General features: G+C 44.9%; 1 protein-coding gene across 2 annotated transcripts; it reads right to left on the bottom strand.

Annotated features, from left to right (window-relative positions):
- Positions 1-6,827: 6,827 nt before the first annotated feature.
- On the bottom strand, positions 6,828-117,243 carry CRAMP1 (cramped chromatin regulator 1). 2 transcript variants are annotated; one of them, XM_074965789.1, is made up of 21 exons: positions 117,107-117,243; positions 114,196-114,545; positions 102,145-102,338; positions 100,978-101,131; positions 97,629-97,712; positions 88,700-88,748; positions 73,443-73,528; positions 72,089-72,212; positions 70,438-70,519; positions 55,289-56,551; positions 50,124-50,298; positions 45,853-46,034; positions 40,076-40,150; positions 25,064-25,145; positions 24,157-24,261; positions 22,728-22,906; positions 21,940-22,020; positions 19,129-19,366; positions 16,226-16,390; positions 13,152-13,297; positions 6,828-11,523 (listed from the first exon to the last, which is right to left on the bottom strand). In XM_074965789.1, exons 2-21 carry the CDS (start codon positions 114,542-114,544, stop codon positions 11,359-11,361), a joined length of 3,978 nt encoding a protein of 1,325 aa, XP_074821890.1. In that variant the 5' UTR covers position 114,545; positions 117,107-117,243; the 3' UTR covers positions 6,828-11,358. The 2 variants fall into 2 exon arrangements, with proteins under 2 accessions (XP_074821890.1, XP_074821889.1); XM_074965788.1 differs by lacking the exon at positions 117,107-117,243 and adding an exon at positions 115,002-115,269.
- Positions 117,244-118,770: the final 1,527 nt, after the last annotated feature.

The following is a 118,770-nucleotide window of genomic DNA, read 5'->3' as shown; positions in this document are numbered from 1 at the left end:
TATTCTATCTCCCAGCCCTCCAACCATCCAGTACTCACTGTAAAGCTGAACCTTATTTTACATTTCACCATTATTAGTAAAGATTTGGCAGGCTAAATTATACCCTCAGTGAAGCTAGGCAGCTCCATTATCTTTGAACAGGTATGGAAGAATATTCATGACTTACTCCCCTCTTACCCTGTGTCTTCTCTTTGGTACTGACCATAATAAGTAAAAACATGTCAATAGGAGCTGCAGGGGCAGCACTTGGGGTGGGGGCAGCTTGCAGAGCGGAGCCCCCGGCTGCCCCTATGTGTAGGAACCAGAGTGCAGCCATGCCGCTGTTTCCAGGAGCCACATGGAGTGGCCCCTGACCCTGCTCCCCAGCTGGAGTGCTGGGGCAGGGCAAGCTCCAGACCTGCTCCCCAGTGCGAGTTTGAGAGACAGATTAAAACAGCTGGTAGTCCAGATGCAGTCCATAGTTTGCCCACCCCGGTCTAGTTCATATACATGCTGAGTGCAGAGTGGATTGCCTTTCCTCTGATCCCCAAATAGTACAAAAAGCCAGAGGTCTTACGACCAAATTCAGACGTGATGCCTTTTGTGATGTATATTAGATCCCCTTACGCATGCCCTAGCTATGCATAAGAGAGAGACCAAGCAAATTTGTTCTTAAAAAGATGTGGGTAGCACAGTGGCTAACTTTCACCAACTGGTCCTTACATAGAAGAGGCCTTCCTGCAAAACATAGGATCTTCCTTCTGTGACAGGTTCGGTCACAGAGACCCCCTTGAGGCGGTCACCAGAGGAGCTGGAATTACTTCCGAGCCAGTTTTCTACAGCCAGCTTGGGACTCCAGAACCCTGCCTTGTTGAGCCAGACACGCTAGTCTGCTGCAACACAGACCCAGGTCTGGTCCACGCCCCCAAAGCTGCAGACTTTAACCAAAAACTGCTCAGCAAGTCACCTGTCTCCAGCACCCAGACACCCAATGGGATCCAAACCCCAAATAAATCCATTTTACTCTGCATAAAGCTTATACAGGGTAAACTCAAATTGTCCACCCTCTATAACATTGATACAGAGATATGCACAGCTGTTTAATACCTGGGGGAGCAATCACTTACCCTGGGTTAATGAACAAACAAAAGTGATTTTATTAATTACAAAGAGTAGGATTTAAGTGGTTTCAAGTAATAACAGGCAGAACAAAGTAAGTAACCAAACAAAATAAAACAAAACATGCAAATCTAAGCCTAATACATTTAAGAAACTGAATACAGGTAAATCTCACTGTTGGAGATGTTCCAATAAGCTTCTTTCACAGACTAGACTCCTTCTTAGTCTGGGCCCAATCCTTGCCCTCGGTACAGTTCTTGTTAGTTTCAGCTCAGGTGGTAACTAGGGGATTTCTCATGACTGGCAGCCCCATTTGTTCTGTTCCACCCCCTTTTAGATCTTTAGCACAAGGCGGGAATCCTTTGTCTCTATCTGGATTCCCACCCTTCCTTCTGAATGGAAAAGCACCATGTTTAAGATGGATTCCAGTATCATGTGACATGTTCACATGTCCACCCCACTCTTTGTTGCCAACAGGTCAGCTGGGTGAACTCTCCCATCCAGGAGATCTGACCCCCAGTCTTCCCTCAAAACCTGATCCATAGGTGAGGGCTCTGGCATTTTAGATGCAGATCCTTCACCCTCCTCCTGGGGAAAAGCCTTTCTACAAAAAGGTGGGCAAACCTTCCTTCCATCTGGACTTTTGTCTCTGGGCTCCCCTTGGGGACAGACACTCCTGTATACCCCAAAAGGGAAGGTGACCCTGATCCAGCTGTGGGCTCACATCTACCAGCTATGACAGACCCTTCACTGGCCAGCAAAATCCCTCTCCCTTTCACTCAGGTTGGGCTTGCTTCCAGCTTCTGAGCCCTTGGGGTCTCTTCCCACTGCAGCGGTCATCAGGACCCCAACCTCCATCTCCGGGATACATGTTTTTGTGCACCCCAGGGCAGGCCCCATCCCCTGCTGACCTGCAACTTCCTGGCAATCAGCAGCTAGGAAGGCCTCCCTGTTACAAGGTAGAACATCCCCCTCCCCCTGGAAGATGATCACAGGACAGGAGCTGGCTTTATCCAGCTCTTCCCGCTGGGACTTGCCTTGAGTCCTGGGGCTACAGGAACCAGTTACGACCATCCCTGCTGCTACCGAGGAATTAAAGAGACACTCTCCTGTTTCCCCAGCAGCATTTGTGACTTTACCCTCCCCTCTGGGGCTTTCAAGACAAGATTACTTCTTGCTGATAACAAACCCTGGAACAGATTCTGCCACATCAAAAAAATAATTCCCCAGTAGAAACGGTGCAAAAGTATGTGCCACCGCTGCAACAGTCAGTTCAGCTTCCAAATCACCAGTTCCATGTGTACCTTAGCTAAAGGTGCAAGGACTTTGTAACCTCCCACCAATTATAATTCTGCCTTTTTTCCGGATCAGGTCTCTCCTGACCACAGAAACCTCTGCACCAGTGTCCCTTCAGCCTTGGAGCACTTTGCCATTAAGTTTAACAGCATGCATATGCTCACTACTTGGTTGTGTAGAAGCAACCTTTACAAATCCTGTGTGGAAAGAGGCAGTAGCCTGGGATATCCCTGTGCTCTGAGAAACAGCAGCTTCATGAGTTACCTGTTCCCACTCAGCCAAGGACATTTATTCCTCAGGTGTTCAGTGGACTTACAATGATAGCACCTTTTGGGCTCCTCTGCTTGTACAGGAGACTTGGGACGAGTAATAGGGAAATAGGGAGGTGAATGCCCAGCCTCCTTGTGTTGAGGGGTAAAACGGTGATTCTGCTTTCCACGAACCGTCTACCCCCTGCCAGTGGTTTATGTTTAATTGCAGCTTGTGACTGCTCGTAAGAGTCTGCAAATCCAGCCAATTTCTCCACTGCATACACCTTTTTGTCCCACAAATACTGTTCCTGAGTAATTAAATCTCACATTTTTTCAAACCTTGTAATGCTTTTTCCCCCTCACCCACTTGTCTAATAAATCTCTCAATTCATTTACATAGGCCACATTACTTAATCCAGATCCCCTCTTAAGAGTCCTGAATTTAACCCTGTAGGTTTCAGGTGTAATCTGAAATAGTTTCAAAACCAGTTCCTTAAATTTACCATTGTTTGAAGTGTCATAAATAGGCATCTTATTGAGTATGTCCAGAGCTCTCCCAGTCAATTTTGCCACCAAAGTGGTCATCTTTTGATATTCAGGAATCGCATGGAGAGTGCAGTCTCTCAAAGGTGATGAAATATTTGGCAATATCACTAGATTCACCATACTGCAGGCATAATCATACCCATTTGTGGATTTTTGGGGAAGTGAAACCAGCTGCTGAAGGGTTTTGTCTCTTCCACTCCATTACAGCCAGTTCATGCTTCTGGGTCTCAATTTGGGCCTGTATTTCTCTGTCTTAATTCCAGGGCTATCTGCCTCTCTCTTTCCTTCTCCTCCTGAGCATCTTGCTGTGCTAGGCTCTGGGCTTCAAGCTCTTTGTCTTTTTACTCCATGGCTCTTTTGTAAGGAGCTTCCTCCCTGGTTGCCTCTGCTTCTTTGAGCCTCATCTGAAACTCATGCTCTTTTGCCTTCTCTTCTTCTTCCAGTCTGGCCAGCTCTAGTTTTGTAGCTGCCTCACTGGTAGTCATTTTCCTGCTTTCTTGTGCTTATTTCCCTCACCCGAAATAAACAAACAGAAAGTAACAAACCAGTAACCACTTTGTCTGTTCTCCAGCCACCACACTCAACTCACTTAAAATCACTACCAGTGTCTCAAGGCAATCAGCTGTGCACAGATCCTATTCGACTATGCCACTGTTACGTGTTCGGTCACAGAGACCCCCTGGAGGCTGTCACCTGAAATGCTGGAATTACCTCTGAACCCGTTTTCCATTGTCAGCTTGGGACTCCAGATCCCTGCCTTGTTGCACCAAACATGCTAGCCTGCTGCAACACAGACCCAAGTCTGGTTCACGCCCCCAAAGCTGCAGACTTTAACCAAAAACTGCTCAGCAAATCACCTATCTCCAGCACCCAGCTCTCAATGGGATCCAAACCCCAAATAAATCCATTTTCTCAGTATACAGCTTATACAGGGTAAACTCATAAATTGTCCACCCTCTATAACACTGATATAGAGATATGCACAACTGTTTGCTCCCCCAGGTATTATGAATAAACAAAAAAGTGATCTTATTAATTATAAAAAGTAGGATTTAAGTGGTTTCAAGTAATAACAGACCGAAGAAAGTAAGTAACCAAGCAAAATAAAACAAACACACGCAAGTCTAAGCATAATACATTTAAGAAACTGAATACAGGTAAATCTCACCCTCAGAGATGTTCCAATAAGCTTCTTACACAGACTAGACTCCTTCTTAGTCTGGGCCCAATCCTTTCCCATGGTACAGTTCTTGTTAGTTCCAGCTCAGGTGGTAACAAGGGGATTTCTCATGACTGGCAGCCCCATTTGTTCTGTTCCACCCCCTTTTCGATCTTTGGCACGAGGCGGGAATCCTTTATCTCTCTCTTGGTTCCCACCCTTCCTTCTAAATGGAAAAGCCCCAGGTTTAAGATGGATTCCAGTATCATGTGACATGTTCACATGTCTGTGAGACTTTATTACTCACTGGCTGGCACCCACAAATACAGGAAGGCTTACAAGTAAACAGAGCCATTTACAACCAATTGTTCTAGTTAATGGGAGCCACCAAGATTCCAAGCCACCATTAATGGACCACACTTTGCATAGTTACAATAGGACTTCACAGTAATACTTCATATTTCTAGCTTCAGATACTAGAATGATACATTCATACAAATAGGATGAACACACTCAGTAGATTATAAGCTTTGTAATGATACCTTACAGGAGACCTTTTGCATAAAGCATATTCCAGTTACATGATATTTACACTCATAAGCATATTTTCATAAAACATCACACCTTCCACTTTCACTTGTCAGTTAAAAAAAATGAACTGAAACAGCAGAGGGCAACTCTAAGATAGAGTTACTGTAAAGAATAGATTTGTAAGCATCCCCCTTCCCCACAAAAAATGTCAGGGTCACATCCACTGGAAGATCCTCCCTACCCACCCACCCTAAATGCACACACAAAAGGCATACCTAGAATTGCTTCAGCTGTAGTTTAAACTAGGTTATTATCTGGCCATTAAATTCTCAGGCTTAGAAGTGCAGCCCCATCACTGCTTTTGTAAAGAACATTTGACAGAGTAGGCAGGAGAGTAACTATATCACAAGGAACCTTGTTTCATATGAAAAACTACCTCAAAATGTAACTGTATCCATGCAGTAAGTCACAGGCAATTTTGTTGCTAAGATGCTGGAAGTAGTTTTGGTGGAAGCTTGTACCAGTGGGTTGCTTTAATGGAAGATCTTCCCTGTCCTCATCTACCTGAGCACTGCCTAGGCTTTTGTTATTTTTCCACATTGTTAATAGAATTCAGGTACCAGTGCAGTTACTACACAGGCTTGGTGCTTTATGCAGCCCCACCATCAAGTTAGCTGTCCTCTTCTCTTCTTTCTCTGCAATACCTGGTGGAGGCGCGTTTGCCTCTTTGGAAGACAAGGAAGCATTAAAAAAGGAAAAATATAAAAATTTTAGCTTTTATTTATATTCTCTTCCACCCTGCCCCAAAAAATAAAATCTGGAGCTTTTGGAATATTTGTTCAGATGGTGTAAAACAAAATAATACCTCAATTACATGGCTCCACATTGTGAAACTGAGTAACTGCAGGTATGACATTAAGAACATAGGGTAGCAAGGATTAAGAGCAACAAGAAATGTCTTTATAGGGAGTCTGAACTTTTTTGTAGAATGGAACATAGTTTAAGGCACTTTTACACTGAGACATGCAGAAAAATTAATCCAAATTAACCATAAATGTGAATTTAAAGCATATTAAACCACATTAAGACCCTATATGGGCACTCACTTGGCATTAAAATGCCTTTAATTCAGTTTAACTTTATTCCTGAGAATTAAGTTTAACCAAATTAAGGCTATTTTAATTCCAAATGAGTGCCCACACAGGTGTTAATGTGATTGAATGAATGTGCTTTAGATTTACAATTTTATTTAATCTGGATTAATTTACCTAAATTCCTCTATCTAGACAAACCCTTAGTGACTCAGACATTTGACCTACCCCCATTCCGACCTGAACATTCCACCTCCCCTCTCATTCATCAGCTTTGCTTAACATCCTGAGGCAACTACAACAATTGCTTATATGTGGGAAAAGTAATATTATGAAGGTAACATTCAACTGTCTTTAGTGTGATGTAGGGCAGGTGGAAAAAGAGGCAGTATCATGTAACTAGACAGCTCCTTGAGGCCTCTAGTTGTCCACAGAACACAGTGAAGGACTTATGTTGCTAAGACAGATAGGAGTGGGGAGGAGAGTTGCAAGATACAGAAATATCTTAAGGTGGTTCTCTCACCAATATCTTCTAAAAATAAGCGGTGAAAAATACTGGCTCCACTGTAATCAATGGGAATTTTGTCACTCACTTCAATGGAGCCAGGACTTCACCCCAAGAATTAAAATTTTGAGGACAAATCTCAACCGCATTTGTTTCCAATGGGAGCATCACCAGTCACTACCAAGTAAAAACTGGTTAAAACCCAAAACTTAATGAGAGACTGCAAGGCAGAAACTGCACACGTAACAAACAACTGACCATCAGTTAGACCAAGTATTAGTATGTATTTATGCACAATAAAAACTTTACAAGTTGAACTGGAAATTTAAACAGAGGAAGTTTAACAGCTTTTGTATATTATATTAAATAACCAAAACATCTTTTTCCAAAATTGGTAAAGAATAAATAATATAATTTACAATATGGTACAAAAAATCAGAAAGGACAGGCATTCTGCTTTATACATACACTATATATGTATATTTATAATCTATAAAACAAATTCACATCTCAAACAAGCCAAAAACCTTAGATGATATGGCTTAACTATTATTAAAAGAAACAGCAATAAATTTTGCTGCCAAACCAAAAGCTCTAAAGCCAGTTATCACGTTTCAGTAACTAATGATAACTTATTGCCGTAGTGCTTGCCAAGGTTTCACTTATTTAACATGTATAAATCACTGTGAACTCAGGAGATTTAAAGGTTTGAAAAGGTTAAAAAAGTGCAATACTTTCCTTACAAATGCATCTGACTTTTGAGCGTAAAAAAAAAAAAAAAAAAAAAAAAGCAACAGTAATTTACACTGCGGGATTGGTAGTCAATAGATGAGCTTTCTTTGTAGATTATGTTTGATCCAAGCTATTTAATTCAATTTAGAAATATAAATAAGAAGGGTGTGAAGAAAAAAGTTACACAATGCCATTTTAGAAAACAATTAAAATTCCTATACTTGGTAGATTTAGTGATGAAGGACAGAATGAATTGTTTGGCTGAGCAGAATCTGATGCCCTGGTAGGTGGCCTATTACTAAGCGCACAGGTACAAAAAAGGGCAGATATATTCTTTAGGAGATAATATTGCTTTATAACCAAACTACAATGACAAGTTTCATGTTTCCAACATCCCACTTAAGGGGATACAAAGAAACCAGTTACATCATTCCATGTACGCTCACAGGCTTGCCAAACAACTGAGGTCAAGAAAATAACACTAAACTCTAAGTCAGAGCACAAGCTTTACAGGAACTTACAGAAGTGGAGGCCAGGTTGTCAATGTCCATTCCCCCCTCCCAGCCTCCTCACAGTGCCTCATGAAGATATGAAAATAACGGAGTAAGTGTTACTCCCCTGAAACAATCCTGCCTACAGCTGACTAGCAACATAGTTGAACATCTTTTCAGGAAAAGCTGAAATGGTTACCAAAGTTGTTCTGGTTACTTAGTCATGTTGGAGGAGCTGAAATAGCATAATTCAAATTTTATTTTTCTACTTTAAACAAGATGTTAGCTTTCCCCATGGCAGCCCTAAGTACAATCTCTTGAAGTCCAGAATACAAAGGGGCATCTGCTAGAGATCCACCAATTCCTAGAGAAAGGTACGCCCAAGGTGTGTGTACAAGCAACTTCACGAAGACAGTAAGTTCTCTATTGATATGAATTTATCATTATGATCTAAGTTTGTTTTAAAATTTTCCCTGATGCCAAGAAACTTTGTTTTGCTTGGGTTTTGCTATTACGATGCAACGTGCAGGGTATCATAACATTCCTGAATCAGAGAACAGATATAGCAGGTGGGAGTATTCTGTGTGCACTGAAAAGATCAGGAAGAGAGGCGGGAAGGAAGGGGCCATGGAGACCATGGGGAGAGGAGAGGATGTTCAAATATGCGTTTATAAGAAGAATTTTTTAAAAGCCGATGCTAAGCACATTTTTACCATAAAATTTCTGGGTGCTGAAAGGTGGCTCTGCCTATTCTCCATATTTGCCTCCCCACCTAGTGCTCCTGATCTGCCTTGAGAAGTCCAGGATATTAAAATCTGCTGGCCTCATGGGCCATTACAAATATCGACTACATTGAGATTCATCCTGTAACAATTCTGTTCCTGTGGCAAGGCATATGGGCTGTAGACAGCTCCCTGCATTCTGGCGACAGACATAAGTAGATACTGCTGAAATGTCATGCCCTTCACTTCCAACAGGGCTGGCATAATCTAGACCCGCTTATGGGAAGAGTGCTCACAAGATCAATGTGACATCCGTCCTATTATCAATATCTATTTTGGGGGGTGGGGGAAGGCTGAAGTAACCAAATATACTTGCCAGCATAAGGGTAGCTTCTCAAAATTTAAGACATAAAAACCAACTGAAGGTTCAGATTTGTTGCACTTGACTAAAACTGGTCACGTCTCCTCCTTCTACATGTGCTAAATGTCATTATGTTTTGGTAATCCAGACACATCTATACTAGGAAGCCTCTGTTAGTTAGCAGAAGTAATTCTGGAGAATTACAGATGGCATTACTAACATGGGTAGCCAAAACCTGGAGTTGCTGCTTTGAGAAAGACTGGACTAAAAGACATCTGAACTACAACAATCACTGGAAAGATTCAGACAGTGGGATTCTTGGGTTTAATGGAAATCCTGGTTTCTACCAAGTTTGAACCCTTCAGAAACAAATATACATGACTAGGTGTAGATTTGGCTGGCAACTTTAAACATGCTTGTGTTCTAAGACTGCATCAGACCCTGCAAACTGTGATAGGATTTTAGACTGCATGTTCTGAGAGGAAAGACCCCAGGTGATCTAAAGCCAAAGCAGGGAGTTAGCTTATTAGTATGAAATCTGCCCCCTTTAGTGTGCTGACCCACTGCTTGCTCATGATGCAGGTCTGAGTCCCTGCTGGGAATACCCGATTGTATGAATGCTGTGTCTAACTGGGCAGGTGATTCCCACATCCAAGAGAAGAACGAAGCAACCAGACACAAGGCATCCTACAGCATGAATCAAAGGAGTGGCCTCCAAGTCTTAGGGAAGGAGGTAAATAAACCTGCTCTGGGTCACAGAGTATGAATATCAGAAAACTGGTTAAATTCTCTCTTAAAGCTAGAGAAGCACAAAGCAAAGAACATACCAACCAATATCAAAAATGTCTAAACTGGGTGGGGGTAAAGTGACAGGGATCATCATATGCCCAATCAGTGCTTTGTGGGCAACATTTTAATAAGACTCCCAATCAAATGCTTTGTAGGAGTAGGTAGAACTAAATCCAAAGCATAGCGCAAGTTGAGAAAATGAAGCCCTGATAATGGCCTTAAGGATAGAGGGGTTTATGTTTTATTAATTAGCAAACAGCTATGTATATAAAAGTTTGAAGTTTATACAGGACTAGCTCCTGGGAGAGCTTCAGAGCTACCTAAAATAGTCAAGGGGAATCTTTTTACTAGAGGCTGCAGATAATGCTTTAAAAACAGGCACAGTAAAAGTATCCTTTTCAACACTGATGGGAAAAGAAATAGGAGAAGGATGTATCCTGAGCTGTTAGAAACAAAAGGAAAACTATCTGTAAAGGAAGTAACGTTACCAGAACTCCTTTGGACCTACTGATATCAGGACTTGGGTCTTTCAGGCATTAAAACACTATACCATAGAAATGCACAACAGCTTAGCTGGGAACTTCTGGACCCATCGTGCCAGGGAGGGACTACAATGAAAAATGATGCCCTGAGGTACACAGATCATCTAGGTAGGGCAGGACAGGGTGGAGAGGTCAGATTAAAATGAGACTTGACACCTCGCCTCCTCATTTGAAAAGACATAAGATTGCTGAAATCTAACTTAGTTTAAAAATATTATTTATACCTTTATATGAACATTATTCTTTCCTATCTCCTCTCCCATAAGAATCCCCGGTGAGATGCTGGATCTGGCATATATGTGAAGAAAGATGGTGATATACAGGTTTCCTAACAAAACCAAAACCTATTAAGACAAAGCTTTAAGAGTGATTCCAGGAAAACCCCTTTCTGCAGTGTTTCCTCTCCTGGAAAGTAACCATCTTCCAGGGAAACAAACTTCCATTGGTGGGGGATGACCCACTGCACTGTCCAATGCGATGAAGAATCCTGTGTCAACCTACTAAAAGGAGCAAGTAGATTCAGTCAGAAGGAGGGAATCACAGATGTAGGGTAGGATTTAAAAAACAAGAAAAATCCGCAGGGATCCACTGAATATGTAGGGGAGCCTACATCCTCCCCAAAACAAGTATGCAGGCATCTGCCCAACTGGAATGTTCAATATACAAGGTGTAGCCAAAGAAACAGAATGTTTTATAAAATGGCAGCACAAGCATTGCAGAGTAACGGTGCCTTTCAGGAGAGTGCAAGAAACTTCAGTTTGACTGATTCGACAATCTTGCCAAGCAGTATGTTTCAAGATATGAGTAGAAAAAGCATTTCCCTCTCTCTCCACCCCTCAATTTCAATGCGGATCCCAAATCATGGTATGTCTATCACCAAACAAAAAAAGATTCAAGTTGAAGAAGTTTCTAGTCATACTCTTGTCCAAGCTTCTTGCCTAGGCCATGTCAAAAGTACAAGTCCAGGACCACCTCAAACGCATTTATCCACCATCTTAGATCATTGATGCAGACATCACTCCCTGTAATAATGTTCCCCGTTACATTTTTCCCAGCATATTGCACATTCTAGGACTTGCAGATACTTCTTCAAAACTCTAAAGACAACGCTGCTCTTCTAGAAAGGCGTGCACCGGTCGACGGCATTTGGACTTCAGTTGCATATCCTCAACTTGCCTCTCAGATCTAGTACAATAAATTCCACTAAGCTGAACAGTCTCCACCAGCCTCCTAGTCTCTTATGCTCACTGCGAGAGGTCACCAGTTGGAGGGCCGCCTCCTCCTCCATCAAAGAGGATTTCCCTACGGGTTGGCTCAGGTATTGACAGCTCCTGGGCAAGATCGTTGAAACGAGATATGTAATCTATGCTGTTCTCATTCATCATGCAAGCCAGCTGGGAATCCACCACCTAGAAGACAGATAGGAAAAAAGGTCAGCAGAGGCTTGTCTCATTCATTTGGGTTAGAGAGAGTAATATCTGCCTGTGACTGCTAAGGGACCAAATAATACAAGCTGAGATCAGGGTCACATAGGAAAATATAAGATTTTCACCTCCAATTCATCTGTTCCAATGCAGCCCAGCTCAGCAGTTAACTGCTGGCTCTTCAGTGGCCTCTCTGAAATGAATTAGTAGCCTCAGTCCAATTTTAGCTGACAAGTGTCCACTTCACAAAAAATTTCAGATTGGTATGTCTGTGGCCACCTTAACCAAGAGCTTAAGAATGAATGGGACATGCCAACACACCCTCCAGATCAGCAGTGAGATGCACTGGCAGAGTGATGTGAGGTAAGCTTGCGCAACTGCTCCCTGCACTGTACCTGTTCCATACATAAAGAAGACTTCCTTCTGCAGGACCCTTGATGACAGACCTTTCAGAACACTGTTTTTGTTAAGACTATTATTAAACTGTTGTGGCTGGCTCCCCCCGCAAAAAACATGACAGCTTGCCTAAAGTAATGGCTCACATATCACCTTCTCTTTGAAGGGAATGTTAACCAGATGACTACACTGGGTCAGTCAAATTCTATCCAAGTACAATGCTATGAGCTCTGAGTTAACATAGGCTTGATTCACTCCAGCAAAAACTGGCAGTCTTTGCTGACAGAAAGTTGGACTGGAGGCTGCAGTCGCATAAAGGCGCTCACTCCCTCACCTCCCTATCCAGAGTGGAGGCATAGTTATAACAGCCAGTGATGTATACTGCATCAGCATAGTCCTGCTGCAGCTCCATGGATCAGGGTACAGAGAACAGCTGGACTAGAACTCCCTGTATGCTGAGTTCAAAGCATATAATCTATAGCAGCGTTTCTCAAACTGGAGTCCTCACTGATCAACTCCTCCCCCTTCCTTCCAGTGCCTCCTGCACACCAGGGAATAGCTGTTCAGCAGCATGCAGGAGGTGCTGAGAGGGAGGGGGAGGAGCGGGGATGAGACATGCTCAGGGGAGGGGACAGAATCATGTCCTGGGGCATCCAGCTGCGCTGATCAACTCCTCCCTCTCCCTCTCAGTGCCTCCCTCATGCCACTGAACAGCTGTTCCCTGGTGTGCAGGAGGTGCTAGGAGAGAGGGGGAGAAATTGGGCACACTCAGGGGAGGGAGCGGAAGAAGGCAGAGAAGAGGTGGGGCCTTGGGGGAAGGCGTGCAGTGGGCACGAGGCCTGGGACTGAGCCGGGGACTTGGGGGTCCCCGAAAAATTTTAAATCAAAATGGGGGTCCCTTGGGTTCCTAAAGTTTGAGAACTGCTGATCTATAAAATTGACCTGATCTCGACCAGCCAGTGAGGCAGAAGTCATAAGGTTGCTCACAAGAGTTTCACACAGCAACTCATGCAGAACATACCACCAGTTCATTCTGCATCTTCCGTGTAAATCTGTTTCTCTGCTCTGTTAAATGTAAAGCCTGGCATCTGCCATAAGTATCCAGAGGAAATATAATGAGTAACATGAACAATACTATTAAAAAGGAAAGCAAGGAGGCCCATTCAATGGTAATTATTTCAAGTGCAAATACAGCCTGATGTGATTTGACCACATACCTCTGCTACATCTGCCAGAGAGCGAGACACAAAAGAGTCCCGTGAGTTTCCATCCAGCAGGCTGGGTCCCAATAAGGAGGTGCCACTAGCAGTTCCAACAGGAGTTGGCAACATTTTCCGGCCCTTCTCGGGGGAGATGAAACTTGCTGCATAGAGAGAAAAAGCATAAGAACATAAGAATGACCCTACTGGGTCAGACTCAGGGTCCATCTAGCCCAGTATCCTGTCTTCCAACAGTGGCCAGTGTCGGTTGCCCCAGAGGGAATGAACAGAACAGGTAATTATCAAGTGATCCATCCACTGTTGCTCATTCTCAGCTTCTGGCAAACAGAGGCTAGGGACACCATTCCTGCCCATTCTGCCTAATAGCCATTGATGGACCTATCCTCCATGAATTTATCTAGTTCTTTTTTTACCTCTGTTATGGTCTTGGCCTTCACAATATCCTCTGGCAAGGAGTTCCACAGGTTGACTGTGTTGTGTAAAGAAATACTTCCTTTTATTTGTTTTAAACTGGCTGCCTATTAATTTCATTTGGTGACCCCTAGCTCACGAAAGCTTATGCTCAAATAAACTTGTTAGTCTCTAAAGTGCCACAAGTACTCCTTTTCTTTTTGCGAATACAGACTAACACGGCTGCTACTCTGAAACCTAGCTCTTGTGTTATGAGAAGTAATAAACAACACTTCCTTATCTACTTTCTCTCCACCAGTCATGATTTTATCCACCTCAATCATGTCTCCCCTTAGCGGTCTCTTTTCCAAGCTAAAAAGTCCCAGTCTTATTAATCTCTCCTCATATGGAAGCTGTTCCATACCCCTAATCATTTTTGTTGCCCTTTTCTGAACCTTTTTCAATTCCAATATATCTCTTTTTTGAGAAGGGACAACCGCATCTGCACACAGTATTCAGGATGTGGGTGTACCATGGATTTATATAGAGGCAACATGATATTTTCTGTCCTATTATCTATCCCTTTATTAATTATTCCCAGCATTGTTCCCTTTTTTGACTGCCATTGCACATTGAGTGGATGTTTTCAGAGAACCATCCACAATGACTCCAAGATCTCTTTCGTGAGTGGTAACAGCTAATTTAGACCCCATCATTTTATATGTATAGTTGGGATTATACTTTCCAATGTGCATTACTTTGCATTTATCAACATTAAACTTCATCTGCCGTTTTGTTGCCCAGTCACCCAGTTTTGAGAGATCCTTTTGTAGCTCTTCGCAGTCTGCCTGGGTTTTAACTATCTTTAGTAATTTTGTATCATCTGCAAATTTTGCCACCTCACTCTTTACCCCTTTTCCAGATCATTTATGAATGTTGAAAAGGACTAGTCCTAGAACAGACCCCTGGGGGACACCAATATTTACCTCTCTCCAGTCTGAAAACTGACCATTTATACTTACCCTTTGTTTCCTATCCTTCAACCAGTTACCAATCCATGAGAGCACCTTCCCTCTTGTCCCGTGGCAGCTTACTTTGTGTCAAGAGCCTTTGTGAGGGACCTTGTCAAAGGCTTTCTGAAAATTTAAGTACACTATATCCACTGGATCCCCTTGGTCCACATGCTTGTTGACCCCCTCAAAGAATTCTATTAGATTGGTGAGTCATGATTTCCCTTTACTAAAACCATGTTGACTCTTCCTCATCTATATGTCTGACAATATTGTTCTTCATTATAGTTTCAACCAGTTTGCCCGGTACTGAAGTCAGGCTTACAGACCTGTAATTGCCAGGATCACCTCTGGAGCCCTTTTTAAAAATTGGCGTCACATTAGCTATCCTCCAGTCATCTGGTACAGAAGCTGATTTAAATGATAGGTTACAGACTACAGTTAGTAGTTCAGCAAATTCACATTTGAGTTCCTTCAGAACTCTTGGGTGAATGCCATCTGGTCCTGGTGACTTATTGCTGTTTAATTTATCAATTTGTTCCAAAACCTCCTCTAATGATACCTCAATCTGGGACAATTCCTCAGATCTGTCACCTAAAAAAAGAATGGCTCAGGTTTGGGACTCTCCCTCACATTCTCAGCCGTGAAGACCGATGTAAAGAATTCATTTAGTTTCTCCGCAATGGCCTTATCCCCCTTTAGTGCTCCTTTAGCACCTCGATCATCCAGTGGCCCCACTGGTTGTTTAGTAGGCTTCCTGCTTCTGATGCACTTAAAATTTTTTTTGCTATTACTTTTTGAGTCTTTGGCTAACTGTTCCACAGATTCTTTTTTGGCCTTCCTAATTGTATTTTTACACTTCATTTGCCAGTGTTTATGCTCCTTTCTATTTTCCTCACTAGGATTTAACTTCCACTTTAACTTCCATTTTTTACCTCTCACTGCCTCTTTTACTTTGTTGTTTAGCAGCAAGTAGGTGTATTGAAGTTGTACATTTGAAGGAGGAGGAGGAGAGGTATATGGAAACCTAGCACAAAGCAGATCTAAAGCCATCTCTCTCCTCTACTGCCTCAGAATAAGAAGTTACTAGCATGAGCACTACCAGCAGGCTGCCAAATGAATCAACTAATCACCTCAGCCCAAAGGAGGTAAACACACATTACACTGGAGACACTAGCCACACAGCTATTCATTTTTTGAGCTAAGTCAGAAAAAACAATTCTCTCACCTCCTTAGAATTATGCACCACGCATACAATGAAACCTACACGTTCCAAACAGAAGAGCTGGTTGCATCATTTTGCTGTTTTAGCAGAACACTCAAAATGTTTCAACCTAAAAGATGAGTCTGACTTGCAAAACCTAGCAGACCACAAAAGGTCTCAGTTACTCGCTCCAAGGTATATGCTGTTGCCCCGTGCCAGTTGAGCAACTTCTATTTCAGGAGCAGACTTCCAAATCTGGGCTGAATGAAATTAAGTCCATCTAGGGGTAACAATTCCAGTTAGAGAGGAAGGTGGGAAGGAAGGGAAAAAGTCTTCCAACATCCTACTGAGTTTACTCTCTTCCAGGGACTCCCTCCAAGTCAAGGGACTGGGGCTGGGTGAAGAGAAGCTCTTTAGAAAAGATAGGACCATTCCTCCATCATAGTTCTCTGTGTACGGACACTCACAAAACAGGCTGCTGAGAGATGAGTCGGTAGAGTCATTAGGGTACCACTGTGGGTCATGGCTCGGAGAGGCAATCCAGTTCTGCTGAGGACTGCTGGAGGGGGATGGAAGACTTTTGGAGCTGTCACTGCCATTCAGTTTCGCAGGGGAGAGGGAAACACCTTCATCTGAAAGCCAATGCAAAGAATCACTGACTGAGTCAATTCTGTAAAGCCACCAGGACAACTTCAAGTACTTTGGGGTGTTCAACACATTTTCAGGCAACTGGAAGCAAGGCACTCCATAATACTCTTAGAATGAATGCCACTGTACAGAGAATCAACCAACACCAACTTATTCTGAACTACAATGGCATTACTCAGTGGAGTAAGGGAAACTGGATTTAGTCCTAAACCAACTCATCTTAAGGATATTCAGGCTTGACAAAGCCCTGGCTGGGATGATTTAACTGGGAATTGGTCCTGCTTCGAGCAGGGGGTTGGACTAGATGACCTTCTGGAGTCCCTTCCAACCCTGATATTCTATGATTCTATGATATTGACTGGTTGATGAAAGAATTTAGCTATGGTGCAGTGCAATTTCCTGAGGGAGGAGTGTGATAGTGGAAGGTGGGGATCTGAAAGGCCCAATTTAGCTCAGTCCTAACTGGACCAGGTGTGTCAAGATTTCTGTGGGAAAAGGAAATAAGATGGAAGCTACTGTCCACACTCATTTAAAGAAACTACAAGCAAACTGAAAATATAGACTCTTTAGAGGACAGTTGGTCAACTGGGTAAGTGGCACAGAATTACCATAGTGTGAAAGACCATTTGACGCTATATCCTACTAAAGATAATTGGGTGTTGGGTCTCTCTACTAAAGATAATTGGTGAAGACGTTTAGGCCCTTATTGACTGCCAGGTAATGAGACCTAACTCGCTCCTGCATGCCCCATAGGGTAGGGTTCTGATGGGCTAGCCAGACATCTGGAAAAAGAACACCAAGTTGCTCAGAATTCAGATCCACAATTCTTTTTAAAAAAAATGCCCCAAGATGTAAATTTTTAAAAATTGATGTCAAAATTTTTTTTGCATAAAGAATATTGTTTTTAGAAGCATACACCATTACATCATAAAGCATGTTCACAAATGAGAAACAATACAATTATTCAATCTAATGCAACACTTTAAAGGTGAACTGAAAATCTGAACAAGTAGAGTTAAACCCAGATTTGTATGCCAAGTACTGGTGGGCGCTTAGTCCTGAGGGAGGTTTTGACTGACTTGTTTTAAAACTGCGTCCCTCACCTCTCAGTACATGCTGCAGACTTCACAGTTAATTTACTAGATCTCAGTGCATTTTCAGTTACACTAAATGGCTCCTTACAACCCAACCCATAATACTTCTGGTATCTGCAATATCCAAAATTTGAGTTTCAGGCTCTGACACTGACTTTTTGTCAGGTCTTGGGCAACTCAAATTAGTATGGCATTTTAAATGACAAAAAGTGATGTGATGGGGCTCTATGTTCATTATACATCAACATTTCGAGATCAAATTTGCTCAGCTGACCAGTAACAGGATGTTTTAAATGTCAGTCCTACAAAGTCACCCTGGGAAATGGCTCTTTCCTTCTTCTGTAACCTCACAGATACTAAAGATGCTGTAGGTCAAACTACGCAACCCCACTGACCTTTATTATCGATGAAGATGCAGGAGAAGTAAAGAACTCAGTTTGAGTCTCAGATCTCAAGGTGAATTTGCAGGCCCAAATTTAAAACATATTTTTCCTGGGAAACTGAGCAAATTTTACCTGGAAATACTGACATACAAACATAGAATTATAGAAGTCAATGATGAAAGGGACCTCGAGAGATAATCTAATCCAGTCCCCTGCCCTCAAGGCAGGGCTAGTAATAACTAGACCATTCCTGACAGGTGTTTGTCTAACAAAAAACACTGTTTCAATACTCTGTATTTTTACAGAATACTATTTTAGAGCAGAAGTTCACTTTAACTTCTGTCTCAGTTTTCCTCATCTGAGAGATGGGAATAAATGTTCCATTCGCTTGCATATTTATTACTTTAAGAAATCTCTTTCATATGAAAGTCACGGTATAGTCCACCAAGGCCATGTTTCTGCAGGGTTAAATGAAGGATTGGAAGACAATACTTAAGCCATGTCTAAACTAGCACTTATATTGGCAAAACTTTTGTCGCTCAGCGGTGTGAAAAAACACACTGTGGAGTGACATACGTTTTGCTGGCATAAGCGCATTTGTGCACCGTGCTCTGTCGGCGGGAGATGCTCTCCTGCCAACATAACTACCGCTGCTCATTTAGCTGGTTTTATTATATGCTGATTGGAGAACTCTCTTCTGACGGCATAACGCAGCTACAACAGTGCTCTTACAGCAGCACAGCTGTATCAGTACAGCTGTGCCACTGTAAGCGTAGACATGACCTAAGTTCAAAAAATCATTTCTTATGAAGACCCATGGTATCACTGGCCAAAAGGCTGCCTAATTCACTTAAATAATATGTAAGAAGCCATATTCCCTCCTCACGTGTGTCTACAGGGCTACCACTGAAATCAATAGGTAACCCAGAGGGAGATCAGAGAGAAGATTTTGGTCCTTACTATTTAGTAAGCTATGGAGGACACTGCTGCAGAGCTGTTCAGTAAGTTCAAAGAGCTACCAAAACTCTCTGCTAGGCCAGCAACAACTTAAATGTACATTAATTTAAAATGCAGTCAGACTCGTTAAGAAAAAGGGGAACTGCACAATTTAACTTCTCAAAGGATATCACTAAGTCCATGATGATGCCTCCTAATAAGGGTTTTTCTGATATTTAGAACATGCTGCAGTTAATAGCATTTTTTTAACTTTAGTAATGAGAATGCCTGATCTTGACTTAGTCTTACTGTATTGACCAGAGCTGATAGCGATTTCAATGATAGAGTCGCTTATTTGAGTGGCAGGTTCTCCCTGAGAAAGCACATCTTCAGGTGGCCCAGGCAGAGAGATATCCAGCAGAGCAGAGACGTTGGGAGGACACAGATGCGTACTGGAGGCCTGTGATGGAGGAAGAGGAGGAGTGGAGAGACCATTCTGGAGAGGGGTCTTGGACAGTTCTGACAGAGAAAGGACTGATGTGTCCTGCTGTAAGAGTCAGAGAATGAACGAGTCATTAGTTTGCATACGACTTGGACACTTCTAAAAGTTACAACAGACAGATCATGCGTTGCGGAGAGCCTGAGCATTGGGTTGAAAGAGAAGAACAGCTGGATGCAACAGAAGCAGGATAAAAATCAAGCAGAAAAGATTCCTAGCATACTCTGTTCCACCAGTCCAACTACCTGATGAAATATTTGTATTTTTCATACAAGAATAAAAGATCTACAGGTTCTATGCTCTGGACACCTATCAAAAACTGAAAACCACACAAAAGGACAGCCCACAAGCATACTCATCCCACTACTCAGCCCATACCCTCCACAACAGCCTGACAAAAGTTGGGTTTTGCATCACACTCAAATGCAACTGATTTAAACTAGAGCATTTCCGAAACCTTCTACAACTGAAACCAGTGAAAGAGTTAATGAGAGGAGTCCCATTATTCTACAAGACCATTCTTAACAGCTGAATATTGAATCAGGCTTTGTCAGCTGAGAAACATGCAGCTGCCTGGAGATCACCCCTGATTTAACAAGATTATTTTTCTTGAGGACTTCTGCAGCCAGCAGGTTCCACTCCAAAAGTGAGCCCTACATCTTCTTCCACTAAAATAACTGAAGCACCATTAAGTGCTCCCATATATATCCTTGAAGTGTGTCTCAACATCACGTTTGAAGTTGCATTAGCCACCAGACTAGTCTGAGGTTATAAAATTAACATCCATCGAACAATCCTTGCTTCTATAATTAGCCATAGATAGATTCATAGATACTAAGGTCAGAAGGGACCATTATGATCTTCTAGTCTGACCTCCTGCACAACGCAGGCCACAGAATTTCACCCACCCACTCCTGCAAAAAACTTCTCACCTATGTCTGAGCTATTGAAGTCCTCAAATCATGGTTTAAAGACTTCAAGGAGCAGAGAATCCTCCAGCAAGTGACCCGTGCCTCATGCTACAGAGGAAGGCGGAAAACCTCCAGGGCCTCTTCCAATCTGCCCTGGAGGAAAATTCCTTCCCGACCCCAAATATGGCGATCAGCTAAACCCTGAGCATATGGGCAATATGGGCAATATTCACCAGCCAGATACTACACAAAATTCTTTCCTGGGTAACTCAGATCCCACCCCATCTAACATCCCATCACAGGCCATTAGGCCTATTTACCATGAATATTTAATTACCAAAACCATGTTATCCCATCATACCATCTCCTCCATAAACTTATCGAGTTTAATCTTAAAGCCAGATAGATCTTTTGCCATGAGCTAGACCCAAAGCAAAGTGTTTCTCTTAAGAAGATTTGGTTATGCAACTAGTACTGTCATCAAGATCACACTATTGGATAATGTTCCTCCTGCAGTGATACACAGTGACAGCACTGCCAGAATGCATACTTTACTCCTGGGGGAATTCTGCATCACTGCACAATGCAGAATTTGCGCAGAATTAATGTTCTGTGCAGAATTTCATTCCCCGCACAGAACTGATGCTGCAGAGCTGCTGGCCACCACTAGGGGCTGCTGGACTCAGCAGAACCTGGCTCTCCAGCTCACATATACAGGACCCCATGGGGGAGGGGGGTAAGAGCTGGAGGGTTCTAGGCAGCTGCAGTTCCCATCATGTCCTGAAGGAAGGAGGCAGCATGCAGAAACTCCATACAAGCCTGAGACCCATCATCAGGCTGTTTTTCTCTCTGGATCCCTGGGCTCTGGTAGATAAGGGGTGCTATGGGGTGCCCCATGGCTGGGCTCTGGGAGTAGGGGGTGTGGGTGTCTGAGACCAGAGGGGCAAAGTTTCCCCGCAAGATGTGCCCACCTGGCACGTGTGACACACCCAGACTGAGGCACACAACAAAAACATAACAGAGAAACAGGAACTGAGTTGTCATAGGGGTTTCCTTAACTCTCTACTCGCTGGGGGAATCTTTTTTGTTTTGTTAAAGACATACTTGCTGACAGGTATTTTGAAACAAATTACCAAAATAACTGAAACTAGTTTGATTATATTATGTTATTTTGGCAAATAAAATATGCAGAATTTTTTTATCGTGCACAGAATTTTAAATTTTTTGTTGCAGAAGTCCCCCAGGAGTAATACTTATTTCAGTTCCTGGGGTCTACTTTCCCTTCAGACAATGTTTAAAATAGACTGGTGTAGTATAAAGGTACCTGTTTGCTTTGCTACACTCCTCCACTGTACCAGTCAATGCACAAGCGCAGCATTAAACCAGATCTGTTTGCTCTTCAGAGATCAGAGCTTGTCAGTTTCATTCTGCTCTTCCACTCGCAGAGTAGTATAAAATCACAACATAAGCAGCTGTCTACAGCAACCTGTGAGACTTCCATTCCAGCACAGTAACAGTCACGGAGAACAATTACCCTGATGGCTGAAGGAAGAGCCATGTGACCTGCAGACTATTTCTGCAAGAATGGTTAGAAAATGGGGGCATGGTAAAAGGACAGCACTGGAATATGAGTCCCTAAATAATGCTTGTGTGAAGAACACCACTGCTATAAACTTCATGCAGCTGCACTTTGATCGGCTCATACTGTACCTGGAATCCATCAGAGACCGCTTCCTGCCCTTGCTGTGTGGGTAGGTTAATGAAAGGAACCCGACACCTACTGCTTGAACCCTAGAAGTGCAAAAGGGACTACATGAGTCACACTTATACACCAATTATAGCAAACTTAGCAGGAGCTATAAGAGACAAGCACATATGATCATCCTTGCCACAATTTCCCCCCTTATCCTCTCTTCTAAGATGGGATCTCAGGGATACTGCTCTCTCTACCACCATCCCAGGGAGGTAGTGAACACAGACACCTGTTCTAGGTATAGATAAGGGAAACAGTAAGGGTCATCACAACTCCCACTTATAAAGTGATCTCCTGAAAGAGGATGCAGCTGGAATCAGAACACAGGCACTCGGAGACCCATGTGAATATTCAGTCACATTAGGAGAAAGCTGTTTACTACCAGCACTCTCTTGTGCCCACAATTCCCTACTCAATGCATCTTTCTCAAATGGTGCCTTGCCTTTTGGCTTCAGACTTCTGGAGTGCAGACCGAAATTGCATGGCTGTAAGCCTCCCAGCAGGATGGAAACTTATTTTCCAACACGGCAGTGCCTGTTTCCCTAGATTCTCCCAGCAGGTCCTGAACACCACACACCCACCAACCCACTCCATCCTGGGCTAGGCTTGCTCTGAAAAATGCATCCATCCAACAAGTCTCAGGAGGAAGCTGACCACAGATTCACAATTAATACAGATGTTGGCTTCTTACACAAAACGAAGGAAATTATGAATGCTTTGACAAGCCTATTTAAGAGATACTGACCCCTACTGTGCCAATGGAGCCTCCAATCTGATCTGCCTTGGCCGACTCCTGCCCTGTGACCACTGCAGCCACACAGTCTGGAGACAGCGGAGACACACCTGACAAGCCCTCAGAATCCAGGACAGGCAAGGGGCTGCCAGGGATAATACCAGCACTTTTAGCTGCCAAGTCAATAGCACCTTTGGTAAAATAGAGAGAAAAAATATTAGAGATCTTTGCTTTCATTGACTGCCCATCTCTCCTATAAATATTTTTGGGGAGGAATTGAATCAGGCCATGTAGCTAAATCTTAACATAAGCATAGAGATGCAGAAGTGGTAATGTTGATTCAGATCCTGCAGACATGCTTGTTGTCCATATTTAGGAGGTGCAGTATTTTTAGCAAAATATTTATCATTTTTCCACTCTGTCCCCTTAAGGCACTCCCAAGTCCATTGTACTGCACTTCAACAGAGTTTAAAAGACGTATCCCAGTTTTTCCTCCACAAATGTTCCTAGTAGTATTTACATGTCAGATATGCTGTTTGTCCACATGATTTTAAAAATTCTGCAGTAATGCAGTTAGTTGTGTAATTTCTGGGAAGTGCCTATAGTTTGAGAGAGGTGCTATAACACCAGCATAACAGTCTCATCTAGTACCTTGCTTCTGGCTGCAGCCTAGGCTTGATATTTCTGTTGGAGGAAAAACCCATAATACACTTGGCCAGCTGTGTTATTCTGCATGAGGGAGGAAGATTTCTCCATATTAGCTGATCAGCTTATTCTCTGAAGCATAAAGTTGTGCTCTGCTTTTTAACTTGCACAGGACACAGCGTTTAGGGAACTTAAGCTTATCCAGCTCTTTCACAACTTACAACATTTAACTGTCTTCCTGTGGCAGAGAATTCCCCAGGCCAACTACACACAATATGAAACAGGATTCCTGGTTACATGTTCTCACTACCAGTTCATTTAGTTAAGAGGCATGTTCTTTTATTATGGGGCAGGGTAGAAAAGGAGGCACTGGTGAAGTCCCCTCCATGCCCAGTATTCCAAATCTTGTCTTGGTGGATAAACTATTAGGGCTTAGAACAAAATGTAACACATACATATGCAGAGCTGAATGTGAGCCACAAAGTCTGTATTCTAACTTTCCCCAGAGATCAGGGGATTCATGATGCTGGGTCTGGTTCAGATCCATAGATCCATCCATCCATCCATATGCCAAGTGTTAGGATATGAGCATGGTATGTGATATTAGTTTGGAGTGTGTCATCATTGCCCACTCCCCTTCCCTACAGCAAGTCTCTCCAAACCTATTGTGGTGCAAACTGTTTTTATGTATTGCAAAGTATACGTATAAAAACAAGCAAAACATTTTAAAGGCACCAAGGATTTGTACCTGGATGCAGGAAATCAAAATATGCCAGTTTTATGAGGGGAGACTTACTGGACAGGTGGTTGGTATCTTGTGTTGGAAGAACCTTGGGCACAATGGGTCGAGAAACAGCAGCTTTAGTCAGTGAAGACTGGATTGGCCGAAATGAACCTCTCCCTAAAGAGTGAAGAATTAAATCTCAGAAGGAGCCAAAACTGGACATCTTCCTTAAACCAAAACACTGCACAGTTAAATAGATCTGTGGGAATTTTAAGCAGCTTCCAAACTAAGCTGACACTGAAAGCAGTGATGAAATTAAGACTTCAAATAGTAGTAGCACAAGCTAATCAGCAGTTCATTGCCAGGCAAGACAATGGCAATACTGCATGTAACCACAGCTGCATGCCATTATTTCCAATTAAAATAACCTTGAGGTTCTAATGCTGATTTTGAGATCCATGGTGGGATGCAAATTAACTTGTGTCAGTGCTATACGCAAGAAGAGGCCAGAGGGAAAGGCCAAATGGCAGACAAAATACTGGTCAGTGAATTTATTTCACCATATGAAATTCATATAACATTCTGACGCTAGAAAAAGCCTAACGTAAAGTTGAATATGACTACTCTCTAAGGAAAAGAATTCCTGGCTCAGTATTTTCACCCACAAATTCGGTTTCTTTATGTAGAACTCCATGGAACTAGGATTAGGAAAGAGGGAGAGAAACTGAGGAGAAATGATTACAAGCTATGTAAAAATTATCAAGAAGCAGAAGCTTGTCACCCCATGGGACATGACTCAACTAAACTGGTGAATGGTTGTGGTTTTGAACGGATTTTTTTCTTTCTTTTAAAGATTATTCCCTCACTCCTCACCACACACAGTGGTAAAAGAGCCTTTCTAATTCATCCCAGTATCAGCTCACAACTTAATATTCCCACTATGGATCTTCATTCTGTAATGCAGAAAGGGCAGACTCACCTGTTATGGAAGAGTTGGATAAGATGGAGAAGGAGCAGACATGCTGGGACGGATTTCCCGATGGCCTGGGGAGCAGTGTTCTCTGCATGGGGGAAGATAACAGACCAAAACAAATTTAAAAACAGAACAAAGTGAGTTGGTTTCATATAGTGCCCTTTGCAGTTGTGATACCTTACAGAATAAGGAGTTGAATATCAGTACAGCAGGAACCAGCGCTGGCCTTACTATGAGGCGAACTGAGGCGGCCGCCTCAGGTGCCAGACTGGGGGGGGGGGGGGGGGCGGCACTAGGACCCAAAGTGTAGAATACTACTGCTGGTGCATATGTATTCTCTCTGCTCTAGATGCACAGATATGGTGGAGTGCTGTGCTGGAGGAAGAAGGGCACAGGAGACATAACAGGCAGGAAGGAGAAAAGGTGAGAGGGAATAACAGAAAGCAGCAGGAGCTGCAGGGAGAGAGAGGAGGAGGAGCAACCTCTTATGTACCTTTCTACCACCCTCAAGAGCCTGAACCGATTAACACCAGCTTCTCAGGGAGCTTCCTGTTTCCTGCTGCTTCCCTGAACCCACTTGAGGCGAACAGGCAGTCAACTGAAGTAGTAGGAGCCAATTTGGCCTTAAGACACTGATATCTTCCCTCACTCAGCTACCAACCTGCTTATTTGTCCCCTTCAATTGAGTGTTGAGAGCCACTATAGCTGGCACAGAACAGCAGTCATGAGTGAAAGAAGAAAACGCCCCTCTGGGGCAGCATTCAGATAAAGAAAGCAAGCAAAGGAAGCTTTTCTACCTAAGCAGGAAGGAGCTCTCCTGAGATAGACACACAAATGTTCACGGTGAGCCTTCCGGCCCCAGTGAGGATGACAGTGGTGAGGAGATGCCTGATCTTCCAGTTAGTCAGAGTGCAGGTGACCTGGCAGCTACTGCAGCATCCATATCTCCATCTCAAATGGATGTAACCATGCACATTCCTGAAGAAAAAGTGTAGATCAGAGAAGAGCGTGGTGGAGGAGCAAGAAACAGCTGCTGCTGAGTTTAGTTCCTTAAGTCTAGATGATCCAGGACTGTGGACCCGCTTGAGCAGTAGCCTGAGAGACTTCCTTGTACTGCATGGGCCACAGCAAGTGAAAAACTTCATGTTCCCCAAAGACAATGAAAATAGAAGTTTCCATCCAACACATTACTGGTGTGAAATCCCCAATGGTGAGAAAGAGGAGAGGCCATGGCTTATGTACTCAAAAACCCAGAATGCTGCATACTGTTTTTGTTGCAAACTCTTCCAGTCTAATGTTCCAGACATATTGGCTTCTAGAGGAACAAAGGACTGGAAAAATCTAGCTAGAAATCTGCCATGAGAAGGCAACAAATCACTGGAGAGCATTCCACAGGTGGAAAGAGCTTGAGATGAGACTAAGGTTAAAGGCCACCATAGATGATCAGCATCAAGAGAAGATTGCATCAGAGTCTCTTTACTGTCAAAATGTTCTGAAAAGGCTCATTGTCATTGTGAGAATGCTTGCTACCCAAAACCTAGCACCGCGTGGCACTTCAGATCAGCTGTATGTGCCAAACAATGGAAACTTCCTTAAAATTGTGGAGCTGATGGCCGAGTTTGATGCTGTACTCCAGGAGTATCTAAGAGTCACCACCCAAGAAATGTACACACACCACTACCTTGGAAAAACAATTCAAAATGAGGTCATGCGTTTACTGGCAACAAAAGTCAAACAGAAGATTGTGGCAGATCTGAAGTCAGCAAGATATTACTCTGTTATTCTGGACTGCACACCTGACATCAGCCATACGGAACAAATGACTTTAATGGTGCGTTTTGTAACAACAACAACAGAACCTAGTGAAAATGTCCCTGCAATGGTGACTGTCAGAGCATTTTCTAGAATTTAATGACACTGATGATACTACAGGAGCTGGTATGACAAATGTGCTTCTTAAAAAGCTGGAAGATACGGGAATTATGAAAGCTGACATGAGAGGTCAGGGCTACAATAATGGTGCCAACATGAGAGGAAAGAACAGAACAGTGCAGACACGGATCCGAGAGTTAAACCCTCGAGCTTTTTTTGTCCCATGCAGTTCTCATTCATTGAGCTTGGTGGTCTGTGATGCAGCATCAGCTTCTAGTGAGGCTGCTGAATTTTTTAATGTAATTCAAAGTATCTGTGTATTTTTCTCTGCATCAACTCATCGATGGCAAATTTTGAACCAAACCTGGGAACATACTCTCTGACACTGAAACCACTGAGTACCACACGATGGAAGAGTCAAGTGGAGGCAGTAAAGCCTATCAAACACCAAATTGGGAAGATAGATGATACCATAGTTGCCATTAAGCAGGATAATGCTATGACAGGAACTGTTCATGGGAGAACAGTGGCAGCGGAGAATGGAATCACCAGAAACATGCACAACTTCAAATTTCTGTGTGGCTTAGTGTTGTGGCATACTGTTTGAAGTAAATGTTGTAAGCAAGAGACTCCAAGGTGTTGACCTTGCTATATCTGGAGCAATGGAACAATTGGACAAAGCAAAAAGTCATACCTACAGTCTTACCGGTCAGATGGGGGATTTCAAAACATTCTGAAGAATGCACAGAAGTTGGCAGAGGAACTTCACTCTGAAGCTATATTCCCACCCATTCAAGAATACAAGAGTCACTGAAGAGGACGACATTTTGATTACGAGGCACGGGATAATCCCATAAGAGACCCCAAACAACAATTCAAAGTTGAATTTTTTAACCAGGTGCTAGATTGTGCAATACAGTCAGTTGAAGAACGTTTCATGCAGCTCAAGGAACACAGCAGTATATTTGGGATGTTGTATGATATTCCGAAACTCTCACTATACCTGAAGAAGACCTACACCAGCAATGCAGGGCACTAGAGACACATGATGACATGCACGATATTGATGCAAGTGATTTAGGTGATGAACTGAAAGCCCTTTCAAGATACATTTCAGCAGGATCAACTCCAAAGGCTGTTCTGGAATATATGTACACAAATAAGATGAGCACCCTCTTTCCAAATGCTTTTGCTGATCTGCGCATACTTCTAAACACTTTCTGTAACAGTTGCCAGTGGAGAACGCAGCTTCTCCAAGCTGAAGTTAATAAAAACACATCTACGCTCCACAATGACACAGGAGAGGATGGTCGGCCTTCCAACCATATCAATAGAGCATGAACTGGCCCAGGCTGTGGACCTTCAGGAAGCAGTTCAAATCTTTGCAACCAAGAAGGTACGGAAAGCACCACTTTGATTATTCAAACAGATAAAAATGCCAGTCTTTACTATGCATACAAGAAAAGTTACCTTTGCTGTTCAGGCGTTTGAAAGTTAAGTGTTACTTAAAATTTTAACAGGTTTCAGGTTAAACTGGTTAGTCTCTAAGGTGCCACAAGTACTCCTTTTCTTTTTTCTTTTTAAAATTTTAAACAAGGCATTTTAAGTTGTTAGTTCTCCTTTATTGGGGTAGGTAGCAGAGCACTAGGAGAGGAGAAGAACAGGAAGAAGGCAGAATTGAGACCTTTCAAATTTTTGGCCCAAGCGAGGGGGCATCATTTGAGCTCCCCGCCTCAGGTACCAAGATGTTGTGGGCCGGCCCTGGCAGTGACTATGTGGGCACACGCCAGTCAGACACAGCAAGAACCCTTTCTGCTTCTGTTTGAGAGGGAATGTAAGCTACATGCCTCTTTTCTCTGCAAAGCACCATGGCATTGAAATTCCATCTGGACAACATCCAGAGATAGATGTGAAGTCAAACTCAGCTCCTGTCTCACTGATAGTGCAGCAGTCTCCGAGTCCCCTAGAGCAATGGTTCTCAAACTTTTTTTTTGCGGACCACTTGAAAATTGCTGAGGGTCTCAGTGGACCATTTAATGATCTTTCCAAATGTTGTTTGTACCGTTAGCTAACTATTGTAAAGTGCTTTGGATAAAAGCACTATATATTAAAACAAACTTAATAATTAACTTTTTTTTGTTCTACAAATAAAAGCCCACAACTCATATTTTAATATCAGTAGTCTTACCTTTCTAATGCGATGGATGTGCCCTCTCTTCCCCGCCATGGCAGCCACGGAGCTGAGGCTGGGAAGGAGAGGGGTCTCTCCCTCTTCCCCCCACCACAGCAACCACAGAGCGGAGGCTGGGAAGAAGGGCCGTCTCTCCCCAGCAGCCGCAGCCCTGGAGCTGGGGAAAGTCGCCTCTTTCTCTGGCCCTCGCAGCCCTGCACATCCCAAATTCTTCTCACCCCACTTCCCCCTTCTCTTTATCCCCCCAAGGCCACCACCTCACCTTACATGTGCATCTTCTCCAGGGACCAGGCACCTAATTAGTGGAGCCACACCTGCATGGCTCCACTAATTAGGTTGGTGGCCCTTCATTCTCTCGTGTGCGGCCCCCCAGGTGCGAACCTTAGAGGGAACTAATCGGTGGACCACCTGAATGGAGCTCATGGACCACTGGTGGTCCACAGACCACAGTTTGAGAACCTCTTTCCTAGAGTATTACACTGTAGTGTCACCTCTGAGCATGGGCACAAGCTTTTGTGTGGGACTTGATCCTCTGTCATGGTTAACAACTAAATGATAATGAACGACAAAGGAAACTACATTCAGAAATTTTAAAAGATGGAATTGTATGGAACAGAACATCTCACTGAGGCCCGTAAAATGCAATTTCTTAGGCACAGGAGACCTCTAAGGCAGAGCGTAGACTCTCTCTTCTTGTCCCTTACATATAGCTAAGGAGACTAAAGAGCCCGTGGTCACATGCTAGCATTTCATAAGATTTTTTTCAAACAAATGCCAAATAATGTTTCCATTTTCTTATACTTTGTTGTTCCTGCCAGTTACATCAGCCCCGAGTCTCTCCTTTCCCCTACCATCTGTGCTTTTATAATCATATTTTCCTTTTTGGCTGGGATTTGCAGGGAGCTTTAGAGAGGCCAATGATACCCACTTACCAGTGAAATTCAGAAGGAGCTGGACACCTTGCTCCCATCAACCTCACTGAAAATCCCAGCCTTCATTTTTAAATTAGTGCGCCTTTGAACTGAGGTTTTTTTTCTGGTATAATCTGTCTCCCCACCCAATTTCGTAGACATTTCAAAAACAATCAGTGGGAAGACAAACTGAAGATCTTGTTGCAATAAGGAATGAGACACCAGGATTCCAAATGTACACAAAAGATAAAAGTCTGCAGGACTGAGGCATAAAGCAGAATCCTAGTTAGGATATTCCATTTGTTCTAAACTTTCTTCCAGACCAAGTATATTTTTGCTTTCCCAACCTCCCTTCCATGTGGCTACACTACACTGTTACTGCAGCTGCTGTTGCTGATGCGGGAATCTAACCAGGTTTAGTTATTAAAGAGGCCAAAAGAGAAAGTTACTTACCTTGTGTAGTAATGATGGTTCTTCGAGATGTCCCCCCCATGGGTGCTCCATTGTAGGTGTGTGTGTGTGTGTCCCCTTGCACTTCTAATCAGAGACCTTTGGTACCAGTGTCTGTTCAGCCTGCACATGCTCTTTATCCCGCTCCCTCTGTGCTCTGCGTCGAGGCTAATTAGCACTGCACGGGCGAACCCTCAGGTCCTTCTCTACTCTGAAGTAGAGGGGAGGGTTGTTCAGCACCCACAGGGACACACATCTTGAAGAACCATTGTTACTGCACAAGATGAGTAACTTTCTCTTCTTGAGTAGTGTTCCTATGGGTGCTGCGCTGTGGGTGACTCCTGGGCAGTATCCTCAATGGGAGGTTGGGGCTTCGGCGTCTAGTTTGTTATGGATGAGAGTACTATGAAGATGAAGATGGTGTGAGAAACAGAGTCTCCAGTAATCGCAGTGTTCAGCAAAGGTATGAGCAGATGCCCGAGTCATTGCTCTGCAGATTTCCAAGATAGGGACATTCTTGAGGAAGGCAACCAAGGAGGAAACCAACCTCGTGGAGTGCGTGCGGATTCCAGATGGAGGTACCACATTGCAAACATTACAGGAGTGTTTAATACAAGTTCGAGACCCATTAGGAGAGTCTTTGGGCTGATACTGCCATGCCTTTAGACCTTCTGCAATGGAAAGGAAAAGCTTAGAAGATTTCCTAAAGGCCTTTGTCCTGTCCAGGTTAAAGGTCAGAGCTCTCCTAACATCTAGCATGTGCAGTATAGCCTCCCTGTTATCACAGTGAGGCTTAGGGTAAAAGGTCAGGAGGTGAATCAGTTGGCTCATGTGAAAAGACGAGGTCACCTTGAGGATGAACTTTGGATAGGGCCAAAAAGAGGAACCTCATTTTTAAAGAATATTATAAAGAGTGGTGCACCATTAGTGCCACTAAATGTTCTCCTTGCCAAGGTGAAGGCTATCAGAAATGCTGTCTTCATTGACTGGTATGTGAGTGAACAAGTGGCTATATAGACTCAAAAGCGTGATCTAGTGAGACTCTTTAAAACGAGATTTAGGTCCCACACTGACGTGGGATGTCTGGGTTGGGGAAAAAGAGGTTCACCATGTCCTTGAGGAATCTTTTTGTAATTGGGTGGGAGAAAACTGAGTATCCCTCTACTTGAAAATAGAAAATCGCTGTGGCCGCCAGATGTACTTTGAGTGAACTGAGGGACTGACTGACCTGACCTCTTGAGGTCAACACACACCATGGGAAGGATAGAAGATGCCAGGGTAATTTGTCTGAAATTGCCCAAACCTGAAACCTAGTTCACTTTTGCAGGTAAGTATGACCAGTAGTCGATTTTCTACTGTGTAGCAACACTTCCTGTACAACCGTGGAGCAGCAGCATTGTGTGTGTGTTGGTACCATGAAGGAGCCAAGCCTTGAGCCATTCCCGCAGGTTGGGAAGGAGAATGTGTCCTTCGTTCTGTGAGAGGAGGTAAGGAGTTGGTTGAAGAGAGATTGGTGGACACACTGCAAGCTGTGACAGGTACAGGTATCATGTTTGTTTGTCTCAGTCAGGTGGGAGCAATCAGGATGACATTTGCTTTTTCCCTTTTTATTTTTAACAGGACTTTCAACAGCAGAGGGAATGGAGAAAAGGCATATAGAAGGTCCTTGTCCCATGGAAGAAGGAGAACATCTCCTAATGAGTGCTGTCCAAGGCCAACCCTGGAGCAGTAGTGTGGGCACTTCCTGTTCAGCTAAGTAGCAAACAAGTCTGTTGTCGGTGTCTCCCATTGATAGAATATGCTGTGGAGTACTGCTGGGTTCAGTTCCCACTTGTGGTCATGTGAGAACTTGCGAATCACAGTGTCCGCTGTTGTGTTCTGCACTCCTGAGAGGTAGGCAGGCTGCTGATATTAGAACATTGTGGCAGATTCACCAGTTCCAAAGCTTTAGCACTTCCACGCACAGGGAGGCCAATCTGGCGCCGCCCTGACGATTTAGATAGTACATGCACACAATGTTGTCTGTCATGACCTTCGTGTCTGTACCTCTGATCAGTGAAAGAAAGTGAAGGCAAGTGTTCCTGACTGACCTGAGTTTGAGGAGATTGATGTGGAGAGTCGCCTCCGGGGACGACCACTTGCCGAGTTGTGATGTTGTTGAGATGTGCACCCCAACATATGAGGGATGCATCTGTAGTCAGAAGTAATGTTGGGGTGGAAAGTTGTGTGAACTTTTCATGAATACCCAGGCAAACATTTGTTGGGTCTTTCCACCAATCCAGGGAGCGTTTGACCCTGGAAGGCGTTGAGAGAGGTTTGTCTACCCTGTCCGTTTGACCTGCAAACCGAACTGAACCCTGTCTACAGACATCTCATGTGAAGTCTGGCATGAAGTATTACAAACGTGCCAGCTGCCATGTGTCCTAGAAGCTGGAGGCAATGTCTGGCTTACATTTGTGGACTGCTTTGAACTGTCTCTATGAGCGTTGACAGGCTGTGAAATCTGTGTTGTGGGAGGAACACTCTCACATGCAGTGCATTGAGGTTGGCCCCTATAAACTCCAAGTACTGTATCAGAGTTAAGGTTTACTTTTCGATGTTGATTTGTAGCCTTAGCTTCATGAATAACTCCACTGTCCTGTGGGTGGCCGATAAGGCGTCTTTGAAGGAGTGGGCTCTGAAGAGACAGTCATCCAAGTATGGGTAGATCATGATCCCCAGGGTGTGTGGAGAATACTCTGGGAGCCAACGAAGGCCGAAAGGGGTAGTCTATACTGGTAATGATCCTGACCTAGGGTAAGCCAGAGGAATTGTCTGAGAGACTGTAGAATTGATATGTAGAAATAGGCATCCTGAAGGTTGAGGGCTGAGAACCAATCCCCCTATTCCACAGATGGAATAATCACTGGTAGTGTGACCATTTCGAATTTTTTGAGCCTTCACATTTTTCTTCAATGCTCTAAGGTCCAGTATCGGTCTCCAACCTCCCTGTTTCTTGGGGATCAGGAAATATCAGGAATAAAATCCTTTGCCTCGGAGATATGCACGAACAGAGATAGGAGGTGATTTATTTCCTGTCTTAATAGTCTCTTGTGAGAAGGATCCCTGAAGACAAATGGGGAGGAAGAGTAGAAAGGATGGAAGGAGGTGAAGTGGATGGAATACCCATGGGAGATAATTTCCAAAACCTATCTATCGAATGTTGTGTTCCCAGTTCTGATGGAACAGAGCCAGAAAGCATCCAAAGGGATGTGAGAGGTCAAGAGAGCTGGTGTGGTAGAGAGTGGCATCAAAATTGGTGTTTTGAGGTGGAAAGCTGAGACATGGTGGCCTGATGGTTTGCCCCTCTGAAATTTGGACATTTTTCGTTGCGTCTGTAGCACTGTGATGGGTAATTGGGTGGATGTGACTTCTGTGATGGCTGAGGACTAAGTTTCCCTTTTTGTCTGGACATATAGATCCCCAGCAACTGAAGTGTGAATGTGGAGTATTTCAGAGAGTGGAGTCCGGCATTGGTCTTGTCCACAAACAATTTCAGGCCTTCGAAGGGGAAGTCTTTGACCATCATCTGAATCTCCTTCTGCAGTCTCAAAAGATGCAGCCACAACACTTGTTGCATCACGACTGCTGTCGAGATTGAACAGGCTGCAGTTTCCACAGCACCTAGTGCGGTCTGGAGTGCTGGTTTTGTCACTAACTACCACCCCCCCCCCCCCCGGTACGATGGCCTGAAATTGGTCTCTGTGTGACTCTGTCAGGTGATCAATAAAGGCATTAAGCTTTGCATAATTTGTGCAGTCATATTTGGCTGCTAAGGCTTGGTAGTTTGCAACTCAAAATTGCAAAGTTGCGGAAGAGTAGGCCTTCCTCCCAAACCAGTTGTCTCTTCCAATCTCTATCGTAAGGGATGGATTTTGAGTAGTGCTGGTGGCCATAAGAGTTCACCAAATCCACCACGATGGAATTAGGTGGCGGGTGGGAGAAGAGGACATAATACTTCTTGTTGGCCCATTTGTTGGCCAACAAACCATCCCGATGTATAGAAAGAATAGTAAATATGGCAGGCAACCAGCTTGGCTTAACAGTGAAATCCTTGCTGATCTTAAAACACAAAAAAGAAGCTTACAAGAAGTGGAAGACTGGACAAATGACCAGGGAGAAGTATAAAAATATTGCTCGAGACTGCAGGGGTGTAATCAGGAAGGCCAAACCATACTCGGAGTTGCAGCTAGCAAGCAATGTTAAGGGTAACAAGAAGGGTTTCTTCTGGTATGTTAGCAACAAGAAAAAAGTGAAGGAAAGTGTGGGCCCCTTACTGAATGAGGGAGGCAACCTAGTGACAGAGGATGTGGAAAAAGCTAATGTACTCAGTGCTTTTTTTGCTTCTGTCTTCACGAACAAGGTCACCTCCTCCCCATGCTGTGCTGCCCAGTGCAGTAGTCTGGGAGGTGACCAGCCCTCTGTGGAGAAAGTAGTAGTTCCGGACTATTTAGAAAAGCTGGACGAGCACAAGTCCATGGGGCCGGATGCGCTGCATCCAAGGGTGCTAAAGGAGTTGGCAGATGTGATTGCAGAGTCATTGGCCATTATCTTTGAAAACTCATGGCGATCCGGGGAGGTCCCGGATGACTGGAAAAAGGCGAGTGCCCATCTTTAAAAAAGGGAAGGAGGAAGATCCGGGGAACTACAGGCCAGTCAGCCTTACCTCAGACCCTGGAAAAATCATGGAGCAGGTCCTCAAGGAATCAATTTTGAAGCACTTAGAGGAGAAGAAAGTGATCAGGAACAGTCAGCCTGGATTCACCAAGGGCAAGTCATGCCTGATTAACCTAATTGCCTTCTATGACGAGATAACTGGCTCTGTGGATGAGGGGAAAGCAGTGGATGTGTTATTCCTTGACTTTAGCAAAGCTTTTGACATGGTCTCCCACAGTATTCTTGCCAGAAAGTTAAAGAAGTATGGGCTGGATGAATGGACTATGTGGTGGATGGAAAACTTGCTAGATCGAGCTCAACAGGTACTGATCAATGGCTCCATTTCTAGTTGGCAGCTGGTATCAAGCGGAGTGCCCCAAGGGTCGGTCCTGGGGCAGGTTTTGTTCAATAGCTTCATTAATGATCTGGAGGATGGTGTGGATTGCACCCTCAGCAAGTTTGCAGATGACACTAAACAGGGAGGAGAGGTAGATACGCTGAAGGGTAGAGATAGGATACAGAGGGACCTAGACAAATTAGAGGATTCGGCCAAAAGAAATCTGATGAGGTTCAACAAGGACAAGTGCAGAGTCCTGTACTTAGGACAGAAGAATCCCATGCACTGCTACAGACTAGGGACCGAGTGGCTTGGCAGCAGTTCTGCAGAAAAGGACCTACGGGTTACAGTGGATGAGAAGCTGGATATGAGTCAACAGTGTGCCCTTGTTGCCAAGAAGGCTAATGGCATTTTGGACTGTACAAGTAGGAGCATTGCCAGCAGATTGAGGGACGTGATCATTCCCCTCTATTTGGCATTGGTGAGGCCTCATCTGGAGTACTTTGTCCAGTTTTGGGCCCCACACTACAAGAAGGATGTGGAAAAATTGGAAAGAGTCCAGCAGAGGGCAACAAAAATAATTAGGGGGCTGGGGTACATGACTTATGAGGAGAGGCTGAGGGAACTGGGGTTATTTAGTTTGCAGAAGAGAAGAATGAGGTGGGATTTGATAGCTGCTTTCAACTACCTGAAAGGGGGCTCCAAAGAGGATGGATCTAGATTGTTCTCAAGGGTACCAGATGACAGGACAAGGAGTAATGGTCTGAAGTTGCAGTGGGGGAGGTTTAGGTTGGATATTAGGAAAAACTTTTTCACTAGGAGAATGGTGAAGCACTGGAATGGGTTACCTAGGGAGGTGGTGGAATCTCCTTCCTTAGAAGTTTTTAAGGTCAGGCTTGACAAAGCCCTGGCTGGGATGATTTAGTTGGGGATTGGTCCTGCTTTGAGCAGGGGGTTGGACTAGATGACCTCCTGAGGTCCCTTCCAACCCAGATATTCTATGATTCGCACGTTGGTTTGGCTGATGCTGGTGTTTGCCACAAGTTTGGCTGGATCCAAAAGCACCTGGTCAATGAGGAGGGCGATCTTTGAGGAGGAGGGTGTATGTAATATGTCCAGCAGCTTATGGTGGGTGTCCCTCACCTTCTTGAGAGGGATTTGTAATCAATCTGCCACCCTCTTTGTAAGATCCTGAAAGGACCTAAAATTGCCTGCCATGGAAGGAGGAGGGGACATCACTGCCTCATCTGGAGAAGAAGAGGAGAAATTAGTTGGTGGTGTGGTCTCCTCTTCTAGCTCAATCTCCTGTTGTTCGGATATTTCCTCAGGAGGTGCTGAGGCTCTAGATGCAGAGGTAGAAGGAGAGCGCCTCATGGATTCCCAGTGGATGACTGTGATGGGATCCTGGTTTATAATCTGAAACTGAGGTACTGCTGTGCCCCCTTAACTCTCCAGCTTGGGCTGTCTCTCACAACGCTTTGCTAGTGACAAGCAGCAAACCCCTCCAGGCGAGGTTATAACTCAGTACAACAGCATGTGGAGCCCCACATCAAGCTAAATTGCATGAATGTTCCCTGAGTCACTCATGAATCACACACAGAAAGGCACCAGCAAATCTGCCAAGCCCCCAGCCTTGCCCCCAGAACTGAACTGTCTTGCCCTGGTCAGAAGCCTGACCAGTATAAGTTCATTACCCAATCCACCCTCTCTCAGTGTGGAGAGGACATACACTAGCCTTGGTAACCTGAGCGAAGATTTCCCAAGCACTTCAACCAAAACACACTATTTTAGGTAAAATATAAAACAGATTTATTAGCTACAGAAAGACAGATTTTAAGTGATTATAAGTGGTAGGCTTAAAAGTTCAGAGATAGTTACCAAAGAAAATAAAAAGTAAGCACACAGTCTAAATTCTAGACCATATTAGACTGAGCAATATTTGGATCATACAGTTTCTCTCACCCCACTGGATGTCGCAAGTAGGTTACAGTTCTTAATACACAGGCTTTCCCTTTAAGCCTTGGACCAGTTTCCTCAGTTCAAGTCTTTGTCTTCCCAGCATTCTTCTTCCCTTCAGTATAGGTGGGGGAAGAAAACGGTGAACAGTGGCATCATGAGGACCTTATTTTATCCTCAGTCCATGCCCACGGAAAAAAACTAGCCCAGGTATACCTGGTGGGCCTTGCTGAGTTACAAGGTTGAGCAATCCCCATTGTGTGGTGCTTCTCTTACACAGTTGTAAATCCCTTGTTTACAATTCCCCTGCTGATTAATGGTCTTTTAACACCGTGTAGGTGTGGATCACCTCCTTTGTTGCCACTGGAGAACTAGTGATGCCCAAATTTGTAACATATTTCAACAACCACTATACAGGAAAATCTCATAAGATCATACATACTGATATACACGATCATATTTTCATCAGATCATGATCTTTTCTAGGATATATTATATGACATGCTTTGTATGAAATATCAAAATCATATATGAATGATGAATATGGGGATTACAGGGCACTACTCTGAGGTACAGAATGCTACTGTGACACTGGACGCCTCGAAGCCCTGGTGTGGCTGCTGTGGCCGTGGAAAAGGCATGGGTGACAGAGCCCACAGCTGGTCATACCATGGGGTTGGAATCCAGAGTGAAACTGTGCCTGGGAAGGTCCAGGCTGAGGGTGGGAGGGAGCATAATGTGAGTGACAGAGAAACTCCTCCTGGCCGCTACCAATTGGAGGTGCAGATAAGGAGACTGGAGGCAAACTGCTTAGTACTGGTGGTGATTCAGGGTTTGAGATGAATCCAGTACCGAGTAAAGGGAACTCTGGGGTTTCAGATACCACCAGGTTCTTAGAAAATCTGTACTCCTGCAGTGCCATGGTCATTAGTACGGTCAGGGCTTGCCAGTGCTGACCCATCAGTACCGAAGCAATCTGCAGTCTTGACCAAGATGAGCAGTCCAGTGAGGTTTAGCTGTTTTTGGTACCGAGGGTTTCCGTATCGGTGCCGACTTCCCACAAGCAGTACGGTCTGTGCTTCTGTCTGACAGGCAGTACCGCTACCTCAAGTGCCTGTGCCCAGAGGGTCCTTAGGCTTACTCCAGGTGTCCACACTGGATGACCCACACGACTTGGGGGTACCATGTTTAGGAGCCATCGGTACCGAAGTGACCAAATGTGACGGGGATCTCCTCTAGCTGGTTTGGGACTCACTGTGAGGACTTGTGGCTCTCATTTTGGAGATGTTTCACAGGGAATCTGAAGGTTTCTTCTTCAGTTCACCCCCTTTGGAGGTAGAAGGCTGCGGAGATGGCTCTCATCACTGAGGAGATTCAACTGCAGGTTGCAGAGCTCCCTCCATCAGAGGTAGTTTTAAGCTTTATTTCCCAGTTTTTCCAGGATTGGGCTTTCAGTTGCTGACACAAAGCACACTTTTGGGGAATGTGGGCCTCCCTGAGGCACTGTATGCAGTGGGAATGTCCATCTGTTATAAGTAAGGCCTCCTTACAGGAGAGGCACCTCTCTTTAACCTGAGGGAGCTGGGCATGCCCCTTGATGGCAGCAATCTCCAGTAGAGGAGGAAAAAATAAAGTAAAAACTTTGGGGGTGAGGGGAAAGGGAAAAGAATAGCAATGGACCCCATCACCTAAGAAGAAAACGCACACAAAAACACTAAGGCTATGTCTACGCTGCACTTTTGTCGTTAAACTTTTGTTGGTCAGGGTGTGGGAAAAAACCAAACAACCCACCCCTGACTGACAAAAGTCTTAGTGACAAAACGCGCCGTGTGGACAGAGACTTTGTCAGCAGCAGATGCTCTCCCGCCAACAAAGTTTCTGCTTCTCACTGGCAGTGGGTTTATTTTGACGGCAGGCAAGCTCTCCTGCTGTCAAAGAGCGGCTACACTGCGTACCTCAGTCACTGTAAGGTATGCAATGTAGAAAGCTTAAGAATGACTAAGAAAGAATTTCTAAAGATCGAAAACAGGGGTCTCCAAACTTTTTGGATCGCGCACCCCCAGGGACAGCTCTAGGGAAGCAAAAAAAAAAAAAAGAGGTGCCGCCGGCGTGCCGCCGAAGAATCAAAGGTTCAGGAGAGCTGCTGCCGCCATGCCGGCGGTGCTCCTTCGGCGGCGCTCCTCCTGCCGCACACCCCCAGGGATGGTCTTGCGCACCCCACTTTGGAGACCACTGATCTAAAGTATCTGTGAATGGACTGCTAATCGCTCCATCTCTAGTCAGGGGCAGTTAAGAAGGAAGTAAAGGTGGCTCACCATGCAGCACTAATTAGCCTTGAGGCAGAGCACAAGGAGAGAGCACATGTATGGGCCGAACAGACACTGCTACCAAAGATCTCCGATCAGAAACACAGGGACGCATACACACCTACAGTGGAGCACCCATAGGGATACTACTCAAAGAAGAATCCTTGTTCCCTATGACCTTTCAGTTTTATTTCCCCAGAGGACATGAGAGAGGAAGCTAAACTCTTATTTTTAGGAAAACCTCACTGATGGTCTACTCAGCAAGCAAATAAATGCCAGACTCAGTCAAATTTCTCTGACCTGTACCACCAATGGCTTCCGCAGGTGCCTGTTCCGCAATCTCCTTGGTTTTGGCAAGAAGTAGTCTGACTGCATCTGGGGGAGCGGGGGAGGGGAGGGCAGGGAGAGAAAGGACATGTGTTACACAGTATTTTGACCACCCAGTCATGAAAAATTCCTCCCTAAACTCTGATGAATAATGTAACTATTAAAGACACCAGAAACAAAACAACACCTCTTTCACAGAATATCAGGGTTGGAAGGGACCTCAGGAGGTCATCTAGTCCAACCCCCTGCTCAAAGCAGGACCAATCCCCAACTAAATCATCCCAGCCAGGGCTTTGTCAAGCCTGACCTTAAAAGACTCTAAGGAGGGAGATTCCACCACCTCCCTAGGTAACCCATTCCAGTGCTTCACCATTCTCCTAGTGAAAAAGTTTTTCCTAATATCCAACCTAAACCTCCCCCATTGCAACTAGAGACCATTACTCCTTGTCCTGTCATCTGGTACCCCTGAGAACAGTCTAAATCCATCCTCTTTGGAGCCCCCTTTCAGGTAGTTGAAAGCAGCTATCAAATCCCACCTCATTCTTCTCTTCTGCAAACTAAATAATCCCAGTTCCCTCAGCCTCTCCTCATAAGTCATGTACCCCAGCCCCCTAATTATTTTTGTTGCCCTCTGCTGGACTCTTTCCAATTTTTCCACATCCTTCTTGTAGTGTGGGGCCCAAAACTGGACAAAGTACTCCAGATGAGGCCTCACCAATGCCAAATAGAGGGGAATGATCACGTCCCTAAATATGCTGGCAATGCTCCTACTTGTACAGCCCAAAATGCTGTTAGCCTTCTTGGCAACAAGGGCACACTGTTGACTCATATCCAGCTTCTCGTCCACTGTAACCCCTAGGTCCTTTTCTGAAGAACTGCTGCCTAGGCACTCGGTCCCTAGTCTGTAGCAGTGCATGGGATTCTTCTGTCCTAAGTGCAGGACTCTGCACTTGTCCTTGTTGAACCTCATCAAATTTCTTTTGGCCCAATCCTCTAATTTGTCTAGGTTCCTCTATATCCTAACCCTACCCTCCAGTGTATCTACCACTCCTCCTAGTTTAGTGTCATCTGCAAACTTGCTGAGGGTGCAATCCACTCCATCCTCCAGATCATTAATGAAGCTATTGAACAAAACCGGCCCCAGGACTGACCCTTGGAACACTCCGCTTGATACCAGCTGCCAACTAGACATGGAGCCATTGATCACTACCTGTTGAGCCCAATGATCTAGCCAGCTTTCTGTCCACCTTATAGTCCATTCATCCAAAACACCCCAGCCAGAAGCTGGGAATGGGCGACGAGATGGATCACTTGATTACCTGTTCTGAAGCACCTGGTATTAGCCAGTCAGAAGAGAGGATCCTGGGTTAGATGGACCTTTGGTCTGACCCAGTATGGCTGTTCTTAAGTTTCAAATCAGTCTAAAGTCCTTCATGCCAAAATTACCTGCAGACCATATATACCTCCCTCATCTTTGGTGTATGGTGTATTGAAAATGTATATTATTCTAACTGCAGGCTGCTCAAAGTTAGACTTCAATGAGGGAAAAGCTCCACTGAACTATGTACACTATGTTTAATTTCCCTAAACTAGAAATTAATACTTTAAGGTCCTCTTCCAGTTCTCCTCAGCACTGAAGCAGCTTGGTCCAACTGACAGGGCATTAGACTGGGAATCAGGAGACCCGAGTTCTTTTCCTGAATCTGCTACCGACCTGATGTGAGACTCTGGGCAAGTCACCTCATCTCTACATGCTTCTGCTTCCCCTGCTCCCCCATATTTGGTCTGTATTGTGTCTCTACACTTAGGCAGTTTGGGGTAGGCCCAGTCTCACTGCGCGTTTGTAGGTGGTCTAGCACAATGGGGCCCTGATCTCTTTTAGGGCCTCTAGGAACTACTCCAATAACGTTTTCTGTCAGGATCACTCATTTTATAAACTGAGCAATGCATTCTTTTACCAGTTTTATGGGAAGGAAGCTCACTCCCAAAGGAAATGTTTTACTAACTACTCATCTATCATGGTTTGGTAGGAGGAGGTTACTTACCTGTTACTGGAAGTTCCTGGAGATGTACCTGTATTCTGCTGTGGATTACGCATGCGCAACAGGCACTTGGAGTCAGAATTTGAAAGTAGTGTCTGTTGATCCACACATGCTCCCCAACTTGCTTCGTGCTTCTGTCTGAGGTGACAAAGGGCAGGGCAGATCAGGTCTCCAGTTCCTTCTCCAATGTGAATCTGGCAGATCCGAAGCAGAGGAGAAGGAGGGCGGGAAGTGGAATACAGATGGGGACCACCCACCTCGAAGAGCCTCCAGTTAGAGGTAAGTAACCTCCTCTTCAAGTGATGGTCCCTACTGTATTCCACTGTGGGTGACTGACAAGCAGTACCTAAGTAGGAGGAGGGTGTGAGGACGAGGACAGAAGGGTCATGTGGAGAACCACCATGCCAAAGGAGTCATCTGCCACCAAGTCCTGCACCAAGGTGCAGTGTGTGGCAAACGTGTGGACAGAATACTCCATGTGGCCGCTCTACATATCTCTGTGAGAGGCACATCTTGAAGGGATGCTGTGGTCCTTCCTTCAGCTCTAGTGGAGTGAGTTTGTACCCTCATGGGGGGTGGGGGGGGAGGGGAAGGCAGATTTGACCAGGGCTTTGGAGCGGAGCCCGGAGCTGGAGCACAGAGCAGCTCCAGACCAGTGGAGCTGCAGGTTTTTGCCTGGAGCTGGAGCAGAGCTCCAAAGCCCTGGATTCAACGTCTGGTTGCAGAATTTAATGCAGCTGGAAATCCATTTGGAGATTCTCTGGGTGGAGACAGTCTGGCCCCTGATTTTCTCTGCTACCACAACAAACAGGTGAGGGGACTTCCTGATTGTTTTTGTTCTCTGTAGATAAAAGGTCAAAGCCTGTCAGATGTTGAGGGGAGATGTAGAGTTTGTGGGTGTGTGGGAAGAAGACAGGTAGGTGAATGGATTGGTTAATACAAAACCAGGAGACGACCTTTGGTAAAAAATAAAATTTTGGTGTACGTATAGACACCTTATCCTTGTGGAATACTGTAAATGGCGGGTCCACCATCATAGTCCTTAGTTCACCAACCCTTCTCGGTTAAGTGATGGCAACAAGGCAGGTGACCTTCATGGAGAGGAGGAACACGGAGCAGGATGCCACTGGCTCAAAGGGGGTTTTTTGTTAATACTGAAAATACCAGATTCAGGTCCCACTGAGGTGTGATCATTTGTAGAGTGGGACTGTTCTGAGGAGGTCTTTCCAAAATCTATTGGTTAGTGGGTGTGTAAAAACTGAGTAACCCTCTGTTGGAGGATGGAACACACTAATTGCCAATAGACAGACTTCCAAGCAGCTGAGAGAGAGACCCGATATCTTTAAGGACAAAATGTAGTCCAGGACTAGGGGAATCTCTGCAGCTTCCGGAATCACACCTTTATTCTGTGGGACGTTGTGGAGTTCCCAAGGCATGGGACACCAGAGGCTCTGGGGAAGGTGAGCAGATAGTTGCTACCATGGTTGTGCCGGTCTCTGTGGTGGTGCATAGGAGTGGTATGGGAAAGGTGATTCTTCTGCAGGTTCAGATTCATCCAAAAAAGAAAAGGAGGACTGGTTCCAAAGGCAGTACCGTTGGAGCCAATGGAGACGTGTATAGCATATATGTTAGGGGGCAATAGACCCTGTACCGCAGGCATGTCTTATGGCAGAGATATGAGTTCCCTGGAGCTGGAAGGACCCGATGGAGGAGGAGACAACTTTAGATCCAGTAAAGCAAAGACATCTTGGGGTGCAGCCATAGATCAGGATCTCCCTGGCAGAAGGGACACTACACTCTCCTTTTTGGCTGCCAGTAGTGGCACTTTACTGGTGCCAGAGGGTCTCACGTTTTGTGAGGTGCTGGAGATAGCAGTACCGATGGGTCACTGCCTGGAATCAGTGTTCTCACTGTTTATGGGTCTTCTTTTTGTGCCTGTGGAATGTAGAACATATGTCATCCCCTTGGGCCGAGCTGGTGGAAGAAGTGTTTCTTTGAGGTAAGACTTGGAGGAAAACTTAGTCCCACACTGATGGGAGTGCTTCTTAATCTCCCAAATAGGCCCCGACACGACCTCTGTAGGGGTGGCTCTGCTGTTACCGGAGTTGGAGTAGCAGCAGGAAGCACACTCCTCACTGATTCTGGCAGATGTATGGGGGAATTCTCCAGCCTGGGTCCAACTGTAGTCTCATGGCCTTCTCCAGGAGATACTTCTGGAGACAAAGTGCTTGACTTCTGCTACAGCTGGGAAAAGACTGACAAATGCTGCACCTCGCTGCAATGAGAGCCTCTTCTAGGCTGTAGAGACAGCATTGGTGGTCATCGCTGACCGAGAAGGATCGTGGGCAGGAGGTGCAGTTTGAAATGCTGGGCATAGTCCGGTACTCGAATGAGGTATAGGGGGTGTGGGGACTGGGGGAAGTCGCTGACCTCTATTCTGAACTGTTAAAACTACAACTAAAACTAAAAACTATGTACAATTAAAGGTATTAGAGCTGCATCAGAGATGAGGACACTGGAGGCTCCAACCCAGACCATGTGGCAGTGAGAAGGAACTGGAGATACAGTTGGTCTGCTGTGACCTTTATCACCTCGAACAGAAACATGAGGTGAGTCAGGGTGCATGTGCATATCAACGGACACTTCTTTCAAATTCTCCGACTCTGGATGCACTTGTAACCCACAGTGGACTACAACAGGGACCATCACTTGAAGAAGAACAAGTAGTTATTGAGTCAACAAAACCTGATGGGATATTTCAAACTTTGATAAACAAAGAAATATCAACTAGTTTTTCTACATGTGTAAATAAGACAGAACTTTGACTTCAACTGGTGAACTTGAATTAGCAAAGTGCCAATGAGATGGCATTGTGGCTTTCAAGTTGGTGTAGCTCTGAAGCTCAGCTGTACGCTCAAGCACCTGACAAGCTGCTTCTAGTGTAATGTCAGGTCTGAACACTATTGGAGGCATTTCTTCATAAGGAAGATGGTGCTTTTTAATATTCAAATCAGTCATTCTTGGACCAGTAGGATTTTAATCCCCACTAGGAGCTGGGTCAGGCTCCAGCATGCTATATTTTTTGTTCACTGGTCTCTGTAAGAGGGCGTGGCTGCCTGTAGTGCCCCCTGATGGCCAAGTGTGGCTCTGTAGAGGCCTGTCTCAATTTCCCCTTCTTTCAGGACTCCTTAAACTCTACACAGGCTCTCTCATGGCTAACACCATGCTTCCTTGGGACTGGTTCAATAACAAACAGTTCACAACAATCCTCAAAGTCCCACAATAAAGTCCATCACCACAACACAAAAGTTCATATTTAGCCAGTTCTGGAGCTCTTCTGTCCCAGTCTGCTCTCCACCAAGCAGCCATTCCCTGCCCTTCCTAGCTGGAGCTCAGCCTTCTTCAATTCTCTTTTTCTGGATCAGAAAAATCAGCAGGCAACCCCTCTTTGGGCTCTCTTGGCCCTCCCCTGGTTACTCTGGGTCTCCTGTGGGAGCCTCCTGCTCTCCACAGCCTCTGCCACAGCTACGTCCTCGAGCTGCACCTTTACCTCTCTGGGTAGTCCACCTTCCCCTGCTGCTGTCTCCCCCTTTATAAGACCCAGGTGCCATCCCTTAAACCTAATTGGGCAGCAGGTAATCAGTCAGAGGTGCACTGGACCCTGCTCCCTCTTAAAGGTGCCAGTCACCCTGCAACAGTTTCACTTACACTGATCGTGTCCAAGTGCTGTCGGAAGGTCATTTCTGCTTCCTTGCTAGGCAAGAACAGCTTTCCATGTCGGCTATTGGGTGGTAGAGTCGTGGGAACTGCAAAGAGCCCACCATCTGCATCAGCTCCTCCAGAACTTGAGGGACCAGCTGCCAAGAGAGGTCTAGGGGGGTTTCTCAAACCTGGAAGATTTTAATCAACCATTTAACAAAATAAAAACGAAAGGAATTATATTTAGTAGATGGAGAACAGGACTGGGAGTCAGGACTCCTGGATTATATTCCTGGCTCTGCAACTGACTCACTGTGTGACACTGGGCAACTCAATATCTTTGTGCTTCAGTCTCCCCATCTATACAATAGGGATACACTTATCTACTTCACAGTGATATTGCGACTCATTCATTTGCTTTGAGATCTTTGGATGAAAGGCGTTAAAAAGCAACACATTAATACAGACACTGACATCTATGGATCTGATTCAGAGATTCACACGACTCTACTGAGAAGTGTATCTTTTATATCTGCTGAAACAGTTGAGGGCAGGTTTCCCAAATGGTAAATATACATGACTAATACATTCACAAGCAAAGGAGTGTAGTGCAAATATGAGGTCAGTGTCCAAAGATTCTGTATTGTTTATTTCTGGTTCAGATTGATACTGTATTTGAAAAAACTAAAGTATGAAATATAGTTGAACAAGGTAAATACAAAGGTACAATCCCTATGTAAGTTTCTGATTACAGTAAATTGAGAGACCATTGCTCAGTTCACTAGAAACACTCTGCCACTACTCCCAGAGGTACGAGGCAATAGATTTTTGCATAATTAAATAAGGTTATGATGATTTAGTGAGAATTTCATTTTTTGAAAATTAAATATAAATGGAAAATATCTTGGTTTGGACAACAATGCAATGTCACACTCCAAGCTGCCAATCAATTTTGAAAAAAACACACTGGCTGAAATCCAATATTGCTAATGTTCTATGACGACAACTGCAAAGTGTGTGAAATTTACATTGTGCGTATAAAACTGGGTGTCTATATAACAGTTTATTATAATGCATAATACTTTACTTAAAGAGTGCTTTGAAGAACATTAACCCTGACTTACCTAGTTTGCAGTGGATATATTTTCCCCATTTTACAGATGCAGAGACTCAGATACATATGAGATAAAAGTGTAGGGCCATACTTCAAAAGAGCTCAGCACCCAGCAGCTACAATAGCGGATGCTGAACTCTCCTGAGAAATCTATTTCAAGATTTTGAAGAGCTACTGAGCGACAATTCCCATTGACTTCAGTGAGAGAGTTTAAAAAAAAAAAGGAAATTTATAGTAATTTGGTTAAGGCCACACAAGTCAGTGGAAGTGGTGGGATTGTGTTCAGTTAACCAGGCCACACCGTCCTTTCTAAAAGTCACCTAGAGGTTTTGGTTACAAACCAGGAGAGCAAAGCCCACATGGTTTGTGATACTATTAGTTACCAATTTTTATTTGGTGAAAAGAGTTAAACAAAATTGACAGCAGAAGGTATTTTCTTATATAAAGCAGTAAAAAGGGGTGTCAAATGTACCCAGTAAGACACCATTCAGCAGATGAAATATAGTTTATGGGATCAAATTTAATTTTGTTTAAACTTTCTAGTTCACACTGTATCTCTCCTGCTGCTCTTCCCTTTTTTCCAGCAGTGTACAATTCCTTTTCCTCATCCTGGCCTTCTTTGCTGCTGCTGTGAAGCTGTCTGTTAGTCAAGACTTTCAGTTCCCCTTAGAGTGTGCACAAGCTGGCTTTTAAATTGTTACTTTCTATTGGAAAAGCTAACTCAATTTAGCTATAAGAAGTTAGATGTCAGAAAGGCTCAGGATAAAAAGCACTGTGAGAAATCACAGCTAAAAGGTTCATTTCTAAAAACCTGACTATTTATTTTCTGGCAGACATTCTACTGCAGACTTTAATAGCACTTTATGCACAGATGAGATGGAGTTTGTTACTGTGTACTAACAAAGTTATGATCCAGACCACTGAAAATACATCTTAGATTTACTATCTGGGAGTAATTTCCAAATTCAGCACCCAGATCAATGCTACTAAGTACCATACCGATAGTGTGAAAAACTACTTAAATTCAAGCTATGATTTTACATTATTTTCACCTTACTGAGTAAAATCCTATAACATAAGAGTGGCACTATATGTTGCGATTAGCAGGTGTGAATGATGCAGGCTAACACAGACAACTATATCTTCCTATTTATACGTGAACATGAAGCTACATAGAAGCAGGCACCATTTTGTTTTATTTCTAAGGGACAGATATACAATATAATATCTCAATTAGAGCTGCATGAATACTAGATTTTCTCTTTCACTGGCAGGAACACCATTTCAGACCTTGGTGAGGGGAGCAACTTTAACCATGATTCCAGGGGCTACTTAGGCACCTGAAAACTTATTTTGCAGATGATAGCTCCAGTGCTCCTGTCAACTAATTTCTAAGTTAACTTCTATATAAAGAAAGAAAATTAAATAAATATTAGACTCCACTCTTTGGGCACTACTGTAACATTAGTCAGCTGTTGAGATGCCTTCTGGTGGTAACTTAAGGAGACTTATCTGGGAGCAGGATGTCAGTGGAGGACAGGTCAATCTCTGTGTTGGCCAGCAACACAGCCTTCATCCCCCATGAGATCAGCACTGCTGGCAGAATTTGCAGCACAGCATGGACACACACCTGTCCTTGAAGCTGCAACCACCAGTGGTCAAGATGACTGTGGACCAGAAGAGTCTGTCTGCAGTCTACACCGAGGGAGAGGTGAGGGTGCTCTCTGCTACTCGGAGGGCAAACTGACTCCCAACCCTTCTTCAGCTCCCACTCCCTCAGAATCCTTGCCCCAGAGATGGTTTCCCTTCATCTGCTCCCCCCACACTCACTGCTCACCCCCTCCCTCAGGGCGTAGTCCAATGTCTTCACCTCTCCTTTCCCCTGGTGATTGACTTCCCTTTCCCACCCCACTGCCCCCATTTCTCTTTGCACTAACAAAAAGGGTTTTTACAGTTAGACCTATAAAATTACTGGGCTCTTTCCTGAAAATTAAAATACAGTCTTGTCTGCAAACCAATGCAAGGAAGATTTAAACTAAGATGAAATTTCTTCGTATTACTCTATAATGAGAAACACACAGAGTCCTAAGTACCGTGTTTTACAGCATTAATTAAATTGATCATTAAGGCACTGGCATTACAATAATGATATAAAAATGCTGATTATTCCCAGTAACCTTGACACCTTCATGGCCTGTTCTGCAAGCCATAAAATGTGTGATGACAAAAGCAACTAGACTGAGAACAAGGACATTGAAATTCTGTCCACACAGTTGGGGCTGACAAGCGACAATCCTCTAGTGGGATAAGAAGGTAATTCATGCTCATTCAATATTCCAACTTGGTAGAATGACACAGGAATGTCTCATTTTAAATGCTATTTTACCTGATCTTAACCAACATACTTCTTATCCCCACATTCTTCACCCTTATGACACTGTACAATCCAACATCAATCATTATCTCACAGAAGGAGGCTTCCCCAGGAAGACTGACTAGTGAGTGGCTTCCTTTACTGGAAAATGTTTCAAAGTCACGTAAAGTTAACCTACAGCATTCCCACATGTAAATGCATTATTGAGGTGGGTAGTTTGCAAGATTCAAAAAAATAAACCTGTATACGAGTAACTTGTAGTGACTCTAGCTGAGTTACCAGGGATGTGTGTCTTCATCAACTGTCAAGAATGAATGATCATCCCTTCTCAACCAGCCACAGAAATAATATTGCAGAACTGACCAGGTGCATTATGGGTAAGTTTAAGATTTTTGTCATGGTTATTTTTAGTAAAAGTCAGGGACAGGTCACAGACTTCTGTGCATTTTTGTTTAGTGCCTGTGACCTGTCCCTGACTTTTACTAAAAAATACTGACAAAAATGGGGCTGACAACAGGGTGAGAGCCCAAGCCCTGCAGAGGGATGGAAGGAGGGGTGGGGGGTCCAGCATCCACTGCTCGAAAAGGCTGAGAGCTGCAGGGCCCCCCCACTGCCTGCAGCAGCTGAAGATGAAAATGTCACAGAAGTCTCAAAGTCACAGAATCCGTGACTTCCATGACATAATCTTAGCCTTAATTATGGGAAGGGTTTCCTCTGAAGGATGGGACACTGGGGTAGTGACTTGGTGGACCAATGGTATGATCCACTGAGGTCATTCCCATGGGTGCTCACCTGAGGAGCTGGAACTAGCATTGGGAGAAAAGGTCTTGTTGCGAAGAGCAGATTGGTTTCGGGCACAGCCTGGACTCCTGGTGCTGATGGCAATCACCTTCCCAGGAGGAGTCAGTGATTGCTCTTCTTGAGTAGGTTTTATAGGGGATGTGGCGACAGAGTTCATCTCAGGTGTCTGAAAAACCAAGCACAATTGTTCAAAATGCTGCCAGAATATTACAATAAATTATTTAACAAATGCCCTCCCAGGAAACTTAAAAAGTCATTACGAACTTATCCATTATAGTGTGATTGATCAGCATGTTCCTGCATTTGGTTAATGCATACCATATGTGTAGGTTCCTGCATTTGGTTAATGCATTTCCCTATGCTGAATATGGGACACCTGGTAAAATTACTCATTCAAGCAAGTTCAACGGCAATCAATCAGAAGAACTGTGCAGTACAAAACGTTCAAATTAACATCACTTGACTGAGCCCATTAAAAAGAAATACTACATAGTTGGATTCTTTTTATTTACGTTCTTATCTTTAAGGCTTTAGGGTTCACACACCCCTACTCCCCCCCCCCCACAAACACATGGGGAGAAGTCTCACACACACCTGTACACCTCTCTTACACGGGGGGTGACTGACCGATCTGACCCTCCCTGCCCAGTATTCTCCGCCCTCCATACCTGGCTGGGCCCCAGGACGGACCCACCTCTCCTGGTACCTGGCGCCATGTCTTCCAAGGCAACACACTGGGGGGGCATGCAGTCACATCCCCACCACCCCCGATTTCTGCCAGGGTTCACACCAGAATGTGGCCAGCAGCAGCCTTTCTGCACTGTGTGGGAGGGAAGGGATGGGACTGACTTGGCCCATTTCTTTGCAGAGCTCATCTCTTCTCCCTCTTCTGCCACTCCCCAGTGGTTGGAAGTAGCTTGTCCCTTCCTGCCTGCAAAGTGTCGAAAGGTAGCTAACACCTCCAGGCTGCTGCTGGCCACCAACATAACCCAGCTGCCTCCTGTCCCCCAGCTTCAGCACAGGCAGGAAGGGGTTAAGCCCTAAGGCATTGTGCCCCAGGGCCCAGAGAACCTGACTGCAGCGGCTTCTGCAAACCCGTCTCAGCAGAAGAGGGTGCCTAGGGGATGGAGCAGCCCTGTACTCCCTGGGGGTAGACACTGGGGGGGAGGAGCGAGGCAGGGGGGAGACAGGCAAAGAGGGCGCTAAGCCCCTGCCTGGGGGGCTGCTGTGAAGCCTTCAGGGGCAGGGCACGAACAGGCTGGAAATTGCTTTCCCCCACCACTCCAGAGCTTAGCTGATGAACAGAGAGGCTTCCCTGTGCCAGCGCTGTGTGGGGCTTTGGTACATGCAGGACTCAGCTCCTCCTGGCCAGTATCCCGGGCTGGAGGGTCTTGGACTTTCCTGGGGCACCAACCCAGCCTGACGCAGCGGAGGAAGGAAGGAACCTGCCAGTCAGGCTGTTGGCGATCTGAGCACTCCGACCACGGGCTGGCTCTCCACACAGCGCTGGGAACGGAACGCACTCTGCCTGGGACGATATGGAGGACAAGCGGGACTGGGGAGGGGGAGGGAGAGGGAGAGGACAGAGAGAGGGGGAGTAGGTAAAGGGCCACCGGGTGGGCAGCAGGGGCGATACGTAACTGGCTGCCATCTGGTGCCTGCCTGCACTTACCAGTCACTGCAGCTCACAGTGTGCGGCCAGTGCCAGCTGGAAACAGGACGGGGGGCGGGGCCCTGGTAGCTGAGAGTCAGCATGCAGCTGTGGGCTGCGCTGACGGAGCAACAGGGGGAGCGGCTGGCCACGTGCACTGCAGTTTTGCCCTCCCACCAGCCTTGCACACCCACCCCTATCCTCTGCCACTGGACCCTCCCACTCACCGTTGGTGGGTGGGTAGCTGGCAAGCAGGGATCCGGCCAGCAGTAGGACCCGCCATTACTGATGGGGGGGGGGGGGACTCAAAATACGGGACGATTTGCCCATTTTTAAGAAAAAGTCAGGACACCTGCAGGAGAGCTTAAATATGGGACTGTCCCTTTAAAAACCGGACGTCTCGTCACCCTACATATGTGAAACGTTATTATTTTGTTAGAATCAAGTTGGCATTTAATAGGCCTCATCATCGTGCTAGCGGTTTGAGATCTCATCAGAAAAAGCCATAACAGAGGGCAGATAAAGACTTTAAGCTACAAAAAGGTCTACTTTTAGGTTCAGTAGCAAAACTGACAACTTAACTATCACATACTCAGTAACCATGCAGTTGCTTCCTTTTGTTGCAAAGATATGTGGGAAACAAAGTTTAATTGTAAAATGAGCTATTCTGACTTGGCATCAAAAGTGATCTGTTCTGAAATGCTGCCCGTTTCTTTTCCTATTTCAGATAATATCATAGCAATTAAAGTCAGAGCCACATGGTGAGGCCCTTTGCTAATATTCCAGGCATATACAGTTAATTTACTACAAAAGTTGTTTATGATGTTTTCTAACAAAGGCTGTCTTTTAAAAGAATCTGTATGTAACCACAGGCATAAAATTACCTCCCACACTTGATTGCAATGCAATTTGCTACAGTTTGTTTTGTGTTGATAATCTTCATTTAAAGGAAAGAATCAGCACAGTTAGCCATTCTGGTTTGGTTACATACAGTCTTGTGAAAAGAGTCAATCAATGCATCTTTTGTTACAGCAGATTTTTATCTTTCACCTCAACAGCATGGATTATCCAGATCGGCAATGCTGAATTACAGTCTGAATCAGTGATGGCTCAGCTGCCCCTGAAATTCACAACATCTAACCTGCTATTATTAAGAAGCTATTTTCAGGGCAGACCTGGAAATGCTGCAGCAAAAAAGAGTGACCTCTGATCACATGCTTCATGTGGCAGCAAAGATCAGGCATGTGTCACAGCTGACAAAACTGATCTCCAGTGGAACTCAAGTGCCTCCTAGCAGAAATATTCTACCTTCCCTATAGCATCTGAGCTGCAGCAGGTTTAAAAGAATAAAACTGCAGGGGGTTTCCAGATCTACAATGGTTGCAATTAAAAAGTAAACATTTCCTCCCAGAATGCCTGTCATCTCCCCACAATATCACAATACAATCGATATGAGAATGTTTACTTTTTACTGACAGCCACTGTCATCTAAACTGGCTCTGGTCATATAAAGAAATGAGTTCACTTACCCTTTAAGTTTTATTATCTGAAAGGACTTAATTTTTCCAGGACATTTCATTACCCTGATAAAGACATGAATGAAACTGAAAGGTCAGGAATGTACTTCCAAGTTAATGCCTCAAGTTTCATTTGGCTTTTTATTATTATTAATTATTATTATTAATAAAGATAGTGTTCCTCTTCCTACTTTGCATCTGCTCACATTTATAATTAATGTGGTTTCGCTGGATGTCACATGTCTCCCAGTGTGAAGCTTTCCATCACCAACCGCTAGGAGAAGAGATCAGCACAGATCTGTAAGATGCCTGACCACAAGGTAAACCAGAAAGAAAGGTGATAGTATAAATCTAAAGCCACGATTCCACCAGGAATCAGTTTTCGGGGAGGAGCTGCTCAGGAATGCAATCAGCAAAAACACTACTGTCTAATGAGCTTTGGCCGATAGGATCATGTCTGCTCCTTGGTGGAGAGACTTGGGACTCTCCTCAGGTTTAGAAGTTAGAATCAGAAGAGAGTTTGAAAAAAAGAGGAAAAGAACCAAGTCTCCACCAGCAAGCAAAGATCAAAAAACTACACATTTCCCAGCACAAATGATGAATGTGCAATTTAATTTGAAATAACTAACTATGTAAACATCACCTTTAACTCAAGTTTATTCAGTCATACCTGTTATATTCTAATTTCTTCCTATGCATCAACAGAATCATTTATTAAGCTCCAATCAGCTACACCATCGAAAACAACAGGCTGAATGGGCATCAGAGGGCAGAATTTACCCTGTAAAATCTTTAACATTGGTGGATGATGTGCAAGGAAGGAAGGAACACAGACTGACTCAAGTCCCACATTAGGTCCACTGGGCTGGCAGTTCAGAAAAATATTTTTTACGTGTAAACATCACATTTATTCTGGAGTCACTAAGATACAAATGCACATTGCCACTTCTAGGGAATCACTTTCAGAGCTCACTCCTAGACCAGTTGTTCTATATATCACCTTGGAATCAGAAGCATTTATCATTTTTTACCACTGCAGGAGAATGGAGGACCTGGCTGGCTCAGCCACCCAAGAGAAATCAATTAATTTTCATGCCAATACTTTAAAAAGTCAAATTAACAACAGTAATCAAGGGTTTATAGTTCCTCCTAATGGATTAACTCTAAATAGCCTAGCATGCTGCTAATCTCATGACTTGGCTGCTACAGCAGCCATGTTAAATATTCATCATAACTAACGCTATGATTTGGTCACGCAGGTCGTGGAAGTTACGGAATCTGTGACTTCCACAGATCTCGATGACTTCAGCCCACAGCTGCTGGGAGCTACAGGGTACCCCCACCTCCTGTGATGGCCTGGAGCTTCAAGGTACCCCTGCCAGCATTGGCGGGGGGTTGGGGAAATCACCCGGCAGCTCCCCGGTGACCAGGAATTTTTGGGGTACCCCAGCCACCACGGGTGGGAAATCCCCCGGCAGCTGCCCAGCCTCCGCGGGCAGCAGGGGTATCCCCCGCAGCTCCCTACCTGCCACAGGCGGGGGGCCCCTCCCAGCTCCCAGCCACTGGGCAGGGGCCACAGCTCCCAGCCACAGCAGGGCAGGGTGCTGGACCCTCCTCCCTCCGTGTTTTGTCATGAACGTTTTTAGTAAACGTCAGGGAGAGGTCATGGCTTCCGTAAATTTTTGTTAATTGACCGTGACTTGTCTGTGATTTTTACTAAAAATGTCCATGACAAAATCATAGCCTTAATCATAACAGCTACTGAAGCTGAAGACACATGGAATATACTGTTAAAAGTTAAAATGGGATTTAAAAACAGTAGCTGCAGCTTATAGTGGAAGGAGTCTAACTCTGCTGCAAGCTGCCTGGGATGGTTTTCAGATAGAAATCTCTAAGGTCTCCATAGGGCTTACCATGGAAACAACAGGAACAAGCAATTGTCTCCAAAATCAAGCGTCACGCACAGGGTATCAATGCTAGTTACTTACTGGTTTGGGGTTGACTTCAGTGGAGATGAGTTTTAAGAGGCAGTTGAGGAGTCTTTGCTTGTGAAAGGTGGAAGATGTGGGGACAGCACTGGGTTCGGATGTTTCCTCCCTGGAATCCTGGGTTTCTGGCCCTAACACAGCTAGCCAGTCATATTCCAGCTGCAGCTTGTTTGGCTTGCCCATCATGAGGTAAACTTCAGCCAACGTAAGGCTCTCAGAGTTTCGTAGACTCCATCCCTCCTCTCTGACCTGTTGAGCAAGTCGGCTTGGGTCATCCTTCAGAGGCTTTGCAGAAGGTTGTCCCTGAGGTGGATGCAGAAATGAAGAGCTCAGCTTCTCTTGAGTCTCCTCCACTACTGCATCTTGTAAAACCTTACTAAAAGTATCAGGCTGTGGTCCCTGGCTGTGGGTAGCTTGTGTTTCAGGTCTGGATAGGCCACTGCCAGGCGATGCTATCACAACTCTTGCTATCTGTGCAGAACAGGGGTCAGCTGCCTCTGTATTCTCAGCTGGAAGAGCCACAGGAGAGGCACTCCCAGCTGAGGGAGCAGGGTCTTTCCCTTGCAGTTTGTCTGTGCAAAAACATTTCTCTGGGACAATCAGATCCTGACAGGACTTCATATACCGAGGGAATGGATCAAGCAGAGAGAGTTCCTCCAGGTCAGGGATCTTGCTGCAAACACAAGCTGTGTTGCATGATGGTAGCTTGGTTGCTTGGTCACTGGACAGGGCCTCCTCACCCTCAGCACAGAAAGCCATGAAGATTGGCTTCTCCAGACTCCCTCCTGGGTCCTGAAGTCCAGAAGGTGGTTTTTCGAGAGAGTTTGTGATGCTGAAACCAGTGGGTCCTTCTGTCAGGCCACTCTCTGGGGAGACATCTTCAGGGCTTGCAGAGACTTCCGCTATGGGCTGAGAGGTTCTGCCTTGCTCCATAGTGCTCTCTGTCCTTCCGCCACTCTTACCCTCTGATCCCCGAGGGTACTTTAGCTGCCCTCTGGCTGTCCCCTGACCACTCTGAATGCCCAGGATTTGGGCAGGAGGCAATAAGTGAGAGTCCTTTGTGTTCTGTTTGCATTTGCCAGTTTCCTGCCAATGAACTGTGCAGAAAGCCTTGGAGTGGACTACTCTGGCCACCTCAGGGAGGGGGATGAGTGTACAGTTCTCTCCTGGGAAGAGATGAAGCATCACTTTCTCCTCTGAGAGGCTGCCTCTTGCTTCTGAATCTCTGGAGTCCTGAAGCTGCCGTTCCTCTAGTGTTTTACGCTAAATATACTTTGTCAAAGATTACAACCATTTTACATTATGCAGATTAGCTGCAGCATCAGCCACAGATACCCCTAAAAAGAACATCTGGCAGCCCAATTTGTAGTTTAAAAGATTAATAAGCAGCTCTCCACTCAGGATAGATGTGTATGTTCTGTAATCAGGAATTAAGCCTTTACATGTTGAGAAGGGAATATACCCAAGACCACAATTTTTCCATGAACAGCAAACTGATCCTACATTCTAGCACAAGGTCATTGGTCTCAGCTTCACTTATAGATTTATAGTTTAAGGTCAGAAGGGACAATTCTGATAATTTAGTCTGACTTTGATAACACAGACTATAGGAATACCTGAATTAATTCCTATTTGAATTAGAGCACGTTTTGTAGAAAAACATCCAACCTTGATTTAAAAATTCGTGATGGAGAACCCACTGGATCTTGTTATACCCTTGTCTGCTAGACGGAAGAGCCCTCTATTATCAAATTTCTGTTCCTCACATAGGTAATGACAGACTCTGATCAAATCACCCCTTAACCTTCTCTTTGATAAGCTAAATATATTGGCCTCCTTAAGTCTATCACTATAAAGGCATGTTTTTCCAATCCTTCAATCATTCTTGTGGCTCTTCTCTGAACCCTCCCCAATTTACCAACACTCTTGTGCAGCAGACTAGAAATTCCATGGCAACTTTGTTTAAATTAAAATGAGAAGTTTTCATTGATTTTGGTATAAAAATGGACTGCAAAGTCAGTACAGTAGCTCCTTGTTATATATTTTCACCTTGGTATCTGTCTCCACATGTAAGGTGCTACTTTGCAGCTGCTGCAAGACTTACAAGTTAAAGACTTACACGTTGAAGAAAAAATAAACTAACAGAAGCGTGAAAGAGCTAGGAAGAAGAGAACAGTTGGCATCTTATAAGAGTTTCTATTAAATTACAAAGATTAAAGTTTAGAGGTAGGGATATTAAAAAAAATACATCTTTGTAACAAACTCTAGGGCTTTGTGATGGGGGTTAACGAGAGCCTCAGAGGTTAACTGGTGTCACCTGTGAGAGGGAGAGCCAGGGTTAGTTAAGAGTGAAGCTCAGCTGGGAAGGGCTGGGATTGCAACATAAAGCTAGGAGGCTGAAAGCAGAAAGGAGAAGCAGAGAAAGAGGGGTGCAGTCATAACCTGGGAAGTCAACAGAGACAAAGGAAGAAGTCCAGGGAGAGAGAGTAAGCCCTGAGATCCCGGAGCAAGGAGTCTCCCAAGAGGCTAGGAGGGGGTGAAGTAGCCACAGGGAGTACAGTAGGAACCCATGGTAAATCCAGAAAAAGGCAAAGAGAGGCTGCGTAGGAAACTCCCCAGGGAAACAGCGGCAGGGATTGGGACTGAGCAGACCTGGACTGCTGGTTATAAGGTCCCTAGGCTGTAGTGGGTGGGCCTGGATTTCCCTCACACCACTAGTATTGTGGCACTGAGCCCCAGGCTGGAGTTGAACACTGTCCAGAGAAGGCATTTGGACTTTGGTCCTCTTGGACTTTGTCACCTCGGAAAGGGTGGTCTAAATGGGGACCTACCTGGAGAGCCAACTTACCAGAAAAGAGACTATTGCAGAGTGAGCAGAATGGGTCATCCAACGCCCTGAGAGTTACTTCCCCAGACCTAGACATAAGGAGGTACACTAGCAGTGACCGGGAACCTTGTTACAAGGCTTGTACAAGAGAAAGCTACTCACCTTATGCAATAGCAATGGTTCTTTGACAAGTGACTCCCTACGGGTGGCTCCACTGTAGGCATACTTGCGCCCCTAATCAGAGATTTTAGGTAGCAGTGTCAGTTTCGTCTGCACATGCACTCTCCTTTCCACGTAGTCCGCCTCATGACTATCTTGGGCTGCTCAGGCAAACTGCCCCCAGTTCCTTCTCTACCACAGAGTGCCATATTGAAAACTCTGAAGTAGAGGGGAGGACAACAGGTTATGGAGCACCTATAGAGAGAGACATCTCAAAGAACCATTGTTGCTGCACAAGGTGAGTAACTTCCTCCTCTTCTTCAAGTAGTGCCCCTACGGGCTAGGTTCCCTCTAAGCTGTGCGGCCGGTCAGCCACCCAGCAAGCTATCAAGTGCTATGCACTGCAAGTGTCCCTCCGCCCACTGCTGTGCTGCTCCTGCCCTCTGCCTTGGAGCTGCTCCCCGAAGCCTCCTACTTGCTATGCAGAGCAGGGTGGGAAGGGGGGTGCTGATGTCAGGGTGTGCCCCTCCCCCGACCTCTGTACCCAATCTCTGCAGAGCCGGGCTGGGGGGGAAGGGAATGCGACAGGGCTCAGGAATGGGACGGAGGGAGCTTGTCAGTAGCTGCTGCTGTGTCTGTTTTAAGTGCAGATCTACTTAAAAGGGAAATGTACAGCAGCAAATCATAGGGCTGAAAAGAAACAGTAGCGCTCAGGATTTTATTGGGACTCCATTTTGTCATCATCTGAAATTCTGCGCTTTAATTAAAGCAATCCCTGAGTTTCTATCTTTTTCCATTGTGAATATAGTGTAAATTGTGTTAATTGATGTGTAAACACTAGAATGACAGTAACCTCCACAGAGCTGCCTCTGGTGGAGAGAGGGGTCTGGGTCCTCTGTAGAATAAGAAAAAAAGGGCCCTTTTCAGTGAGGAATGCAGTCTGGGAAATGTATTCTCCCACCCTGGATTCATGTTGCCTGGGGCTGGGGCAATGGCCTGACTTCTCTATCGGCACGCAGCTCCATGTTGGAGCTGTCAGGCAGGACTCCACATTTAGGGCGTACGGATACTTTTAAGTTTTAGTCCCCCGACTAAGAATGGGAGGAAGCCATTCCACTTCTCCCGGAACTCAAGGACATGCTGTATGTATATACATACATACTACTTCCTGAATATCATCCTCCTGTGCCCATGTATACACACTGGGACTTTAAGGGAAACCACCATATAGCGTGAGAGTTAGCAATACTGATTACCTGAAGGATGCCCCAGGGCATCTGCAGTCCACAGGGGAATCCTGCCACGCTGTGAACATACTTAAAGGGGCAATGCATATCTGTCTTGCGCGCGTGCACACACGAGTCTTTCACACTCACCTCCCAACACATACTTGTATTATTGTTGGTGTTACTTCCTGCAATGCACATATAGTCTCTATAATTGTATGCTTTCAAAGTGTTGTTTGAGTTTTTTGACTGGTCTATACATTTTTCTCTCTCACGCTTAAATTTCATTCTTTGAGTAAAAAGAAAAAAGAAAAGGAGTACTTGTGGCACCTTAGAGACTAACCAGTTTATTTGAGCATGAGCTTTCGTGAGCTACAGCTCACTTCATCGGATGCATAGCATCGGATTGCTATGCATCCGATGAAGTGAGCTGTAGCTCACGAAAGCTCATGCTCAAATAAACTGGTTAGTCTCTAAGGTGCCACAAGTACTCCTTTTCTTTTTTCTTTTTACGAATACAGACTAACACGGCTGTTACTCTGAAACCATTCTTTGAGTACTCTTCAAAGTTCTTTTCAACTTTCCCTTACGGTAATTGTTGACTATCAGTCTCGTGCCAGTATTTAGCCTTAGATGGAGTTTACCACCAGCTTTGGGCTACATTCCCAAGCAACATGACTCCAAGAAGAACCAGTCCAGGTGCGCCGGGGGCCGCTACCGGACTCACACCATCCACTGGCTGGCGGTCATCTCCCTCAGCCCCAGGATGTGGCGAGAGCTGCTGCCTGGGGGCTGTAACACTCCCTGCTGTGAAGCAGTGAGCCACCTGCCCGCCAGGCTTTCCCAGCCAACCCAGAGCCGGATGCAGCGCACCGCCTAGGTGGAAATGTGCCCGATGGGGGCCGGGGCCGTCCACGCGGCGGTCCCCTCTCAACACCCCCGCAGAGGGCAGCGAGGGGGATCCATCGTCCCAGGCCGGCCAACCGAACCCGCCAGGTTGAATCCTCTGGGCAGACTGCGCGGACTCCACCTCTGTACCTCTTAACGGTTTCACGCCCACTTGAGTTCTTTGAGTAGTGAGTCCTAAAATGCCTAACCTGTCCTGACTAAAGTAATTATCGCTATGGTAACATATATATAGGTTCTTTTGTTTCTACTGGTGGCGCACATCTGCACATTACCTCGATAATTTGATGCACATAACAAAAATCATTCCACACATGGATGGAAAAAATTAGAGGGAACATTGCCTATGGATGCTCCACTGTAGGTGATTTCACAGCAGTATGCCCCCCAGGGGGCTGGGTTTCAGAGTGGAGTCTGTTATGGCAGAGAATATGGTGGAGCCAAAAGGTGGAATGGGAGGCCGAGGCTCTCATGAAACACTATGCAATCATGGAAGTGTGGGGAGAGGCCCAAGTTGCTGCTCTGCAAATTTCAGAGACAGGGACATCTTTAAGAAATGTGACCGAGGTAGAGATTGACCTCTTGGAGTGTGTACAGACTCCAGAGGGAGGCAACAGGTTGCGCCCCTGGTAAGTGATTAATTCAACCAGAGACCCATTTGGATAATTTTTGAGCCGATATTGCAGAATCTTTGGAACCTTTCAGCAAATGAAAGGAAGAGCTTAGACTACCTGAAGTCATTAGTCCTGTCCAAGTAAAAAGCTAGTGCTCTTCTAACATCTAGTGTATGCAGAATTGCCTCTGACACTGAATCTCAAAATAGCACCCTGGAACCCCCATATTCACCACTGTGATATGATTAAGATATGTTTTGTACAATGAATGCCTTGTGAAGTATCATTTAAAAAGTCTCGATCTCTTGAACAGTAATATCGTGTTGAATTGTATGTACTATCATTTAATGTGAAGTTATGAAGTATTGCTATAGGTTTGTTACTGAAATAGGTCGTGAGGTTGGGAGACGCCCACAGCTAGCCTTTCAGTGCAACAGAGGGGCAACTGACAAGACAGATTTACATCAGGACCAGCCAGACATGTGCTGATGGTCCATCAAGAAGAATCCACTCTCCAGAGACTAGTCAGACAGGGCACATATGCAATGGGGGCCACCTAAACCCCATGTCACAGCAAGGATCTTTCTAGCACCTAGAGAGAAAATATAAATGAGGATTGATGACATCACCATTTGGCCTCTCTCCTCCCCCATCTCAACACCTGGAAGATCATTTGGAATACAAAGACTTTGAACTGGGAAATTGGTTCCAGGCTAAGAAGGAAATTCTGCCTGTGTAGTAAGAACTGAAAACTGCCTGAAACATCCAGTGGGGTGGAAAAACTTCTTGATTCTAATCTTGCTTAGTCCGTAGAATTTAGACTGCAAATTTTATTTTTATTTCTTATGTAACCAACTTTGATCTCTGTGCCTGCTACTTAAAATCTATTTTTCTATAGTTACTAAATCTGTTTTCAGAGTAGCAGCCGTGTTAGTCTGTATTTGAAAAAAGAAAAGGAGTACTTGTGGCACCTTAGAGACTAACCAATTTATTTGAGCATAAGCTTTCGTGAGCTACAACTCACTTCACCTGTTTTATAATTTATCTAGAACAGTGTGTTTTTGGTTGAAGTGCTTGGGAAATCTCAGCTCAGGTTAACAAGGGTTGTTGCAAGTCCACCACCCTTTGTTGGAGTGGAGAACTAATTAATGAGCTTGCACTGTTCAAGAGTGTCTTGAGCAGTGTAAGACTGTACATTTCTGGGGTGATTTGCTGGTGCCGCTGTATAATTGAGTAGTTTTGAGAGCATTCATGCAATTTTGCTGGGTGTGTGTCTCCACATGCTATTGTGCCGAGTGATTACAGCGCCTGGAAGGGTTTGCTGCTTGTCACAGGCATAGCATTTAGAGACAGACCAGGCTGGAGATTTAAGGGGGCACAGAGGTTCCACAGTTTCAGGTTGTACCCCAGGGATTCTATCACAGCATCCCTGTTGTCACAATGTGGTTTAAGGGATAAAACAGGAAGATGTATTTATTGATTCATATGAAAGGGGGAGGCTACTTTAGGGAGAAACTTGGGATGTAACCTCAGTGTTACTTTGACTTTAAAGAATGAATGCTGGGTGTGGCATCATATTTCTCCTATTCATCTGGCTGAGGGCAATTTAAAACGCTGTCTTCATGAACAGGTGTAGGAGAGAGCAAGTCACCATGGGCTCAAAGGGGAGCCTACTCAAGGCTCTGAGAATTAAAGTAAGATCCCAAGTTGGAGCAGGTGGCCTCACACGCAGGAAGAGATTTCCAAAACCCTTAAGGAATCTACGTACCCTTAAGGGAACAGAGAAAGAGCGTTGACTTTTTGAGGACTAAAATGTAGTCTGAAATGGGGGGGGGGGAAGGGGGGGGGAGAAAGAGAGGAAGGAAGATGTTTGGTCTATGTGCTTAGAACGACATGAAATTTGGCATAGATTAAATTTCTGCAGGTAAGTACGCAGAGTGGTCTACTTTCTGTGTAGTAGCACGTTTTTCACTTTGTCAGAGCATTCTACCTCTAGATCCTGGAACCAAGAAGGAGCCAAACCTGGAGGCGAGAATCTGCAAGTTGCGGGGAAAGATCTGTCATTTTGAGAAAGAAGATGAGGAATGGGCTGAAGAGGAACCAGAGAACATAGTGCCATCTGTGCCAGGTAAGGGAACCACACCTGCCTTGGTCTTGGTCTACTTCTTTTAAGTACATCAGAAGCAGGAAGCCAGCTAAACAACCAGTAGGGCTACTGGACGACCGAGGTGCTAAAGGAGCACTAAAGGGGGATAAGGCCATTGCGGAGAAACTAAGTGAATTCTTTGCATCGGTCTTCACGGCTGAGGATGTGAGAGAGATTCCCAAACCTGAGCTATTCTTTTTAGGTGACAGATCTGAGGAATTGTCCCAGATTGAGATATCATTAGAGGAGGTTTTGGAACAAATTGATAAAGTAAACAGCAATAAGTCACCAGAACCAGATGGTATTCACCCAAGAGTTCTGAAGGAACTCAAATGTGAATTTGCCGAACTACTAACTGTAGTCTGTAACCTATCATTTAAATCAGCTTCTGTACCAGATGACTGGAGGATAGCTAGTGAGATGCCAATTTTTAAAAAGGGCTCCAGAGGTGGATCCTGGCAATTACAGGTCTGTAAGCCTGACTTCAGTACCGGGCAAACTGGTTGAAACTATAATGAAGAACAATATTGTCAGACATATAGGTGAACATAATTTGTTGAGGAAGAGTCAACATGGTTTTAGTAAAGGGAAATCATGACTCACCAATCTAATAGAATTCTTTGAGGGGGTCAACAAGCATGTGGACCAAGGGGATCCAGTGGATATAGTGTACTTAGATTTGCAGAAAGCCTTTGACAAGGTCCCTCACAAAGGCTCTTTACGCAAAGTAAGCTGCCACGGGACAAGAGGGAAGGTGCTCTCATGGATTGGTAACTGGTTGAAGGATAGGAAACAAAGGGTAAGTATAAATGGTCAGTTTTCAGACTGGAGAGAAGTAAATATTGGTGTCCCCCAGGGGTCTGTTCTAGGACTAGTCCTTTTCAACATTCATAAATGATCTGGAAAAGGGGTAAACAGTGAGGTGGCAAAATTTGCAGATGATACAAAATTACTAAAGATAGTTAAAACCCGGGCAGACTGCGAAGAGCTACAAAAGGATCTCTCAAAACTGGGTGACTGGGCAACAAAATGGCAGATGAAGTTTAATGTTGATAAATGTAAAGTAATGCACATTGGAAAGTATAATCCCAACTATACATATAAAATGATGGGGTCTAAATTAGCTGTTACCACTCACGAAAGAGATCTTGGAGTCATTGTGGATAGTACTCTGAAAACATCCACTCAATGTGCAATGGCAGTCAAAAAAGGGAACAATGCTGGGAATAATTAATAAAGGGATAGATAATAGGACAGAAAATATGTTGCCTCTACATAAATCCATGGTACACCCACATCCTGACTACTGTGTGCAGATGCGGTTGCCCCCTCTCAAAAAAGAGATATATTAGAATTGAAAAAGGTTCAGAAAAGGGCAACAAAAATGATTAGGGGTACGGAACAGCTTCCATATGAGGAGAGATTAATATGACTGGGACTTTTCAGCTTGGAAAAGAGACCGCTAAGGGGAGATATGATTGAGGTGGATAAAATCATGACTGGTGTAGAGAAAGTAGATAAGGAAGTGTTGTTTGCTACTTCTCATAACACAAGAACTAAGGGTCACCAAATAGAATTAATAAGCAGCAGGTTTAAAAACAAACAAAAGGAAGTATTTCTTCACATAACGCACAGTCAACCTTTGGAACTCCTTGCCAGAGGATGTTGTGAAGGCCAAGACCATAACAGGGTTCAAAAAAGAACTAGATAAATTCATGGAGGATAGGTCCATCAATGGCTATTAGGCAGAATGGGCAAGAATGGTGTCCCTAGCCTCTGTTTGCCAGAAGCTGGGAATGAGTGACCGGGGATGGATCACTTGATTACCTGTTCTGTTCATTCCCTCTGGGGCACCTGGCACTGGCCACTGTCGGAAGACAGGATACTGGGTTAGCTGGACCATTGGTCTGACCCAGTAGGGCCATTCTTATGGTCTGGAAGGGGCAATCAGAATAACTCCCACTTTATCTCATCATACCTTCAGCAGGACCTTGGACAGTAGAAGAAACGGGGAAAAGGCATATAAAAGGTCTCTGTCCCATGGGAGAATGAGTGCATTTCCCAGGGACTGATTCCCAAGGCTTGCTCTGGAGCAATAGCAAGGACATTTCTTGTTCCAGTACATAGCAAAGAGATTTATAGCCGGGGATCCCCAAAGGGCAAATATGTTGTGAAGCACTTCTGAGTTCAGTTCCTATTCGTGGTAGTGATAGGCTGTCAAAACTTCTGTTGGCTGTCACATTCTGTATTCCAGGTAGGTAGATGGCTGAGATAGGCACATTGTGTTGGATGCACCTATTCCAAAGTCTGAGTGCTCCTGTGCAGAGGGAGGGAGATCTGGTGCCCCCACGGAGACTGATGTAAAACATACAGGCTATATTGTCCTTCATGACTTTTGTGTGGGTGTTTCTTGATAAATGGGAGAAAGTGTGCACAAGCATTCCTGACGGCTCTTAACTCCAAAAGATTGATATGGAGGGCTGCTTCTGTAGACCACTCGCCCTGAACCTTGTGGTTGTGTAGATGGGCTCCCCAGCCTATTATGGAGGCATCCATTATTAGGGTCAGCATAGAATCATAGAATATCAGGGTTGGAAGGGACCTCAGGAGATCATCTAGTCCAACCCCCTGCTCAAAGCAGGACAAATCCCCAATTTTTGCCCCAGATCCCTAAATGGCCCCCTCAAGGATTGAGCTCACAACCCTGGGTTTAGCAGGCCAATGCTCAAACCACTGAGCTATCTCTCCCCCCAAGGATCAGTGGCAGTTGTATGAATTGAACACCTGCTCAAATGTTGGATGAGTCTTTCCACCAGTCCAGGGAGTGTCTTACAGTAGAGGGCATTGACAGCAGTTTGCTTAGACTGTCCTTGTTCAGGGAATAGATAGACCTGAGCCACATCTTTAGACACCTCATGAACAACCAGGCGTGTGGAATGACGAAGATGAATGCTGCCTTATGACTGAGTAACTGTAGGCAGGTCCTGGCCAATGTTTGTGGGCTGGCCTATACTCTCTCTCTGAGGTTCACAAGGATGGTAAATCTGTGCAGTGGGAGATATCCTCTTGCTTGCACTACGTTGAGTTCAGCTCCAATAAACTCCAATCGCTGTACTGGAGTGAGGGTTGATTTCTGGTTTCGAGCTGTAAGTCCAGTTGTGCAAATGTGCATAAGGTCATCTGAGTGGTGCGTATGGCATTCTCGAATGAGGGGGCCCTGAGGAGGTAGTTGACTAGCTATGGGCAGATCACAATGCCCAATGTTCACAGGTGCGCCATTAAGACAGAGAACCTTGGAGAATACCCTGGGTGTGGACGAGTCACTGTACTGATAATGGTCTTGCCCAAAGATAAACTGTAGGAATCTCCTGTGTGATGGACATATGGAGATGTGGAAGTAGGCATCTTTGAGGGCTGAAAACCAGTCTCCTTGTTTCAGAGCTGGAATAATGGCTGCTAGCATGACCATCTTGAACTTCTGTACCTTCATGTTTAATGTCTTTAGATCTAGAATGGGCCTCCAACCTCTCTTCACCTTGGGGAATCAGGAAATGATGAGAGTAAAACCCCTTGCCTCTGACTTCCACTGGGACTGGTTCTGTGGCCGTTAGGTGAAAGAGATGTTCTATCTCCTGGCAAAGTAGGTTCTCGTAAGAAGGGTCCCTGAAGAGGGATGGGGAAGGAGCGTGGGAATGAGGGAGAGACGTGAATGGAATGGCATAACCCTTCAAAATACTCCAAGGCTCATCTGTTGGAAGTGATGCTCTCTCACCTGCTGTGAAAATGGGACAGGTGATCTCCAAAGGGACGTGACGGGTGCATAGATAACAGCTGATGTTGCAAGGCATAATTGTTTGGGCCCTCGACTAACCCATCAAAAGTTCTTAAAAGAGAGTCTGAGAGGTTGAAGATTGGGGTGCTGACTGTTTCCATGTTTGTACCCTGGGCCTCTTCTGCTGTGACGCTGGGTACTGAGAAGGTCGTGACCTGTGGTGTGGTTGAGAGCAGTATCTCCTCTTTTATCCCACAGTATAGATTCCCAGGAAGCATAACGTCGCACAGGAATCCTTCAGGATGTGAAGAGAAGTGTCAGTCTTATCAGCGAAGAAGTTGGGCCCTTTGTACAGGAAATCCTCAACTATAGCCTGTACCTCTTTGAGCAGCCTGCCTCATTATCACTTCTCTGGAGACCGAGCAGGCTGCTGTATCTGCCATGTCCAATGCTGTCAGTGCAGTTCTGGCCACTAACTGGCCTGCTCTGACAATGGCCTGAAACTGCTCTTTTGCAGGTTGGAGCGATGGAGGCTGGTGTCTGCCTGAGGACTTTAGCAGCATCCAGAAGTGCCTCATTAATTGGGAGGGTAATTCTGGAGGAGGAAGCGTGCAGAATATCTACCAGCTTGTGATGTAGGGGAATTTGCAGCTCATCTGCCACCCACTTAGTAAGATCTTGATTCTTAAAACTCATCAGCTAGTGATGGAGGGGAGGCATTACAGCCTCATCTGGTGAAGATGAGAAGTTTGCTGGAGGGGTAGCCTCCCTTTCAACCCTTTCCTCCTGTCCTTCAAAAGTTTCCTCCTCCTCCAGTTCAGGGGCTCTGGATAGCAAAGCTATCCAAAACTGTCTGGTCGACTCTCACTGGGAGACATTGGACACCCACCAAGAATCCCAATACGGCCATTGGGGATGCCCAAGTAGGCCTGTACCAAAATTGCAGGTTGACATGAGGGTGAGGAGGACCCTAGTACTGTGACAGCATGCCATGGTGAGAGACCAGGGAAATAACATCCTCTTCGTCACTGTCAGACTCGTCACTGTGTAAAGGTGGTGCTGACCAGGGTGTTGGTAGTAAATGGTGAGGTGCCATGGGTGATTCCGGGCATTAGGATCTGCTTGGTACCTGGGTCCTGGTACAGAGTAATGGGGACTGTGGTTCTTCTATGACCTCCAGGTCTCTAGGGTACCAGAGCTCTTGTGGTACCGTTGACTCACTAGGCACTGCGTAGGAGTGTCAGCGATAAGTTGTCAGTACTGACTGTTGCTTATGTGCGGAACACTCTAGGGATGGGAGTTTTGCTGCACTCAGTACTGGCGCTTTACTCAGTGCTACTGCCTTAGAAGTGGTGTGGACTTTATTCTTCTTAGGGGGTGGTACGCTGCCTCAGAGCTTGAGCCCCACCACCTCTAGGCGGTGTGGCTAATCTCATAGCAGAGGCACCCTGATGCTTCTGGGTACTGTGCTTCAGAGCCCTGGTACTGAGGTGGCTGAGCGTGCTGGTGAACCCCTCTGGCTGGCCAAAGACTCTGTTTGGGGGCTTGGAGGCCTTTTTCTCATGCTTTCATGGGGGGAAATCTGCTGATTTTTTCCACGATTCTACCCCCTTGGAAGTTGAAGATTCCAGGGACAATCTGTGTCCTGGAGAAGGTCTGGCACCCAAGTCATCTGGCAGCTGAAATTCACTCTCCATCAGAAGTTTTAACTTCAGCTCCTATTTTTTTTCAAAACCTCACCTTGAGCTGCTCACAAGAGGTGCACTTTTATGGGATATGCGATTCTTCCAGACACTTTAAACAGTAAGAGTGCCTATACGTTACCAGGATTGCAGTAGAGAAGTCTCTTGAAACTGGGAGAGCCGGGCATGCCCCTGGGGGGGTAGGTCTATCACCCTGCAAAAGTGAGGAATGCAGAAGAAAGCTGGTCCCGCTTCTTCTCCCCCCTCGCCCACCCCTTAAAAAAAAAAGTTTAAAAAGTCTAAACTACTAAATGCCCTAGGCGGGGGGGGGAATTCCCCCAGAAAAGGCAGGAAACATGAAATAAATGTTCTTTTCTTTTTTTAATCTCAATGGGGTAAACCAGGGGTGGGCAAACTTTTTGGCCTGAGGGCCACATCGGGGTACGAAACTGTATGGAGGGCTGGGTAGGGAGGGCTGTACCCCCCAAACAGCCTGGCCCCTGCCCCCTATCCAACCCCTCCCACTTCCTGCCCCCTGACCCATCCAACCCCCTCACCCGCTCCTTGTCCCCTGACCACCCCCCAGGATCCCACCCCTATCTAACCCCCCCCGCTCCCTGTCCCCTGACTGTCCCGACCCCTATCCACACCCCCACCCCCTGACAGGCCCCCCGGGACCCCACCCCCTATCCAATCACCCCGGTTCCCCGTTCCCCCCCGCCCCCCCCCATACCTCTGCCCTATCCAACTGCTCCCTGTCCCTTGACTGCCCCCCGGGACCCCCTGCCCCATATCCAACCCCCCCAGCCCTGGCCCCCTTACCATGCCGCTCAGAGCAGCATGTCTGGAGCTGTGCCACCCGGCTGGAGCCAGATGCTCTGCCCTGCAGGAGCGCGCAGCCCCGCCACCCAGAGCACTGCCCACACAGGGGCATCGCTGCATGGGAGGGGGAACAGCAGGGGAGGGGCTGGGGATGAGCCATCCCAGCCAGGAGCTCAGAGGCCGGGCAGGATGGTCCCATGGGCCAGATGTGGCCCACGGGCAGTAGTTTGCCCACCTCTAGCTATTAAGGGAAACAAGAGGACTAAAACCACTACTACTTATGCTAATGACACAGAAAGAAGAGACAACTGCTCGCTCTGTTCGAGACCAAAGGCGGTCGAGAAGGAACTGGGGGTAGTTTGCACAGTGATAGATAGACGGGAGGAAGAACGCATGTGCAGGCTGAAAAGACACTGCTACCTAAAAATCTCTCATTAGGGGCTCAGATACACCTACAGTGGAGCACTCATAGGGACACTACTTGAAAAAGAATATACAGATTTGTCCAGGGCGGCAGCAGTACAAAAAGCTTCCATCCTACTGTCCAACTAACAGTCTCACAAGACCATGATTAAGGAATATCTTTAAGTGCAAGTTGCTAGATCAGTCCTCCTTTGCCTCTTTGCTGAGGCTGCCAACCCAAGGGCCAATCATCATGATGGATTTTGTAATGTGAACATCCATCCATGAGCAATTGGACTGAGCCCACTGGGGGGGAGGTGAGCTTCATTTAAAATCAAATATATTTTTCCTGGGAATTCAGGATAGAAGAGCTGAAGGAAAGGGAGAATACTTCTAGATTCCCTGCTAGAGATATCTTCACTTCACCGGCTCTGATATATTAGCACCTTACCTTTAGTAAACAGGGGGCTAGTGTTCCTTTAATGGAGATTTTTGTGTTTGAGAAAACAGTGAGGTTAGCATAGCGAGGGAATTGCCCTGAACACGGTACACAAAGCAGACTAACGGTTTTGCTATAAACAGGAAAAGGATACAATGCGCACTTCATGGAGAGCCCACTTCTGTTTCAGGAACTCAATGAGGCTGGAGACCTTCCGATGTAACTCCACTATCATTCTGCGCAGGAGGTAAACAATGTGAGAGAACTGAGAACTCAGTCAGCAGAAACTCAAAGCACAACCTGCTCCCAAAACAGAATCAAGGAGAGAGACTGGACTGGCACAGTGTAACTAGGAGCAGAGACTGCAGCAATGTACACACTATGCAGAGTTATCCTTGCACCTACCCCTGCCTTACTGTAACCCCCATGAGAAACAGGAGGCAATTATAATGCACAACGCTAACGTGTAGGTAACTCATAATAATTTGTGAGTAACCTCAAAATTCTCTCAGATATATATTGCAGAGGTGACTTGGGCTCTCAGTTTCTCCTGGAGGAAAGAGAAGAGGAGGGGAATGTTAGCTATAACTCTTAGCAAGTAGAACACGAAATTACAATACCAAGCGTGGTAAGGAGGATAAAATTGGGATAAAATTTTTGTTTTCTCCCCTTATCCTCAAAATGTCTGGCCTCTATCACAGGGTCGGAGGATAAATCCTACCCTAAAATACTAACTCTCCCCCCGGCCACCTTATAGCATTTTGTTATTGGTTCTGAATTTTTCATTGAAGAAATGAAAGTTACACTGACCAAGGTCCACGACTTGTTACACTCAGTCCTGGACTAGTGCTAAGAAAGTGCTGGACAGCATTAGAGTGATATCATGAACTCCCAAAAGAACGTTGTATATCCCCAGAAATCTAGAAATCTGCTTTTCATCAGTATGTAGTAATTGCCATGTCCAGAATCACAGAAACCTATCATTTCAACTGCTATTTTGCCCTCCCTCTCAATGCACTAAATCCAATACATCTTAACTAGAGCTAGTGCCACAAGCCAGTGATCCACCTAGATCCCCTCAACGCTTATTAATGCTTTGTGTATCTATGTTATCTAACTTCAGCAGTTCAGGAGAGAAACTGGTAAAGTCATACGTGAACCAAAATAAGGGGATTTAAAGCAGAATGGTAATCAGAATGACATTTTAAAGTCTGGCATCACATAACCCATTAGAGAGGTGGTTCTCAACCAGGGGTATGCATACCCCTGGGGGTATGCAGAGGTCATCCAGGGGGTACATCAACTGATCTAGATATTTGTCTAATTTTACAACAGAGCTACATAAAAAGCACTAGCTTTTAATGTAGCCTGTTGTAGAAACTAAAATTTCATACAGACAAAATGAGAAAGTAAGCCATTTTTCAGTAATAGTGTGCTGTGACACTTCTATTTTTTGTCTGATTTATAAGCAAGTAGTTTTTAAGTGAGGTGCGACTTGGGGATACACAAGACAAATCAGACTCCTGAAAAGTTTGAGAACCACTGCACTAGAGTCAAGCATTTTGGCAGACAAGCACAAATGCTTTCAGGATCAGCAAATTTAAACATGCTGGTCCGGGACTGGTGATTAGAAAGTATTTTGATTTAACTCTTTGCAGCCCTGTTAGCAGATAGAATGCCACAGGCACCAGGAAAGGACAAATCCTCAACTGAGAGGGAATGAAGTTGGAAAGGTGCCCTGTACCACACCCGTGCATTTTCTCCCTTCATTCTCAACATATAACATCCATCTTGCCCTTGGTTACCTGAGCCGTGGGTTCTGGGCCAGGCTCTGCACCCGAGCCCATGCATGATTATTTCGTGGCTGTAACTCCACAGGGACCCTCAGAGGAAGACGCACTGGCTTCTGATCCTCCTCATCACTAATGCCTAAACGAAGGAGAGCAAAACAATGGGTCAAAGCGGACATGTGTTCCTGACACATGCAACTCAGTCAGAAATGTAGCTAAATGTTCAGTCAGATGAATTAAAAACTGTAGGTGGGGAAAGCATCATAAGAGCATTTGGGCAGCTCAAATTCACCAGTGGAGCCCACTTCCTCAGATTACCTCCACTTCTGATGCACCAATGTTATCTTTGGACACTGCAACTGCACTAGAGCGGACAGGTGATTAAGCAGTGCTATGTCAAAACACAGATGGCTGGGAACTGACAAGTGTAATTGTTCAGAACTTTAAATTGCATTTAATATTGCTCGCTGATGAAAGCGTGCTTCGTATTGAGGTGGAAAGAGTAAAGAAGATCTGAAACGTTCCATGATAAGCAACATACTGCTGTTCATTTGCTGGCACTAGGATGAAGCTAGCCATCCACAAGTACAGAACAGCCTGAGTAAAGGTCTGCTTGTGCCTAATTTTTAAGCCTGAACCAGTTTTGAACTGGACCCAAGACCACCCGATCCAACCATAATAGAGTAATTAACTGACCCTTCCCCACAACCTGAGTCAGCGCTGCTGACACCTGCCTGTGGGGTCGGCAGGTTGGCTGCTGCGTGCAGTGACTGCATGCCCTACTCCTATCAGCCACTGACCCTGCTGGGCTGTGCACACACACTGCGGAGTAAGAGGCACTGCAACTCCTTGGCACACACACTCTGCAGCACACCTAGTACAGCGAGGTGATGGCAGCTGGCAAGAGCGGGACACGCAAGCCGCTGCACGCAAGCCACCCATGGGTAGGAGGGGGAGAGTCAACCTGACCCTGAGTGGGTCAGGTTGCTTTCTGACCCGACCAATAACTGACATGTAGTCTGGTCCTGTCAGGTTCAAGCTGGGTTGCAGGGCTCTAAGCCTGAGATGCAAAGCAAAGAGGATTATCTCCAATGTAGCAACTTCCTTTCCAATTTCTCTATTTGCATGGTACTTTAGCAGCCAGTGTCAGATCTCAAGATCTATAGAAGTGGATTTTTCTCAAAGCTGTATCACTGGTGATGCAAATGAATGGGGCAACGAGAGAACAGGAACATCCAGTGCCCCAAAAGAACCTGAGATAGCATGAATTCCCTTGCCAGAGAGGCACACACCAAAAAAGCCCCACTGCCACTCACACTCTCCTGATCATCTGTTACAACTCTTTCCCATTTCAGCTTCTCTTACGTACCATCTGGGTCACAAAGTTTCTTCAGCGCCCTGCACATTGGAGCTTTAATCCGAAGGTTTCTCCCTTTGTAGCGAACAGTCGTGGCCCTAAGTATATTTGAAAGAGAAATATTTATAGGCACTATGAACAAAGCAACATATATATAGTTCAGTGAAAAAGTTGGATACAAAGAATCCTACATGACTGGGCAGGAAAGCAAGGGTTTGCTGGGCAGGAATCCAGATTTACAGGGGCATGTTGAGGCCTTTGCCATCTCTTAGGTGCCTGAAAATGAAACAGAAGTGACTCTTGTATCTCTGCACTGCTAGACTCACAGGAAGCACTATACAAGAGGCTGCCCATTAAATGAGGGACGCTATATGAAAAACAGGCTTGAATTCTTTGTCACCTTGGCAAGAGGAGATGATCCTCAGAGCCAGCCTTTTCGTTTTGGTGTGACCAAACAAGTTTTGTCTTACTTCCCCCCCACAATTGCACCACTGCTGCACAGGGCCTGCCTGAAGATTCCGAAGAGTCTTTGAGAGGATTCTTTGCATGCTCTCAAATCTAAAGGCCATCACCAAGCTCCTCCATAGCAGAAATGAAGGCCAGCTGCTTGTGCTGGGGTCTCTGCATAGTAAACATTTACAGTATGGTTAGACAGTATGTGGCTCCAAAACCACATCAATAATCGTAAGTCTCCTGAGAAGTAAGATAATTTTTGTTTTCCTTTTGGGAAAAGTGTTACTTGTAAACCTCTTTCCCCACCCCCACCCCCACCCCTCTAAGGCTGTCCTGCTCTCTGGTTACAGGCCCATGATGCAGGGGCTGACAGCCCTGAGCTGCTGATGGTGGTAACCAGAAGGGGAATCCAGATTGTGCAGAGGCTGGCTGGGCTGAGGAGATCCTGCAGAGTGTGAGAGGAAGCAAAGGAGTCCTGGAGGCCACCTTCTTTGTATGATGGAGGGAAGAAAGATGGACAGGTAAAGGGTTCCTAACCTAGGCTGCTAAGTGGGGAAGCTGCTAACAGAGGGGGGGGGATTCATAAACTCTCAGATTCAGAAACTCTCAGAGCTGTCAGAGTAGATTTTTATTTGCACTGAGCTGTCAGAAGCCTTTTTGTACTAGCATCTTTTGTACTAGCATCATTTGATGAACTTTTGTGATACACAAGAGGTGATGACTGATCCCTTTAAAAAAAAAAAGATTTTAGAAAGCTCACAAGTGAAATAAAAAAAACCCTTTGTTGCTTGAAACAAAAGCTACTTGCTAAGCTGTGAAACAGTGCTTCCTATCCTCAGTCTGCTACAGACTTGTCAGCCATGGGGCCTTTCCAAGTGTACGCAAGGACTGATTTCTTCACACTGATGCAATATATTGTAACTGCTATAAGCATAGCATTGCTGCCTTTTTTAAAGATCTAACCAAAACTGGGATTGTTTGGAGCCAACGATTAGTCCCTGAGGTCCATCAAGTCTAACACCAGGTCTCTGGCAGTGACCAATACCTGATGCCTCAGAGGAGGACACAATACACACCTGGCTGTCTATGCAATGCAGCAGTTGAAGGGTGGGATTCCTTCCTGACCACCGCAACAGAGATCTTATGCCCCAAAACTTGAGTTTTGATCCCCTTATCCTAGCTACAATTACTACTGATCATGAAGTCACAGTCCTTTTGAAAAAAAATCAGCCTCCTGCAAGCAAGCAGACTTACATGAAACTAGCATGTGATTTAGCAACCCTGATTAAACACAAAACACTTGTTTGTGTTTAATCAGGGTTGCTAAATCACATGCTAGTTTCATGTAAATCTGGCATGAATGAACTGGCATGAATGAACTTCATTCACAAGGATTGAAATCTATCTTCCTAGTGGGCGGACAGTGTGAGAAGGCAACAAACCCAGATGAGAATGCCTCTATCAGACTGTTTTGCCTGAGTTTAGTTGGCGAACATTTGAGTTTTGCTTTGGGCAAGCATAGAACCTCCTCCTTGTGTCTGACTCATCAGATGTATGATGTCAAGCACCCACTTTTCATCAGAGGCCCAATTTTCCATTTCCATTGGAGTTTGGGGACCTAAGTGGTTTGCAGGTGTCTGTGCTAGTCACAGTGCCACCATCTCAAGAGTGACACTGGGGATAACAGCACTGAGGATTCTGCTCTAGGCTATGCTGTCTGGAATGGGAAATGAGTTGGAAAGATCTAGTGAGTCTGCAGTAGACAAAAAGCTCTGGATATATATTAGCATCTTTGTTCAATATTTATTATTGTTTCTCCTTCCCCCAAAATAGTAACTACAAAAAACTTAAATGAACTTAAATTTTTGTAGCCCAATACAGTGTACAGAGTGCCAGAGTGATGTTTCAGTAGTGGTTACTGCTGGTGAGTTACTGCTGCCCAAAGTGTGTCTGAGCAGGAAGCAGACAGCTGAGCAGGAAGCATGGCAGCTAGCCCATTATACATGGCAGATGCAAAGTGCATAAATGTTTTGTGGGCAACGCTGTCAGAATTCACAACGCAACAAAAAATACAAACAATGACCCTAACCTTAAATGGAAGGTTGTCTACTTTTACTGTAACTCTTACAAATGTCCTTGAATTCTGATACTTTGTAATGTTCTAAAGCAATATTTACCAGAGATTCACAATGCTTGCAGCAACAGGAATACCCCAAAGTTCTGACTGTGTTAGGCAAAAAGGTATCACAACAAACCACTGCTTGGAACTCTCCATCTACACAACCGCTGTCCCAGATGTTTTATAAGTATTGGTTGCAAAGCAAGGTCTGGATCAGGTTCTGTTGAACCAGTACAGCCTCCTCAATGAGGATGTGAAGGTACAAGCATTAGACACACAGTACACTGCTGCAGCTCCCTCCTACAATGTAGTGCCTCATGTTTGGTAATCATCAAAAAGCCCCATTCCCACCAACCGTTCTGGGCATTATGGGAGAAGCATTTTATGAAGTCCATGCTGGATAGGATAAGGTGCAAGAACACACATCATAGTTGTAAGATGTGTTATGCCTGGATGCACCAAAATGGTTCTAGCTGACGCATTGCTGTTACGTGGACATGTCAAATCATTATGTGGACAAGTGGGACCACAATGGATTCACACAATCAACACCCCTGTAACCTTTTTTTTTTTTGCTCAGTAGAAACTCAGTTTTCCACTGTAGTAAGAGGGGAAACCATTGGTGTCATCACAACCTAATTTATGACTTGATCCAAAGCCCACAAGACTGTGGAAAGTGTCCCATTGAATTTAATGCGACTTCCAGAGACCTCCCTGACATTTTCCGCTTCAGCCCTGGTGCGGCAGGGGGCCCCCACAGCTGGCCAGCCACCATGGATGGACCCTGGAACTCCCAGCTGTGGGCCCACAGCTCTGAGTAGCCACAAGTGGCAGGGGGACCCCAGCACTCTCAGCCACCATGGGCGGCCCCCTGGAGTCCCAGCAGCAGTAGGTGCTGAACCCTCCTCCCTCCCCATTTTGTCTCAGTTATTTTTTTAGTAAAAATCAGGGACAGGTCACAGGCTTCCATGAATTTTTGTTTATCACCCATGACCTGTCTGTGACTTTTACTAAAAATATCTGAGACAAAAATCTTAGCCTTAGTTATGGATCAGGCCTTTTAGGTACAAATCTGAAAAAATGCGGAGAAGCCCCATAGGAGGTGCAAATTATCATAGCACCATCAACTTGTATGACAATTTAGAACAGCTGAGGATCAGCTCCTGTAACTAGATCTTAATTAAACCAAAATTTCTCAGACAAGTGTCTTCAATGTAGTATCACATATAAATTCACTGGTGCTGTACAACTGTGTCACACAAGCTATCAGCTCAGTTTAAGTGCCTGACCCATGTCCAGATAAGGGTACATTATCGACTCTACAGAAATAGCTTAATAATTTCAAGGTACTAACGGGAGCTAGGGTTGTAAAAATGCAACAGCCACTCTAACAGATCACTATAGTTTTACCAAAAAACTCAAACACTAAGAAATTCTAAGATAAGGTCACACTTTGTTTGTCAATAAAAATCAGATTTTCTGAACCCCCACAACAGATTTTAAATGTATAGGGAGACAGGAAATGAAAAATGAAGAAATATTTTACCACTTTTTGCCAATTTATTGCATCTCTTATAATAATGTAACTGATCCAAGCAAAAGAAAAAAAGGTTAGGGTTATTGTTTGTATTTTTTGTTGCGTTATGAATTCCACAAAACATTTATGCACATTGCACCTGCCATGTATAATAGGCTACCTGCCATGCTTCCTGCTCAGCTGTCTGCCACCTGCTCAGACACACTTTGGGCAGCAGTAACTCACCAGCAGCAACCGCTACTGAAACATCACTCTGGCACTGTATACATGTATCTGGCTACAAAAATAAGGATAGCTGACCAGTATACCATGTGATCCTAGGCATGATTCTCTCTGCAACACATCAGACGTAAGAAGTGCAGAGACAGCAGAGAAAGGGCAAATAAAGGAAAAGAAAATAAACCAAGGATCGAGGAAATGAGATAAAGGCAAAACTACTGACTGCACTACTGCTGGATGACGATATCACACTACCCTATGTATTTCATGGGCTACCACAGTTTGGAAGCAAGCAATCAAGTTGTGCTCCACCAAATTATTATACACTAAAACTATTTATTTACCCCAGGTAGCTAATCTAAAAAGGATGAGAGGGAGATGAAGAATGCTACATCAATATATTCACATGGAAATTCACCATGTCTGCCCGTGGATACTAATTCAGGACATTAGCACTCAAAATTTCTACTCTTTACCCTCCTTTAAAATGAAAGAAAAGAGCTCTCCTCCAAGATTACATGTCCTGAGGTGGTGGAATGATTTCTCTTTCTCCCTTTTCAGTAAGGCATGATGTTTTTAAATGATCTAGGAAGGAGTCCAATAATCAGTTATTGCAACTTTAAACTAGTGTAAAATTAAATACGGCTGAAGGAGGCAACTTCCTAATGCAAACATATGGCACAGCAGGGATAGCGGGAGGAGTAGCTTAATTAATTTAAAAGAACATGACAGATTAATGAGTATCAAAACAGAAACAGCCTGCAACTAAAGTAGTTATCTTAAAAATATGCTCTTCCTTCTTAGCTCTTGGTTTCTTTTAACCACGGATGTTTCCAAACCTAACAAAGAGCTGAATATTTAAAAACTGATATTACACAAAATATGATTAAGAATCTTTAGTATTAGGAAATGCTGTGGATGTGAACTATCTGCTGAAATAGAGCTTGTGATGTTTGCGGCCTTTCTGCAGTATAGATTCCAATTTGATTTAGGTATTGAGAGATTAATTGAGAGTTATCAAACATGAATGTCAAATGACAATTCTAATCCTACAGCATGTCCAAGCACTCAACTCCCAGCAAAATCAAAGGGAACTCAAGCACAGCACCTTTCTTACACCAAACAAAGCAACCCTCTGAGTTTAACTGAGAATGCAAGCATTCATCAAATGGACACAAAAAATTAAAAATTTCTTACTTGTGCTTTTAACATTATTATTATTATTCAATGTATTTGAATTCTCTGATTTGTCAGAGATGCTGTACACATTACCATTGATGCCGTTTTTGTTTTGAATTTCTCTCAGTTGAGACACATCCATCTACCCACTTACAGCCCCTATTACCACAGTATCCAAGCACCACACAATCTCTAATACATTTAACATTAGCACACAGCCCTGTGCAGGCACTTGAGGCACACAGAGATTAAGTGACTTACTCAAGTTCACCCAGGATGTCTGTGACAGAGCAGGTACTTGAACACAAACCTCCCACCTGCCAGGCTAGTGGTCCCGCCCACTGGTTCATCCTTCCTCTAACAGATTACTTGGTTTCCCCTTCTAGTCCTTATGAACTAACACACAACTCACACTAGATTTACAAACACAGACAGAGTAGGTTTAAATCCCCCACATATGCCTTCAGTGAATTTAAAAAAATCCAAAGGAACATTTATCTTGAGCCTAGGCTTTGTAAAACCTTTGTTTACTAAACAAAACATAAAATTTGGGCCTAAATCCGCCAGTGTCACTTTTAACAACTCTAATACGATATCATGTGATTGGAATAATAGAGACTTGTGGGGTAAATCACATGACTGGAGCACTGTCATGCATGGGTATAAACTGTTCAGGAAGGACAGGCGGGGGAGAAAAGGTGGAGGAGTTGCACTGTATGTAAGGGAGCAGTATGATTGCTCAGAGCTCCAGTATAAAACTGGAGAAAAGCCTGTTGAGTGTCTTTGGGGTAAGTTTAGAGGCAAGAGCAACAAAGGTGATGTTGTGGTGGGCATCTCCTATAGACCACCAGGATGAGGTAAATGAGGCTTTCTTCAGACAACTAACAGAAGTTTCCAGATCACAGGCCCTGGTTCTCATTGGGGACTTCAAAATCACCCGGACATCTGCTGGGAGAGAAATACAGCAGTGCACAGGCAATCCAGGAAGTTTTTGGAGTGTTCGGCACAACTTCCTGGTGAAAGTGCTGAAGGAACCAACTATGGGCCGTGTTCCTCTTAACCTGCTGCTCACAAACAGGGAAGTAGAAGTGGGTGGCAACCTGGGCAGCAGTGACCATGAGATGGTCGAGCTCAGGATCCTGACAAAAGGAAGGAAGGAGAGTGAAAAACCAGATTTTGATTCCCGCAGGGAACTGATGGGCAGGATCCCCTGGGAGGTTAATATGAGAGGGAAAGGAGTCCAGGAGAGCTGGCTGTATTCTAAAGAAGCCTTATTGAGGGTGCAGGAACAAACCATCCCGATGTGCAGAAAGAACAGCAAATATGGCAGGCAACCAGCTTGGCTTAACAGTGAAATCTTCAGTGAGCTTAAAACACAAAAAAAGAAGCTTACAAGAAGTGGAAACTTGGACAGATGACTAGGGAGGATAAAAAATATTGCTCGAGCATGCGGGGTGTAATCAGGAAGGCTAAAGCACAATTGGAGTTCCAGCTGGCAAGGGATTTGAGGGGTAACAAGAAGGGTTTCTACAGGTATGTTAGCAACAAGGTTGCGGTCAGGGAAAATGGGGACCCTTACTGAATAGGGGAGGCAACCTAGTGGCAGATGATGTGGAAAAAGCTGAAGTACTCAATGCTTTTTTTTCCTCGGTCTTCACAGACAAGGTCAGCTCCCAGACTGCTGCACTGGACAGCACAGTATGGGGAGGAGGTGAGCAGTCCTCAGTGGTGAAAACAGGTTAAGGACTATTTAGAAAAGCTGAACATGAACAAGTTCATGGGGCCGGATGCAATGCATCCGAGGGTGATCAGGGAGTTGGCTGATGTGATGTGAGTAGTTACTACAACTCCTGAGGAAGCTCGTAGAAGGAAGGTAATATGGATGGGGGGTGTTCAGCTGTTGTGACCTGCACTGGATGTGCCATGTTTGTCTTTCTTCCACAGGACAGAAGCGACTTTGTCTGTACAAAGTGCAAGCTGGTCTCCATATTGGAAGAGAAGGTTCAAGGTCTGGAGAAACAAGTATTGACCCTGCGTTGCATAAGAGAAACTGAAGATTTCCTGCACAGACGTCAGGATATGCTTCTATGGGCACAACATTCTGAAGATTCAGAGCAGGCTGCGCAGCGGGGACAGGATGACGGTGAAGAAATTTGGCAGCATGTGACCTCCAGAAGAAAGGGGAGCCATGTACCAACAATACGGATACAGGTAAGCAACCATTTTCATGTTCTCGCCACAGGTACTAATGCGGAGAGTGGACTAGATGATACATCTGAAGGAAGGGAACAAAAGGAGACTCCGTCAATTGGAAGGCATGAGATGCCCTGTCCTAGGGATGGGGGTTCCACGACCACTGCTCCCAAGAGAAGGAGGTGGGTGGTGGTGATCGGGGACTCTCTCCTCAGGGGGGCTGAGTCATCTATCTGCCGCCCCAACTGGGAAAACTGAGAAGTCTGCTGCTTGCCAGGAGCTAGGATTCACGATGTGACGGAGAGACTGCCGAGACTCATCAAGCCCTCAGATCGCTACACCTTCCTGCTTCTCCACGTGGGCACCAATGATACTGCCAAGAATGACCTTGAGCGGATCACTGCGGACTACGTGGCTCTGGGAAGAAGGATAAAGGAGTTTGAGGCGCAAGTGGTGTTCTCATCCATCCTCCCCAAGGAAGGAAAAGGCCTGGGTAGAGACCATCCAATTGTGGAAGTCAACGAATTGATATGCAGATGGTGTTGGAGAGAAGGCTTTGGATTCTTTGACCATGGGATGGAGTTCCAAGGAGGAGGAGTGCTGGTTGTTTGTTTGAAAAGTGTGAATTGGGAGTGCTTTGTTCCAGATGAGCCTTGAGTGGGCCTGACTGTTATAAAAAGCCAGTCAGCTGCGAACCAGCTGAGCGGCGAACAGCAGAAAGGTTAACAGAGGGAGTTTGCCTGGGATCTGTCTGAGAGGAGGTACGCTAAGGGCTGCATTAGGGAGGCTGTGTTGGTAAGTATCTGAGTGTTGGAGAGTATCTACGTGGCTCTGGGAAGAAGGATAAAGGAGTTTGAGGCGCAAGTGGTGTTTTCGTCCATCCTCCCCATAGAAGGAAAAGGCCTGGGTAGAGACTGTCGAATAGTGGAAGTCAACAAATGGCTATGCAGGTGGTGTCAGAGAGAAGGCTTTGGATTCTTTGACCATGGAATGGTGTTCCAAGAAGGAGTGCTAGGCAGAGACGGGCTCCACCTGACAAAGAGAGGGAAGAGCATCTTCGCAAGCAGGCTGGCTAACCTAGTGAGGAGGGCTTTAAACTAGGCTCACCGGGGGAAGGAGACAAAAGCCCTGAGGTAAGTGGGGAAGTGGAATACCGGGAGGAAGCAGGAGGAGAGTGCAAGAGGCGAGGGCTCCTGACTCATACTGAGAAAGAGGGACAATCAGTGAGTTATCTTAAGTGCCTATACACAAATGCAAGAAGCCTGGGAAACAAGCAGGGAGAACTGGAAGTCCTGGCACAGTCAAGGAATTATGATGTGATTGGAATGACAGAGACTTGGTGGGGTAACTCACATGACTGGAGTACTGTAATGGATGGATATAAACTATTCAGGAAGGACTGGCAGGGCGGAAAAGGTGGGGGAGTTGCATTGGATGTAAGAGAGCAGTATGACTGTTCAGAGCTCTGATATGAAACTGCAGAAAAACCTGAGTGTCTCTGGATTAAGTTTAGAAGTGTGAGCAACAAGGGTGATGTCGTGGTGGGAGTCTGCTATAGACCACCAGACCAGGGGAATGAGGCGGATGAGGCTCTCTTCCGGCAACTAATGCAAGTTACTAGATCGCAGGACCTGGTTCTCATGGGAAGATTTCAATCACCCTGATATCTGCTGGGAGAGCAATACAGCAGTGCACAGACAATCCAAGAAGATTTTGGAAAGTGTAGGGGACAATTTCCTGTTGCAAGTGCTGGAGGAACCAACTAGGGGCAGACCTCTTCTGGACCAGTTGCTCACAAACAGAGAAGAATTAGTAGGGGAAGCAAAAGTGGATGGGAACCTGGGAGGCAGTGACCATGAGATGGTCGAGTTCAGGATCCTGACACAAGGAAGAAAGGAGAGCAGCAGAATACGGACCCTGGACTTCAGAAAAGCAGACTGACTCCCTCAGGGAACTGATGGGCAGGATCCCCTGAGAGAGTAACATGAGGGGGAAAGGAGTCCAGGAGAGCTGGCTGTATTTTAAAGAATCCTTATTGAGGTTACAGGGACAAACCATCCTGATGTGTAGAAAGAATAGTAAATATGGCAGGCGACCAGCTTGGCTTAACAGTGAAATCCTTGCTGAGCTTAAACACACAAAAAAAAAAAAGCTTACAAGAAGTGGAAGATTGGACAAAGGACCAGGAAGGAGTATAAAAATATTGCTCAGGCATGCAGGAGTGAAACCAGGAAGGCCAAATCACACCTGGAGTTGCAGCTAGCAAGGGATGTTAAGAGTAACAAGAAGGGTTTCTTCTGGTATGTTAGCAACAAGAAGGTGGTCAAGGAAAGTGTGGGCCCCTTACTGAATGAGGGAAGCAACCTAGTCAAAGAGGATGTGGAAAAAGCTAGTGTACTCAATGCTTTTTTTGCCTCTGTCTTCATGAACAAGGTCACCTCCCAGACTACTGTACTGAGCAGCTCAGCATGGGGAGGAGGTGACCAGCCCTCTGTGGAGAAAGAAGTGGTTCAGGACTATTTAGAAAAGCTGGACGAGCACAAGTCCATGGGGCCGGATGCGCTGCATCCGAGGGTGCTAAAGGAGTTGGCGGATGTGATTGCAGAGCCATTGGCCATTATCTTTGAAAACTCATGGCGATCGGGGGAGGTCCCGGACGACTGGAAAAAGGCTAATGTAGTGCCCATCTTTAAAAAAGGGAAAAAGGAGGATCCTGGGAACTACAGGCCAGTCAGCCTCACCTCAGACCCTGGAAAAATCATGGAGCAGGTCCTCAAGGAATAAATTCTGAAGCACTTTGAGGAGAGGAAAGTGATCAGGAACAGTCGGCATGGATTCACCAAGGGAAAGTCATGCCTGCCTAATCTAATTGCCTTCTGTGACGACATAACTGGCTCTGTGGATGAGGGGAAAGCAGTGGACATGTTATTCATTGACTTTAGCAAAGCTTTTGATATGGTCTCCCACAGTATTCTTGCAGCAAGTTAAAGAAGTATGGGCCGGATGAATGGACTATAAGGTGGATAGAAAGCTGGCTAGATCGTCGGGCTCAACAGGTAGTGATCAATGGCTCCATGTCTAGTTGGCAGCCAGTATTAAGCGGAGTGCCCCAAGGGTCGGTCCTGGGGCAGGTTTTGTTCAATATCTTCATTAATGATCTGGAGGATGGCGTGGATTGCACCCTCAGCAAGTTTGCAGATGACACTAAACTGGGAGGAGAGGTAGATACGCTGGAGGGTAGGGATAGGATACAGAGGGACCTAGACAAATCAGAGGATTGGGCCAAAAGAAATCTGATGAGGTTCAACAAGGACAAGTGCAGAGTCTTGCACTTAGGACGGAAGAATCCCATGCACCGCTACAGACTAGGGACTGAATGGCTAGGCAGCAGTTCTGCAGAAAAGGACCTAGGGGTTACAGTGGATGAGAAGCTGGATATGAGTCAACAGTATGCTCTTGTTGCCAAGAAGGCCAATGGCATTTTGGAATGTGTAAGTAGGGGCATTGCCAGCAGATCGAGGGATGTGATCGTTCCCCTCTATTCGACATTGGTGAGGCCTCGTCTGGAGTACTGTCCAGTTTTGGGCCCCACACTACAAGAAGGATGTGGAAAAATTGGAATGAGTCCAGTGGAGGGCAACAAAAATGATTAGGGGGCTGAAGCACATGACTTAGGGGGAGAGGCTGAGGGGGACTGGGTTTATTTAGTCTGCAGAAGAGAAGAATGAGGGAGGAGTTGATAGCTGCTTTCAATTACCTGAAAGGGGGTTCCGAAGGGGATGGATCTAGACTGTTCTCAGTGGTAGCAGATGACAGGACAAGGAGTAATGGTCTCAAGTTGCAGTGCGGGAAGTTTAGGTTGGATATTAGGAAAAACTTTTTCACTAGGAGGGTGGTGAAGCACTGGAATGCGTTACTTAGGGAGGTGGTGAAGTCTCCTTCCTTAGAGGTTTTTAAGGTCAGGCTTGACAAAGCGCTGGCTGGGATGGTTTAGTTGGGGATTGGTCCTGCTTTGAGCAGGGGGTTGGACTAGATGACCTCCTGAGGTCCCTTGCAACCCTGATATTCTATGATTCTAGAGCCATTGGCCATTATCTTTGAAAACTCATGGCGATCGGGGGACGTCATGGATGACTGGAAAAAGGCAAACATAGTGCCCATCTTTAAAAAAGGAAAGAAGGGGAATACAGAGAACTACAGACCAGTTAGCCTCTCCTCATTCCCTGGAAAAATCATGAAGCAGGTCCTCAAGGAATCCATTTTGAAGCACTCAGAGCAGAGGAAGCTGAACAGGAACAGTCAACATGGATTTACCAAGGGCAAGTCATCCCTGACCAACCTGATTGCTTTCTATGATGAGGTAACTGGCTCTCTGAATGAGGGGAAGTGGTGGACGTGATACACCTTGATTTTAGCAAAGCTTTTGATACGGTCTCCCACAGTATTCTTGCCAGAAGTTAAAGAAATATGGATTGGATGAATGGACTATAAGGTGGACAGAAAGCTGGCTAGATCGTTGGGCTCAATGGGTAGTGATCAACAACTCGATGTCTAGTTGGTAGCTGGTATCAAGCGGTGCCCCAGAGGTCGGTCCTGGGGCCAGTTCTGTTCAACATCTTCATTAATGATCTGGATGATGGGACGGATTGCACCCTTATCAAGTTTGAGGATGACACTAAGCTGTGGGGAGAGGTAGATACACTGGAGGGTAGGGATAGGGTCCAGAGTGACCTAGACAAATTGGAGGACTGGACCAAAAGAAATCTGATGAGGTTCAACAAGGACAAGTGCAGTCTCTTGCACTTAGGAAGAAAGAATCCCATGCACTGCTACAGGCTGGGGACCGACTGGCTAAGCGGGAGTTCTGCAGAAAAGGACCTGGGGATTACAGATGAGAAGCTGGATATGAGTCAACAGTGTGCCCTTGTCGCCAAGAAGGCTAACAGCATATCGGGCTGCATTCGTAGGAGCACTGCCAGCAGATCGAGGGAAGTTGTTATTCCCTTCTATTTGGCACTGGTGAGGCCACATCTGGAGTACTGTGTCCAGTTTTGGGGCCCCCACTACAGAAAGGATGTGGGCAAATTGGAGCAAGTCCAGCAGAGGTCAACAAAAATGATTAGGGGGATGGGGCACATGACTTATGAAGAGAGGCTGAGGGAATTGGTCTTATTTAATCTGCACAAGAGAAGAATGATGGGGGGGATTTGATAGCAGCCTTCAACTACCTGAAGGAGGGTTCCAAAGAGAATGGAGCTAGGTCAGGGGTCTCAAACTCAAAAATGACCACGAGGGCTACATGAGGACTAGTACATTGGCCCAAGGGCCGCATCACTGACCCCGGCCCCACTCTACCCCTTCCATGAGGCCCTGCTCCTGCCCCACCCCTTCCCCGCCCCCATTCCAACCCCTTCCCCGATCAATACTTGTTATTTGCGGCCCTGGTTTTCAGTTCAGCTGCAAAGGTTCTGACCAACATATCTAGTCATTTAGTTTTGATAAATAATGAGTGAGGATCTTGTGGAAAGTCAGAGATGCTGCATGGTCTAAGTAGAATGAAAGAAGTCAAGACCCTAAGTTCAAGTCCCAGCTATGCCAGTAACTTGCTGGGTAGCTCCTCACTGTTCCTCTGCATCTCAAAGTTTCCCCACTTGTCAAATAAGGCTAATACTTACCTATCTCATATGGGGACTGTGGAGATAATCTACTTTCATATATATGTTTCCTGTTGTGTTTGGGAAGGGGGAAGAGAAAGATCGCCTGTGACTAAGAGTGTGATTATGGCTTTCTAACAGCACGTGGGGTAACTTCCACAGCACAGTGAGCTGGAGAAAGAAGGTTTTAGTCCATATTGTATTTGACTGTGCATGTGGAGTTGGGGGGCTGTGTCTCTACCCATCTTTCCTGGATTAATGTACATAGACTGCCATTTGGGTAATGGAAATATAATTTTACACACTGCTTTTGTGCAGTTTGCTCAACGGAATGACAGGATACTTTTTGGGCAGAAAGAGGATGTCCCTATTCTGCCTGATAAGAGCAGAGTCAATCTGTGCTATTTCATCTGCCAAAGAGTGAATAATTCTGGATTTCCCAATAAGAAAAGTAAAACCTATCAAAACTCAATCTCTTAATATGACCTGGAGTATAAATATATTTAAGTGCAAGGATCCACATTTCTGAAATGCTTGGATACGAGACAAAATCTTTGTAAGGTAAATATCTAACTTTCTCCCAGACAATCACCATTTGGTTAGAACAGATGAGATTAATGAAAACTAAGGCCCCAGTCCAGCAAAGTAACACTGACAGGAAAACCCCTCAGCCTGTAAACATCACACTACAGGACGGGGCCTAAATTTGCTAAAAATGAACATGTTCTTGTCATCATGTTGTGCTGCTCAGAGTGCTTGGATGACACTGACTTTATAAGAGATCCCCAATTCACCACATACCTATTTTCTAAAGTCTAGGTGTTAGAGTAATGAGCCATTTAGAAATGCCTGAAATAAAAATATCACTAGTATTCCCTTAACACAAATGCAATAACTAAACAGGCCTACAACTGGTGAAACTGTTCATATACTCTAATACAGTTAAGCTTATTAAAAAATGTTTAACTGAACATTTGTGCAAGAGCACAAAACAGCTATCAAAGCAAAACAGTGATGGGAAGAAAAAAAGAAAAGCAGACTAAAAATCTCAAAATTTAAAAAAAGGATTATATGTAAAATTACATGGCTGGCACACAAGATCAAACCCAAGTGGTAATTTTTAGCACATCACTTTTGCTCTAATTTTAACAGACAGAAGCAAACTATCTAGTTAACAGAACAGCTAACAGGCTATTCCAAGATTTGTGATCCTATTGCAAGTCTTACAAAAGAAGTGCACCCTGGAGATGGGAAGTCATTAAGAGGGGAGGTCAAATGCTCCATTGTAAGGTTCATTTTAACTGTGTACAAGGAAAGGACATGAAGAAGCTGTCAGCATTGAAAAGCAGAACAATTCAATTACTTACTTCCCCTGCCCCCTCCAGAAGTATTTCATGCATTCATTTCTAAAAGTAGTGGAACTTCCTACCACTTATATAATCTAGGGGATAATGCAGTTCAGGAGTGAGGCCCCAATCCTGCTTGAAGTCAAGGAAACTACTCATGCTTACAGTCAAGTACATCCATAAGTGTTAACAGGATCGGGACCTAAGGTACATTGGCAGAGCTGTGTGAAGGCCTAAAACCACAGTAGTATCAGTGCTGAAAGTCATATTCTGTACATTCAATCAACTTTAAAAAAAAAAAAAAAAAAAAAGACATCTTCTACAAAGCATTCACACACTATCAGGGAATGTCTTAAACTTTACCCTGGTGTATTACTATTTAAATTAGTTTGCCTCTCAGGAAAAGGTAGGGGAAAATATGAAGCAAGGTTATTTCATGTTTTTCAGCGTATTAAATCAAATTACAGCCCTTACAAAGTAATAAATGCTCCCTGCACTGGGCCATCAACTCAGCAATCAAGCTGCTTTATGATCTGATTTTATTAGTTGCGAAAAAAATTCTTACTTACCCAATTTGAATGAGCTCATTAAGTTTTGTTGCATTTTTATCATCCATACCTTTAAGTGAAAAAGAAAACAAACACAACACACTATATTAAGAATTAAATAATGGGACACAGAAATGATAATCATGTCTGCTTGCCTTATAGTTTATGATGTTGTATTACAATGGGAAGATGCTTTCGATTAGCATAAAAATACCAGGGCTACAAAAAAGTTCCTGAACATATTCTATTCATATGCCTCAGTATAGTACAATTCAGTTTAAGCAAGACAAGTAGGGTTTATACACACCCTGCTGTGTTAATTACATTTCAGACACAGATTAAAAAAGAAAAGTTCATCAGTTCTGCAAAGGCCCTAGGTTTCTGGGTGTGGATCTGACACTGCAGTATTGACAGCAAAGATACCTGCTCTTCATGCTCTGTTGCTAAGGCAGCACAGCACTATGGAGAAGCCTGAAACCTTCACAAGTTTGGATGCAATACAAGAAAAAAACCCACATACACCCACACACCCCCACGTCCTATGAAATGTACTGCACATTTTGAAACACACATTATGACAACTTGATTTATATCCTCTAAGGTAGCAAAGCCTGAATCTACTTGCAGAGGAATTGACCTTTCCCCAGCAATGCTGGAAGTCATTCCTGATACACTTTCATCCTTCCATGGCATCTGCAATTTCTGGGAATGCAGACGACCACCTAGTTCCCAAAGGAAAGGGAAATAAGCAGATTCCGGCAAGCAACAAGGTAGACCTGCGATAATACCTGGGAGGGGAGGTTGCTGCTCAAGTCTATTGGGCAAATGGAAACAAAGAATTTTCAAGGTGAGGGTGAAGATGGTACATAAGAGGATGCAAAAAAATTATTAGATAATACACAGTTGCACAGACAACATGCATGCATCACCAAGATGACTGAGCGACACTTGATTTCCTGTCACAGCCAAGGTGGGGTCAGTTGATGCTCCTGGTCATTCTAAGACAAGGTGTGGAGAAGCGGGAAATACACTGCTGGTGTTTTCTATTGACAATGCAACCTGCCCTACCTTTGTCATGAAGCAGATCAAAATTGCTTCTCCAAGATTGATGAGCACATTGGAGATCTTTGAACTAACAGAATAAAGTGAGTGTGAACAGTCTAAACAGTCCAATTCATGAGATAATAAAGTAAAATCCCCCAGTGAGGAGAGAATGTAGTAAAAAGTCCCCAGGTGCACCACTATACTGTAGGGAATTCAAATGATCCACCAATTATGCCTTCTTGTTTTGTTATTTTATAAATAATCCAGTCTTTAAAAGGAACTAAAAGTTGAGAACATTCTACATTTAGTTCCCACATCCCACCAGCAAAGCTATACACATAGATGCTACACCATCCCTGCTAGGGCACTGGTCCCACCAAAAATGCTTGAGACCAGACTGAATGAAACACATAGGACACATAGTGCAGACAGGGTTAAAGAAGTTGATTTATTTAGAATGCATCTTACTGAACAGTTAAAGTTTTTATTGCTGATTAAGACTGGTAATGTTTATTCATTAAGTATTTATTATTATATAAAGATTTAAGGCCCGACTTGGAGAACAGCATCATCCCAGACTCTGATTTTGGAGGCACAAATAATGGCAGATGCAAGTGATATAGTTTATATATTTAATTGCTTGATTTTCAGGAACCACCAGGTAGCCAGATGTACAAATTACATGTATTTCACCTGCAAAACTGTGGATGGTTCTTTAAAAAAACAAAACAAAACAAAACAAAAAACAAACAGTTACTTACCTTCTTGTAATTGTTGTTCTTCGAGACGTGTTTTTCACATCCAGTCCAATCAGGTGTGTGCACGTCGCGTGCACGGTCGTTGGAAACTTCTTCCCTCAGCAGCTCGCATTGGGTCAACTAGAGAACCCCCTGGAGTGGCGCCCTCATGGCACTCAATATATGACCCTGCTTCAGTTCCTTCTTGCCGGCTACTCCAACAGAGGGGAAGGAGGGTGGGTATTGGAATGGACGAGAACACCATATCTCGAAGAACAAGAGTTACAAGAAGGTGAGTAACTCTCTTTTCTTCTTCGAGTGTTTGTTCATGTTGATTCCAATCAGGTGACTCCCAAGCTCTCCCGTGGGGGTGGGGTTGGAGTTGGAGTTAAGGAATCACTGATTCGAGAACTGCTCTGCCGAAAGCTGTGTTGTTTCTAGAATGCTGGATGATGGCATAGTGGGTGGTAAACATGTGCACCGCGGACCAGGTTGCTGTTCTGCAGATCTCCTGGATGGGCACCTGGACCAGGAAAGCGACAGACAAGCTTGAGCTCGTATCGAGTTGGCCGTAATAGCCAGGGCTGGGAAGTTGGCGAGGTCATAACAGGTACGAATGCAGTCCGTGATCCAGGAAGAAATGCATTGTGAGGAGACCAGAAGCCCCTTCATCCGGTCTGCCACTGCTACAAACAGTTGGTTTGACTTTCCAAAAGGCTTTGTGTGCTCAGTGTAGAATGCTAGCATTCTCTGCACATCTAGTGAGTGAAGCATCCGCTCCTGTGCAAGAAAACTGGTAGAAAAATGGCAAAGAGTCCTGTATAAGGTGCCACAGTATTCTTTGCTGTTTTTACAGATCCAGACTAACACGGCTACCCCCTCTGATACTTGGTAGAAAAATGTCTTGGCCAATGTGGAATTGGGATACCACCTTGCGCAGGAACGCTGGGTGCGGCCTGAGCTGTATTTTGTCTTTGTGGAAGACTGTAGGGGGAGCAGAGGTTAACGCTTTTAACTCTGACACCCTCCTGGCTGACCAGGAATGCCATCTTCCATGAGAGATACAGAAGGAAGCATGTAGCCAGTGGCTCAAATGGGTCCCCCATAAGCCTAGGTAGGACCAGACTGAGGTCCCAAGTAGGTGGATGGAACTGTGGATATAGCCATTCCATGCCCTTAAGGAAACGGCCCACCATAGGGTTGGCGAATACCGAATGACCTAACTCTCCCGGATGGAACACTGAGATGGCCGCGAGGTGTACTTTGATGGATGATCCAGCCAAACCTTGCTGCTTCATATGTAGTAGATACTCCAGGATGAATAGTATAGATGCCTGAAGCGGAGGTACGCAACTGTGCTCACACCAGCACAAGAACCTTTTCCACTTAGCTAGGTAAGTGGCCCTGGTGGAAGGTTTCCTGCTACCAAGCAGTGATTCTGTGCATTGGAGCTCCATTGGGTTTAGCCATGAAGCTTCCAAGCCATGAGATGTGGGCACTGGAGGTCCGGTTGAAGCGGGTGGCCATGGTCCTTTGTGATCATATCAGGGAGGAGTGGCAGCTCGATTGGGGTGTCCACTGACAGCTCCAGAAGCATGGTATACCAGTGTTGGTGTGGCCATGCAGGGACCAGCAGAATTACCTCCTCGTCTCTGCTGATCTTGAGGAGTACCTTGTGGACGAGTGGTATCGGAGGGAAGGCATACAGTAGACTGTTCCCCCAGGGTAGCATGAACACGTCTGAGACAGAGCCCAGATTATGCTTTTGGAAAGAGCAAAATGTTAGGTCTACCCGGGGAAACCTCCGCCTTTGGAAGATGGAATGTATGATGTCCGGCCGGATGGACCAGTTGTAGTTGCAAAACAACCTGCTGAGGTGGTCTGCAAGCTTGTTCCATACTCCCGGGAGATAGGAGGCCTCCAGGTAAATGGAGTGAGCTATACAAAAATCCCACAGCTGGAGAGCCTCCCGACAGAGAGGGGAAGAGCGGGCTCCGCCCTGCTTGTTTATGATGGTAGTGTCAGTCAGCACTGCCATGAGCTGACCTTGTAATCTGGTATGGAATGTCTAGCAGGCTAGTCTCACCACTCCGAGATCCTTTATGTGGAGGTTCAACAAGGACAAGTGCAGAGTCCTGCTCTTAGGACAGAAGAATCCCATGCACTGCTACAGACTAGAGACCGAGTGGCTAGGCAGCAGTTCTGCAGAAAAGGACCTAGGGGTTACGGTGAACGAGAAGCCGGATATGAGTCAACAGTGTGCCCTTAAAAAGAACAGGAGTACTTGTGGCACCTTAGAGACTCAATTCTTGTTGCCAAGAAGGCGAACGGCATTTTGGGCTGTATAAGTACAAGCATTGCCAGCAGACTGAGGGACGTGATTGTTCCCCTCTATTTGGCATTGCTGAGGCCTCATCTGGAGTACTGTGTCCAGTTTTGGGCCCCACACTACAAGAAGGATGTGGAAAAATTGGAAAGAGTCCAGTGGAGGGCCACAAAAACGATTAGGGGACTGGTATACATGACTTATGAGGCTGAGGGAACTGAGCTTATTTAGTCTGAAGAAGAGAAGAGTGAGGGGCGATTTGATAGCAGCCTTCAACTACCTGAAGGGGGGTTTCAGTAATGGTCTCAAGTTGCAGTGGGGGAGGTCAAGGTTGGATATTAGGAAAAACTATTTCACTAGGATGGTGGTGAAGCACTGGAATGGGTTACCTAGAGAGGTGGTGGAATCTCCTTCCTTAGAGGTTTTTAAGGTCAGGCTTGACAAAGCCCTGGCTGGGATGATTTACCTGGGGATTGGTCCTGCTTTGAGCAGGGGGTTGGATTAGATGATCTCCTGAGGTCCCTTCCAATCTTGATATTCTATGATTCTATGGAGCAGGATCTCGGACTGCGACCACCTGCCCTGAGTCTGTAGGTCTCCTAAGTGGGCCTCCCAACACAGATCTGACGCATCCGTTACTAAGGTCATGGACGGTTGAGGGGTGCTGAATGGGACTCCTTCACAGACCATGCGAGGGTCCAACCAGCAGCCTAGGGTATTTAAGACTCGTGCCGGTACAGTTACTACCGAGTCAACTGTCTCAACCTGGGTGATAAGATGAGGCAAACCACGCCTGGAGTGATCTGAGCCTCAGTCTGGTATACCTGACCACACAGGTGCATGCCGCCATGTGTCCAAGAAGACTGAGGCATGTCCTCGTGGTTGTGGTGGGGTATCATCTGAGAGTCTGAATGATGTCTGACAGTGTTTGGAATCTGGTCTCTGGTAGTATGGCTCTTGCCTGAACTGAGTCCAGCACCGCCTCAATGAATCCTATTTGCTGGGTGGGTGACAATGTCGGCTTGTCCACACTGATGAGGAGACCTAATCTCTGGAAGGCATCTCTGACTAACCAGACCTGGGACTCCACCTGCTCCCTGGAGCACCACCACAGTAGCCAGTCATCGAGGTAGGGATACACCTGCACCTGCCTCTTGCAGAGAAAGGTCATGACCACAGACATGCACTTGGTGAACACCCTAGGGGCTGTTTATAACCTGAATGGGAGCACTGTGAACTGATAGTGTATGCAGTGGATAACAAACCTCAGGAAACATCTGTGGGCTGGCCAAATGGCAATATGAAAGTATGTTTCTTTCATGTCAAAGGCAGCATACCAGTCCCCCGGATCCAGGGAAGGGATAACTGCGCTCAGGGAGACCATGCGGAACTTCAACTTTACCATGAACTGGTTGAGTCCTCACAGATTTGAGATGGGTCTGAGACCCCCCCCCCCCTTTGCCTTGGGGATGAGGAAATAATGTGAACAGAATCCCTTGTCCCATAGCTCCTGAGGAACCTCCTCCACTGCCCCTACGGCGAGAAGAAATTGCACCTCCTGGATAAGGAGTTGCTCGTGAGAGGGGTCCCTGAAGAGGGACGGGAGAAGCAGAATTAGAGAAAACATCCCATTTCTACTGTGCGAAGAACCCAGCAGTTCGATGTTATATGAGACCATGCACGGTAGAAGTGGGATAGATGATTCAGAAAGTGGAGAGAAAGATCTGGGATAGTGGCTGGTACGCCGTCCTTGGGCGTCCCTTCAAAATCCTTGCTTGGATCCCAACAATGGCTTGGTCGGGCCCTGCCCCTGGCCTGAGGGATGGTTAGAAGGTCTATGCCTATTGTTCCTGCCCCTACAGCAGTAGGTATCTTGCTTTGGACAGGGCTGGTATTGCCTCTGCTGCTGTTGGGATTGAGGCTTGAAGGGCTTTCTCTGGGTAGCAGGAGTGTGCATCCCCAGAGATTTCATAGTTGCCCTCGAGTCTTTTAGGCTGTGAAGCCTTGGAGTCTGTTTGGTACAAAAACAGCCTTGTGTCCTCAAAGGGTAGGTCCTGCAGGGTCTGCTGAACTCCCAGGGGAAGCCCGGAAGCTTGGAGCCATGCAGTTCTCCTCATGACCACCCCAGAGGAGATGCTACATGCTGCATAGTCAGCCAAGTGGAGGGAGGCCTGCAGAGATGTCCTGGCCACTGCCTCCTCCTCCTCGACCAGAGGTGAGAACTTCACCTTCAACTCAGTGGGGAGCAACTCCTTGTATTTGGACAGAGTCCCAAGAGTTAAAATTATATCTGCTGAGGATAGCTGGTTGGTTGGCTAGCCTCAGTTGTAGGCCCCCCACAGCATAAACTTTCCTGCCAAAGAGGTCCGTACATATGGCCTCTTTAGCCTTGGGTGCCGGTGCCTGTTGCCCCTGGAACTCCTTCTCATTCACCGCCAAGATCACCAGGGAGCAAGGGTGTGGGTGGGAGAATAAAAACTTGTATCCCTTGGAGGGAACAAAGTATTTCTCTCCACATTCTTGGCGGTGGGCAGAATGGAGGCTGGAGTCTGACACAGAGTATTATAGTTGTTGTGAATAGTTTTAATGACTGGCAACGCCACCCTGGAAGGACCTTCTGGGGCGAGAATGTCCACCATCCGGTCCTCTGACTCAATGATTTCCTCCCCCTGTAGGCCCATGTTATGGGCAATGCGGTGGAGCGGGTCCTGTTGTGCCCTGTGGTCAATGGGCAGATGACCTGAAGCTGACGCTCCTGCCACAGTCTCATCAGGCGAGGATGACGAGAAAGCAAGTGGGGATACAGGGTCCTCGTGGCCCTCTATGTGCCCGCATTGCCCCTGGGTTGCATTGGACTTGTCCATTGGTTCGACACAGTCAGATGTGACCTGGGCTATGGGTGGGTCTGGAACATACTACCCTGTAGTATGAGGAGGCAGTCTGGATAGGGTCGCCTCTGTAACCCAAGGAGCAGGTCCATCCATCAGTAACCAGGAAGGATGATATCCCAATGCCACCAACCTAGAAACTCTTGAAGGAGTATCCTGGGCCTGATGGAAAGCCCACGGCATCCAAAGGACCATTGCATGGCGGATGGCCACTGTGGCTGCCAGGCCGACTGTGCGCGTCTCTGGCGCTTATCCGACCTATGTTTACTGTACCACAAGTAATAGGAGTCGGCCTCAGAGTCAGAGGATCCCAAGGGCGACGACCACAGTGGTGCCGACGATCCCTGAGCCGGTGGTCGGTGCCGAGAGAAAGAAGCCGGGGATCGGAGCTGCGACAATCATGTTGGGAATCAGTGCTGGCAGTCCCACTACCGAGACTGGTGCCACATGTACAGTGCTGAAGAATGGCTGTTGTGCTTCGGTGCTGTGTCTAGGTGCCAGCCCAGCAAGGGTGTTCGCAATCGGTGCCGAAGACACAAATTGTTGAACTCCCGGCACCAGGCAATCTTGTACCAAGGCCAGTGCCGGGCAGTGCTGCGGCAATGGAGACCGGGAACAGTGCCGGTCCGGCAACAAGGAGAGCCTTATCATTGCGGGCTTGCCTCTAGATGGCACCTGTCTAGGAGGTGCCAGAGGCGTCTCTCTAACAGCAAGGGGCTGAGGTGCAGTAATTTCTATAAGCTCTTTGGCAGCCTCAAAAGTGTCCGGGTGGAGGGGGGCTCCAACGCCTTGACCAGGCACTGCCCTGTCAGAGAGTCACTGAGTGCCAGGCTTAATGGTGCCACCTGGCGTGCTGGAGTCAACAGCACAAGGTCTTGCTACTTGGAAGTCGAGTCCTTCCTCTGGGGCAGCAAAGTCTCCCCTGATGGTCTCAATCTCTGAGGAGAGCGCCCTCTGTCCGCTGCCTTATGGCGCTTGTGGGCCACTGGAGATGTTGACCGGTGCTGGGGCGCTGCTTCTTGCTGTGGATCTTCATTACCAAGGGTGTCTCACAGCGTAGTCCTTCCTCGGTACCGATTTGTGGACCGATGCCAGAGCACTCTGCACCAAGCTCGGGCCCGGGCCTTGGCAGTCAGGTGCCGCTGGACGGAGTGTGGCTTCCATTAACAACTGCTTCAAACAGAAGTCACATTCCTTTCTAGTTCTGGGCTTGAAAGCCTTACAAATCTTGCAGTGCTCAGACTGATGTGACTCCCCTAGACACCTCAGGCACGAGTCATGGGGATCGCTATTGGGCATAGACTTTCTGCATACACCGCAAGATTTAAATTCTTAGGCTTGAGGCATGCCCCGAAGCCCAAGGTGGGATGAGGGGAGAAAGTATAGACTTGGTGAGTGGGATCAAACTACAAATAACAATTAACTACTAAACAAAAACAGGGTAGGACTAGGTAATAGGCTAAGGGAACACTTGCAAGCAAAATGCAGTTCCAATGCTGCCACAGATGGTAAGAAGGAACTGAAGGGGGATCGGGTCAGCAGGGTCATATATTGAGCACCATGAGGGCACCACTCCAGGGGGCTCCCTAGCTGACCTGACGGGAGCTGCTGAGGGAAAACGTTTCCAACGACCACGCATGCGGCGCTTGCACCCCAATTGGCATTAACGTGAACAAGCACTCGAAGAATAAAATAAAATCAGGCCTGTGTTTTCTGTATTATCTGCATAAAGAAAGCTAAATAAATATTATGTTAAAGAAAAATGGGAATCCCATGTGACTGGCCAAAAAAATTCTTATAGGGAAAAAAATCCCTTAAGAAAGCTACACAACACAGAACTGCACCAATACAACAGGCAGACATTTTGAAAGCAACCAAAGCACAACAGTACAGGTCAAGCCCAGTCCTCACGGTAGATTCTACAGTAAAAGAAACTAGAGGAAATTCATACTCACAGCCCCCAATCTTCTTCCTTAGTTCCCCATAACAGACTAAGCCATAAAGCTCCAGAGAGGATTTTTTCAGACCTTGAGAAAACACTGTAAAACAAAATAGGTATCAGGTGAAATATGAGAGAGAGAGAGCGCGCACGAGAGAGCCCTCTCTGCAGATATGCCACTAGCTGCAATAGACCAAGTAACTTTCCTCAGTGAAAGGGACAAAAATCCACATATTTAACAAATACACAAAGATCTCACTGCAGATAGCTCTAAGTCCTATTTCACAGTAATGCTAAATCAGGGGAGTGCATGTATTTCATAGCTATGACTTTATATCTTGGAAATGCAACATTTTTATACAAGATCAAAAACTTAGAAGAGATTTCACAGAATTTTAACAAAACGTTTCAGCAAAATGAACTCAAGTTAGAGGTGACAATTTGCTATTACCCCACAACTCCATCACCACTTAAGTTAGCTGTCTATAACTATAATCAAATTAAGTTTCAAGACACATTGATGCCTTCTAGAAAACTCAAATATACGTACATCTGTGTGTTGAGTCACACACACGCTTGAGTTTTCTAGAAGATATCAGTACATTTTGAAATTTTATATATGTATTTTTTCTAATTTTTGGGTCAATTCTGTAATTTTTTCTTCCAACAACAGAATACATTGGTGTGGGCATTTTATTTGTATTGTGGTAGCATGTTACAGCTTATATCCACGGCTAGTGTTAAAGAAAACCCTTTGGCATACAAATCAGACCAAGAAATATTTATACCTGATGCTGCGGTGACAAATGCAATTCTCTTTGATTTGCAGGCTACAAATAAGTCCAAAATTCAGCCATATGCATTTTCACCAGTACTCAAGTTTAGCCACATGCTCCTCAGATTCTTAAACCTCTACACTGGCAGCTAAGAAGCTTTCATACCTTGCAGATTTAGGTATTTTACCTTCATTTATTCATTTCTGCTTATCCAGACCACAACTGACGATCTACTTTGGAAGGACTTCTGAACTTATATGCAGATAGGCTTCTTCCAATGCTGCATTTTCAGGGTCATTTATTTTTAAATTAAAAACTAAGGCTTGTTTGATCTCACAAACTGTGACCATCTTCTGTGTATAGAGGGAACATTCGAAGAATACCTATGCTAACTGTGCTTTACAAATGGAAATAGTTTTAAAAATCCTAATCTTAAGGGGCAAGACCAATCAATTTTTAAAGGGATTTTACTGCAGAGCCTTTAGATGCTGTTTGTTTTCCGAGAAGCATGTTGTAACACATGTTAAAGAACTACTTTCATTTGCAACTGGTCATCAGCACTGAAAAATCTTATCTGTCTCTCTCAGACAAGCACATTTCTTTAACAAGAGTAGTTGTAGCTGTAAAAATTAACGGGATGAACTGATGGTGGGGATTATGGCAAAAGTTAAAGAACTGTTTAAGGGCAAATGTATTTAACCACCTTCTAGATGTAACAATACATACTCCTGAGGGAATTCTGCGCTACTACACACACGTAATTAATGAGCCACGCATCTTTTTAATTTTTTGCGCAGAAAAAAAAAAAAGCCTCTGCTGAAATGTTGCTGTAGTTCTGCCTTTTGCCCCCCAGATGGTGCTGTGACAATAGAACAGCGGCAGCTCCCAGCCAGCGAGGGAAAAGAAAGAGCCTACCTTCTTTGCAGCACCTGTCACGCCAGGTCAGGAGACAGACAGCATAGGGTGCTGGGCGGTCAGAAAGGGGCTCATAAGGGCTAGTGGGGGAGGACAAACTGGGGCAGGGACTGAATGGGAGTGGAGGCACAGGACCACAGAGGGGAGGGAGGTGCAGGGCCACATGTGGGGGAGGGAGGACACGTGGTCAGGGGGTGCAAGGACACATGGGGTACAGGAACATCGGGACAGGAGCAGATGTGCCTGACTGAATGGGAGAAGATAGGGGTCAGCCAGGGTCTGCATGGGAGAAGCTCCCTACCAATCCCGCCCTGCCCCCCCAAAAAACCTGTTCCATACTTTTTCCAACCATACCCAATAACCCTCCAATTTCACACCCAGGCTCCTTCCCAGCAATTTACTTCCCTCTCTCTCAGTTCCTCCGTTATCTTTGACTCCCGCAAGCCTCTCCTGAGGGGTGCAGGAAATATGGTTCTGTATTGTAGTTTAAATGAATTATTACTCGGAGTTCTGTATTAATATGCCTAGTAAAGAATCTATTTGTTAAAAAACATTTCCTGAATCTTTTTTGTTGTCTGTATTGTTAAACATAGTTGCTAACAGGTATTTTGAAATAAATGACCAAAAATAATTGAAACTGGTGTGATTATACTGTGTTATTCTGACAAATAAAATATGCAGAATTTTAAAATATTGTGTGCAGAATTTTTATTTTTTTGGTGCAGAATTTCCTCAGGAGTACAATGTACAACTACAATACAGGATCAGTAGAATATGAAAACTAAGGGGACCTGTACTTGCTGCTCAACTTGCTAATATAAGAGGCACTCCTGATTAGTTCTTTTGAATGTTAAAAGATATTACAAGTTTGGAATTCACACACTTTGCAAGACAGATTTTTTTAAGTCCATCATCTAGACAAGGTTACCAGCAAACAGTCCTGGACCCTAGTTTCACTAAGTACATACGATTCAAGTGAATTCAGAACTCAGTTAGCACTAATTACTATCACAGGTATGAATCACTATTGCCAGTTACTTGGCTATCTGGTTTCCCCACCACTGTCCAACAAGGGGGAAAAAAACATACTTTGCGTAGGATTATCTTGGATTGTCCAATCAGTGAAATAAAGTAACTTAGGAGGTTTACTGAGTATACAAGTGCAAGAAAAGTTCAACATTTTGGCCATATGTTAGCATGCAGACTAATTTGCTTCTTACTGGATTTTGCTTGACCCAAGAAGTTAGGATCACTGAAGTCATGATTTGCTACAATGCTCTGGCTGTCTATCATCGCAGTCGAAACCCTTGGAGCGGTGACATCCAGGATATGTTGGAAGATACATCTCTTTAATCTGGCTTTTTGCTGATTAGGTCAATAGTTAGATGAATATTTATTATAGGTGCATGGGGTTAGTAACAGAGGAATGGTCTTGTTTTCTAACTGGAAAATATTTTGTTTTAAATTTGTGAGAGTGAGCCTATTTGTGGCCATGACAGGTACAGTACGAGGTATTCAGCGATATCTTAATAGTATCCGATATTTATTTTTCTTATCTTCACCATTCCTGTGCTCTGAGATCATATTAAAAGACAGGGCTCCAACTCCCACCAAAAGGAATACTCATCCCAGACCCTGAGCTGGTCATGGAATCCACTCCCACTGCATACTCACCATTATCAAAATCAATATATTTAGAGATCTTGTGCCAGGTGCGGTAGTAGAAGTGCCGGACCTGCTCTTTGTTCTTCACCATGCTTGCTGGTTTACCTTTCTTCTTGTACTTCAGGGCAATGTTGTTCTGAATAGCTTCAAAGTCCTTCCCATGCTGAAAAAGTACAAGATTCAAAACCAATTAAAGAACAAAGTACAGAGGATAAAAAGGATGAGGAATCCCATCTAATGACACAGACTATCATCCTCTGGACTTTATGATCTAGTTAGGGCTTTTCCATTTCTCCTATCCAGTTATAGGCCTGGCCAGATCCTGTTTAGGAGTTTAAGACTGTGTGACAGCTGATGTGAGAGGGTTGTTCTTTGCCAAAGATGTTTTCCATTTCTAACTTCTATAAAAAACTCTATAATAAAGAACTGAGGTTATGCTGCCATGTAAAAAAAATAATGCAGCACAATTGTATACATTTTATTTCTGAAGGTTGGGATGGGGGCAGCATATGTATTTTTCCCCAATGGAAACAATTTACACTACTTTTAAATTGTGCTTTTATTACAGTCATTTTGTAAATGAAAATAAAATACTAATCATCACATGATTTCATTGTCAGGGCTTCTGTTCATATTATGGAATGCTCACATCTTGCTGAGGATTTAACATTTTGTTTTTTCAGGCAGATGGAATAAAATAGAGAAATGACCCTATCAATGCACAGGAATGATGCAACTTTGTTCATTACATCTCGAGACAGGCACTTTATTTTAATAGACAACCTCAAACATGTACAAATTCTATGGACAAGGGAAGAAAACAGGAGGTTTGGGGGTTGCATGCATATAGTAAACGGATTTCTTCTTCTAGCTTCACAGCGCCTGATGATTTTAAGCAGATAGCTTTGGTTCTGCCTCAGTGCAAGAAGATGGACTTGACTTCAAGGTCCCTTCCAGCCCTACCTTCTTATGATTCTATGGTTCACATGCATTGTGCAGCCAGTTGTGCTCACTTGTATACAGGATATGTGCACATACAAAACCAATCTGAAATGTCATCCTCTACAAACTCCCAAATCAAGTTTTCATTTAAACATAAAACCAAGCCAGCCAACCATGGGCTCCATAAGAAGCACCAGGCCAGCTGCCTGCCTTTCTTCTTCCATATACACACACCTCATAAAGTCCCTCAAAGAAGGTATTCTTGTCCTCTGTGCTCCATGATTCCCACTGACGTCTGACCTTCTTTCCTTCCTCCTTCTCTCCATTTGAGGTCCCCAGGCTCCTGGCGGCAGTCTTAGAACTCCCAGCAGGAACACTGGGAGGAATTCCTGATGTGCTACCAGATGAGGTCCCTCCATTATCTGTCCCTTTAGACAACAAAAGTGAAATTAGAAGCATTGTGAGAGGTCACATAAAGGGGAAAAATCCTAGAGAATTAAAAGAAAATGTCTGATTTCTTGACTGTACCATGTTTTCCAAGGTTTTCACCTGAAACACATTAGGCAGATGATGAGTTGCTGAAAGTTATGAAAAGCAGCAGTATGCCTCAGCAGGAGGGTTAGCAGGCAAACACAATGAAGGTTGGAGTGGGTCAATTGTACATCTCCAGAGATATGGAAGATAGGTGAGAGCATCTCTCTTCAAAGGTGCTAGAAGGATGATGCAAGCAGCAGTCCCTATACTGGTATATAATAGAAGTACATATGCCCTGGCACAGCTGAAAAGAACCTAAATACAATGTTGAATGCTGATGTGCACATGAGTAATCGACTGAACTGAGGGCTGCAAGATCCAGCTTTAAAACTCAAAACTGCAATACCTCAATTGATTAAAAAAGCAGCACTAATAAATGATCACATCATTCATTGGAGCAGTGTTCTCAGTAATCCCCTCTGCTGTACATAAAGCAGTATCTTTGAAGTGTGATGACTCTGAAGTTGTGAGCTGTATCTCAAAGACGAACAAGCCCCCCATCGTCAACACCCAGTCGCATGTTGGTCTGACTGCTCTCCATAAACACAACTGTCTGTCTGGAAGCAGCACCCTTGTGCTTAGGTATACTTAGATATTTTTGAGGTCAGGCTTGACAAAGCCCTGGTTGGGATGATTTAGTTGGGGATTGGTCCTGCTTTGAGCAGGGGGTTGGACTAGATGACCTCCTGAGGTCCCTTACAACCCTGATATTCTATGACTCTTGTCAATTTGTCAACACTCCAAAAGGCAAGATTCAGAGAGTTGCAGAATCATGGGAACAGTGAAAATAGGATGATAAAGCTGGATGGAAAAGGAGGTAGCTTAAAAGAAAACGATAGGGAAGATGAAATGAAACTAAGTGCAAAGGAGGTGAGAGGAAGGAGGGAAGAGAATTTCAGGGAATGGAAATAAGGCAAGAGTTAAGGTATGTCGACACTGCCCACGTTACAGCGCAGCCGCGGCAGCACTGTGACGTGGGCAGCATAGACACGCTTTATCGCTGGGGGAGAGCTCCCCCGGCAATTAAAAAAACCGCACCATGAACGAAGGGTGGTAGCTTTATCGCTGGGAGTATGGTTCCCTTCGATAAAGCGCCGTCTATACTGGTGCTTTTCAGCACTAAAACTTTTGTCGCTCAAGGGGGTGTTTTTTTCAGACCCCTGAACAACTAAAGTTTTAGCGCTGAAAGTGGCAGTGTAGACACAGCCTAAGTCACAGTGCAATAAGGTTCCATATTACAATTATTTCATAATAACAAAAGCATTTTAGCTTCTGCACTGTTCTGGTATGATCACTTTGGGTTCTCATGGGCTCCAGCATACTAGCGGCTTCCCAAATAGTGCAAAAGTAGAAAAAATTCTCTCCTCCTCCAAGAATCCTAAATTTATTAATCCCCCACAATTCAGATGTCATTGAAGGGAGTTGGAGCTCTTCTCTATTCACCTTAACAGTTCTTTAGCTAGAAAAACCCTAGATTGACAATCAGTGATAGAATACAGCATAATACTAATTTACAAATCTGACAGTTCTCACAAAAAACATTGCCCAACCCCACTTCTCTATCAAGATTTTAGAATGTTTACTGACTACATTACATTTTAAAAAAAACCCACACTACTATCTTCAATAACATGCTATGAAGCACTAACGTTTTAAAATTAGACTACCATTGTCAAAATAGAGATACATTTTGTCACACAACAGCCTCCATTTTAATATTAAACCTGAGTTTAATACATCATAAAACATTACACTTATGACCACTTCTCTAGCTAGCTATCACATTTGGTTGAAATATTGGATACTCATACTGTCCTCACACATAATATTTACCTTTGTGTCATTTTGTATGCCCTGCTTTCCTGTTATTTTAAAGAGAATATGTTGCCTTGATTTGTTTTTATTATTGTTGTTTATGAAATTTTGTGAACTGATGAGTAAGCAATCTACAGTAAATTTCCCAGCTCTTTGTGTGAATTAGCAAGATTCTATTATATATGCTTAGGTTTAAAAATAAACTATTGAATAAATATTTGAATGCAGCTTTTCCATTTACCTACCAACTCTGGAATTCAAGATTCTGTGTTCCCCATACAAGAGTTGGGGACATCGGATCCTAATAGCATTGCAACAGAGTACAGGGAATTGAACTGTTCTAGGTTTATTACATTGTGCAAGGGAAAGAGAAACCTGAATGCAAAACTTAAAGGGAAGCGTGACTACTTTTGTTTCAAAAGACTAATGGTTACTAATTTGGGGTGTTAAAAATAGTTTTGCTTTATATTTTAAATAAGGTAATTTTGATTCAAATGTAACATAGAATATTCCAAACTAACTTGTTTAAAAATATTTTGTAAGAAAATTTGAAATTACGTATTTTTCTTTTGAGTGTAACTGTACAATATTTCATATGAAGTGCATAGTTAACACAACAACAATTTTAAGACTGTTTCTTATGGTCTCCTAGTTTAGACTATCTTTCAACAGAAAATTACTACTACCTTGGGGAGGTGTGTGAACAAAAAGGAGGTTCAGTCTATCAGAAGTAGAGAAAAATCAATTTAATTTTTAAAATACTTTGCAAACAAACAACTTTTCTATCCCCTGAACCTAAACTCACACATTTACAGAAAAGTTTGAAAGATACAAAAACTGTGAAATAAATAAAATCCCCAAAAGGCTCGTATTTTGACATTAAGACTTGATAGCTTTTTATAGCAAAACCATTTGGCACTGCTAATAGGTGGCTCAGAAGAAAAAAAGCGGTTTTAAAACCAAGAATTGCTTATCAAAAGAGACAGATCTGAATGTTTTTTCTAATGTGTTATTTGAAAATGACATTTCTATCTATCATTACTATAAAAATTTCTCAAAAACATAGATAGAGCCCTGCAAATCTGAGACATCTGCTTTATATCCACAGATATCCGTGGACCATGTTTTGCAGACCAGATGCAGATACAAATTTTGTACCCGCGCTGGGCTCTAGACTTAGGGGGAGATCCTGTAGAGAATCTATCCCTGGGAATCAAGATCCTAGTCTTCAAACCTCTAACCAACAAGGGGAATTCAAGTCTATCCTCTTTTTGCAAAATCCTCCTCCCTCATTACTGTGCACAATGCTGTTCACCAGCTAGTTGCCACAATCTACCCTAGTGTGGCCGCACTGCAGTGGGGATTATCCCTATCACATTACTTTATAAAGTATTTTGAATGAAAGGGACTGAAGAAAATGAAGATATTCATGCATCATTATGTTTTGCCTCCGGAAATCCATGATTTAAGTTCTCGCAATACTACTTATATATATTTTTTTACACACACACACACACCCCTCTCCACTGAATCTCGTCATCCGTCACAAAGTTGTTGGATACCGGAAGAGGAATATTTCAAGAATCTCAATTAGGTGTCTATTCGAAAAAGAACATTTATAAAAGGACCTCATTGCAGATGAGGCACAGAGGCTATTCTTGATCTGTCTGTTGACATCAAGTTACATGAGTCCCAAGACTGATCATCCCACATGATCATCTCTGACAATTCCTTCCACTACCCTGCACATGGGAGAAAGAACTCTTGCACAGTAGGTAGAAAGCACCGAGTTTGGAAGCAAGAGTTCTTAGCATTTTGTTCTTGTGTTACTAATTGTAAAGGCAGAAGTTTCTGTACATGCTGATATTTGCAATGAACTGTGAGGTACGAGTCCAAATAAAACTACACGTATGAACCCTACAACATTGGTGTTTTGGCTCTATTTACTCGTTTTGTTAGTGCAGTGGTCCCTACACATTTATAAGCCTGGTAGTACTGGTACACGAGACTTCTGTGACTGGTGCTTTGGGCCCCACTGCCTACCTTCACCATGTCCCTCTCTGCTGGGTCTTTGGGCCTGCCTCTCAATCAATTGTGCAAGTTTAAACCTCTATAAATTCTGGACAGTTGGTAAAACCTAGTACTTAGCCTGGTAAACAAGTACACGTAAATTAAGAGGTTGGAAATCACATTAGGCTGAACTGGACTCAATTTTTAGTATTTCGTCTGGACTTCAGAAAACTGAGCCATTTTCCCTCTTGTGTGGCTTGAGTTTCATCCTCATGATCTTCATGTTCTGATTGCGAGAACCCAGATATTCTACTTAGAAGCATGAAGACAGAAAATTTGCTAAAAAAAATTGCACTAAAAAAAAAATCTAAGGATTGAAATGCAAAAACCTAATGTGCACATTAGAAACAATGGAATATTGCATACATCAGATACAATAGATGAGTCAGAGACAACACTGGTGTCTCATAAAGGCTAGTCACGAAAAGTTCTTCCATCCAGGCTCCAAACAGCAGCTTAATGTTTGGTCTCCCACACCCCCACTGGCACCTTTTAAAAGTCAGAAAATTCACAGCTTCACCTGATGGGTCCTGCATACAAAGGGTCACTCTCCACTAGAGACCCCTGTACCAGCCTAACTGAACATACGTTAGATTAAGCTCCCCTTATCCACATTCTACAGGCCAATATTAAAATGAGTACAGTATGCAAAATGCCATCTTCAAGGGTCACTTGTCAGCTGCCTGCTGAACATCTACCAGGTATATCTGTTGGAAAAGAATGTGGTTTTTACTGTTACTCGCATAGAACAAGGGCAAAATTAAGAGTTAAATATGCTTTTGTCTCCATTTCCTAAAAGGATATCTATTGAATACCATCTTTTAAGACATGTGGAAAGATTGTTCAAAAATAATCTTTTTAGATGTTTTGGCCTTTCGTTATAGCAATCAGTAACACTAAGACTGCACATAACTTCTTCAGAAGTACTTCTTAGCTGAAGGATTGTATTAGAAAGACTATGGTAGAAAATTCCTTCTTGGCTCAGGAATTTTATGTAAGCCCTTGAATTAATTTAATAGTCCAGCACAGTTACATAGCAAAATACTTATCCCTATTGCCCAGGTGCACTTGTGTAAGGTGTAAAGGTTTACGTTTCAGAAAGGTTACAAAAGCATCCTGCTACTTTCATAGCGATATCTTTCTTGTTGAAAAAGCAACCAAATGCAAGACAGGTGTTGAAACCTTTTCCTCACTGCTCTCCAAACAAATAAGTCCCATTGTTAAACGGCAGTCAACTTCCTTTCATTGGCCAGATATAACACAACAAACACTGCAGTGAAAAAATGAATCTATCAACCCCACAAAAAGCATGTACTTCAGGAATTCAGCAAAGCATCTTGACCTGTGGGGCAACCCTCCAAAGCTGAAGCCTAGATCTGATTTGCTTTCTGCTCAGAGAGGGAAAAGCAGCTCCAGCTGGGAATAGGATAAAAAGCAGGCATGGCTGATGCTTCATTTTGAGTATTTGCCCTGTAATGGGAAAACTAATTCATAGCCTGTTTGCCTTCTACAGCAAATGGCATGGGCCTCTCACAAGTACAAGTCTAGGACAGCACTAGCCCCCTGGATATGTTCACACCGCTGTTTTATTACTGACACCTGATGCTTCAAACAAGGCAATTAAAAGGCCAATAAAGATGAAGCCTAATGGCAAGCTTCTTCCATCTCCCCTACACTACATGCACAAATCAAACAGCTGAAGTGCAGCTAAACTTGTTTCAGTATGTCCCATTCTAATTGCTGTCAGGGAACTATACACAAAAAACATCGTTAGAAGCATTCTCTACACCAGTGGTGTTCAAACTGTAGGTTGCGACCCATTACTGGGTCAAGGCAGCTCTGGTCAGCACCAGCAACCGGACCGTTAAGTCCGGTCAGCAGTGCTGCCCGTCTAAAGCAGGCTAGTCCCTACCTGTTCTGACACTGCACTGCGCCCCAGAAGCAGCCAGCAGCAGGTCTGGCTACTAGGCGAGGGGCCCACAGGGCTCCATGCGCTGCCCCCAGCCCGAGCACCAGCTCCACACTCCCATTGGCTGGTTCCCAGTCAACGGGAGTTGGGGGTGGAGGGTTGTGCCTGCAGGCGAGAGTCGCAAGGAGCTGCTTGCGCGCCTCCGCCAAGGAGCCGGACCTGCTGCCAGCCGCTTCCGGGGCACAGCATGGTGTGAGGACAGGCAAGAAGCCTGCCTTAGCACCCCCGCTGCGCTGCTGACCGGGAGCCGCCTGAGGTAACCCCGGTTCCCAATCCCCTGCCCCAGCCCTGAGCCCCCCCCAATCCCAGAGCCCCTTCCTGCACCCCAAATCCCTCATCCCCAGCCCCACCCCAGAGCTGCACCCTCAGCCCAGAGACCTAACTCCCTCCCACACCCAAAACCTCTGCCCCAGCCCAGAGCCTTCTCCCACACCCTAAACCCCTCATTCACGGCCATACCCCAGAGTCCTCACCCCAACCCTCATCCCCAGCCCTGAGCCCCTCCCATACCCCAAACCCCTCATCCCCAGCTATGTTGGGTTGCAGGCATCAATAATTTTCTTCAACTGGGTCGCCAGAAAAAGTTTGAAAACCACTGCTCTACACAGTACATACTTTAACAAGTGCAGAGATATACATGGCTAGTATGGGCATGGTACATCTGCATACACTGTACATCATTTTAAATAAATGTGGCATGAGGCTCCCACCCATAGTAAATCAGCATTCACTTGCTCTCACATTAAAAGAAAGGGCTAAGAAGAGGTGTGCATTTTAGACACCAGCACTAAGCATACAACTGAGTGCTCATTTGTATTTTCACCTTGGAAAATTACTTAGCAAGTTTAAGATATGACAGAGATACTGTTAAGTTTATGTGAGCACTTCAACTATAATCTCTTTCACTTACACACATCCCTTACAGGATTTTATAATATGGCTGGGGGGAAATGCAATCAGACAAAAAAAAACATTAGCATACAATGGCTTAGCCGGGAAGAGGTTTTTTTATGACAAAATTTAACACAGAATCTAGCTAAGCTGTACATACACAAAGTTGGGATTTATGGACATATTGTGTGTCAACCCACCTGGGGCATAGTTTATTTTAAAAAGTATCATTAGACAGCATTCCTTATTAACTTGTTATAATTAAGGATATGATTTAGTCATGGAGTCTGTGATTTTACCAGACCTCTGTGGCTTCAGCTTCAGCAGTGAGTGGTGGGGATGGAGGTGGGGCAGTGCACCCCCCGCCCAGCTGTGGCAGGAGCTGGGGCTGTGCATCCCCCACCACCACAGCTTTGGCTCGGGCTGTGCGACCACTTTCCTCTCCCCGGGCAGGGACCTGTGTGCCCCTCCCCTCCCCCCCACAAAACCCCTGCAACTTTGGCCAGGGCTATAGCCAAGGCTGTGCCTCCACCTCCCTAAGGCTGCAGTGTTTCAGCTTTCATCCCTTACTCCTTCCAACTCTCTTTCTCCCCATTATATTTAATAAAGTCACGGACAGGCCATGACTCCCATGAAGTTTTGTTTATTGCCCACAACCTATCCCTGACTTTTACTAAAAATAATCATGACAAAATCTGAACCTTATAGTATTTAACATACAAAAGTTATATCCTTAAGTGGAAAGGTACAGTTCCCATCAGTGTTCCCCCTAAACCACATGGCTGTGCAGCCACACCCCTTACTGGCATGCACCAAGCGTAACTCAGCGCCTTGTAGGCAAGGGAGCTGCACTTTGGTGCTACTGTTTGGGGGGTAATGAGAGAGGTTCTGCAGAGCTCTCCTATTCCCTGGTCATTTTCAGAACAAGGAGGAGGGTGCAGTAATAAACATGGAACACAATGAATGAGAGCAAGTCAACAGGGAGGAAGGAAATGGACTGATTGAATGAAGGGATAGACTGAATTAGACAGGAGAAAGGAGGTTTTAAACAGTTATTCATTATCCAGAGATAAAACCAATTTTCAAAGCTCAAGGATAAAATAAAAAAAAAAAATCAAATATCTCAAAAAGGTTTCCTGTTTGCATGAGTGTAATTTGCAGTTAAACAGTGCCCTGATACATGTCCTATAGCACATGCAACTCATGGAGGCCCGAGAATCAATTTGGGGTTCCTCTTTCTAGTGAATTTTACAGGAACAGCTACAAAAGAATATTTAACAAGATGGAGCATTTTAATTCAATCCACTCCTCCAGCTGAACAACTTTCTGACTCACAGGAACTACTACTGAGGAAGCAAAGAACACCATTTAGTCCATTGGGACTAAATCTGGAACAGTAGTGCTGTAAAATGCTTCCAAACTTCTGGAAGAAGCTTCTATCTTGGGTGATCCATCAGAGGGCTACTGTCTCCTTACATTCATTCATTCATTCTCTGAACAGAGAAATGGGTTAAGTGCAGGAATGAAGACCACTTAACTTTGCCTCAAAATATAGCTGCAATATTTAGCAAAGACTACAACGCTCTTAGTATTCTTTTTTGCCAAGATGCTCACAAAAGAGTTACTTATCTGTTACACACAATGCACTAGATAAATCACTCAGCAAGTGAAAAAGTGGGCAGGAAGAAAAAAAAACAGAATTGATGCTTCACTTCAAGATGCTGGTTATGTCACCTCTTTCCCTAAACTGCAAAATGCAACAACTCAGTGCGCTAATGGAGCAAGAGCTGCAACCCAAGAATCCAACTGGAAATACATTCCTACTTATTTTAAAGTCAAAGTTCCCAAGAGATTTCCTTCTGCTGAACAGAATTGGAGAAAGAGGATGGATAAAAAGTTCCTTAAACTCCACTGATTCCTCTTCAAACTATAGTCAAACTATTTTTCCCCATCACTTTTAATTATATCCTAAATATAAGTTTATTATTTATATAATTGGTTTCCTAAAATGATATGCCCAAACAGCACAAATAAAATTGATTTTTTTTTTAAACCAAAAGACAAAAGCACATCACTTACAAGTAAATCATAACAAATACATGATGAGGCCCAACCAATGCACTGTGACAAGCTACTATTTAAAAGCAGGGCTTTGGAGCAGAGCCTGCGGAGCAGCTCCAGAGCAGTGGAGCTGCAGGTTTTTGCCTGGAGCTGGAGCAGAGCTGGAGCACAGCTCCAAAGCCCTGTTTAAAAGAAATTAAATGCCATGTTTAATGACTGTACCTTTGCTAATTTCCCTCCTGACACCCTCTCCACATATTCTCAAGTGAGCGTTCTAAAGATTCTGAAAGAATTCTTTAAGAATATTTGGAAAGGTAATCATGAGTGTATTAGGGATGTAAGAGTTTAGCCGGTTAACCAATAAGCTTGATGCTTATTGGTTTCTCTTAATGGTTAAACTCCACCCAGGGTCCCAGCAGCCGTGCAGCAGGAGTCCCAGCTGCTGCCCTGTGTGCCTGGAGTCCCTCCAGACTGCCAGGGTCCATCACGGTTGCCAGCCCTGCACCCAAAGTCCCAGCTGCTGCCCTGCTGCCACCTGGCATCCATCCCGGTTGTCAGGGGACTGGCAGCAGGGAACCCCATGTAAAATGTAGGAATGCTGCAGCACCCCCCACCATAGTTCCCCAGGTAAACGTTTAACTGCGTAACTGATAGAACTGTAATCTAGAACCAATAGAACAGTTACTGTTTTTAAATGTTATTTACATCCCTAGAGTGTATTATTTGAAGATCATAACACAAGGTGGATTTCTGATATGGTCCAAATGTAGCTGCAGAATGGCCAGTGTTAACATGGCCCTTGCAGCAGTCATCTGGCAGCAACATGCCAATGGAAAGGCTTGAGCTCTCATAGCAGATCCAAAGGTTTGAGGAATCCTACATGAGTACTGCAGCAAAGCACAAAGCACTGACCATAACCAGCTCAGATGCATAATTTTTTATGGGGGTGGGGAGGAAGGGTTTGGGTATGGGATGGGAAATGAGAGCAGCAATTTTTAGCTCCGTTTTCTTTAAAAGCCTCCTCCCTTCAATTTGTTTCCTGCAGGAAGCTCACACTGTGTGGTACTTCACTTGGAAAGTAAACCCCTTTACATTTTGATCACAAGACACGTCGTTATCACAGAGAGAATTTAGACGAACCAGTAAAATGTTTCAGAGCCTACATCTCTGGACATAAAGAATTCAAATTCGGAAGCATCCCACACTCCACAGCTCTATTCTTTATGATTCTGACAGATACAATGTCAGCCATATCAGAGGAACCACCTCCAATGCCTTCACAGCAAAACTAGCCAAGTGGAGTTTCTAGCTGCTCTCAATTTGAAATGTGTTATTGACGGTCCTCAATGATTGAATAAAATTCCCCAAAACATGGACAAAATAGAGTCAGGTACAGTGACTTGTTTCTCTAACTACTGAAAAGATTCTAGTCATTATATTGTACTGTGCATAACTTTCTTTTGTTAATTTTAGTATGTGAATCTTAAAATAAATGGAGTCTGCTGATTTAGTGTAAGCAAGGCTATTTCAAGCCATTCCACTGTTCTGAAAATGTGTGTATGCATTTAATGTATAATATACTCAAATACATACGCATTTACCATGCTGATTATGGAACACATACATCCCAGAGATATAATACATTAATACCACTCACAATCCTTAAAATAATTAGCTGCATCGCAAGTATTCTTCTGTTTATTTTGTTTGTTTAAGTGCATTGGGGAGAGAATTATCTAGACTTCTCAGTACTAGGCACCCCACATTGAAGTTCTGCTGAGGCTTTAAAAGATTAAGTAGAATTTACTAACCTATAAAAAGTACTTTCGTAAACTTTACAAAAATATTTGCCACACAACATACTTAAAGTTTTGTTTAAATACACCTTGAAAAGTTATATTTTATTTATTTTTAATGCAAAGCTAATATTGACTTCTCAGCATTTTTACCTTCTGTATACTATGTGAAGATTCAGTAATTTGGAAAGAAGAGATAAGGTGACCTCTATAACATATTTAAGAAGTACCAAGTTATTTTTAAGGACAGATGGAGGTAAAAATTGCTTACTCAGATAAAAAGGCTAAGAACAACAAACATTACTTATCCTCAAAATAATGAAAATACACTTAAGTATTGGTGCCCAAAAGTAACTAAAATTATATCCAAGTATCACTCAACTATAGAGCCAGGTGTCAACCAGAAAACACAGTTTGCACATAATAGAACCAAGTCTCTCCAATACCCTTTCCCCTGTTCCCTCTATGTAGGGAAGCAACAGCTCTGATGAAGTCATCCATGGAACTAAAGTAAAATAACTAATCGAAGGGGTTAACATATAAGTGCCCTGGACTATTCTGAACTAGTAACACACTAGCAGAGGATGCTGCACAGATCCTAAGGCAACAAGGTTAGACATGTTTACAGTATGTACATTTCAGACATGTTTCCAAAGCCAGAGCTCTTTGTTGCAATAGTCCCACAAATTATCATGTGGGGGACAGACTGCAACCTCTCTTTCAGATATTATCTTGCACACCCAATAAATATTCTGTTATAGCCCAATGCTAGTAATTGTGTGTGTAATCACCTAAATGAACCCATTTTGCCACATTCTAATTTACGAGCCAAAATAAAGGAATTTAGTGAGGATTAAAACAGAGTAAATGCAGGTGTTAAATACCCTCATTGATATTAAATGGAGAGCAGGGAAATATCCATGCACACATCCAAAGTGCCCATTTTTGCAACTTAAACATGACAGTGGGCAGCATTCAAGCTGAAGCCTTGAGACACAAAGAGGAATTCAGCTACTACAAGAAACAAAACAAAAAACATCACAAAAGATAGCATCTGCAGGACAAAACTGTCAGCCTCTGAAAATGCACTTTACCCCCACCCCCACCTCCACCCCTTAGGTGTGTTTTAGGGGTGACAGAATACAGTACCTTTTCCTTTTGCAGTAGTGCTGCTGCTATTGCCAACTGAGCAGGATGCCTGAGAATCCTTCCTTAACCTCTTGCTCTGAGGTCTGACACTGGACCTGAGAAAATGATGCTGGTCCTGGCTGTGGGAGGGCTGGAGGGAAGATGGAGCTTGGGGTAAATTGAGGCTGGATGAGGGGTTATTAGTGTTGTTGTTAATAATCTTCTCTTCTTTCTTTGTGCTGCTCCTGCCTGGAGCTGCCTCTCCTCCTCTTCCTGCCCCTTCTTCCAGGGACTCCTCATCTCCTCCTGCTCGCTTGCCTAGCTTTTTCACCCCTTCCTCACCGCTGCTGTCTCCCAGCTTCACTGTCATCCTGTTGGGGAGGAGAGAAAGAAAAGAGGGGGGCAAAAAGTCAAGCCACAGACCCCCACTAGAGAGGGAGGAAAATCCCTGAGCTGAGAGGGGAGAAGTTTAGCTGCAGAAATTCCTCTCAACATGGCCGCCGTTGTTTGTTACTAAATCCCCTTTCGTTTGCTGTCCCGACCCAACAACCTGTGCCGAAGGGTGGGAGGGGAAAAGCCCCATAGGAAACCCCCCAAACCACCCCAAAAGGGAGCCAGGCTCCCCAACAGACCCCTGGCACCTTCCTGGAGGGATTAGGAGCGCCTTTGGCAAGGAAATTGACAAGCCAAACTCAGGCGTTTGGAAGCGCTCGATAGGCACACACAGAGAGAGAAAAAACAGCCACCAAAAAACCCACAGCGAAACAGGGGGAGCGCAGAGCAGGGACAGGGGCCCCTAAAAGTGACTCGCCACCATCCCCTCCTACCCATTGTGCTGTTCCTCTGGCCCAGGGGGGCTCTTCTTTCTCCTCACCATGGAGCCGAGGTGATCCGACCTGCTGAGGGGGGGAAATTCATATTCCTAGATGCAGCAGCAGCTACTCCTCTCTGTCTCTGTCTCTCTCTGAGGCTGGGACTGGCCAAGGCTACAAAGATTTCCAACTCCCCCCGCCCCCGCCTCCAAATTACTAGGCACCTTTCTGCTTTACCCTAAGCTGGAACTTTTTCCCCAGGAAGGTGGCAGACCGTCAAGTACACAATGAGCCCAAAAGCTCTGGTGTCTTTGCAAAGGAGCATCGCTTTGGGGGCTGATTGCCTGTCAACGTTTGCATTTTAAAAACGGCACACCGGGAGAGGATTTGGCTTTCCAAATCCAAAAACTTTGCTTGCTACGTCATCAACTTCCAGCATTTTTATACTTATTGTAAGCCCCCCCATCCCAATTAAAAAAAACCCACAAAATGCTCAGATCCAAACATTTGCTGTTGTTTTTTTCAGCCCTAAAGGAAACCGTTCAGCTCAGAGATTCTGCAATCACTTTGCCAAGTAAAAAGTTTAAGCACATGGATTTGTTACAAGTCCACTTAACTGGGCTCTGCTGCCACTGAAATGCATTATACATCATCGTTAATTCCAAAATTGGACCCACTTTGGACCCACTGTAGCCGATAACCTGACCACTCGCTTTGCTTTGGTTCATAAATCTGCTCAATTTTAAATTCAGTGGAAAATATCACACTACACACGAAAATTTTAGACAGTGAGACTTTTAGCAGATTTAATTTTTACAGAAATATATTACAGACACTATATCTAAAAACAACAAGACTACACCTTTCAATAAAGACGCCATACTAAAATAAAACAGAACGATCTGGCAACAGCAATGCAATTGCCTTATCACAAAACCAAAATCCATAGTCCAACTTAAATTAAGAAAAACTAACTACCAACAAAAAAATAAAATTCCAAGTAACAAAACTAAAACATTTAATACACACTGAAGTGAATACAGAAAAAGCAGACACGAACATAATGCATTTGTAAAGGGAGTCTGTTGGCTGCACAACCTTTTACAGTAGTGATTTTATTAAAAAAGGGTGACGTTAAAAGTACATATTTTTCTCTCTATGCTTTAAATTAAGCCATTATATTTACAAGTGTAGAATTATTCTGGAAAATGGTCTCTGTCAACAGCGTACACAACTGGGCTGAACTACACATCAAGGCACTTAAACCCTGAATACATATTAAAACGTGGTAAGCGATTCACCTGACAAACCACCTCAACTACAGACAACAAGGCAATTTACAGTTTGCTCTTTAAAAAACAAAAACAAAACCACTTTACCTACTAATAAGACTAGGGGTGTATGATATTTAAGGGGGGTTTCAATCCCTTTTAATAAAAGAGGGTAGTTACAAGCCCACCGTTTGTTTCATGGTCATAAATTAAACGAATACATCCTCCAACGACCAGGGCAACAGGGAAGAAAATGTACCCTCCCCACCAGAACAAAATCTGCATAATGAAAGTCAGTGTAATGGCTACTGAAGTATCAGGAAAAGCAAGTCTCAATGTAACCAACAGTTTCTTTTATAAACTGTTCTGGCTAAAATCTCTCATGCTTATCACAGTGCAACTCTCCTCCCAACCCACACACCCAGCTGTTGTCGCGTAACTTTCTTCTCCACATTACACTCGTTTTCCCCTTTCCTCTAAAACGGAGAGATCTTGACACCTGTATAGCCTTTGCTTTTCCGTATCTTCATGCTCTGCTACCCCTTCCTCTAGTAAAACCCACACTCCCCTCTATGGGCACTTCTCTTCTTTCCAAAAATGTATTAAGACTACAAAACTGTGTTTTAATAAGGAGTTGATCTGTGGTTCTTCAGTCCTCCTTTAGAACCAAAGACACATGAGAGGGAAGACAGCGGCAGTCTTCAGGTCCCACGGGGCAAAATGCCATTCCACACACACAAAATATAGATGCCAACTTTTGGTTCCTGAAATCGCTCCTCTTTTTCCTGATGCAGAGATCCCCCCTGCCCCAGATCACACTAGAGGCCCCATCTCCTAATGAAGCTTTACCTGATGCATCAATACCCCGCTGCAGCCTTTGCGCCCCAGGTTTTCCGGTTGATCTTCTGGCTCTGGCAGCCCCAGGACCCCCCCCAGCTGCAACCCAAATCCGCCAGCTCGTACAGCTGCCTCAGCACGCCAATATCCTTCGGTTCCAGCTGTCCCCCCACCCCCCAGTAGTTTCTGCAGCAGCCCGTGCTCGGCCGGAGAGGCGAAGCCGGCTCCCCCAACCACGGCCTCTGCCCCCGGCCGGCGCAGCTGGCTGTTCTCCGCGGGCCCTCAGGCCCCCCCGACCGGAGCAGCAGCCCCCACCCCTCAGCTCTGGAGCTCGATCCTGCAGCGGGCCGCGTAGAGGAGTCCTGGCAGCGGGACACGGTTCCGCTTCCTCGTCGCCCTGAGGCCGGCGGCAGCGGGGGAAGCGCGGCGGGCAGGCGCGGGCCCAGCTGAGAGCGCGTCGATACCCCCAGCTCCTCCCTCCAGACCCCAAACAAACCACCCCATTGGCCGATGGCGAACGGGCGAAAGGCGAGAGGCGGGGTCCCGGCCACACCGCTGGCCAACCAGAGAGCGGCGCGCGGACGGTGACGCAACCCGAAGGCAAGGGGACAGGCGGGATCTGGCCAGGCTAGGCAGGGGTGGAGCGGGACAAAATCAAGAGGCGTTGATTGGCCGAGTGAGGGCCAATGGCGATACTTGAGGGCGGGGCCTGAATATGGAATTTCCTTCAGAAGCGTCCGGAAAGGGGTGTGGCCTGTGAAATTCGCGTTTCCCAGCATGCAGTGCCGTGCTCTGGTCGGGTCGTTGCCCGCACTGTGGGCACAGCGTCTTAGGTATGGGCGGGTTCTGAGGTCTTGTCATGTGGGAATGGTAACATATCCGGGGAAGAACTGTTGTCTTCCAGAACTGAAGAAGAGATATAGCAGCCCGCAGAGCAGGGAGCTGTAGTAAATATTATCCCCATCCCCTCGGGTGGTGTAGCTGTGTTAGGGCAGTGTCTTTTAACCTTCCCAGAGGCTGTACCCTTTTGAGGAGGCGGATTTGTCTTGCATGCTCCCAACTTTCACCTCACTTAAAAAGTACTTCCTTACAAAATCAGCCATAAAACTGCTAAATTATTAGTTTTATTATTACTGAAAAACTGCTTACTTTCTCATTTTTTACCATATACTTATAAAATAAATCAATTGGAATACAAATATTGTACTTACATTTCAGTGTATAGTCTGTAGAGCAGTATAATCAAGTCATGGTCTGTATGAAATTTTAGTTTACTGACTTCGCTAGTGCTTTTTATGTAGCCTGTTGTAAAACTAGGCAAAGATCTAGATAAGTTGAGATACCCCCTGGAAGACCTCTGTGTACCCCCCGGGGGTACTCCTGGTTGAGAACCACTGTGTTAGGGTTTTCTGCCACTTGGCTATACTGTGCTTAAGGGTACTGACTGAGGTGGTCACAGTCAAAGAAACTGCATCTCTTGTGTCACTGCATGAAGGGAGCTCTGTAGCCAGTCAAAATCTGGTACAAAAGCCTGATCCGCTGCTAGGTAATCTGCAACCTACTATGTACAAGGGGTATGTGATGTGTCAGAAGTAAAGGTAACCTAACTAGTGCCAGAGGATAACAAAAATGGAAAGAAAACTGTGAAGAAGAAAAAAGCAACAAATGCTGCAGGA

This window comes from Natator depressus, chromosome 10, assembly GCF_965152275.1.
Source record: "Natator depressus isolate rNatDep1 chromosome 10, rNatDep2.hap1, whole genome shotgun sequence".
NCBI lineage: Eukaryota > Metazoa > Chordata > Testudines > Cheloniidae > Natator > Natator depressus.
Note: the sequence above shows the minus strand (reverse complement) of the source record. Positions and strands in the feature narration are given on the sequence as shown.

What these genes read in the sequence shown, in the direction of transcription:
- CRAMP1 (XM_074965788.1), bottom strand. Translation starts at nt 115,051, where the DNA reads ATGGTGAGGAGAAAGAAGAGCCCCCCTGGGCCAGAGGAACAGCACAAT. An exon ending in CTCTCCATGAAGTGCGCATT is followed by an intron (nt 56,552 to 70,437) that starts GTATCCTTTTCC and finishes AAGTATATTTAG; the next exon opens with CGTAAAACACTAGAGGAACG. An exon ending in TGCTAGTTCCAGCTCCTCAG is followed by an intron (nt 46,035 to 50,123) that starts GTGAGCACCCAT and finishes AAAATCTTCCAG; the next exon opens with GTTTGAGAAACCCCCCTAGA.